The sequence below is a fragment of the Saccopteryx leptura genome, chromosome 6 (genome assembly GCF_036850995.1).
Source record: "Saccopteryx leptura isolate mSacLep1 chromosome 6, mSacLep1_pri_phased_curated, whole genome shotgun sequence".
In the NCBI taxonomy this organism is placed as follows: domain Eukaryota; kingdom Metazoa; phylum Chordata; class Mammalia; order Chiroptera; family Emballonuridae; genus Saccopteryx; species Saccopteryx leptura.
This window is the reverse complement of record NC_089508.1, coordinates 156,341,559-156,463,454: the sequence shown is the minus strand read 5'-3', so window position 1 is coordinate 156,463,454 and position 121,896 is coordinate 156,341,559. Positions and strand designations below refer to the sequence as shown.

Sequence of the window (121,896 nt, the reverse complement as noted above, 5' to 3'; positions counted from 1 at the left end):
TGGGCCTTCTCAAAAGAGCAGTCTTGAAAGTACTGTCATCACACTTGCATTCAAGGCTCCCAAATATTCCTATTTAAGAACATTTAAGGAAGGTATTGCTAATTTACTAACAATGAACAGAGTCAAGATAGTCTTGTTAAAGCTCAATACCCAGTATCCAACACATGATCTTAACATTTACATTTCGTAAATCACTTGTCAATTAAAGAAACATGTACATTAAAAGTATATTCCTTAAAGATGATGTCACGGACATTTTCCCCATGTTAGGGACCACTGTTTGCCTCTCTACTTAGGACCGTGAGCTCCCCGATTCCCTTCTGGCAGGTGTGGGGAGGCTGGGCTGTGGGGAGGCAAATCCTTGCCGGCAGGGGCGTGCTCAGCCTAGGGATTGGCAGCGGAACCTCTAGAAGATGGAACTTCGACCGCACGGTGCTCCAGTCCTGAGGACAATCAGGAGTGAAGCACCCGCCGGTCCGGAAGGAGCTGACGAGAGCTGGGCCAGCGGCGGCCATCGCGCTTTGCAGTTGGGTTTCGGAAGGTGTAGGGCGGACGTCAGTTAAGGAATTGTGTTCTCTCCAATCGCAGGTGAGTGACGGCCTGTCCTCCCGGGAGAGCTAGCAGGCGGCAGCTGTAGATCCCGAGGAAGGTGCACTTTGGGGGTCTAGGCCCCCCCAGGGTCCCTGCGGGTGGCGGGGCGAGGAAGGGGCACCTGTTTTCTGCCCCGGAATCAGGAGGCACGGGGCAGGATGGGTTCCTTTTCTGATGTGCGTGGCCATCTGTCAAACACTGCTGTCAAGTGGTGGGTTATTTCGGGAAAGAACCAAATGACTAAACTGCAGACAAACCCTTTCTTCCCCTTGGCCTCAATTTCCTCACCTGGTAAGGAAAAGGCGGCGGGAATCTTGGACAGCTCAAGAGGCTGTAACGCGGCTGTTGTTTGTTTTCAGATCTCCCAATTAGTGTGTGAGAAAACTGAGCTTTACTAGTAGTAGTTAACGTCTTGCCATAGCCCAAGTCCCATTTGAGTGCGAAAAAGATGCAGTAGGGGGAAACTAATGGTTTATAAATGTTCCAAGATTTTACCACAATATAGAAATTTGTTTTGACAGCAGCTAAAACTGACATCTTTGGCTAAAAGAATCAAGCTCGTCATAAATTTAAGGTATTTGGTAAATTGGGCAACATATGTGAAGAAATCCTTTTATCTTGAAAAATTAAATCCAATATTATTTGCATATTCTTATATCAAGATCTGTATTACTACATGTATTGTTCTGAAGAATGTTCTCTGCTCAGTATTAAATACCAGTTAAGAGGAAGTCACGTTGAAGCAAATGAAAGGAAAGGAACATTTATTGACTACTATGTGTAAGGAGGTAGTCATGCACACAGCAGTCCACTAAGGAAGTTGGTAATATCATTTCTATTTTACAGATGAGGAATAAAGGAAGATCTATAATTTGTCAATGGTTAGTGGTGCTGATGTATCAAAGCAATTGTATATGTAAATATTGTTTTAGTGGATTTGCATTTGTTATCAAAATATTTTGAACTTTAAAAACTTTAAGATTATTCCATTGGTATTTTTTGCATTTGCAGAAAAGGAAGGTGTTGCCTTTATTTTAGAAATGGTAAAGAAGTGTTTTCAATAATTATGAGGGTTAACAGTTTAAATAAGTACATTTTAACCTTCCTTTCCTTGCACTTCAAGCAAGAATTGAGACAAAAGATTAGGCTATCAGAAAAGAAATCAGTGCCACATCATTTGAAGCTTACAAATCAGAATTCTATAGTAATGATTCATTATTTCTCCACCCTCTTAAGTACACTTGACGGAAACTCATTTAAATTATTTCTCTGCAAAACATTACTAACCAAATAATTTTAAAATCACAGTGTTGGAAAGTTTCTCTTCCTTGTGTATAGCTTTAGAACAATTTCAATTAAAAGTATTTTAAGGATTGAATTTGTCATTGCTTATTTACTATACATAATTTAGAATACACAAGTTGTGAGTACTCAGACTCACAACTTACTTCATAATATAGAGGTTTTTTCCCCCTTTTTTCACTCTTCAAATATCCTATTGTTTATATTTGTCACAGATTTAGCCTTCTTTCAATTGAGTGTCACTTAGGAAAGTTGAGTATGTACTTTTTGTTGATTACATCAACCAGAAGATCTTTTCCATTATTGTGATTGCTATGCATTCAATCCTAAAATGTTTTCTTGAGTTTCTTATTTTCATCAGTGACTCAAAACTTTAAATGCTATAGAATGAAAATCTAACAATTTTCTGGGAGAATACTTATAAAGCAGCGTTGTCTTGAAACATTGAACATTGTTACTGTCCATCCTTAATAATGTACAGGGCCTTGCTGAACTTCTGCAAAACATGGTCAAGAAGAGATTTTGGTATTCTTTATATTTCTATTAGTTCAGTTTGAGACAGAGGTGTGTATAATTCCTAAGTTAGCTTACAGATAGTATATTGATCTTATGGATCTTGTACATTTTTTTTTTTTTTTGTATTTTTCTGAAGCTGGAAACCGGGAGAGACAGTCAGACAGACTCCCGCATGCGCCTGACGGGATCCACCCAGCACGCCCACCAGGGGCGACTCTCTGCCCACCAGGGGGCAATGCTCTGCCCCTCCGGGGCGTTGCTCTGCTGCGACCAGAGCCACTCTAGCACCTGGGGCAGAGGCCAAGGAGCCATCCCCAGCGCCTGGGCCATCTTTGCTCCAATGGAGCCTTGGCTGCGGGAGGGGAAGAGAGAGACAGAGAGGAAGGAGGGGGGGTGGAGAAGCAAATGGGCGCTTCTCCTATGTGCCCTGGCACGCCAGGCCAACGCTCTACGGCTGAGCCAACTGGCCAGGGCCGGATCTTGTACATTTTTTTTTTCCTAAAATATTTTTTATTTATTCAATTTAGAGAAGGGAGAGGAGGGAGAAAGAGAGAGAGAGAGAGAGAGAGAGAGAGAGAGAAGAGAGGAGCAGAAAGCATCAACTCCCATATGTGCCTTGACCAGGCAAACCCAGGGTTTTGAACCGGCGACCTCAGTGTTTTCAGGTTGACACTTTATCCACTGTGCCACCACAGGTCAGGCTCTTGTACATTTTTTAATGTTATTCTTTTTCCTTGTCAACCTACTCCCTTCTCCACCTCATTTCCCACCCCTCTGGTAACCGTCCCTTTGGTGTTTGTTTCTATGAGTCTGGTTTTGCTTTAAGTTTCCACATATAAGTGAATCCATATGGTCATAAACCTGACACGGTTAGGTAGAAAATTATGATTGATCTCTTTTAGTGAAACTTTTTAAATCTGGAGTTGAAGGAAACTCGTCTAGTGTCTTTTCTGGTGACAGTCAATGACAGTGTTAATAAAGTAAAATCAGAATACCATGAACAACTTTTCATATTAAAAGTTGTTAAGGCCCTAGCCAAGTAGCTCAGTTGGTTAGAGTGTCATCCTAATAAGCCAAGGTTGTGGGTCTGTTTCCCAACAGGGCCTATACAGGAGTCAACCAATTGAATGTATAAGTAAGTGGAACAACAAATTGATGTTTCTTCTCTCTCTCTCTTCCGCTCTCCCTGAAATAAATTTTAAAAGTTTTTTTTTCTTAAATTAATATTGAAGTTAATTTGAAAACTGGCACTTAACTTACTGGGCATTGAATTTCCATTAACTTAGTCTGAACAAGTTAATTCCCCCTTATACTGTATAGTATTCAAGGTGTATTCAGGTATATTATTTTCTTTACTCATTCTTACAACTCTGATGCCGGTGATATTCCCGTTGTATGCAGAAGGAAACCGGGGCTCAGAAAGATTGACTTTCCCAGAATGAAATAACAGTATTTAAAAATATGCATGTTAGCCTGACCAGGCGGTGGCGCAGTGGATAGAGCGGAGGACCCAGGTTTGAGACCCCAAAGTCGCCAGCTTGAGCGCGGGCTCATCTGGTTTGAGCAAAGCTCACCAGCTTGGACCCAAGGTCGCTGGCTCGAGCAAGGGTCACTTGGTCTGCTGAAGGCCCACGGTCAAGGCACATACGAGAAAGCAATCAATAAACAACTAAGGTGTCACAACGAAAAACTAATGATTGATGCTTCTCATCTCTCTCCATTCCTGTCTGTCTGTCCCTATCTATCCCTCTCTTTGACTCTTGCTCTGTCTCTGTAAAAAAAAAAAAAAAAAGCATGTTAAATCCTTATTTTTTTAAATTCTAGCACAGGTACTCTATTTACTTCCCAAAGTTATTAATGTATTGCTTGTATAAGCCTACTCTGATGTCATATTTACCTCTTTAGACTATTATAGCTGTTTGCTACCAGCAGTACTTTTTGGAGTATTTGTATTTTGTTATATTTCATGTATTTTTTCCCTTAAAGTTTATACCTAAATGGTTCTTCTAATTACCGATACTTATATAAATTTGTTGTAAATGTTAAAAGGCCATGTAAAATTGTTAATTTGACTTTAATTTTAATTTTATTGTTTTTAGAGAGAAAGGAAGGGAGGGAGTAGGGGAGAAGGGGAAGGGTAGGGAGAAGGAGAGAGAGACACACACACACATCAATTTGTTGTTCCACTGATTTATGCATTCATTGGTTGATTCTTGCCCTGACTGGTGATTGAATGTGCAACCTTGCCTTATCAGGACGACACTCTAACCAATTGAGCTACCCAGCCTGAGCTGACTTTAATTTTTTTAATAGCAGCCCTGGCCAGATAGCTTGGTCATTTGGAACATCCTCCTGGAGCTGGAGATTGCTGCTTGGATTCCCCAGTCAGGCACATATAGGAGCAACTCTATGTTCCAGTCTCTCTCCTCCTGCCTCTCTCAAAAAAGAAAAAGAAAGAAAGAAAAGAAAGAAAACAAAAAATTTTGAAAAAATTGTAATAGCTTTATTGAGATAGTAGTTTATATATCTTAAAATTTATCCTTGTAAATGCAATTCAGTGTTTTTAGTATATTCACAATGTTGTGCAGCTGTCACCTCTATTTAATTCTAGAACATTTCATCACCTCAGAAAGAAACCCAGCATCCATTAGCAGTCACTCCCGGTTTCCCCTTCCCCTCCTGTCTGACAAGCACTGATCTACTTACTCTAAGGATTTGCCTATTCTGGACATTTCACATAAGTGGAATCATAAATGTAAGTTGAATGGGACAAGGCTTTAAAAACTCATTTTTAATGTGAGAGATTCTTTTCCTTTGCACTCTTTGCACTGATTTTCATGTTATATCAGTAGAGAGATCATTTTTCTGAACTGCATAGAACCTTTTCCTGTTTGGTGTTCATGCAATAAATAAATATGCTGACGTGTATATATTTCCTTGTTCTTGACCTTTGCTCTTCACATGTCTTAATAGAGTGTTCATGGTGTTGTGTAACCTGTTCTCAGGGCTCAGGTATCTGTTTGTGGCTAAGTAACTTTTATTCTTAGTTGGGCATTTTTACCTCTACTTAAAATGACTAATGACTGGTAGCTTGTTTTAAGGTCCTTAGAAACCACTAGTTTATAGAAATATAAATAACTCATTTTCTTCTAAAGCATATTTGCCCATATATGTTACTAAATTATTTCTCTTGTGAGAAATTTTATAGCAGCAAATAGGTACCATCCTTATGCAAAAAATCCTTTTTCCTTCAAGGTTTACCCCCTTCTACTCTCCATCAGCCTTTATAACTCTCACCTACCAATAGTCATCTTCAGTAAGGGCTTTGCCACTTGATTCAGTCTTCGTTTCTATTGCAATGCCCTCCATTTTTGTAGGTGATTCTACTGCCTGTCAGTGTAGACAGAGTATCCTCTAGTTTGGTTTCCCATATCTTTCACCTCTAGTTCTCTCCAGCTGTCTGTGCAGAGCCAGGCCTTGGAGCTTGCCACCACCCAGATCTTACTCTCTCTTGAATTCTTTTTTTTAACTTCTAAAATTTTTATTGATTGATGAGAGAGAGAGAGACACACACACACATTGATTTCTTGTTTCACTTATTGATGCATTTGTTGGTTGATTCTTGTATGTGCCCTGATGGGGGATGGAACCTGCAACCTGGGCATATGGGGACGACCCTCTAACCACCCGAGCTATTCGGCCAGGGCCTCTCTAAATTCTTGAACCCCACATTCTCCTCCACTTTGCTGGCACAGTTATGGTCCACCTTCCACTTCTCTCACCCTTTGACTACATCTATGCTTGTTTTACTACTAAAGGCTTTCCCCCTTTTCTCCTTGTTCTATATTTTGAGAACCCTGCTGTCGATCCCCATCCCCCTATACCACCTGCTTTTATAACTTTATTTCACTCAGCCTGAGCTTCTGATCAGATCACTTTAGTCTCTCACAGTACTCTCGGTTTCCTGTTCCCCTTGTCTTTTTTTAAGTTTCTGTTCTGCTAGTCTCTAATTCTCCTTCCCTCAGTGTTCTCTAAAGTTAAGCATTGCTGGAGAGTGAGGGTGGGGAGGAGAGGAGATTGGAAATCAGTGCAGATCGGCACTGCTGTGTTTTTCAACCCCAGCCGAGCACTTGGCTGTTTTTACCAATCTTAACTTGATCTTTCTGCCACAGTAGCTATTCTAATCCTCACTCTGCTCCTCAAGATTTCTCTACACCCTTCTTCACTTTTGGAGTCATATTCCTGCCACCTCCATTGTACATTCCTGGCCTGTCTTCCTTGTAAGCTTGGAGGAAGAGATGTGCTCTCAGCCTAGGCCCCTTTTGAAACTTTGCCCCTTTTGGTTAACTCCTTCCTTCTCTTTCTCTCTCATCTTTAACCTCTTCCTTTCCACTAGCTCTTTCCCTTCAGTGTATCAGCATACTCAAGCCTCACCCTTCCTTAAGAAGAAAACCTCATTTTTCCCTCATTTCATTTCAAACTTTTTGTAAGAGAATTCTCTCCTCACTGCCTTCATCTATTAACTTCCTGTTCCATTCACTTCTCAGCAACAGCAGCTAGTTAAGGACTTCCTTGGTGCAACCTATCTCATTGATCTTTACAACACCCTGAGAGGTTTTGCAGAAGAAACCTGTAACTTGTTCAAGGTCACACAGTTAATGAGTCATGGAGCTCAGCTCTGCTGTGCTGGAAGTACTGGCCATAGGCTCTCCGGTACCACTGCACCCCTGCAAGTCCCTAATTCTCCTTCCCTCAGTGTTCTCTAAAGTTAAGCATTGCTGGAGAGTGAGGGTGGGGAGGAGAGGAGACTGGAAATCAGAGTTTGGAAATAAATGGAGGCTGCTCATGCTCTCAGCAATTGTCTCTGTGTCACCAAAGCCAGCTGTGGCATCTCTACTGCTGTATGTGATGGGGCTAACTTCTTTCCTTTTACTTGCCACTGTCTCTTCTAGTTGTACCCTTCCAGGGTTCCATTGGTTCTTCCACCCCATCTGTCCTGTAAAGGCCATCTCAAGTGATGACTCATTTCTTCCACAGCATTTGGCTGGTGCTTGAGGTGGGAAGACTTTAGGCAGAGGTGGTGGGAGAACATTCTGATGTTGGGAAAAACAGTGGGTAGAAGTTTTAAGGTGGTAAAATACAGGTCACCAGTGGTGAATTGCAAGCGGTTTACTTTGACCCAGGAATGCTATAAGTGGGGAAGTAATATTTATTAAGCTGGCCCTGGCCGGTTGGCTCAGCGGTAGAGCGTCGGCCAGGCGTGCGGGGGACCCGGGTTCGATTCCCGGCCAGGGCACATAGGAGAAGCGCCCATTTGCTTCTCCACCCCCACCCCCTCCTTCCTCTCTGTCTCTCTCTTCCCCTCCCGCAGCCAAGGCTCCATTGGAGCAAAGATGGCCCGGGTGCTGGGGATGGCTCCTTGGCCTCTGCCCCAGGCGCTAGAGTGGCTCTGGTCGCTGCAGAGCGATGCCCCGGAGGGGCAGAGCATCGCCCCCTGGTGGGCAGAGCGTCGCCCCTGGTGGGTGTGCGGGGTGGAATCCGGTCAGGCGCATGCGGGAGTCTGTCTGACTGTCTCTGCCCGTTTCTAGCTTCAGAAAAATACAAAAAAAAAAAAAAAATTTATTAAGCTTGGAATAGTAGCTAAAATGTAGATAGTGGAAGTTCTGGAATAATAGACTTGGAGTTTGATTGAATCACTTTTCAGCTTAAAAACCTCCAGTGGGTCTCATCCACATGTATGGGGTGGCCACATCATTTCACACTTAAATCAGGACTCTTTAAAGAGTGAAAGGAAGCAATATTAATACTTACACTGAGATAACTGCTGAGACTGACCCCCGCAAACGGGGAGTTATAGTCACCCTGACTGTATGCAACAAGTTCAAGATGACATTTTGATGAAACCATTCTGGAAGTTTGTGTACGAATGGATAGAAACAGATTTAGAGGTTAAGTTAGCAATTTAGGAATGAGACATAAGGTTCTTGACTAGGTAACACCTGTGGGAATCAAAGAAAGTTTGAGGTTTCTCCACAGAAATTGATAGAATTGGGGAATAACTGGATGTGGGATGTGAGGGAGAAGGATTACATCTCAGAGTCATGAGCTGAGGTGATTAAAAAATGGTGCATAATACTTTAAGCAAATTTTAACCTTTATTTTTTTATTTTATTTTTTTGTATTTTTCTGAAGCTGGAAACGGGGAGAGACAGACAGACTCCCGCATGCGCCCAACCGGGATCCACCCGGCACGCCCACCAGGGGGCGTCGCTCTGCCGCGACCAGAGCCACTCTAGCACCTGGGGCAGAGGCCGAGGAGCCATCCCCAGCGCCCCGGCCATCTTTGCTCCAATGGAGCCTCGCTGCGGGAGGGGAAGAGAGAGACAGAGAGGAAGGAGAGGGGGAGGGGTGGAGAAGCAGATGGGCGCTTCTCCTGTGTGCCTTGGCTGGGAATCGAACCCAGGACTTCTGCACGCCAGGCCGACGCTCTACCACTGTACCAACCAGCCAGGGCCAATTTTAACCTTTAAAACTATTTGTTATAAAGCTTTAGAGTTACTACGTGGGAGGGGCATGGACATGAAAGTCAGAAAGACCCAGATTTGAAACTTAGATGTGCTGATCACTAATAGTTAAGTTTCAGTTATTTTAGCCCTAGTTTCTTCTGAAAACTGGGAACAGTAATATGTTTACTTTTAAAGGTTGTTGGGGTGGTTAGTGGTGATGTATGTAAAGTACTGAGTACCGTGGGCCATATAGTAGGAGAAATAACAGCAGCTAGTATTGAATGCTTACTCCATGCCAGATGTGTGGTAGTGATTTGTGTGCTTCGTGGGTAGTAATTAATCTTCACGACAACCATCTCAGGTAGCTACTGTTATCCCCATTTTACAGGCAAGGAAAGTGAAGTCGCTTGCCTCAGGTAGATAGTAAGTGGTAAAGTCCTGGCTCAAGAGGTCCTGGTCTTAATCTCTATACCATCTGCTCCTGGGGATTAATAAATGGTAGCTGGTTTTTGTTTTATTAAATTGAAAGATTGATTTGGCATTGTTTCTTATGCACATATATACAGGTAGCAAGCATGAATACCAGATGCCTAGAATTATCTCAGACTTGTTTATTACTCTGGCTCCTGCCTCACTTATGAGACCAGCTGATTTTTACTCTGTTTGCAGGTCCCTAACCCCAATCATCATCTAAGGATACCTAACCTTTTGCTGTCCCCTTTCAGTTTCATACGTCTGTACGTGGTTTAACCTTCACAGCCTTTTAGCAAACTTACTCAGTCTTCAAGATTTGCGCTAAACGTTATCCAAGAAACCTTTTCCTAGTTGCACCTTGTAGCTATAGAACTATGGGAATAGGACTTTGGATTTAAAGTCAAGCAGGATTTGGGAGCAATACATATTATACCTCTTTCTGTTGCATTATTTATTTTTATTACTCTGTTTTCATGCTTTAATCCACTTGTAGCTTATGATTTACAATGTGGGAAATTTTTTGTTGTTGTATAAATCTTGAAACACTATAGGATAAGTTGTTACTGTCCTTGATAATATCCTATTCAGTTTTAACATTTTTCAGTTAAATCACACTTATTTAGCTAATTTATCATGCTAGACTATTACCTTTTTGAGAGATTCATGTTTATCATCAGTATTTGTACTCCCCATGGTGTTAAGCTTAGGACCTTCAGTTTAATATGAGCTCAGAAAACATGTATTGAGTTAAATATCTTAAGATACCACTGCTTTATTTGATTCTCTACAGTCAAGATTACGATTCTTTATTAATTTATTTTTAATTACAGTTTACTTTTAGCATTATTTTGTATTGGTTTTAGGTGTATAGCATAGTGGTCAGACAGTCATATACTTTACAAAGTGTCCCCCTGATATTTCCAGTACCCACCTGGCACCATGCATAGGTTATCACAACATTATTGATTATATACCCTATCTCATACCTTTTTTTTTCTTTTTAAATCACAGTTGATGTATCATATAATGTAGTTCCCCATGTATAAGATGAACACATTTTCAAAAAATGTGTGTGTGGGGGGGGTCTAGCCTGACCAGGCGGTGGCGCAGTGGATAGAGCATCAGACTGGGATGCGGAAGACCCAGGTTTGAGACCCCGAGATCGCCAGCTTGAGCCCCAAGGTCGCTGGCTCAAGCAAGGGGTTACTTGGTCTGCTGAAGGCCCGCGGTCAAGGCACATATGAGAAAGCAGTCAATGAACAACTAAGGTGTTGCAACGTGCAATGAAAAACTAATGATTGATGCTTCTCATCTCTCCGTTCCTGTCTGTCTGTCCCTTTCTATCCCTCTCTCTGACTCTCTCTCTCTGTCTCTGTAAAAAAAAAAAATGTGGGGTCTAAAAACTGGGTGCATCTTATATTAGTGGTTGTGTCATTTCAAATGCCATAGATGGAACTGAGGATGAGGCAATATATGAAGACAGTGATTCATCATCAGACAGAGATGAGGACAAGCTAATGGATGGGAGTTTGACAGTGATGGGGAGTTGTATGAATTTTATGATGAATAAAACTTGAGTTCAATAACTTTATGTAATACATTTTTTTCAAATTTCAGGCCCCAAAATTAAGGTGTGTTTTATACATGGGGAAATACGGCATTAGTTTCAGGTATACAGCCCTGTAATTAGACATTTATATAGCTTATGAAGTGATCACACTGGTAAACCTATGATTCTCAATGAAAAACACATATGATACCTAAAAAGAGATAAACCACTTGTATATATTTTTTTCTGCCTACAAGTTTCAGTTCTACATGACCTAGAATGAGAATAGTAGAAGGAGGTGTAATTTTCAACTTGAGTAAAACATGAATTAAGATATTGGATTCTTATATAAAAATATGTTGCTGTTGTAGATCTCATTTTTTTAAATTGAATTTATTGGGGTGACACTAGTTAAGAAAAATATACAGGTTTCAGGTGTATGAGGTAGTAAAGCTTGTTCCATTCTTGTGTTACTGACACATGAAACTTCATAATTTGCTAATCACTCTCATAATCAGAATCAGCTGGTTGAAAGAACAAATTTCTGCTCATGTTAGTTTAAGTAAGGGTGAGAAACTGTTGCTAGGCTCCAGGGAATCTAGGAAAACTGCTAGGCCTTATACAAATTGGAGGCAGGCTCTTTTCTCTCAAGGCAAGGTGGTCCCTTAACATCTTTCCTCGAGGAGTTCTGAGTTTGGTGGCTCCACGTGCATCAAACTTGGCAGCCCATGAAGTAAGAGATGGTTAAAGAAAGCAGTATTGGCCCTGGCCGGTTGGCTCAGTGGTAGAGCGTCGGCCTGGCGTGCAGGAGTCCTGGGTTCGATTCCCGGCCAGGGCACACAGTAGAAGTGCCCATCTGCTTCTCCACCCCTCCCCCTCTCTTTCCTCTCTGTCTCTGTCTTCCCCTCCCGCAGCCAAGGCTCCATTGGAGCAAAGATGGGCCGGGCACTGAGGATGGCTCTGTGGCCTCTGCCTCAGGCGCTGGGATGGCTCTGGATGCAACAGAGTGGCCCCCCAGAGGGGCAAAGCATCGCCCCCTAGTGGGCATGCTGGGTGGATCCCGGTTGAGCACATGCGGGAGTCTGTCTGACTGACTCCCGTTTCCAGCTTCAGAAAAATGCAAAAAAAAAAAAAAAAAAAGGCAGTATTATGTGTCATATTTTGTCCAAAGAATGTCAAAGGTAGCACAACCCTTTAAACTTTTTGGGTTTGGCTCAAGTTTTGGGCCTGGGTTATTTTTGTTCAGCTCTAGAAAATGAACTTTATTGATCTGAAAGTATATTTTTATATACAAATATGTGATCTTTCTTTTCTCAAGGGGCTTCTTTTAATTTTCATATTAACACTTTATCAAGCACATGTCAATTAAATGCTGAACTACACTGCATTTTCTACTGTGATTTAAGATTTTTTTTTTAATATTCAGTGATATGATTGGAATGTGAAAAATACAGCTCTGGATAGCTTGGTTGGTTAGAGCATTGTCCTAATTTGCAAAGGTTGCCGGTTTGATCCCTGGTCAGGACACACACAGAAACAGACTGATGTTTCTGTCTCCCTCTCTCTCAAATCAGTAAAATAAATCTTTAAAAAAAATGAAAAATGTAAATAGATAATCCTATAAATTTATCACCTGGTACCAACTGCTCCAAAATAAATAGAAAAAGGTTTGTATTCCATTAGGTTTAATCAGATTTTGAGACATTTTATTATCATAAACTTTCTTCTCTTTCTCTTCTTCCTGATAGTCCTCCTCCCACTCCATCGTTTTGGTAAATATTCCGTAGGTCATAAATACTAATTAATTTAATCTGAACAAAGATTTTTTTCTAAATTTTTTTGTAACATTTTGATGCATATCTTTATATATATAACTTTTCCATATTTAGGATAATTTCTAAAAGTAGAACATGTATCAACATGTATTATTGCCAAAAACAATGCTTCTTTTACCACTCCTTTTCTAGTGCTAGCTAGTATATATATATTTTTCATTTTATTCCATATTATTTTTTTAAAGATTTCACTTTATTGATTTTAGGGAGAGGAGGGAGGGAGAGAGAGAAAGGCAAAAGGTGGGAGGAGCAGGAAGCATCAACTCATAGTACTTGCTTCTCGTATTTGCCTTGACCAGGCAAGCCCAGGGCTTCGAACCAGCTACCTCAGTGTTCCAGGTTGACGTGCTATCCACTGCACCACCACGGGCTATAATTTCTTTTCATGTTGGTTACTCTGATGGGCAAAAAATGGTCTCTACTTGGTATTTTAATGGTATTTTGTTTTTTATACATCAGTATAGATCAGGTTAGACCAATCTAAATAAGTGTTTTAATTCTTTGTTAGTAAGGCTGTTAATGGGTATTTACTCAGTTGATTAATGTTGTTGATATTTAATGTATATTGATGTTTAATGTTGACAACTAAATTTAAAACGCTTTTTTTTCTAGACCCTGTAAGATTTGGATATGTCCTTCATATTTGACTGGATTTACAGTGGTTTCAGCAGTGTGCTACAGTTTTTAGGTAATGTTGGCCCTGTTGTTACCCATTTAAGCCTATTTACATAAAAGTGCATATTTGTCTAGAGCGTCCTTTTATATACCCAGTAGTTACAAGTATGGGTTTTGAAATTATACAATCATGTTTAATGACTCATCCTATCATCTTTCTAATTAAAAAATTTTTTTAACTTTTAAAAATTTATTTATTGACCCTGGCCAGTTAGCTCAGCAGTAGAGCATCGGCCCAGTGTGTGGAAGTCCCAGGTTCAATTCCTGGTCAAGGCACACAGGAGAAGTGACTCTCTGCTTCTCCACTGCTCCCCCTCTCCCTTCTTTCTCTCTATCTCTCTCTTTTCCTCCTGCAGCCATGGCTTGATTGGAATAAGTTGACCCTGGGCGCTGAGGATGGCTCCATGGCCTTGCTCCAGGTGCTAAAATAGCTTGGTTGCTGAGCAATGGAGCAGTGGCTCCAGATGGACGGAGCATTGCCCCATAGGGGGCTTGCCAGGTGGATTCTGGTCGGGATGCATGCATATCTATCTGTCTCCCTCCCTCTCACTTACTTAAAAAAAATTGATTGATTTTAGAGAGAGAGAAAGGGAGGAGAGAGAGAGAAATATCAATTTGTTATTCCACTTATTTATGCATTCATTGATTGATTCTTGTATGTGCCCTGACCAGGGATCAAACCTGCAACCTTGGTGTATCAGGAGGACGCTCTAACCAACAACCAGCCAGGGCTCATTGTATCTTTTATAAATTATATAATCTTGGGCAAATTACTTTCTTCATGTTAGCCTTAGTTTTTTTATCTATAAAATAATAATTCCTACTTCTTAAAGTAGTTAATAAGAATATTATATAAAATAATAGTTTTGTATAATAAAACTATTGAAACTTTTATATAATACTTTATATAAACTTTTATATCATAAAAGTATATAATAGTAGTTAATATTATAGTGGATCAGAAGTAGGTTTATAGTTCTTCATTTGGCAAATGATTAATAAATAATACTAAAAGAGCTCTGGCCAGGTCACTTTGTCAGTGTTTTTGTATCACTTTATCAATGCTTGGTTGATACATCTAAAATTATATGTTTTTTTTTTTCTTGTTTTTTTTTTTTTTGTATTTTTCTGAAGCTGGAAACGGGGAGGCAGTCAGACAGACTCCTGCATGCGCCCGATCGGGATCCATCTGGCATGCGCACCAGGGGGTGATGCTCTGCCCATCTGGGGCATTGCTCTGTTGCGACCAGAGCCACTCTAGCGCCTGAGGCAGAGGCCATGGAGCCATCCCCAGCGCCCAGGCCATCTTTGCTCCAATGGAGCCTTGGCTGCAGGAGGGGAAGAGAGAGACAGAGAGGAAGGAGAGGGGGAGGGGTGGAGAAGCAGATGGGCACCTCTCCTGTGTGCCCTGGCCGGGAATCGAACCCAGGACTCCTGCACGCCAGGCTGAAGCTCTACCACTGAGCCAACTGGCCAGGGCCTAAAATTTTATGTTTTTATTGTTGCTTAGTTTTATGCAATCCTGTGACTTGTTTAACCCTATTCTTAGGGAAATTTGACCATGACCTAAACTTTTACTGAAAAAGTCACTGTAATTTTTATTGTCAAAAATACTTATTTATAGCCTGACCTGTGGTGGCGCAGTGGATAAAGCGTCGACCTGGAAATGCTGAGGTCGCCGGTTCGAAACCCTGGGCTTGCCTGGTCAAGGCACATATGGGAGTTGATGCTGCCAGCTCCTCCCCCCTTCTCTCTCTCTGTCTCTCCTCTTTCTCTCTCTCTGTCTCTCCCTCTCCCCTCTAAAATGAATAAATAAAAAAAAAATTAAAAAAACAAACAAACATATTTATATCCATTAAGTTTTCTTTAATCTCTCTTTTGGTCTAGCTTCATAAATACATGATTTCAACTATTTTCTGAGTGTTTTTTTAGTAGAGGACATATATATATACCCCAGAATTGTCAAAGGGACAGCTTTTTGGCATTGTGGATAAGTTTAGATAACACATTCATTGATGGGGCAAAGTTTAGTTTTACTATGATTTGAATTCCCAAATCGTAAATAGATTTAAAATAGCTCTTCAAAACTAAAAATAGGCAGTCCTGGCCAGATAGCTCAGTTGGTTCCAGCATTGTCCTGAAGCACAAAGGTTGCTGGTTTGATTCCCTGACAAGGAACAAACAGGAACAGACTGATGTTCCTGTCTCTCTCTTTCTCACCTTTCCTCTCGCATGGAAATCAATAAATAAAATTTGGCCCTGGCCGGTTGGCTCAGCGGTAGAACGTCGGCCTGGCGTGCGGGGGACCCGGGTTCGATTCCCGGCCAGGGCACACAGGAGAAGCGCCCATTTGCTTCTCCACCCCCCCCCTCCTTCCTCTCTGTCTCTCTCTTCCCCTCTCGCAGCCAAGGCTCCATTGGAGCAAAGATGGCCTGGGTGCTGGGGATGGCTCCTTGGCCTCTGCCCCAGGCGCAGAGTGGCTCTGGTCGCGGCACCCCAGAGGGGCAGAGCATTGCCCCCTGGTGGGCAGAGCCTCGCCCCTGGTGGGTGTGCCGGGTGGATCCCGGTCGGGCACATGCGGGAGTCTGTCTGACTGTCTCTCCCCGTTTCCAGCTTCAGAAAAATACAAAAAAAAAAAAAAAAAATTAAAACAAACCTAAAAATAGGTTAGAAATCCAAGCTTATTCAGACCAATTTATAAAGTCTTAGAAGTTCAAAAGGTTAATAGGTGTTTCTTTATCAAAAATCTAGAGTAATTAGGAAAAGTATCTAAATAACTGTTAATATATTATAGTTTTATTGAAGGTCATTTTATTTGGATAATCTGTGTCAGATACCATTTTGACTAATCACAGCTCTTTCTACAGGATTATATAAGAAAACTGGCAAATTGGTATTTCTTGGATTGGATAATGCAGGAAAAACCACATTGCTACACATGCTAAAAGATGACAGACTTGGACAACATGTCCCAACATTACATCCCAGTAAGTATATTCCCCATAAGTGCTAGTACTTCATCAAGTGATAACGATTCATAGGCATTGACTAGTGTTATTTTGTTTTGGGGTTTTTTTTGGTGGATAAAATATTATCAGGTGATTTGACCCAAATCCCAGGGAGCATATTTAGGTCTTTAAATAATACTCATATCTTCTTATCAGTTAGTACACCCTTCTTCAGCTAGAGGAATTAAAAAGTTATTGTCTCAGGGATTATGATATGATTAAGTTCTATCCAACCAGATATTACTTAGGCTATATAATTCACCATAACCTTGTTTACATATATAAGTTTCTTTCAAACTTTCAAATTGTGCTATTTTAATCATTACTCAGTGGACAGAATACACTCTTCTACATCCTTTGCTGGTCTTTCAATTTATTTCAATTATTTCAACCAGTTATTTTTCTAGTCCTAACAACCTCAACAATATCTAATATAAAGACCATAGAATTATAGTCATGCACTGATAACACTTTAGTAAAGTTTTAAAATAATTAACTGTGCTTTCTTTAAGACAGACTACCTGAAAGACAATGACTTAATACATACCACTCTTTTTAAGAAAGTAAAGGTAAAGTGACAAAGTTATTACAAAGAAGCCTAACTTATAAATAACTGGAACCTCACTTTTACTGTTGAAAGACTATGAGTCAAGTAGACACAGAATTTAAAGACAATTGACAGAGATTGATATGAAATAGAGAATGTGGCCTTAAGAATGAGTATAAAATGGAGGACTGGACCAAAAAGTAGATAATATGATAGTTAGCTAGTTCAGTAAATAATCAAGAACAAGGAAGGAGAACAGAAGAAAAAGCACCATTTTATTTGTAAAATTATTAGTGAAGTTGTCAAAGGAAGATTTTATAAAATTGATAAATCTTTTTTTATATTAGGAGAAGAGAGTGGGGCTTGGCAGATAAGATTCTGATACAAGAACAATACTGTTAAAGAAAAAATGATCGTGGTGAAATTGTGTTTATAAAATTGTCTGCAAAAACAGCAGAATTGGAAGAGACTACAGAGTTGGTCTTATATTAGGTGTAAGTCATTTTATAAATTTTTTGATGTTGCTCTCTCTCATCTACTCAACAAACATTGAGCACCTACTGTATGTCAGACACTGGAAGCACTGGGAGTAAATGCAATGGCACGAAAAGTTGCTATCTCAGTCTTCCTGTAGCGTATAGTCATTTCAGTTTCTACTTTTCAGTTAATCACAAGCGTATGTGAAAAAAGTGACATCTATCTACCCTAAGATCTGGCAGTTCCACTACTAGGTATTTATTTAAGAGAAATGTAAACATATCCACCAAAATTCTTGTACAAGAATGTTTATACTAGCTTAATTTGTAATAGCCAAAAACTGGAAACAGCTCAGATGTTCATCAAAAAAAGAATGGGTAAACAATGGAATTTTACTCAAGAAAGGGGAATAAAATGCTGATGCATACTGATGCATATTATACTGCATGGAAAAAGCTGGTCACAAAAAAATGACATAGTGTATAATACCATTTATATGAAATTCTAGAGCAGGCACAACTAGGCTGTGGTGATAGAATTCAGATCAGTAGTTGTTTCTGGGAGTGGAGGTGGGGATTGACTGGGAAGGGGCTAGAAGAAACTTCCTGGGATGTTCACAGTGTCGTGTCTTAATTAAATAAACTGGGATTTCTTTAATAAGGCAGGGAGTATAACCATAGAGATAGTTTGCCAGTTACATTCAAGCACTCAAGCACTGTCTTTTCCTTATGGAAAGGAACACACTTTGACCACAAATTTCATTAATTATTCAGTTGACACTGTGTATAGAGTATTTTTATTTTACTTTTAAATTTTATTTACTGATTGATTTTAGAGAACCTTTAGAAAGAGAGAGAGAAAGAAAGGAAGAGAAATATTGATTTGTTCCACCTATTCATACATTCATTGTTTGATTTTTGTATGTGCCTGACCAGGATCAAAGCCACAATCTTGGTGTATCTGGATGAAGCTCTAACTAACTGAGCTACCTGGCCAGGGCTATGTACAGAATTTTTTTTTTTTTTTTTGTATTTTTCTGAAGCTGGAAACAGGGAGAGACAGTCAGACTCCCGCATGCGCCCGACCGGGATCCACCCGGCATGCCCACCAGGGGGCGACGCTCTGCCCACCAGGGGGCGTCGCTCTGTTGCGACCAGAGCCACTCTAGCGCCTGGGGCAGAGGCCAAGGAGCCATCCCCAGCGCCTGGGCCATCTTTGCTCCAATAGAGCCTCGCTGCGGGAGGGGAAGAGAGAGACAGAGAGGAAGGAGAGGGGGAGGGGTGGAGAAGCAGATGGGCGCTTCTCCTGTGTGCCCTGGCCGGGAATTGAACCCGGGACTTCTGCACGCCAGGCCGACGCTCTACCACTGAGCCAACCGGCCAGGGCCACAAACCCTTCTTTATTCAGGCTTTATCATAGGAGCCTTGCTGAGTTGAGGAGACAGAGAACAGGTTTGGAGAGGCAGAAGTGACTAGAATTTGCTGCGTAAGAATAGTAGAGAGGAAGGAGCTCTGCAGAGAATGAGCTCCAGAAATGGTTGTGGCTGAATACTAATCTGTGCCTGCACAGGGTAAAACTCCACATGGCCACTCAAAGAACAGCTTCTAGAGAAGATTGTAGCGGCGTGTTAACCACTGGGAATCATTCATGTTCCCATCAGCCAGAATGGAGAGATCTGGTTGAGTATACAGGGTATTTATTTGATAGAAGCTCCAAAAGGCTTAGACCTTAGTAATGGGTTATAGTAGCCTCAGAGTAAAGCCTCTTTAGATCTGTCCTAACAAAACTTAAAAACTGATATGCAATCAGTTTAACTGCCTGCCAGAAAAAAGTTGAACTGCCTGCCAGAACAAAGTCTTCAAAAGTATACAACAAAATCTACCACCCAGTCAAAAAATTACTGGACATGCAAAGAAGCAGGAAAGTGTAATCCATAACTAGGAGGAAAATCAATCATTAGAAATAGAACCAAAAATGACAATGATGATGGAATTGGCAAATAGAAAGTTAAAAACAGCTGTTATGAATATGCTCAAGGGTTTAAGGAAAACATGAGCATAATGAGAGAAATGGAAGATATAAAAGAACCCAATAGAATATCTGAAATGAAGTTTTCATTGGATAGGATTAATAGCAAATTAGACAGTGCTGGTACTGTAGAAGGAAAGATCAGTGAACTTAAGTCAATGCAACAGGAACTATAAAATGTGGCACAGAAGGAAAATATGACTGAGAAAGAAAATAAACAGAGCCTCAGTGACTTATGGGATACTGTCAAGCCATCTAGCACAGTGGTCCCCAACCTTTTTTGGGCCACGGACCAGTTTAATGTCAGAAAATATTTTCACTGACCGGCCTTTAGGGTGGGACAGATAAATGTATCACGTGACTGAGTCAAGCGTCAAGAGTGAGTCTTAGACGGATGTAACAGAGGGAATCTGGTCATTTTTTAAAAATAAAACATCATTCAGACTTAAATATAAATAAAATTGAAATAATGCAAGTTATTTATTCTTTCTCCGCAGACCGGTACCAAATGGCCCATGGACTGGTACTGGTCCGTGGCCCGGGGGTTGGGGACCACTGATCTAGCAGACCTACAATTGAAGTCCCAGAATTGGAGGGAGGTAGGGAACAGAAAAAATATTTGAAGAAATAATAGCCAAAATTTTTTTATGATAATTGCTTGTCATTAAAGACTCACTTGTAAAATTTGACAGCCACAAGACAAAATTATTTATTCTGCCTGTGTCATTTAAGCTAATTCACAGGAAAAATTATTAGATTGTTCACACAAAAAAATAATTGTCTGAATGGATTAACATTTTCAGCAAGAGAAATAGAAAGGGAAAAATAAGTGATGGGTTTGTGGTGCTGGGTAGTAAAGACTGGAGTTGAGCAGTACCATGACTTGTGTTATAGCATTGATATGTCTTAGAGTATATCTGATTACAGTGAAGAATTCTTTTATCAGTTTCTAAATGTTTGATCTATTTGTAGTTAAAGTAAATCAAATACTAAGTAACAATATATATCATGAATGGATTTCTGATTTTCATGTTGTAAAATATTTTATTATTTAGCTTCAGAAGAACTAACCATTGCTGGCATGACCTTTACAACTTTTGATCTGGGAGGCCACGTTCAAGGTAAGATTCTGTTACTCTTACCATAGCTTTATTTTAATTTAATAAAAAAATGACCATTATGTTCCAAGCACAAAATCTCATTCTACTCAAGGAGGGCCAGAGTAGACTTTAAATTCAGGAATTATTACTCCCAGCTAAATGCTTTAAAGGCAAAGGGTGTTTTCATGCTTCTCCTGGGCAATTTAAGTCTGAATTGCTTTTGGTGGTAAAGCAAATGAGTAAAATTGATCCTCCATTCTCTCTCTGCCCTAATCCACCTCTCACTTGTTGTTACTGTCATGTTGTGAATGTTACTGTTCTGTATAAAAAAAACCCAGTGGCTAACTCTACCTACAAATTAAAGGCCAAACTCATTGACCTGGCATTTAGGGTTCCTTTGATCTGATTCCATTTTACTTTTCAAGTCTTTATTTCCCACTATTTCCCTTCCCATTTTCTATTCTAACCAAGCCATGCCCATTTGGTGTTCTCCCCCCTCTGTGTTTTTGCTCATGCTATCCCCATATCACATGAGTGACCCCTCTAGGGCCCAGGGTGAACACTGCCACCTTCCCCGAGGAGATGTTTCCAGCTGGGAGTGCTCTCAAATGTGCTTCCACAGCACGTAGTGCAATTGTTCACATGTCTGCAGTTTTGAAAGACTGCCTTCTCTCCTCTCCTAAAGTTTCTGGGACTAAAATCCTGTTCTTTTTTTTTCTGTTTATTTTTTATATCCCCAAAAGAACTTGGCAGTACCCAGAGCATAATAATTCATAAATAAAGAATAATACAGCCTGACCTGTGGTGGCTCAGTGGATAAAGTGTCTACCTGGAATGTTAAGGTTGCTGGTTCGAAACCCTGGGCTTGCCCGGTCAAGGCACATATGGGAGTTGATGCTTCCTGTTACCCCACACTTGTCCTCTCTCTCTAAAATAAATTTTAAAAATCTTTGAAAAAAAAAAAGAAAGGGAGACTACAGCCTCTAGTCAGTGGCTCAATAGATAGCCTGGCGTATGGATGTCCCAGGTTCGATTTCCAGTCAAGGCACACAGGAGAAGTGACCATCTCCTTCTCCCTCTTTCTTCTCCCCCTTCTTTTCCTTTTCTGTTCTCATAGCCAGTGACTCGATTGGTTTGAGCATGGCCTTGGGTGCTGAGGATAGCTCTGTTAGAGCACATCAGCCTCAGGCACTAAAAATAGCTCAGTACTCTAGCATCAGCCTAAGATGGGTTGCCTGCTGGATCCTAGTTGAGGTTCAATCAGGAGTCTGTCTCACTGTCTCCCCTCCTCTCACAAAAAAAAATAAAAGTTTTTGGACATTCTAAAAACCTCATATGACAAATAGTTGAAAAGGTTTTATAGTTGTAGCTAGTAAAAGCACATTTGAGACATATAGTAATTGTTTGAAATTCACAAAGTAATTTCTGGAATATAATTATTAGAGGGAATTGGAACCTAATGGAGCTCATATGAGACTTCATTTCTACATTGTTTTTAAGATATGTCATAAAACTGAAGTCAGAGAAAAAAGGTATTTTCCTCTGGGATACTCCAAAAATTATTTTCTCTAGAAAAAAATGTCATGAATAAAATTATCCTAATGGTTTTAGAGACTTTAGTTTATTTCTGATACGAGTAGAACAGTTTGCTTTTATTATTTTAACTTCAGTTTGTACCTGGTACTAATATCCTTTTGCCACTGACTCCAAATTTACTACTGGCTAAAAAACAAAAACAAAAAACTAATAAACTAGAAATGTCAAAAAATGAATACTGCATGTGAAAATAGTAGCAGTTGTCCAGTGAACTTAACAAGCATCATGTCCATTGGTAGCAGATATGAAGTCTTTCTACTTCTAACATAGGAACATGGGGGCAGAGTAAAATATTGACTTGCCCACAATCAAGGAAAGCCCAAAGCTTTGTTTTCTGGAAAGATTTTGGCAACACCGGGTAAAGATTAACGAGAATATAGTGAAACAGCAGCAGCTAAGGGATAAGTACACTTGGTATCTTATTGGACTTTCCATCAAACCATCTGCTAGGTTTGACCAGCAAATAAAATCTAACTCCTGATTGTTTTTGTTAGCTCGAAGAGTGTGGAAAAACTACCTTCCTGCTATCAATGGCATTGTATTTCTGGTGGATTGTGCAGACCATGAAAGGCTGTTAGAATCAAAAGAAGAACTTAATGTAAGTTAAATAATTAAAACTAAACATAGTTGGATTACTAGTAAGCCTGAGGAAATAGGTTGGAGATCTAGGTATCAGAGTATAGGCTCTGATGCAACTCCTGGCAATTTGTGGAGCTCAGTGATTACTTAGAATGCAGAAGGAGTAGCTGTTGAAGAAGTACTAATGTAGACTTCTTTCCTGAAAACTAGAGCTCACTCTGTGCAGTGTGCCCTTGTAAGATATTCATGTCTGCTACATTCCTAGAGTGGCTTGGTCTTGAGCCCCTGGTCATCCTCAGATGCCAGTTTCTTAAGGACTTGGCCAGAACCTAGAAGTGATATAACATACTATCTTTGTCACCACTCCCAGGAATGAGCAAGGCCATGTGTAGCTACTTCCCCTCACTTCATCTAGATCAGATGCTTCTCAAAGGGGCACAGGAGTGGCAGGCAAGGCCAGCACTAGATTTTGAGCCACAGAGAGCAGGTCCATGATTTAACTGAAGGCTGGCCTGCCGATGCCTCTGCCCAGAATAGGTGAAAAAATGCTTACTTATGTGTAAAAGTCCAGGTAGGTTCGGTGGTTATGAAACAGGGTGAAGGAATTCCTAAGTTCCTACTTTATGCCACACGCTATGCATATTACCTCATTTAATTCTCATATCAACTTCATAAGGTAGGTGCTACTACTCCAGATTCTCTTTGAACTTCAGTGAGACCTATTTGTCCAAGATCTCACAGCTCGGAAGCAGCAGAACAAGAAGTGAAACCAGTCTGCCTGTTTTCAAGGTGTTGGCTTTGGTCACTGTACCTCACTGAGTCACAGAGCAAGCAGTGTGAACAGCTACAGAAGGAGCCTTAGGGAGACATAAGAATTGGGCTGATGGATTCATTGAGCTCACTTTAAGGAAAAGCTTGACAAAGAAAGTTGGCAAAACTGACATTTTATGATAGAGAATGAATTACAAGATACCCATTTGGTATCTTGTAAACATAAGCCCTTCAGATGGTTTCTTATTGACATCTTGTGCTTCTTTTTGTTTTGATTTTTTTTCAGTCACTGATGACAGATGAAACCATTGCTAATGTGCCTATACTGATTTTTGGGAATAAGATTGACAGACCTGAAGCCATCAGTGAAGAGAGGTTACGAGAGATGTTTGGTTTATATGGTCAGACAACAGGAAAGGTAAAAAAAAAACAACTTGTTTGACAAGCGTGAATATTTCATTTAACAGTACATTTTTATCTTCTGATTTTTTTTTAAATTTAGGTATAATACATAACATATTACTTTCATGTGTACAACAAAATGTCATTTTACATTACTAAAATCCAACTACACAAGCCCATTATCTTTCCTTTTTTTAAAAAAAAAACTATCATTTATACATCAATTAGAGAAATGCAAATCAAAACCACACCAGACACCTGTCTGAATGGCTGTTACCAAAAGTTAACAAGTAGCCCTGGCCAGATAGCTCAATTGGCTAGAGCATCGTCCAGCGGTTGTGAGTTCCATCCCTGGTCAGGACATATACAGGAACAGATCAATGTTTCCAATGTTTCTGTCTCCCTCTCTTTCCCTTTCTCTCTCTTTAAAATGAATAAATAAATTAAAAACATATATATATATATATTTATTTATTTATTTTGTATTTTTCTGAAGCTAGAAATGGGGAGAGACAGACAGACTCCCGCATGCGCCCGACCGGGATCCACCCGGCACGCCCACCAGGGGACGACGCTCTGCCCACCAGGGGGCGATGCTCTGCCCCTCCTGGGCGTCGCTCTGCCGCGACCAGAGCCACTCTAGCGTCTGGGGCAGAAGCCAAGGAGTCATCCCCAGCGCCCGGGCCATCTTTGCTCCAATGGAGCCTTGGCTGCGGGAGGGGAAGAGAGAGAGAGAGGAAGGAGAGGGGGAGGGGTGGAGAAGCAGATGGGTGCTTTTCCTGTGTGCCCTGGCCGGGAATCGAACCTGGGACTTCTGCACGCCAGGCCGACGCTCTACCACTGAGCCAACCGGCCAGGGCTATATGTTTTTAAGTTAAATAACATGTGTTGGCAAGGCTGTAAAGAAAAGGGAACCTTTGGGCACTGTTGGTTGGGATTGTATATTGGTACAGCCACTGTGGAAGATAGTATAGATATTCCTCAAAAAGCTAAAAATAGAACAATATGATCCAGCGATTCTGCATCTGGGTATTTATCTGAAGAACTCAAAAACACTAATTCAAAAAGATATATACATCTCTATTGTGTGTTGTAGCATTGCTTATAACAGCCAAGATACAGAAGCAGCTCAGGTGTCCATCAGTACATGAGTGGATAAAGGAGATGTTAGTGTGTAGTATCCAGTAATAAACAATAAGTTTTGCCATTTGCAACAATATGGATGAACCTAGAAGACATTCTAAGTGAGATAAGTCAGACAGAAAAATATAAATACCATATGGATTCATTTATAATGTGGAACCTTAAACATAAAGCAGAAACAGACTCAGAGAAACAGACACCAAAGGGATGGTTGTCCAAGGGGTGGGAGATGAGGTGGGTGAGTAAAAAGGTGATGGGGAATTGAGTCAATAATATTGTGATACGTTTGCATGGTGACATGACTATCTAGAATTAGTGGGGTGATCACAATGTAAGGTATAACAATGTTGACTTAACTGCCTGTGACTTAACTGCTTGTGGTGGCTCAGTGGTTATAAAGCATCAACCCGGAATGCTGAGGTTGCTGGTTCGAAGCCCCAGGCTTGCCTGGTCAGCGTACATACAAGCAGCAACTACTGCGAGTTGATGCTTCCCTCTATTCCCCGGCCTTTCTCTCTTTCTCTCGCTCTCTCCTCTCTCTAAAAAATATATAAGGTCTACCGGAAAGTTTTCTTACTGTCAATAAACTTTATTAAATAATATAATTGCCATTATTATTAATGATTTCTTGCCAGCGTGAGCGCAATTTATATATCCCATTTTTGAAAAATGTTTTATCTTTTGATGTGAAAAATTGAACCAGTGCTTGTTTGATATCTTCTTCATTTTTGAATTTTTTGCCCTTCAAAAAGTTTTGTAAGGACAAAAACAAGTGATAGTCAGAGGGTGCTAAGTCCGGGGAATATGGTGGATGCGACAGACATGCTTCTATAGCATTTCTTCCTTGTTGAAATTCGTAAAAATTACAGTGGCGTAAATGAACTTTATCAGTAGCTATGGGTACACTATCGCTTCACACATAAGACTAATGTGAATCAACTTTGTTTTAGTTAATTTGCTACATCAGTATGTATACATTAAGTGATAAAAATAGAGAGGCACACATGCGCCAAATAAACATGTGCTTACGTGTCGAAACTTGTGATAGAAACGGACAGAACTTTCCGGTAGACCTTATATATATTGAGCCTGACCAGGTGGTGGTACAGTGGATAGAGCATAGGACTGGGACGTGGAGGACCCAGGTTCAAAACCCTGAGGTCACCGGCTTGAGCATGTGCTCATCTGGCTTGAGCGTGGGATCATAGACATGACCCCATGGTCACTGGCTTGAAGCCTGAGGTCGCTGGCTTGAGCAAGGGGTCACAGGCTCCTGCTGGAGCCCCTTCTCTGGTCAAGGTGCATATGAGAAAGCAATCAATGAACAACTAAAGTGACGCACCTATGAGTTGATGCTCCACTTCTCTCTTGCTAAAAAAAAAAAAAATGAAAAAAAAATTACCAAAGTTTACAAACAAAATTTCCTTGGTTTACATATATTCAGGTTATAGAAATACTGCAGCTGATGGAAGGAAACTCTTATGTTACACAATGTAGACTTGAGTCTCCTTCTATCTTTTTTTTTTTTTTAAGATTTTATTTATTGATTTTAGAGAGAGGAGAGACAGACAGAAAGAGGGGAGGAGAAGGAATCATCAACTCATAATAGTTGCTTCTCATATGTGCCTTGACGGGGCAAGCCCAGGGTTTTGAATCAGCGACTTCAGCATTCCAAATCGATACTCGATCCACTGCACTACCACAGGTCAGGGTCTGTCTTCTTTTTAATAACTCAATTCCATATTAATTTTAGGAAATGCCTTGTTTAGTCATAAACCTACTCAGAGAGTACTCATGCTTAATATTTGTGAAGCCAGTTTGAGTAACCTGAATTTTTTCTAAGTCAGTCCAAAATTATTTCTGTTCCTGAGTGCCTCGTAAGCCACTTCGTCCCCATTCTGCCCTGAGGTGGGACACAGAAGAGGGGGCTGTGTTTAGAGGACCCAGATGCCAGCATGGCTGGATCACAGTCACCTTTTGTTCTAAGATATATTGTATAAGCTGCAGTTCTGTGGGGGAGTGGAGCTTTTATTTCACAAAGGGGTCATCCAGCATGTTTGTCTTCTCTTCCAGGGCAATGTATCTCTGAAAGAGTTGAATGCCCGGCCCTTAGAAGTCTTCATGTGCAGTGTGCTCAAAAGGCAAGGTTACGGGGAAGGCTTCCGCTGGATGGCGCAGTACATAGATTAACACCAGCTGCCTTGGGTCCAGCTCTCGCCACTCAGGCCTACTCAGAGATTTGATTGCTGAACATGCGTAACTTGAATTCAATAGACTTTTGTTGTTTAGAAAACAGATATTTTTTAGATTAATATTATATCAACTTAATTTGAGTGAGAATTGAACTGATTCAAGTAAGTTTGAATATCACAATGTTAACTTTCTAATTCCATAAAGATAATTAGTTTTTACAGTTTGTAATCTGACATGACCCCCAGCACCATTTATAAAGAGCAGCTTTGCAGCAGTACATTTGAAGCACTTTTAACAATATGAAAGTACAAATATAAACCAAAATTAAAAGCTCATCATGTTAAAATTTTTATGTACTTTTTGGAACTAGTTTTTAAATTTTAGATATGTCCACCTATCTTAAGTGTACAGTTAATAATTAGCTTATTGATGATTGCATGATGCCTTACAGGTTTCAATATTTTTTCTTATGCAAACGTCATGCAATAAAACAGACCTTTGTGTTTTGGCATCTTTGTTGGACAAATGTTTCATTTTAATGTGTCTTATTTAGCTAGTATGCTCTGAAACTTTGAATATGTATATTATATATAAGAGGTGGTTGTTAGGAAAGAAAATTGCTTCAGAATATTTAGAATAATGTTTCAATCCCCAGAGACTTTTGGATTTATCATGAGACAGGTTGTGCTTGGTATACCTTATACCACATTTATCTCTGAATCCTGTATTTTTTATCAATAACAGTACCATTATCAGTGCTGATTGGGTCCCTGTGGGATTCGCCTTCTGAAGAAAAACACATCTTGTGGTACAACACTAGGCTAGTTTTGGGTTTACAAGACCCCTGTAGCTCCATTCCAGTTGTCTAATTCCAAAGTGCGCCATTCCTACTGGTGCCTGGCTTGGTAATCTGCCTTGTCAACAAATGTAGTGACAGGCACCAGTCTCCCCGCATTTAGTTACTCCCCCGTCTCTTTGTACTGAATAGCACTTCCTGGGCAAGTGACAAGCAGGGTCCTTTGTAGTTCATTGCGGAGCCTTCGGACCTGAGAAAGAAGAGCCCCCTCTGCCTCCTTGTCAGGGAGACGTGTCCTCTAAGCCCTTAGGCATTCTTTGTTATATTTCATTTCTTGGAAAGAAAATTAATGCTTGTATTTAACTTTCTTTTTTCTTAGTTGCTCCCAGCCAGCTGTTACATTACAGCTCAGAGGCTTTTACTTTGAGACATAACGCTGGCCATGTGGTTATGTCCATTAAGAGATTCCCCTAATTAGTAAAAATAAGATGAAAGACAAGTGCCAAATATGTATTTTTAAAGACTCTCAAGTTAAGATTTCTCTGTTGGTTATCAACCAAGATTTTATAGTATATTTAACCAATACCATTGAGAATAGATCACTTCAGCTCCATCAAGAATAATTTTATTAATAAAATCAGTGTTTTCTCTAGCTATTGCTGACATCCGTTCCTGTAGCCCTTGCACCAGTAATGTAGCACATGGCGGCAGATGAGGGCTGACGCGGATGCCGGGAGGATCGACCAGGGAGCTAAACCAGCAAGGCCATTTCTTAGCATACCATCTGGTTTTAGTAATCTGGCTCTTCTGTTTCGCTTTCAGCTTCCTTCACATCGAAAATTTAGAGCTTTCTCCATGTTTAGAAATGTAGTCGCACCATGGGAAAAGTAGGAAATAACATTTCAGCCTATTGGTTTATTTTGCCAGATATGTTTAAAGTCCTCACTTCTGATGTCCTGACTGAATAGAACTAAGCCTTATTAAAAGTAACTGCCTCTTGTTGACGGTATCATTCTTCAGTTCAAATATTTTGTAATATCTGTTGTGATACTTGAAAAGTTAATTATTTGTCTCATTGGTATAAAGGAAAAAGCTTGTTGGTTTCTCTAGGGGGGGAAATGCTTTTCGATACAAAATATCAAAATATCCAGAATTGTCATTCTAGCTCTGACACTGGGATCAAAGAAACCAAGTCACTGTGGACATTTTCCCAATGATGTAAACTTCATAAGGCCCGGCCCTTTGGAAGAGCAGCTACACTGGCAGCAGCCCGCTGTCCCGCCCCAGGGGCGTGGCCTGCAGGGTCCCCACCATCACCATCAGGCAGCTAGCTCAGAGCTCCCCAGAGCACACAGAGCCCCTGCCCGTTTCAAGAGAACACACACAGCAGAAGCACTGGGGGAACATCCTGTCTGCTTGTGCCAGCGTGTGCACCTGTGGAGTATTTTAAGGGTACATGGCCCTATTGGGGATATAGATGAATTCTGTACCTCCCCCTGTGACGTATGACAATGTAATGGTTAACATTCTTGTATACAAGTTAAGGTTTGGTCCTATATAAATCAAGCACTGTCCAAAAGGTGTTTTAAAATCTTAATTCTAAAACTAAAAATACTAAGTCTTAGCCCACTTTTATATTTCTAAAGGGTTTCTTTCCCCTAAACCTAATTACACTTTTGTGTAACTGGTCAAACTGCTAGATTCCAGTTTATCTTTAGCTCAGCGAATTTTTAGAATGGAGACTATACCATGTTTTAAATCGGGGCATAAACATTTCCTAAAGTACAGCGGCTCCCCTTACCCATGGGAGGTAAGTTCCGAGGCCCCCAGGGGATTCCTGAAACTGCAGATAGCACCAAACCCTCTACAGTATGTTTTTTCCTGGACACACACATCTCTTCACTTTAAGGAAGCACTTTATGGCTTCTCTCTGGCATGTCTGAATGCTGACATCATTACTCTTGTGCTTTGGGGTCATGATTAAATAAAATAAAGATTACTTGAACATAAGCACTGTGATACATAGTTGAGCCAGCTTCTAAGTGACTGACAGGCAGGCAGTGTATACGGAGCGGATACACTGGACAAAGGTGGTTCTTGTCCCAGGTGGAACAGACCCAGACAGAATGGCATGCATTTTAAAATTTACGACTTTTTTTATTTCTGGAATTTTCAATATAATAGTTTTAGACCATGATTGACCACTGGTAGCTGAAACCTCAGAAAGCGAAACCACGGATAAGATGGGGGTCTACTTATATATGAAAAATATATTCTCTACCTTTCTTAGTTCACCCAGTTTCTTTGAGTGCCAAAGATACAGAAATTTAACTGCATGCACAGATCTAAATTTTGGTTTTGTGTGCCTGTGTACATAAATTTACTGTGGTTTACAACATAATAAGCAGAACATTGTTTCTTTACCATAGTTTTCAACTGGCTCACAATTCTCTATAGTTTTTCCAGTACATGAACTACTTGTAAGTCATTAAAATAGGCTAATAGTTGTGATAATAGTGTTTCTTGCCTTCTGCAAAATGATTTGATCAATCACATTTTTTTTTTTGAGAGAGAGGGTGAGTGAGAAAGGCAGGAAGGGAGAGAGATAAGAAGCATCAACTCGTAGTTGTGTCACTTTAGTTGTTCATTGATTGTTTCTTGTATGTACCTTGACTGGGGGGCTCCAGCTGAGCCAGTGACCCCTTGCTCAAGCCAGCAACCCTGGGCTTCAAGCCAGTGACCTTGGGATCATGTCTAGGATCCTGTGCTCAAGCTGGCAACGTTGGACCCTCAAACCTGGGACCTCAGCATCCCAGGTCAATGTTCTATCTACTGTGCCACCACCGGTCAGGCAATCAACCACATTCAAAACCTAGCATTTTTACAAGTTCACCCTTGTGAAATCTGACATGATTTGAGAGATTCAGGAGAAAGATTCACATCTTCTAAACTGTTTTTGGTATGTGGTTCAATGTGGCATTTCAGTGTTGTAGTCACTTATATGACTAAGTGTGCAAGGAGTTATTGCCAAATAAACTTTGGCCATAATACACCGAGAATGGCTAATATAAAGGAAAGTCTCTCAAAATATCTTGTGTTCATTTTCTTTAGAGGATAATGCTTGGATCATTTTAAACATATGTAAAAGTTGGTGAAGCTTCAAAAAATCAAGAAAGCTTGAAGAATAGAAATGAGCAAATACAAATTCCTTAATAGGAAATTAAAGGTTTTCTATAAGCCTTTAATATTTTGCTACAAATATGATTCAAAAAATGATATATCTTCAATGAAGGGCTAAATTCTCACAGCTACATGTTGATGCTTCTGGTTATTTCTGTCACTGTCCTGAAATACAGATCCATGCTTTGTAGCCAGAGAAAGAAAAAGAACAAGCTCTTGTAATCAGGACTATGCCTCTGTGTAAAGTGATCAGGATTTTGCTAAAACCAAGTCTCCACTCCTGCCTGAACCCTGCAACCATGCCCCTGCCCCACATGTGGATAAAAAGATCTCCAAGTATGAAGGGAATCTACAATCTCAAAGATGCAGATCTGAACCAACTAATTTTTGTCCTCATAATTTAGAACATTGAGTAGCTAATATATTTAATACTAGTGATTGATTATTGAGAGCTTTGACCACGTTTAATCAATGTCAAGTAAGCAAACTTATCCAAAGGCAACTTTGTTTCAGGAGTGCCCCCACCCCAAATAGATTTTAGGACAGATATGGGAAAGGCTTTTGTGTGATTTTACGCAGAATTATTTTTGGAAAAGCTGCACTAGAGTGGATGAATTCTTCACACATTTCAAATAGGGGAGGGAGGTTAGGTTTTAGTTCCAAAAATTTGGAGGTAAAATAAATAAATATGGAGGGGTATAAAAGCAGGTGACAATTCTACAGTTTTTGACGTACAAGTTGCTTTTGGAATTTTTTTCATTATCAAGGGTAAGGATTCATACCAGAATGGCCGGCTCTCCAAGGGTTTCTGTATTCCCTGGTGCTGCTGCCCCTAACCCGAACTCTTATCAGCAGCCATACTGAGGCGCGCACACTCAGGGTGAATGTAGGCAAGTGACTTGATACATGATCCAAATGTTTTCCATGGCAAGGCCTTCAGTGTTTGGCTGAATGCAGAGTATGTTGAAGTGGTAAGGAGGTGATAAGTTTTCAGCACTAACCTTGTTTGCACTTTTGTACACTGCTTGCACTAGCATCTTAAGTGTGAATTTCAACAATTGTTTAACAGTGTATACAGATTAAATGTAATTTATATAAAGATGTATCTATTTACATTTATGTATTTTACAAAGAACAACTAGATAGATGGTTAAATGTTTCCTGAATTGTGTTTGTATGTTATTTTTGTTCTATTATCTCTTCACCCCAATGAACTTGACTGTCAGGAGTAGGAAAATAAAATGCTAACCTGGTCTTTGAAAAACTCTAGTATCAATTTTCATTTTTACCACCCAATTGTAATTTTCATTTTACTCATTAGACTTTGAAATCATGAAGATAATAGAACTTTCCCTTTGTACAAGGATTCCAAAAAAAAAAACCTGCCAAAGTACCAAGGCTTAATTCGCCTTACAAGACTGAAAACAACTATGGACAAACTGAAGTAGGACTTATACCATGCTGACTCTGTTGAAATGTGAAAAATAAGGCAACCAGCCCTGGCCGGTTGGCTCAGTGGTAGAGCATTGGCCTGGCATGCAGGAGTCCCGGGTTCGATTCCCAGCCAGGGCACACAGGAGAGGCGCCCATCTGCTTCTCCACCCCTCCCCCTCTCCTTCCTCTGTTTCTCTCTTCCCATCCTGCAGTCAAGGCTCCATTAGAACAAAGTTGGCCAGGGCGCTGAGGATGGCTCCGTGGCCTCTGCCTCAGGCACTAGAATGGCTCCCATTGCAATGAAGCAACACCCTAGATGGGCAGAGCATCACCCTCTGGTGGGCATGCCGGGTGGGTCCCAGTCAGGCGCATGCGAGAGTCTGTCTCTCTGCCTCCCTGCTTCTCACTTCAGAAAAATACAAAAATAAGTAAATAAACAAGGCAACCAGTTTTATTTACATCAAGGTTCTATAGCTTTGAATATAGTATGCATCAGAATACCCTGGAGAGCTTTATTTTTTTAAGTGAAAGGAGGGGAGATAGTGAGACAGACTCTACATGTGCCCAACCAGGATCTACCTGGCAACCCTTGTCAGGCTGATGCTCAAATCAACCAAGCTATCTTTAGTGCCTGAGACTGACACTCAACTGAGCTATCCTTAGTGCTCAGGGCCAACACTTGAACCAATTGAGCCACTGGTTGCAGGAGGAGAAGAGAGTGAGAAGGGGGAGAGAAACAGATGGTCGCTTCTCTTGTGTGCTCTGACTGGGAATCAAACCCAGACGTCCATATGCGGGGACAATGCTCTATCCACTGACCCAACCGGCCAGCGCCCTGGGAAGCTTTAAACACACACACACACACACGAAAGAAAATCTCACCAAACATTTTGACTTAGTAGATGTGGGATGGAGGTGGAGGGCAGGAATCTGGATCTGCAACAAGCTTCTCAGGTTTTCTGATGCTAGTGTTGATTTCTCATTTAGGAGAAACAGTGATACAACAATTCTAAATACGAATAACACTAAATGATCATTGGCCAATCAGGGAAGAAAAAGTCACTTTGGTAATGATTATCAAAAGCTACTTTTGAGACTTAAATGCAAATATAAAGCCTTTCTACAGTCACTCCTTTAGCATTCCCCCTAACTATGTGCAGAATGACAACAGGCTTTGTGCTTTTTTTTTTTTTTTTTTTTTTTTTGTATTTTTCTGAAGCTGGAAACGGGGAGAGACAGTCAGACAGACTCCCACATGCGCCCGACCGGGATCCGCCGGCACGCCCACCAGGGGCGGATGCTCTGCCCCTCCAGGGCGTCACTCTGCCTCGACCAGAGCCACTCTAGCGCCTGGGGCAGAGGCCAAGGAGCCATCCCCAGCGCCCGGGCCATCTTTGCTCCAATGGAGCCTTGGCTGCAGGAGGGGAAGAGAGAGACAGAGAGGAAGGGGGGGGGGAGTGGAGAAGCAAATGGGCGCTTCTCCTATGTGCCCTGGCCGGGAATCAAACCCGGGTCCTCCGCAAGCCAGGCCGACGCTCTACCGCTGAGCCAACCGGCCAGGGCCGCTTTGTGCTCTTTTAAAACCAATCATTAGCCTTGGCCGAATAGCTCCACTAGTTAGATCATCATCCCAAAGCACAGAGGTTGCCCGTCAGGGCACATACAGAAACAAATCGATGTTCCTGTCTCTCTCTCTCTCTCCCTTCTCTCTCTAGAATCAATAAATAAAAAATTAAAAAAAAAACCAATCATTCTATTGGTTCTATTACAATTGGGTCCATCAGATAGAGATTTACTTATGAACTCAACTTATTTGTTGAATTGAAACTAAGTGGCTAGAACCCTGGCCCGTTGGCTTAGCGGTAGAGCATCGGCCCAGCATGTGGATGTCCTGGGTTTCTGGCCAGGGCACACAGGAGAAGCGCCCATCTTCTTCTCCACCCTTACCCCTCTCTCTTTATCTCTCTCTTCCCCTCCCACAGCCAAGGCTCCATTGGAGCAAAGTTGGCCTGGGTGCTGAGGATGGCTCCATGGCCTCCACCTCAGGCACTAGAATGGCTATGGTTGCAACAGAGCAGTGCCCCAGATGGGCAGAGCATCGTCCCCTAGTGGGCTTGCCGGGTGGATCCCGGTCAGGCTCATGCAGGAGTCTCTCTGCCTCCTCACTTATCACTTCAGAAAAATACAAAAAAAAAAAGAAACTAAATAGCTAGAAATAGTAATTGCATTGAAGGGACACATGCTAATAAAATAAAGCCTAGTTTATTTAACTCATTTTCTTGAATTTAGCCACATAATCACCAACTACACTGATATTTATACCAAAGGTACAAGCAATGCAAGTGACCAGGTTCAATTCCCGGTCAGGACACACAGAATAAGTGCCCATCTGCTTCTCTACCCCTCTCCCTCTCTCTTCTCTCTCTCTCTCTCTCTCTCTCCCTCTCTCTCTTCTCCTCCCTTCCTGCAGCCAAGGCTCGATTGCAGGGAGTTGGTCCAGGCACTGAGGATAGCTCCATGGCCTCTGCCCCAGGCACTAGAATGGCTCTGGTTGCAATGGAGCAAGGGCCCCAAATGGGTAGAGCGTCACCCCCTAGTGTGTTTTCTGGGTGGATCCTGGTCAGGGTGCATGCAGGAGTTCTGTCTCTGCCTCCCAATCCTCTCACTAAATTTTTTTAAAAATCACCTTGTTGAAAATAGAGAAACTTCCTGGGAAACCATGTAAATGAAGCCCTTTGGGTGCTGGCCACCAACTTCCTGTTGGAAAAGTAAGAACTACAGTTTAGAAACCTGATGATTAAAGACAGAAGTCCTGGCCCTGGCTGGTTGGCTCAGTGGTAGAGCATCAGCCTGGCATGTAGGAGTCCTGGGTTTGATTCCCGACCAGGGCACACAGGAGAGGCCCCGTCTGCTTCTCCACCCCTCCCCCTCTCCTTCCTCTCTGTCTCTCTCTTCCCCTCCCGCAGCCAAGGCTCCATTGGAGCAAAGTTGGCCCGGGCACTGAGGATGGCTCTATGGCCTCTGCCTCAGGCACTAGAGTGGCTCTGGTTGCAACAGAGCAACGCCCCAGATGGGCAGAGCATCGCCCCCTGGTGGGCATGCCAGGTGGATTCCGGTCAGGCACATGTGGGAGTCTGTCTGACTGCCTCCCCGTTTCCAACTTCAGAAAATAAAATAAAATAAAGACAGAAGTCCTAAAACAAAACAAAGGCCCCAAAACAAGCCTCTATTTCTGCCACATCTCTCACACAGGGTTCCACTAGATTCAATTTATTGACAAAGGTCAGGGCCTGTTTACAAAGCCTCTTAATTCTATTTAAAATTAGACATCAATCATTTTCTGGCTGTTATTTAGTAAACAAAGTGAGCCTTGCTTTGGAATGTGGGATTTGATTTGGGACATTCTGAAAAATGTTTATTTATTTTTGAAGTGGGGAGGCAGTCAGACACTCCTGCATGTCCCCAACCGGGATCCACCCAGCATGCCCACCAAGGGGCGATGCTCTGCCCATCTGGGGTGTTGCTCCATTGCAGCTGGAGCCATTCTAGTGCCTGAGGCAGAGGCCATGGAGCCTTCCTCAGCGCCCGGGCCAACTTTGCTCCAATGGAGCCTTGGCTGTGGGAGAGGAAGAGAGAAACAGAGAGAAAGGAGAGGGGGGAAGAATGGAGAAGCAGATGGGCACTTCTCCTGTGTGCCCTGACTGGGAATCGAACCCGGGACTTCCATATGCCAGGCTGACACTCTACCGCTGAGCCAACCGGCTAGGGCCTAAAATGTTTATTAAAGTCACTCTTACTTCTGTGTTGGCAATGTGTCACTACCGAGAAGCTGATAATGTCCCAGAAAGGAACTGAAGAGCCTTCTTCCTCAACTGAATTGAAAAGGCCTCAGTTAATGGTAACACATTCCTCCAAGCACACAGCTTTTTGCGTGTGATGTGTTTCATGGCTGTTAAAAGCAAAGAAGGGGAAGAGATCACTGAAGGTGAGGTACAAGGTGGACAGGGAAAGAAACACTTGGGGTTCAAAATGGAAATTGTTTTAAAATTTATTTTAGAGAGGAAGAGAGAAAGAGACAGAAACATTGATCTGTTTCTGCATGTGCCCTGACCAGGGATCAAACTGGCAACCTTTGCACATCAGGATGAGGCTCTAACTAGCCAAATCATCTATCCAGGGCACAAAATGGAAACTTTTAAAAGTACTTTTTAAATTGAATTTATTGGGGATGACTGGTTAATAAAGTTATACGGGTTACAGTTGTATAATTCTATATAAAGCGGAAATTTTTGTTTACTGCTTTCTGGATGTGAAATTCAACAGTGGCACTGTAGTTCCATTTCATCTGGGATTAGCAAAATCTCAGAAACTAGGGAGATTACAAATATTATCAAGCACTATACTTAGGGTTTCCTCCCAGCAAGGGCTAGTGTTTGGCCAGAAGTCTCCTTAGACCCTGCTCGTAGTTAAGGAATCATATTAAACTATTGACTTTCCTCCAACCTAGGGATTTCACGTTCTTTGTTTTTTTGTTGTTGTTTTTTTTAGGTGAGAGAAGGAGAGATAGTGAGGCAGACTCCTGCATGCACCTCAACCAGGATCTACCCGGCAACCCCTTTGGAGCTGATGCTTGAATCAATCAAGCTAATTTTAGCACCTGAGGATGACACTTGAGCCATCCTCAGCACCTGGGGCTATGCTTGTACCAATAGAGCCACTGGCTGTGGGACTGGAAGGAGAGAAGGGGGATAGGGAGATAGGAAGAAGCAGATAGTTGCTTCTCCTGTGTGCCCTGACCAGAAATCGAACCTGGTGTGGCCATAAGCCAGGCCAACACTTTATCCACTGAGCCACCATCCAGGGCCAAGACTTCACTTTTGAGACCTGAATGGCCAAGAGCCCCTCTGTGAGAAAGGGAAAGGAGAGCTCTATCCCTGTTCTGAGCACCAGTGGCTAAACACGTGGCAGCTTGTTTGTATCTCAGGACTCCACTGCATGGACCACAGCCCTGACGGCTCCTGAAGGAAACCGACAATGCTTTCTTTCTTGACTGCCTGGCCACAGATATGCACATACCCAGCAAAGGCTGGGGCACAAAGCTATTTAGTGAACAGTCTGAGTTTTTCTCCACCCAGCTTCTGTTTGGGGCCAGGCTCAGAATCACTGGTCTGCTGGCAGTTGGGTGGCAGTGTGGCCCCTTTTGGGTTCTCTGGAGCCGCAACTTGCCTTCCTCCTTAGAGGAGCAGTGTGCTGGCACTGCTGGTGACTTCGCTCACCACTCCAAGTGCAAAATAGGGGGCAGGGTCCCTACTCACCAGCTTTTCTCTTTTTCCCTCTTCACACACAGCTGGCATTGGTTATCATGAGGCATTTACCAAGGATTGTGCTGGTGTTGCATTCAGGTTGGGGAGCCTGGTCTCACCTTCCGCCTGCCTTTCCATCAGTCAGCTAGTCAGCAGACATTTCCTAAACGTCTGCTTGCCGAAGGCTGGCATCCCACAATGAAAAGTGGGCAGAGATCTTCTAAAGGCACTGTGGAAGGCAAAAGAAAAGGCGCCCAGTCTACCAAGGAGGTTTCTACAAACAGGGCATTAGAGCTGAATCTTGAAAGGAGCACAAACTGGTTAAGTGGAGAAGTGGTGAGAGAGAATATTCCAAGAGATAGAACAGCAAAGACAAAAGCATGGCAGAAAAGGGCTTTGTTTGTCTTGCGGGGGGGTAGAGCCCAGTGCCTGAGGCCACACTATGTGCAAAATGTTTAGAAGGAGGTAGGACTGGCCCTGGCCGGTTGGCTCAGTGGTAGAGTGTCGACCCAGTATGTGGAAGTCCCGGTTGATTACCAGTCAGGGCACACAGGAGAAGTGACCATCTGCTTCTCCACCCTTCCCCTTTCCTCTTTCCTCTCTCCCCCTCCCCCAGCCATGGTTCATTCTAGCAAGTTGGCCCTGGGCACTGAGGATGGCTCTATGGCCTCGCCTCAGGAGCTAAAATATCTCAGTTGCTGAGCAATGGAGCAAGGGCCCTAGATGGGCAGAGCATCTCCCCATAGGAGGCTTGCCAGGTGGATTCTGGTTAGGTGCATGTGGGAGTCTGTCTCTCTGCCTCCCTGCCTCTCACTTCATAAAAAACAAAACAAAAAACAGAAGGAGGTAGGACTGAGGGAAAACCTGAGGGCATGCAGCCTCAACTGAGGAGGAGGCAGGAGAACAGGGCTGCTCTTTTACCATATTTCAACCTCTTTCTCCCCTGTAATGATAAGGACATTATTTTTCACACCAATCCCAAAACCAGTATTTTATGACACATGACCATGTTTTCAGAGCAAAGGTAAGAGCCAGTGATCCACTGGAATAGCCTGCTTGTGGGGCCATTGTTCAGATGAGGACATGCTATCTGAAGTTGGGATCATGTGGCTAGACATGTGCTCTCCTCAAAATGCCACTCTGACCATTGAGCATGTGCACCAGAGTGTGTGGCCCTGGCAGTAGGAACAACCACAAAACAACTGAGAAGTCTTAAATTACAGCAAGCCACTGTTAGAGGGGAAAGACGAGGGGTTAGTCAGTCAAAAACTGCAGGGCAAAACCAACAAAAGATGGCTCACACTCCTAAGTGTACATGGAAACTTGGAATTAACTCTCAGGTGGCTATTTCCATGATTATCTAAAAAAGAACAGCTGAGCCCTGGTCGGTCCACTGAGCAGTGGATAAAGCATCCTGGTTCCATCCTGGGTCAGGGCACATACCAGAGGCAACCAATGAGTGTACACCTAAGTATAACAACTAAGGGGAACTGAGTTGATGCTTCTCTCTCTATCTTCTTTCCCCCAACCCCCTCTCCTCAAATCAATGGAAAAAATTGAAAAATAAAAGAGAACAGTGGAGTAGCCAACCATGAGGAGCCACAGACCACGGGGCACCTCCAACCTAGCTGCACATGACCTTTGCAGACTGCAACCAACAGCCAATCCTGAGCAGCAAACACCTCCTCCCTGGGGACTCTGCACCTGCCCCAGGACGCCCCTCTTCACCTTCTATCTGCAGCGAAGTCTTTCAAACAACTTACATCTTCTTCCTCCCTCAGGCTTGATGTACAAAGGAGCCGGTCCGCTCCACGACTGCGGCCGCGCTGCCTTCTCCTCCAGCTTCCGGCCGGCAGTCCCGGCCGCGGGCGCTGCTGGCGGTTCCGGCTGCGAACCTCCGCACCAGCTCTTTTTCTTGCTGGCACGTGGCTTAATGAACCCTTTCTTTTAGGAAATCTTTCAGCTGCGAAGACTTTTTCATTGCTGTTTAACAGGAAAGATTCTGGTTTGGGTTAAAACTGAAACACATGCTGAAGCTATTGAAATGGCAGGTACGCCGGGCTGAGCTGGGGTGGGGGCTTTCTGATGACGTTGCTGGGACTGAGGGGAGCTGAGGCAGCTCTGTTCCCTCTCTGACCCGGAACCGGCCCTATCTGAACAGTGTGGCACCTGGTGGCTCCCCCACCAAGCAATTGAAGTGCAGTGGAAAGAGAGGAGGGGAGGAATACCCTGCATTCTAACCCCTTGGGAAAGTACTGAACTTGAAGTCACATGGGATGGTATCTTAACTCATCAAATAGTGCAGAGAACAGAGGATTGGACTTGACCTCTGTGGCTTCAGGGCTCAGGACGACAGTGAAAAAAATATCAAATATCAAGGAGACAACTGCAGTTGAATTTAAGGACTTTTTTTTTTTTAAACACAGATGGCTTAGCACTGGGTTGCTTTCAAAATGACAAGCTCTCTGTCACTAGAATGCCGAAGCTGTCCTATAGAAGGCAGTTCTTTGGGCACAAGCTTTCATGCCCTACCCCCCCCCCCCCCTCCAACCCTGAAAACCAGGATCAATGGTACAGGCTGGGCCAGTCCCACAGTTTCTTGACTAGAAGGAAGTGCTTCTGGAGAGGAGAGAGGTGCCTGAGATTTGCGCATCTCCTCTGATTCACGATGCGTCCACATGGCACGCTGCTCCCTTTGGCATGAGCTCATTTGTGAGTCTTACACTGGATGAAGCAGTGGTCAGACCCACCCAACAGACCTCCTTGCCAAGCCTCCTAGGCTTCCTTCGGTAAGCCAATGGGCATGAATATTACAGCTGGCATGTGGAAGTAAGGCTGTGTATACCAAGCACCTGTCACCAGAACCAGGCAGTCACTCAGAGCCCTAAAATAGCAGTTCAGACTATCTACCAGGGAAGGTTGCTTTTGCTGAGTCATTCACCCCCCTTGGCTTCTCCTGCAAGTCCTAGCTGCTCTCCGGAGTTTATGTTGATCACATTTGATCCCTAGCAATGGAACATTCTTTCTTTGCAAAAGGGGGTTGGGGGTGGGGGCAGGAGGGATGTCCTGTTCAGCTACCTACAGGCTCTTCTTGGGTTACAAGGTTTCAGGTGTACAGATGGCCATGTAGAAACCCAGAATGCTGGGAAGTGGGTGTTTCTCAGGCCCAGGCAGCTGACTGTCACAGGGTTCACATGAGCTGCTTCCTGGATGAGCGCCAGCTGTTTACAACCAGCACCCACCCCAGCTGCAGGTGGCCAGTCCTGCCCTGACCCAGACCCCGCCATCCTGGTTGGGGTAGGAAGGTACACGAGAACTTGTAAACAACGGGGTTTTACCGGCTCAGTTTCCAGGAAGGGAGCGCACACAGATTCCTCTGACTCCTGCATCTGGCCCGTCTGCCTGAAGCTCTGCTGATCCTGTCCCCCAGGGCTGTCCATGGCTCCCCACCTTGCCCACTTCACACTCATGCCCACTTGCGCCTCTCAGCCACCCTGTCTGGTGGGTCCAGCAGGAACTCTCATCCTCATTTAAGAAGTGAGGAGACTGAGACACAGAAAGGGCAGGAACACATGTCAGTAATTCTCCATTACCACCCCAAGGCCCTCAAGATGCCATTTCAAGTCACTTTCCCCTTCACGGTGCATTCAGGGATGAACCCTCTATCCCTGAATGGCCACATGTGGCTCATTTTAGCTGAGGACAGAGGGGACTGAGGGGATCAGCCATGGAACACAAACCCCTAGACCCAGGGCGAGCCCAGCCGAGAACTGTCACCCAGCCCTGCCAGTGAGGCCCGCACCCCATTCCAAAGACTGGAGGACGCCTCCTCCAGGGCCCCAAACCCTGTTTCATGCTTAACCCTGTCACTGTCCTAGCCAGACCTCTGATCCCATAATCACATCCAAGGCTACTGCTGTGCACCTCCTAACCCCTTCACCTGATGACAGATGAATTAGCAGCCAGTGGCATTCTGATTAGGTGAAGGTCACAAGCTGGGTGAGTAAAGCTTCTTCCTTCTCTCCCTCTGCCCAAGTCCAGTCTGGGGGCTCACCTCACCTATCTGCCAACCAGCCCCACCTCACCCAGTAGGTCTTACCTTAACAGGCCTGGCAGGCTCTCACTTGACCCTCACTGACCACGTCTTCTGGCCCTCAGGACCTGGACTTTGAAGATCCCAGTATCCTCAACCTCTTCTACCATTGTACATATGGGAAAACTGAGGTACATAAAGTCCGTGGCAGAGAGACCTGACCCCTGGTCTCCTCACTCCTGAGTCAGTCTGTGCAGAAAGCCTTGGGGGGTAGGGAGGGGAATCACAATAACAAAATGGAGCCTGATTTGAGTTTGAGTTGGGGGATGCAGGGGAGTCATGGGTATAGCCCAGGAAAGGCAGAGGCCCAAGCTGGACTCTTTTTTCTTTTTAATGTTTTAGAATGGCTTCTAGAAAGGGGGGTGCAGGAATAGAAAGAATCAACTCGCAGTAGTTGCTTCACACATGTGCCTTGACTGGGCAAGCCCAGGGTTTCGAACTGGTCACTTCAGCGTTCTAGGTTGGCGCTCTATCCACTGCGCCACCATAGGTCAAGCTGCCACATTTTCTTTATCCATTTGTCTAGCAATGGATACCTTGGTTTCTTCCACCTCTTAGCTATACTGAATAGTGCTGCAACTCTCTTAGATGCTGACCCAAGTCAGCAAATAAGTGGGCTGTGGGCCTCAAAGAGCTTCAAGGAGCAGGGTCCTTTCAAGACACCTTGGCATCTATTCAGCCATGGACTGGGACATAGATGCAGTGGGCGCTGTGGCAGAGTGAGACAGGTGCAGGCTGGGCCCTGTCTGTCCTGGCCACTGGCTGTAGCCCGCTCCCATTGCTCTGGGGCTGCATGGGTGAGTGTTCTGGGGCGTGGGGACAGTCCGGGATCTGCTCCAGTTTGTTCACAACAGTAAATCTCATGCCAGCACTGACCCCCTGCCTGGGCACAGTGTAGTGGAGGACACGAGGCCTCTCACCAGGACAGCCAGAAAAAATAAAGGATGTAGTATTTGGAATAGACTTATACTATAGCATTACTCGTTGTTTGTCTGAAATGCTAATTTTACTGCATAGCCTGTATTTTTCTTTGCTAAATCTGGCAACCCTATAGCCTAACCCACTGATGGTCTTCCTGACGAGCCAGCACCAGGGCCTCTGTGTCCCGATCCGGGTTGCCTTAGAACGGATGTGTATGCTTCTGGATGCCAGTCCTGGCGTGGACACTGGGGATTGAGCACCACCCTGCTCTGTACAGCCTGTCCCTTAAGTCACGTGCTTGACCAATCAGTACCTCCTTTCCTCTCTTCCTCTGACTCTTGGCAATGAGTCTGCCTGAACCCCAAAAGGCTGCCCTAAAACTCATATTTTATGACCTTTTTTTATTGAGCACTACCAAATGGTAATCATGAAGCCTCATGTGCCTCTGCCTGGGCCTCTCACCAGGGGGAGCGGGTGGCAGGGCCAGACCCACAGGGGCAGTGACAGGCTGGCTCAGTCCTCACAGTGCCTAACGGCTGGCCTTCGTGGATGCCCGTGAGGCTGAAGGTGAAGCTGAAGCGTGGGGGTCTGCTGTGGAGGAGAGGGCGGCTGCATTTCCTGGCCTCTGAGTCCTGAGATGGACCCCAAGAAAAAGGGCATTTGCTGCCTCCTCTGGCAGCTCTGGTCACAGACACAGGTGCAGAAAGGGACTGAGGCCAACTCAGGGAGCAGGGGGTGCTACCTCTCCAACCCACCGTTGATTTCCTGCCCTCCTTTGGCAGTTGCAAGAAGGCAGGGGCTGGGTATTCTTGGTCTACCCACTCCACCCAGATTGGGCATCCAGCAGGCCTCAGCCAAGGCCTTATTCTCTCGGGAGGCCCCTTGTCCTTGAACTGCCTCCCTGTTCCTGAAGCTGACAAAGATCCTTCTCTGCACTGAGGGGAGCTGGCATGCAGGGACGAGGAGACCGCTGGCAGAACGCAGCAGCATTGGCTCTGGCGCTCAGGACTTGGAGCTGGAGGCGTTTAGGCTGTGGCCCGGCGGGCGGCAGATGGCGCCCCAGATCCGGTTGAGTGAACAGGGGAAGTATGGGGTGGGCAGAGACCTCCTCGCACCTCACACTCACTTGCAGCACAGTCGCGATGAGTAGGTGCACATTGCTTTGGGATTATCTGATTCAAGTCTGTCTCCCACCCACACGGGCCTGGCCTCTGCACAGAAACTTGTGGTCATCCTAGTGGCCTCAGGGCCCAGCACCAGGTGTTCAGTGAGCCCGAGTCAATGCAGGCCTGACTAAAGTTGTGAATGAGGAGATATTCCCCTCTGAGAGACGCTGGCAGAGAACTGGCCCTCCTCAGGGGAGCTGCTACCGGTCTGCCTGCACATGTCCTGTCCTTGGGGGCTCTGACAGGGCAGGGATGGCAGAGGCAGTGACTGGTGTGAAGGCCTAGGAGCACCGATCAGACATGAGACCATATGAGACCGAGACCAGGGCAATACAGGGGACAGCTGAGTCACCAGGGCTGTGCTGCCCAATGGACAAGACATGAATATTAAGCTTGAAATGTGGCTAGTCTGCACTGAGGTATGCTGTAAGTGTAAAATACACAGTACCAAAAAAAGAATGTAATATATTTCATTAATAATTATTCTATATTAAGTATATAGTTTAAGTTGTGACACCTCAGATATAATGGATTAATTAAAACTCCTTTTTCCTGTACTATTTAAACTCATGGCTCTTTCTATTGAACATTGCTGCTTCAGACCCACAGGTACCCCAGTTATCAGCCGGGTCTGCCGTCAGGTGCAGGTCTTAGAGGGATGGAGGGACCCTGCATCACTCTCGTGGACTACTGGGGCATTGGGCTGGACACAGGAGTGGGAGAGGCTGGGGAGCTGGGCCCGGAGCAGCTGGCCAAGAGATGCTCCACACCACGGCCAGGTGGGCTGGCCTCCTGGGAGTCCACAAGTTTATTTCTAATGCTTTCCACATTGTGGACTCACAGAACTTTGGATCTGGAGGTGCCTTTGGGGACCTGCCACTTATTGCACTGGTGAGGAAAATGAGGCAGTTCTCTGCCTTAAACGACTAAGTTGCCAGCTCAGCTCGATTCCCAGTTCGACCCCCTTTCCACACAGCCTCCCCTTGGGCTCTGAGGTTAAAGACCCCTCCTCGCATAGCGAACAGGTCTTTAACTGTGGTAAGCCCTCTACCAGGAATGTTTCTTGTACCTTCCTTCTCTCCAGTTCCCCTTGGACAAGTAACTGTTTATTCTTCAGCTCTCCATTGCCTGGAAGATCCAGGAGGGCAGAGTCCTAGTGACATGCACAGTATACAACCCAGCACACTGGCAGAACCGGCTGTGTGGTCAATAAATTCATTCTTGGATGAATGAATGAATGGGATTGCTTTCTGAATGCACCCCACCCACCCAGATCAGCCCAGGCCTCCATAATGACCCCCAGTTCCCTCATGTCTGGTTCTTGCTGGACTGTGAGCTGCTCTGGGCAGGGATGGTCCCCATATTTCCAGAGACCTGGAATGAATCAAGCTCAGAAAATAATGAATGAAAAACAAACCTGGGCAAAATTCTTCCCTGATGTAGGGACAGATGCCCGAGCTTCCTTCTAAACCTTCCCACTGTCCCAGGCAGGTGGCTCATGGGGGTGGCAAGAACCTAGCAGTCCCGCCTGTGACACAGCACTTCACCTCTTACCAGAGGCGTGGCTTTGGGTATATCCCTCACCCACTCTGAATCCCAACGGGTGACAACAGGGAGGAGCAAAAGAAATACAGCCCTTAAGCAGAGCCCCTGGCACATACAGAGGGGTCACTATGACCATCACTATTGTGACTCCTTAGGCGGTAGCAGCAGCTCTGTGGGACACCCAGGGACCACTGACGTTTCACTGAGCCCACTGTCGGGTGTGTGCACAGGACCCTTGCCCCGTTCAATGCAACAAAGCCTCACACCAGCCAGCACGGAAAACATTGCTTTATTAACTGCGTTTGCCAACACATGAGGAGTGCAAAGGGCTCCTGGAGACACAGGCCCCGGTCGGGGTGGGGTCTGGAACCCCCATGAGTGAGCAGGACAGGATGGGACTGAAAGCTATGTAGCAGCAGCAACACAGAATCATGCAGGGCACGTGGGAGCGGGCCGCACCAGGGCGGCCATACATTCTATTGCTCGATAAGGGCAACGAACATGGACGATGTACAAAAAGGAGAAATAGGTCTTTGCGTTAATGAAAAATACATTTTTTCTCTACAAAGGAATCTTTTCTAATACAAGAAAATAAATATTGCAACATAAGCCAAAAATAATTTAAAATTGCTCTTTTCAATATATTTTCAATATTTCTCTTGTATATTAACAAATGGCACATCACTTTCTTTGAAACAAAGACAGAAGGTGTCTCCTCCTGTGACATTCATATCATGCCCCCACCCCAAGCCGACGTGGAGCACAGAGTGTTGTGCGTCTGAGGGACAAGGTGGCAGGCAGTGCCTTAAAGAACAACCAAAAGCCCCAGACTCCAGCCCTGGCTCTTTGACCAATGTGGTCAGCTGCACCAAGGGGCATGGGAAGTGGCCTCCCCCAGGGCCTTGCTACAGGCATTCAGACCATTCTGCAGAGCTCTGGGCACAGGCAGAGGTTGGCCACATCTGGCAGTGAGCAAGGAGATGCCAAGTCCAGCTGCTGCTAATGTCTGTTCAAGTTGGACAGTTGATTCTTTGGGAATTGTCCCAGCAAGTCCTGTAGTGTGCCCACCTACGATACACAGACACGCATGCACATGGACACACGTGATGTGCCCTGGTACACATACACTCACATACCAACAGCCTGACCCCCATGCCTGGAAACACGGGTAACTTCTCCAAGGAAACCGAGACCCTTAAAATGCTCACACACTGTCACCAAGTCAGGGCTCATTAATAAAATAAACCTTTCTACCTTTCTTCTCCTTATTTGTTGTAAAATACATCTCTCATCCATAAAAATAGTTTCCTTGCACAATATCCTTTCTCACTGTGATGAGGGGGAAGGTGGGTGGGCAGCCAGAGTGAGCTACAGAGCAGCCTCTCCCTCCCCGAGGGCAGGGGAGTGCGGGCCAGTGAGGTCAAGTGTGCAAGATCTGCCCCAGCCTCTGGCCTGCGGAGGCCTCTTCTGTCGTCTTCCCACCTTAACTTCAGGGGTGGCGGACAGTAGAACAGAAGAGGAATGGGCTCTGGCTAATGGTGGAAAGGAAGGAGGTAGAAACCGGCATCCTTGCCATCTTTTCAGCCTGGTGGACATCCAAAAGGGGGACAGCTGCTTGATAAGGTCAGGGACTCACCTGGGAGGGAAGGGGTCCCCACCAGCCAGCTTAACGAGACACCTAGGCTCTGTGCAGGATATGGCCCCAAGGATAATCCAGTCCAAACAAAGCAAGAGCCAACATAGGAAAGGGTCAGAATCCAGAGGCCAACTTGAACAGAGCCCCCCACCCCCAACTAGGCAGAATGCCGTCTGCCCAGCAGGGGCCAGGCCCACCGTACTCCCTCCCTGATCTCTCCCAGCCCAGGGAGCCCAGGCTTGCCCCAGGGGAAAGTGCTGAGTCTAGGGATCTATCTAAATCACTCCTGGCACCCTACCCCACACCCTGGGGGGAGTTTGGTTGTTCTTTAAGCCCATCCTTTTGCTTCCTGCGAGGTCAGACTGGGCAATCCAGCACAGACAAGGCTGTGACCCGAAGCGTGGGGAAGGAAGGTCTGTTCAAAGGCAGTAAACAGAGTGGGGCTGGGACGCTGCTGCCGACACTGCACTGGCCACTACTACCAAGGCGGCAACAGACTAAACTCTACATGATAGCTTGTGCCATCCCAATGCCCAGAATCCTTGAAGCCTGCTGAGTCCATTCCAACTGGACACATTTGTCCGATCCCCTGAACTTAAAGTCATTATCTTTGTTTCCTAAAATTCACATAAAACTTGAGTGTTGATGACAACGCCACTGTCGTACCTTACTAGTTTTGGAGTCGGGGGTGAGTGGTCAAGTTGCTCCCCATCCCACTGATTTGCGCTTTGTGTATCTGCATGGTGGTGATGGACGGAAACCTCATGGTCAAGACTTTGGCCATGCCGGTTTCACTGCCAGTGTTCCTCCCCCCATGAGTCTGAGTTTCCGGAAAGCTCATGGTGGGCCCAGTCCAGGATCTGAAATCCAACACCCGGTTCCTGGTTTCCACAGTTGGGCAACAGAAGAGCATCCTCCTCCAAGAGCTTGGGCTCATCTCCTTGGGTGTGTGCAACAAACATGTTTCTGTATTTTGTTGCTAAGAACTCCATTAAAAAAAAAGTCCAAGTGACAAGTTGGTAGGTCCAGGCTGTGCTGTATTATGGTCAAGATATTCTTTGGCATCCATAGAATGATTCGACTGATTCACTGGACTTTTGCAAGCTTCTTGTTGAAGTTCTGGCTTTACCAGTGGCGGAAGTGACCCAGGAGTAATTCACAAAAGAAAAAAATAACGTGTTTCCACTGAATTCCTTTTTGTTTGTTCCCTGAGCTATCACCCTGGGGCCACTCCACTAAAATTCATCAGAGCAACTACCTGGGACCTAGAGAGTGGGGTAGGAAAGGCTGGAGGGTGGTAGGGAGGGAGGGCACGGTTGGGAAAGGGCGTTAAGGCTCGAAGGGAGAGGAACCAGGAGCCTCCAGCAAGACTTGAAACAGTTCCAGCAGCCCACACGGCTGCCGGCCCCGGGATCCCACTGCTAGTTGGAAGGAGGAGTTTCCGAAAGGAAACCGAGGAAGCAGCTCATCTCTTAGCAGGACTGGGAAACTTGAAAAGGCAAATGGTCTGGCCTGGTCAGCTGTCTGGAGTGAGCAGACTCCGGCCAAGACTGGCCCCTAAGGAAAGAAGGAAGTTGGAGCGCTGGAGCGACTCTCTGCAGTGGGCGAGTCTGAGCCCCACGCCCCCGTCTGGGCACTGGCCCTCCCTGGCAGCCCTCCACTGGCACTGGCGGCTGGCTGCTTGGGAGTCCCCTGAGTAAGTGGCACAGCTCAGGAAGAATTCTGGGAACCCCTTCCCACAGCTGCAGGGCTGGGCGCTGGCAGGGGCAGAGCAGCAAGGGAGTGGAGGGTCACGGGTTGGGCGGCAGGCCTTCGATGTGGGTTGGTAGGGACGGCTGTGGTTCGCCTGGAACCAGCGGGCCCTCTGTGCCCCCTCAGTGCTTTCTCGTATAAGCTCGTTGTGCTTGTGACAGTGAGTAGACTGGCTAGGTATCACTTAGTATATACTTCCTTGGGGATCAGTGGAGTGCAGCAGGACCCCCCAAATGGACTCCAGTGGGATTCAAGGGCAAGGTGGGGCAGACCCTGGACTGGCCCATCTGCCATGAAATAATGCCCAAACGACAGTCTATGTCACCCAGTGGCAGCGGGCTGGCGTCCTGAGCTCTTCTTCACCATGCCTTTATCTAGCCAGGAGCCCACAAGGCCACCCGGGCGAGGCCAGGACGCTGCTGCGGCAGGGGTGCTGTGCAGGACCTGGCCCCGTCCTGCAGCCGGGGCCGTGGAAGGAACCCTAATGTCCTAGGCCAGCACAGAGGAGAGACAACAGTGTGAAATTCAAAACTTTCTCTATATTAAAAATAAAACCACAACAGAGTTGCAGCCTCAAGGGTCTGGGACACTCAGCAGATTGGAAATGGCAGTTGTGACTGGACTGAGGCCTCATGGGGGGACCAGAGCAGGGCCTAAAACAGGGGTAGGGGTGACTTAGGAGGCCAAAACCCCCATGCGGACCACCTCCTCAGCCCTTGCTTCCCGGGGACCCCGCTGCAACCCGCTGTCCTCGGCCTCCACGTCTGAGTCGCTCATCTCCCCATCAGAGAAGAAGCCATCAGTCTCAGTGTCAAAGTGTAGGCTGACCTTTGGCCTGTCGGCCACAGAAGAAGGCGGTCCTGTCCCAGCATCAGGCCTGGCACCGGATGATCTCCGGGTTCCCTTGCTCTCGCGGGACGGCCGCTGCCGGCCTGCGGGCTTGGGGCTTGCCGTAGGGCCAGGCACTTGGACATTTGAGTCGGCAGCCATTGGGGCTGCTTTGTCGGGGGTGTCAGAGGCCAGTGGAGGGGGGCTCTCGGCGGCTGCTGGGATGGGACAGTTGCCAGCTGTAGGACTGGATGGCAGGTGAGAAGGTGTTCGCCGTGGTGGCTTCCTGGTAGGTGGTTCTTGACCTTGACCCCCCTTGTCGCTAGCTGCATCCTGGCCCCAGGGCTTCTTGGGGGCTTTGTCTGGAGTCGTCCGTGAACTGGGCCCATCCTGTGGCGGTTTCTTCTTGGCGGGCTGGCGGGTGGTGCGGCTGCGGGCCTTCCTGGCAGGGTCGCCAGGTCGCAGTGAGGGGTCCCGCATGAAGCTTAGCAGCGTCTCTTCGTCCTGCAGCAGCTCCTCGGACAGGAGCCCTGGGGTGGGGTCCTCGTGGTGCCCATTGTTTAGTGACCACTCGCTCATGGCCATGTTCTCCGCTGTGATCTGCACTGACTGTGCCAGCCAGCTGTTGAAGAAGGTGCCATCGATGGGGAATGAGGTGGACAGGCCTGGCAGAGAGGAGGGAGGAGTAAGGTGAGATGCCAGCAGGTGTACGTTCCATTGTCTTTCTGGAAGCCCTCCCAACACTCTCAGCATGCCACCTGTACCTTCCTCCCTGCAGGCAACCTGTTTGGAACTCACTAAGAATTTCAAGGTGGCCACACTAAACCAAGAAGGACTTTTGAGACTGCATAGGTACACACACATGAGCCGCCCTGCCCCCCACACTCACCCTGGGAGTACAGGAGATGCAGGAATGGAGGAAAACACCCTCAGACCACCAGGGGGCGCTGGATTTCTATGAGCATCACTTCCCAGAGCTTTTAAAGTGAGAAACTTGGATAAGGGTGTCAGGAATGAATAGGATGGCAAGGTATCGGGGTAGATGATCCCTCTTGGATGTCAGGGCCTGCTGTAGCTATGGGTCATTCCTCCTTTACTGAGGTCTCGAGACAGCTAGTGAGACTGGGCCTCCCGTTATACACTCAAGTTGTCCCCTTTCTGAGACTGAAGGAAACAGAAGATGGCCTGGAACTTCTGTGCTGGAAGTGAGGTCGAGACAGGACTCCACCCCAATCCCTGAGCGGTGGTCTAGGGGAAGCATGTGACATTCTGGGACTCAGAGACATATGTCCCTGCAAGGTGGTCTGTGACAGTGAAGATGGGTTGGGCCAGTGCCTCTGGTCACTCCTCTGGGTTTTCCTAGGTGGCCCCATGAATGTTTACTGGCAGGGAACAGAGGCAGAGTGGTACAAGGATGGAGAATTCTAGGGCCCTCGCCTTCAAGCATGGAGCTGGGCTCCTAGAAGGGCCCAGATGGCCTAGAGGTCCCTTCAGGACCTCCGGGGAAACCTATAATCCAGGACCCCGGCCAGGGGAATGAGCAGTCAGTTCCTGAGCTCCTGGGCATGGCCTCCAGGTCTTTAAAAGAGGAATTTCTTGGGATGGCAGACAGTGCTCTGAAACCCTAGCTTCCTTTACGGCTGGAAGGTATGAGCACTTGAGTGAAGAAGGGCCTGGTGGCCTCTCTCGGGCCTCCCACTCTGTAGTGGGGATGCTAGGGTCCCTGCTGGCCCGACATGGGGGGTTACAGCACAGTGATGGTATGAGCTTGGCCAGCCTGCCAGGCCAGCCTGGCCACTTACTCACCCAGCTGTCCCAGGACTGAGTCAGGCCCCGCCTTCATTTTCTCCTTCTTCTCGGGGCTGCCCCTTGGGCCCTCATGGCCTTTCCTTTTCGAGTTGCTCTTCTTGCCCTTCGCACTCCTCCCAGAACGCTCTGTACCAGGGAGAGAGAGCAGCAGGTGGTTATCCAAAACCACCTCAGCCAGAACCAGGATCACTGCATGTCACCCCAAGAATCCTGCTTCCCTGGGGCCTCACCATCTAGGTCACCTTGGCTGCCTCTGTACCCCGGGCTCAGAACCTTGGGGGCCTGAAAGAACTGGAGCTCTAGTGAGTCAATGCAGCTGGTGTGGGAGAGTGTGTGTATAAATGCCCACTGCTGCTCTGGCCTGGCTTGAAGAGTGCGCAGGGCCACAAAGAGGGTAGATGGCCATTGTGCAGGAGCTAGACTGCAGCTTGATCAATGGGGCCTGCAGATCCTGGGAGAGTCCTGGCTTGCGGTGAGTGGCAGAGCCTTGACTTCCAAGGCCAAGGAGCTGGACACAGAGGTGGACAGAGCACTACCTGAGGAGTCAAGAGGCTTTGGTACAGGACTCACACTGGTCAGCCCCCTGAGCAAGCCTGCCTTGCTCTCCGGGTCTGCTTTCGAGCTCAGACAGTAGATAGGAGGTCATGGTCCTTTCAGTCTGTGATCACACAGGTCTAGGGAGCTAGAGAACAGCAGAGCAGGGATGAACATATGGAAGGGGATGCCCAGCTGCCAGGAATATTGTCCTGGCTTCTCAGCTGCACGCTGGAGGGCTTCTAGAATAAGGGCTTAAGAGAGGGTTGCGGGGGGGGGGGGGGGGGTCCCAGCTCTGCTACTGATCCCCTGTGCAACGTCACTGGGCCCCAGTCTCCACATCTGTACACAAGACCTTGCACAGCCAACCCTGGCAACCCAGCCTCACTTTAGACTAGATATCCTCCTTCAACCCTAACTGTACCTATGCCAGCCTCCTTCTACTTTCTCTAACAAGACAAGTTCTGGCCTCTAGGTCTCCAAAAATGCTCCTACTTTGTCCTGTCCTTCACCTGGTTCAGCTCACAGCCTAAATATCACTGTCGTCAGGAAGCCTTCTCCAGCCCTTTGGCGAGACAGGTCTTGGCCATATGCCTGTAGCCCGTGTCCCACTCCAGGGTCAAGCGCACAACACTAAGAGTGTCAACTTTGGGCAGAGGCAAACCAGTCTTTTCTTCAAATGTCCTGCCTTGAATAAAGAGCTGCCTGTTGCAGCTGCTCAGGTCTAGGAGTTGCAAATGTGCCCAAACTCAATGCAGGGATGTGGACCCACCAGGCTCTTAAACATGTCTCTGGAATCCTGTGCTCCAAGGCATAGCACACCTGGCCACTCTGCTGCCTTGGATGTGAGTCTATCCACAGCTGGGTGTGTGGTCACAGTGATGTCCCAGAAAGCAGGAGATGCTGCTCCGGAATCACTGCCACTGTGAAGCCATCCTTGTGCCTGTCCCTGCACTGCCACCACTGCGGTCCCTTGAGCTCCACTTCCTTTATCTTTCTAGATAGTGAGCACCACAAGGGCAGGAACCTTGTTCATTCAGTCTGCAGCAGCATGCCCGGCAGGGCCCAGCACAGAGCCTGGCCTCCTGTGCATGCTTAGTCAGTGCTCTCTGAGTCAATCAACAGAGAGGGAGCCTGGAAACACTCTGGAAGCCAGGAAGCTGCCCCACTCTTGGGGCACAGGGTGAGCTCTGAGTTCTGAATGGCTGCAACTCCCAAACCCACTATCTGTACTTGGCATTCCTGGGTTGTTTTTCTCCTGAAGTGAGAAGTGGGGAAGCAGAGAGACAGACTCCCGCATGTGCCCAACCAGGATCCACCCAGCATGCCCACTAGGGGGCGATGCTCTGCCCATCTGGGGCATTACTCTGTTGAAACCAGAGCCATTCTAAAGCTTGAGGCAGAGGCCATGGAGCCATGCTCAGCACCTGGGGCCAACTTTGCTCTAATGGAGCTTTGGCTGTGGGAGGAGAAAAGAGATAGAGAGGAAGGAGAGGGGAAAAGGTGGAGAAGCAGATGGGCGCTTCTCCTGTGTGCCCTGGCCAGGAATTGAACCTGGGATTTCCACACGTAGGGCCGAAGCTCTACCACTGAGCCAGGCAGCCAGGGCCACATTCCTGGGTTTTGGGTCAGAGTGAATGGTGATCCCAAATTGCAGATGAGGTGGCATGGCTCTCAGGCAGGGGTGGGCAGTGCCAGGTCCTCAGCTGCCTGCTCCGATGGCAGCCTGGCAGCTCTCCGCCCTGTCCACTCCAGGCCCAGCCTGACCCAGAGGCTGAGCTGGCAGTGGCAGCCCCTGGCTCAAAATCTCGCCATCCCACCATTTCTGCTGCATGTAACTCAACATGAGCACACCATTTGCTGGGTCAAGCACTGCCCTTGTTACCATGTGAGCACTCCAGGAAAGGCTGTGTCTGGCAACATCCACACAACTCGCATATAAATGCAATGTTGGTGCTTCTTTGGCCTTTGATGTCCAGATCAGTTAAATACATGTGGTGCAGGAGAATAAGAAAACGGGAAAAAACTGCCGACGCAGGGGCTGCACCCTACATAAGGTCAGCAAGGGAGAGCACACAGGACCCCCTGCATCACTGGGTAGCTGCCTTCTCCAGAATCAATATGCAGGCACACAGGTCCTGTCCCAGTTCACTGGTCTGCACCTGTTCACACGCAATTTACTCCTGACCACTGCAGCCCTGGCACTACCTGGGTGTCCCCAGTGAACTAGAAAGCTCTCTGAGGTCAGACCAGCTGCCCACAGTCCAAAATCTTTCGTTCCTTGCCTCATAATACATACCTGGGACCCTGGGGTGGTCCCCGTCTTGGCCCAGTTACTGAATGATGGAAGGTGGGGGTGGGGGCCAGTGGCCCCCAGCCCTATGCATGTGCTCCCAAAACAGGCCCCACGGACACGCCTTCCTTGGGACCCAGCCCCTTGAGAGCGAGCATGCTGAGGTGGTCAGCATCAGGCAGGGGAGGCGCCTACCTCGACACAGATCCTGTTCAATAAGCTTCATCTGCAGGTGGAATATCTGCTCCTGGAGTCTGCAGATGGCATGTTTCGTTCTCTCGCGCCTCGTCACCATGTAGCACAGGTTTCTAACCTGGGGAAACACAAGAGAGATTTCCTACCTTACTTGAGGGCAACTACCCCTGACCATCTGGCTGTGGGGGGCCACGAGGGCCTAACCTGCCCAAAGCATCTGGGAATCAATTCCTAGATGCTGAGTGCGTCCATAGCCCTAAGCCACAATTGTCTGATCCAAAACATGGGGCCAAGCACAGACTTGGTGCTGTAGCCCCAAGCTGAGCCAGAGTAAGAGGGAAAGTGCCTGGGTAGCTCAGGCTGGTGACTCTGCCTTCCTGGCGAAGCCAGCCATGCCGCTGCCTAAGGCCCTTCTAACAGTGCTGCTCTCCCCTATACACACAGTGCTCCAAGTCTCATCGGTGCCTTGTGAGGTCACCAAGCCCATCCCTTCCTGACCAAAGCCTCTCTCTTTCTCTACAAAGAAATCTTCAGTCATGGTAAAAACCACCTCCTATCCTGAGATACGGAGGGCCATGGTGCATGGAGCAGAGAGAACTCCAGCCAACAGCTTCAAGCGGGCAGTCCCCAACTCACCTGGGTCTACCTGCTGGTCCAGGACCCAAGCCAGGCCCACACCTGTGAAGGCAAGGCCCTCACGTCCACATGGCCACGTTTGCTCAGCTAGAGACAGAGCTCCTCACGGGGAAGGGCAGGGGCCTCTCTGACTCCGAGGCCAGCCAGGAAGAGCCTCTTAGGGCCTGGAAGAGCCACTTCCTGCACTACTCTAGAAGCACCTGAAGGACGGGCCATGTCGCTCCCTGTCCACGTGGCACCTTCCCCAGTGAGCCCATGCTCACCAGCTGCTCTCTAGGCTAAGGCCAGGCCCCTTCCCTTGAAACATTTCCTTGTTCTGGTGTCATCTTCAGTTTGGGCCAGAATCTCCAGTGGCCGGGACAGCTGGCCAGGAGCTGCTGAACTGAAGTCCTGGTCCCACCAGAGTCTTTCCAGCTGAAACTAGTACTGTCTCCACTTGGGTTCCATTTTCAAGTGTAAGTTCAGGTTTCATGTCCGTAAGTGCCTGGCAGTGATCTCTGGGTTTTAGAGCCCCAGCCTGCTGTCATAAGCACCCTTTCTCCCGGGGTGGCTGTGACCCAGCCACTCTGCAGGCACAGGCATCCTCAGCTCCTTCCCACGCATAGCTGTGAAGGCGATCCCAGAACACCTGCCCCAGCCTGGCCTGCAAAACACTCAGGGCACTCACACTGGTGTGTACACCCAGGCTAGACCAGCCATCCTAGTGGCTGGAACCTCCCGAGGGGGCAGCTGTGCCCAGCCTGAGAGGCCTCGCTCTCACTGACACTTGTCTGACTTTTTCAGTACCTCCTGCCACCCTGAGCACAGGCTGTGGCTCTGGGAACTCCTGTTGTGTTGGGTTCCAGGCTAGCAATAAGCAATGCCATCCAGGTACCTCCCTCTCTTCTCAGGATTTGCCACTCAGTTGGGCAGATAGACACTGTCCTAGTACTGACAGGACCAGGCAGCCCTGACCCAGACCTGGGGGCGATGAGGAAGGTTTCCTGGAGGAAACGCCCTGACCCAGACCTGGGGGCGATGAGGAAGGTTTCCTGGAGGAAACAAGAGCTAGGCTGAAAAGGAGCTGATCACAGATCGGGGGACAGATTGGGGTAAGGAAGCCAGAGTAAGGCCAGGCAGGGAACAGGCAGAGAGAGGCCTTGTGGCTACAGTGTTGGGCTTCAAGGCCAGCTGAGGTGTGAAGAGTCTGACGGGAGGAAGTGCAGAGATCCCCACCACCCAGTCATCTTCAATGACCCAGCTCCTCATCTGTCCCCACAGCGGATCCATTAGCATGCCCATTAATCCTTCCTGAGGAACACAACTCCTTGCCACCAGCTCCCTCAGCTCTTAGCCAACCCTGTCTTCAGCCACTTGGACCCCTCGCTATCTCAGAACAACCTTCTTTTTTTTTTTTTGTATTTTTCTGAAGCTGGAAACGGGGAGAGACAGTCAGACAGACTCCCGCATGCGCCCAACCGGGATCCACCCGGCACGCCCACCAGGGGCGACGCTCTGACCAACCAGGGGGCAATGCTCTGCCCCTCCGGGGCGTCGCTCTGTTGCGACCAGAGACACTCCAGCGCCTGGGGCAGAGGCCAAGGAGCCATCCCCAGCGCCCGGGCCATCTCCGCTCCAATGGAGCCCCGGCTGCAGGAGGGGAAAAGAGAGACAGAGAGGAAGGAGAGGGGGAGGGGTGGATAAGCAGATGGGTGCTTCTCCTATGTGCCCTGGCCAGGAATCGAACCCGGGACTTCTGCACGCCAGGCCGACGCTCTACCACTGAGCCAAACGGCCAGGGCCGAGAACAACCTTCTTGAAAAGTAAACGCAAATCCTCCAATGGTTTCTGTGTGGGGCTGACTAGTGGCCTGTGCCCAAATGTATGTCCGCCTGGCATCTCAGATATAACTAGTTAAGATAAAATTATACTGCATAAAAGTGAGCCCTAAGTCCACTGACTAGTGTCCTTATGAAAGGCCATGTGACGACACACACACGGAGCATGCCTTGTGACAACAGGGGCAGAGAGATTGGAGTTGTGGGTCTACAAGTAGAGGGACATCCAGGGATGCTGGCAGCCACCAGACGTCAGGAGAGGCCTGGGACAGAGTCTTCCTCAGGGCCTCCGGAAGGAATCAACCTTGGCGATTTTCAGGATCCAGAACCGTGAGACAACAGAGTTTCTGTTGTTTATTTATTTTTTCTTTTTTTTTATTTCTGAAGCTGGAAACGGGGAGAGACAGTCAGACAGAGTCCCGCATGCGCCCGACCGGGATCCACCTGGCACGCCCACCAGGGGCGACGCTCTGCCCACGAGGGGGCGATGCTCTGCCCCTCCAGGGCGTCGCTCTGCCGCGACCAGAGCCACTCTAGTGCCTGGGGCAGAGGCCAAGGAGCCATCCCCAGCGCCCGGGCCATCTTTGCTCCAATGGAGCCTTGGCTGCGGGAGGGGAGGAGAGAGACAGAGAGGAAGGGGGGGGGGGTGGAGAAGCAAATGGGCGCTTCTCCTATGTGCCCTGGCCGGGAATCGAACCCGGGTCCCCCGCACGCCAGGCCGACGCTCTACTGCTGAGCCCACCGGCCAGGGCCCGAGTTTCTGTTGTTTAAAGCCACTAGGCTTGTAGGACTTTGTCACAGTAGCCCCAGGAATCAAATCTAGCTTCCTTGCTATCACAGTGACAGATGCTGAGCAGCAGCCCAATGCACATGGCCCATGTCCCGAAAGGCCTCCGGGACGGCACTACCCTCCAGGCACCTTCCTTCTCTGTCCTACGCCATTCTGCCCTGGAGCCTTGGTATACACTCCACCCCTGGCCGGGGTGCTCCGCACTCTTCTCTTCCCCATGCTGGACCTCGTCCCTAAGGTCCTGGATCAAACGTCCCCTCCAGAAGGTCTGCCCTGTCTACCATGTTTAAACAGCCCAACACTCTCCCTGTCTCCTGTTCTGCTTCCGACCTGGCCATCACGTGGCCCAGTGGGCGTGGGGTCAGTGGGGATCCAGAGAAGTGGATGGCTACTTGGAGGCCTCAAAATAAGCCAGTCAATGTATCTAACTTAAAAACAGATCATTCAAGGTCCAGCTTTTAACAATTTTCTAAAACAAGTCATTCTGGAATTTTCTCGCCCTAAACCTAACCTCCGAAGGTGAGAAACCAGATGAAGTGAGGCTCAGACTTGCAGATTTCTCCCCCAAAACACTACGAATTATACTTAATTACTTCCTATTAAAATCTACACGTAGTTTTTTGTTTTTAGTCTTCCATGGAAACTCTAGAGGAAGGAGCCCTAGGGCACACCTGCATGAGTTACTGGCATCAAGACCCCTAGGGTGGCTGACTGATACTACATTCCCAGGCCTGGGGACCCTGACCAAACTCCCTAGCCGTGGGGTCCTCATGCATTACTGTGGAATCAGACAGTAGCCCTAGGTTACTGAGCTAAACAGTTCATCCCAGGACAGGATGAGAATATTAGACCTTCTACTGGTATATTTTTTATGCTATTAGATATTGAGTATGTTTGTTGTATAATAAACAGTGATAGATAGGAATGGATATTAAAGACACAATATATTACAGATAAATGTTCAATTTCTCTTTTCCTGAAAAGGGCACACTACACTATCAGTAATGTCTGGGATTCCTGCTATAGAAGACAGGGCGCTTCCTTCTATGAGAACCGCAACAATGCCAACATTCTTTGGTCGGTACCCTGATCCTTATTCCCATTTCACCCTCCATCACCGACTAGTTCTGTAATCTCTCCCAGACTCTTGCAAACAGAACCACTTGTGACTGAATGCTGTAGAATTCCCCTCCACTGGTGGCTTTGGGGGAGGAGGTATCATGCCGCCTAATAAGCTCACCCAAGCCATCAGGGGTCCTTACACCGTCATTATTGTTTGTGCTCACTGTAAAGATAAAACGTCTGCTTAAAGAAAGAAGAATCGAATATAAAAGGCCTCCAAAACTAGGGTAGGGACTGGTAATAAAAGCAGGTTTTACATTCTGATGAAGTTGTTTTGGTATCAGCAAGTTTTGGAGAGAACCCGGATGTGGGCTGAGGAGAGGGAGGGCAGAGAGGACACCCAGCCAAGTTAGCTTAAGCTAGAAGGGACCAGGACTGGGGACATTTATGGAGACAGGGAGGTTGTGGGATGAGCAGGCTAGGAGCCGTGGGCGTGCTGGGCATGAGGTGCTGGAGCTCAGAAGGGGGTGTGGGCTGGAGCGTCCTGCTGGGCAGCAGGCTGCGGAGCTGACACAGCACTTGAGGTCAGGCAAGTGTGCTGATGCTCACCAGACCAGGGCGAGCTCAGGGAGGGCAAGGCCTGGGGTCCTGGGGCTCTGGTCAGAGCATCAACTGGAAAAGTTACTCAGGAACAAGGGTGTGACTGATGGTGGCAACCACTGCTGAGAGGGCTAGGGGACAAGGATGGAGAAGTGGCCACTGGATCCAGGGAGATGGAGGCTGTGGGCCCTGGTGAAAGGTTCTGGAATGTGTTGGTGGCAGGAGCTTGGCCAGAGTGGGAGGCAAGGAAAGAAGAGCAGTAAGGAGTGATGAAAGAGGAGTGCAGGGGATGGGAATGGAGAAACCCACGACCAGAGGGAGATGGGGAGGGAGGATTTGCATTCGAAGAAGGAGAAGATGGAATGGATGAAATGCTGGCGGAGAGAGGAGGAGGAGGGCTCCTGAGCCACAGGCCAGGGCTGGAGGCGGCTGGGTGGGGAGGAAAGCCAGTGGATGGGCAGAGGGATATCCTGGATGAAGTCTGAGCTGTCTGATCTGCAGAACAGGAGGTGAGGTGGTCTGCTCAAACGTGGGGGGCCTTGAGCAAAGTGGGGTAGGGGTGGAGCTAGGTGGTGGGTTAGGGAGCCCATAATGTGGCTGGCTTGGGTCCTGCCAAGGCTAGGGGCAGGGACCTTAGGGGACCCACTGCCTCAATGCTATAGGGTCACTACTGCTGGGCAGAGTGGCTCCTAGTGGGTGAGAGTCTGCCAGGGGTGTGGCCTCCATGCAAAGGCAAGGGCACAGGCAGTGAGCTAAAGCCAATAAAGAAAGTAAGGGACAGTGAAGGGCAGGGGGTCTGGGAGGCAAGTGAGCAGGGAGAACGCAAGGCAGTGGTCACGGAGGAGAATGTAGGAATTTGGAGATGGTGACGGCGTTTGAGTGGGGCGGGGCACTAATGGGTTGGGAAAGTCTGAGATGGGAGATGCAGGGGCTGAGGAGCCAGAGTTCTGGAAGCCTAGGCTGCTTTGGTGGGAGGCCACACAGCCCACAAGTCAGGCACTGAGAACAGAATGAATGGAGCAGTGACCGAGTGACAAGGAAGCAGGCACAAGACCTTCCTCTCTTGGGAGAACTATGGGAAGCGAGGCCTGGGGGAGTTCCTACCTGCTATCCTCACTGGGGAGTGTCTGAGACCCGCACCCGCCCTCTCAGCCCCGCACAGGCCAGGTCAGGCTCCCGAATAAACTCCTGGTAACCAGATCCAGAGCCACGGGCAGCGAAGCCCTGCGCAGCCTGAACCGCCTTCGCGGTTGCTAGGGGACACCAGCGCGCTCTGGTTGGACTGATCATCAGTGTTGCAATTTTTTTGTCAGCTGTGAATAACTCTGGGAGACTGCAGTGGCCACACCTTCCCGAGCTGCCTACCAGGGCCAGGGCCTATGGCTAGAATGTTAGAAAAGCACATTTTCCAGGCTGACCATAAAATGGGATTTTCTGGTGGCAGCAGCATGGCCCTGGCTCCTGCTTCTCTCAGCAAAGCTCCCACCTGGCCTTGGGGGAGACTCATCGGGAGGATGCCTTGCGGTTCCAGGCACTGGGTCTGCCTTTTGATTTTCCATGGAGCCCGCCCTCCACCCAGCCACCCTCTTACAAGACAGAGCAGCAGTGATAGCTACCTCTAACAACAGAGGGCACTGCTAGGCTCTGTCCCCCATCCTCACCGTGAGCCTGAGGTTAGTTAAATCCTTATTCCCATTCTACAGACAAGGAAACCAAAACTCAGAGAAGTAGAAACCGAAACTTTAAAGGCATAGAGCTGAGCAGCGATGAACTGGCTGCAAACCCAGGCTACCCACGGTCTTGACCTCAGCCACTCCCCTGCATCCCCGACAAGTCCAGCCCACGCTGGCCTGGTGCCAGTCACAGGCTGGAAACTCTCAGCCATTGGCACTGGGCCATGGTCAGACTGGGCCTGCTGGCCAGGCCACCAACAATCAGGGGGCTTTGCAGAAAGCCTCCCTGTGGCATAGTTCTCGGCTCTGTTCACTTACTCAGGTCACCAACACATGGTCGTGAAAGGCCCTGAGGCCAGACCTGGAGTGGCCAACCTGGCACATGGCTGTGCACAGCCTCACAGTGCAGCCCAGCGCAGCAGCTGCTGGAGAAGCGGCATTTGATGGGGCCTCCTGAACCTTAAGAAGCTGCACAGACTTAAAGCCAGTCCTGCCTCCTCTTCCTGGAGGAAGAGTGGACTAACACACATCTGACTCTGAAGGACTCTATCCCCTGACCAGAGCGGTCTGGGTGGCAGCTCTGCTGCCCCAGAGCTGGCCTCAGCAGGCTTGCTGGCATCCCAACCCTTGGCAACCTTCACCCTGGGCACACCTCTACCTGCTAACAAGGGGGGGTGGAGAGGCGCAGGGGCTGATAAGAGGATTTCTGCCCAGGATGTGCACAGAATAGAGACTAGGTCAACAACCCTCTCTCTGACAAACCCCTCACCCCATTCAGGTCTAAATCCAACTATTAGGACACAGCTGATCCTTTAAGGCTTCCTATCACTTCACCAATCTGAGCCCCAGGTTCCTCATTTGCTCTTAGTGGCTGGGTGGTCCACCTCTCACCTCTTTTCTAGGGGACAGCAGGAATGGAAGCAGGGTGTTTGCACTGGGGACCCGGGGTGGGAGCTGAGGGCAACTCCAGTAGCAGCTCTGAAGGATTCTTACCAGATGGCCCTGACGCAAGAGACAGGAGGCCAGGCTGCCCAGGAAGTGGTGGCTGCATGGCCTTGCCCTCTGCCCTGGCTGGAACTGGGGACATTTGGTGCCACCCCTGTATACCTCTCCCTTCTGACCTGGTGGCAGACTGGCTGTCAGGCAGTAAGCTCCCTCCAAGGCCAATGGGTTCATGTCCCCTTGCCCAGGTGGAAGGGCAGGTGAGTGGGGTGCAGGATGGTAGGGGAATCGAATCCAGTTTCAGAGCCCCCGCCGCAGGCCCCCCTTCTGCCCCACATCACAACACCCGCCCAAGGTCCTCTAAACATGTGACAGGCTTGCTGACCAGCCACACAGAATGAAAACCCACTTCTTCAGGTCACACTAATCCCCCCAGGGACTTCTACTCAGGGCTGCTTCCTAGCACAGCCTGGGGAGAATGCGGGCAAATATGTCCGTACCCATGAAAAACACTGTGACATAATCCCACATGTTTTGGAGCCCCTGAACTGAGTGTCCCCCAGAAGAGAGGCCAGACCGGCACCTGGGGTTTGGAGGACTGAACCTAGGACCAGAGCATCCGTTTCCTTCTTGGGTGGCCCTCAACATCAAGGGGGTACTTTATCCGCTGGAGGTGGCAGGGGAGGGTGCCAGAAACACCAAGTTCAAACTTCACAGCAGGCAGGCCGCCTAACCTTCTTTCTGGGGCTGGAGGAGTGATTAGAGGCCTAGGGGGCCTCCATGCTCTAGAAAAGCAGCTCTTGCTGCTTCCCAACCTCTAAACCAAGGTGTCTGCATCCCTTCTTCCTCTCACTCAGCCCCCAAAGCTACCACCCTGGACCAAACCAAAATCACCTGCCAGCTTACACTTAGGGGTTCTGGCCAACCTGCCCACAACCTCAAGGCCCTGGGATTCCTCCTTGGGGTGAGTGTTTGGAAATGGCAGTCACAGCAGGACAAATCCTTGCTTAAAATGCTTCTGGAGCTTCTAGACCACTTTGGTCTCCCCACCCACCACCATCCTTCTACTCCACACAGGCCGCTGCGGGTCTCTAGTCTCCGTCCCCCACTGCTCACAACGTCTCCTCTCTTGGCACCACCAGGAGCTGCAGCCACGCCTGTCTTCCCTGCCCTGGTCCAGCACATACTTGTTGGGCTGATTCAACTCACTGGTCATTCCCAGTTCCTCCCCCACCTCTGACTCAAAGCAGAAGCTCATGCGCTGGGGCCAGGCAGGACACACAGAGGCCACAAATGGGGCCGGAAGCCACGAGGAGCTGGAAGCCTGGGTCCTTGCCCCAGCCCTGGGATCTTCCAGCCTCATGACCCTGGCAGGGCCCCCGCCCTTCACCAGGCCTTTGAAAGGGCTGGGACAAGAGAGACTCAGACCCAATAGCTAGATCCTTCCCTGTTCTGCAAAGTATTAGTAACCTCTACCCTGCCTGGGACCTGGAGGCCCTCAGCCCCTGGGCCAGAGCTCAGAGTCCTGATGAGTCACAGCTGCTCCAGGGCAGTGACAGTGGGGTACAAAGGCCTCCCCGGACAGCCTGGCGGGCAGGTGGTAAGCAGGAGTACTCACCCTCTCCAAGTCCTGCCGCAGGTGTGTGAAGAGCTTCAGGCGGCGGTAGAGGACGTCCTGCTCCTGCTGGGCCAGGTTGTCCACCTCGTCGGTCTTGGAGGTCAGCAGCGGCTGGTTGGCATTGGCTTTTCTCTTCAGCTTCCAGTACTGGTAGATGAAGTCAACCAGTGCCTCGGCCAGGTCCAGGCGCTCGGCCACCTCGGCCGGCTCCACCAGCTCATAGAAGTCTTCCTCTAGCTGCTGCAGCCGCTGCTTACGCAGGGTCACCTTTTCCAGGTCCTCTCCAGCTGAGCCAGGCTCCACCGGCTCGGATGTGGGCTCAACCCTGGGACCTCCATCACTGTGCTCCTGGCAGAATGACTTGAACTTGACCTCATCGTTGTCTGCTAAGATAGTCCGCATTTCTAGGCCATGGTCAAAGGCGCATGTGACGTGGAACGCCGTGACGCAGGAAGGCATGGAACACTGGAGGGACATGGAAGGCAGTGTCAGGCATGAAGGAAGCCTGATGGGAGGCAAGAAGAGTGTGGGCATCCCCCAGGGCCTTGAGAATAAAGAATGCTGGTGAGACCCTAATAAAACAGCATGGGCTCCTACCATCCTGCAGGGTCTAAGGGAGCTATAGCAGATGGGAAGGGGGTGCTGGAAAGGAAACAGGGATTAGCCCTTAAACCCTGGGGAAGACAACAAGCAGATGACTGGACAACCGCTCTGGGGGCCAGCTGCATGCTTGTGTGGGCAGGATGACTTTGGAATGAGAGGCATCGAAAGAGGCTGGTGATGGGCCGCTGCCCCCTCTGCTAAAGTATCTAAGATGGGGAGCTGCACCCCTCCCTTGTCCTCTGGGAGGGGCTGGCTGGCTCTTCTTCTTCTCTGCCTGCCCTGGCAGCTAAGGCCAACTCAGGGTCTGCCCCACCCTGCGAGCCTCGGGTGATGGCTGTGGGCAGCTGATCACTGTCTCAGCAATTACCCAATCATTAGAGACTACCTCTGCTATACTCATAGCCACTCCGAGAGCCTTTCAAATGGGTGGAGGCACAGCTAGTGTTTGCCATGACAACTCCTAGAGAGACCAGGGAGAGAAAGGATACCCCCTGCCTCCCAGCCTGTAGGCCAGAAGCAGCAGTATCACCTGGGAACTTGCTAGAGATATAAATTCTCGGCCCCACTCCAGGACCCCGTGAATCAGGCCCTCTGGGGGTAAGCCCAGCCATCCGTGTAATAATGATCACACTGGGACCTGGGACCCACTGCTGCTGATGGACTAGCAGCCCTGCACTGTGAGGCAAGGGCCCAGGTTTAATTCCTACCCCTGCCACATGTCATATTTGACATCAGAAGTCAGGTCTATGGATTTACTAAGCACAAAGACACTTGGTCTTGAACTTAATAAGGCAAAGCGCTCAGCAATGCAATGCGGTGGTGAGCCTTGGCTCCCCAGGGCTGAACCCCATGCCTAGAGGAAGTGGGAAGGGAGGAATTCTGTCCAGGTAGGGCTCTGAATCTGGTCCTAGTCCCAGGCCTTCTGGGCCTATCAGTGGCTCTGTCTGTAGCACCGTGGGTGTGGGTGAAGGGTGGCGGCACCCGGCCCCTGCGTGGGCTCCTGGGCAGCAACTGAGGGAAGTGGCCATGTACCTGGATGCAGGTGCCCGTGCACTCCTTGCACAGGCTGCAGGACAGAGCCCAGCGGCTGGCTGGGATATGTGAGATCTTGGTGATGGGCTCCATCTTCTCGGGGCAGCCAATGCTGACCTGGGCAGGACACAGGGAGCTGCATCAGGCCTCTTGTCCTCAGCCTGCCCCCAAGAATCCCAAAATTGGAGGCTGTCTTCTGAAACCAGGCAGGGGCAGACAGGGCAGTGGGAGAGCTCCTGAATCCCAAGTCCTTCCTAACTATCCCAAGCTGAGCACTGGGTGAGTGTGGGCTCACCTGTGACAAGTATTACATCTGACTATATGAGACAGTACACATCAGTGGTGTGAGTATGTGCGCCTATGACTGTAGCCCCCAAGACTGAGATGCTTCAGAGAGAGAGAGAGAGAGAGAGAGAGAGAGGGAGAGAGAGAATACCCAGATGAGTGTAAGGTCTCCTTTCTTCTGCATCTCAAGCCTTTGTCAATATCATCTTCAGAGTTCTTACCGTAACTTGTATTTATTTTCCTGGCCAATGGGGATGTGCCTCTGTTTAGCCCCTCCCATTTGTCCTCTGGGACAGGCGTACAGCCATGCCCAAGTTTCCTGGACACAGCCCGCTCCCTTCCACTGCCCATGCCTAAGGATGGAAGAAGGGCCCCTGTCCACAGGTGCTAAACCAAAAGGCCACCACGGTGGGTCCTTGTTGGGTCTCCGTCCCTGCTGTCCCCAGCCCAGGAGTCCCAACCTTCCAGAGGCTGATCTGGGAGCAAGTAACTATTGCTGACACAACCACTATCATCACAGAAGCCTGCAATGTAGCTCCCAGCAAGGACCTGCAGACTGGGGGCCCAGGAAGGTAAGGGCCACCAGTTGACAGGGCCACCCACTTTGCTTCTGGGCACAGGGAACACTGAGTGAGGCCATGGCACACAGCAGGGCCAGGGCTGAAATGCCAGTGGATTTCAGCATTTCTCATTTTAAATAAAATGGAATGCTTTCTGGGAGCCAGGCCTTCTGCTAGTCACTGTGGGTCCAGTCTATAGACATGGTCCCTCCCCACCTACACCCAGACCCAGGTCCACCCCGCTGTCTAGCCACAGCCACAGCCACAGCAGCAGGCTCACCACCCAACTTTTTCTTATTTTTAAGAGAGGAGAGAGTGACAGGAGGAAGGGAGAGAGATGAAAAGAGAAGCATCAACTCGTATTTGTGTCACTTAAGTTGTTCATTGATTGCTTCTCATATGTGCCTTGATTGGGGGGCTCAAGCTGAGCCAGTGACCCCTTGCTCAAGAAGCTGGTGACCTTAGGCTCAAGCCAGCAACCTTTGGCCTTAAGCCAGTAACCATGGGATCACGTTGATGATCCCACACTCAAGCTGGGGATTCCGTGCTCAAACCAGATGAGCCCGTGCTCAAGCTGGTGACCTTGGGGTTTCGAACCTGGACCTCAGTGTCCCAGGCTGACGATCTATCCACTGCATCACCACGGGTCAAACACTATTCAACTTTTAGTTAGGCTTACTACTTGATTCCCTTTTAGGTCAGTTGGCTTATTTTTGTTTTTAAAAAGGAAGTTTGACTTTGGTCGGAACCACTGCCTAGATAGGGATGGGTCCACACCACGTTCCCCATAGTGAGCTGCCTTGCGTCTAGCTCTCAGACCTACACTGGATCCTGCACTAGCCTGAAATCCCATTTTCCCAGGGAAACCACCACCTGAGTTCTCCCCAAGTCCATAACAAAGCCCCCTGGTGGCTGCTTCCCCAGTTTTCTCCAGGGTTACACCTGAGGACCCATTTCATGTGGGCTCATCACCTTCTTTTCCCAGGGCTCTGCCACCCGAGTTCTGAGTACCATAGTTCTGAGTACCATGCAGACCCACTTCCCCATGGCTATTCCTCAGGGCTGTTCCCCAGGGCCGCCCACTCCCACACCTGCCCACCTCAGGAATCCACAGAGCGCAGCTGACGTGCACCCACTTGGTCCCACTTCTGGTGGGCTTCAGGGCTCCTCCTCGCTTGGGGCAGAGCAGGCACTTTGGCTGGACACCCAGGGCACACGTCCGGCATAGCCAGCTGCCTGTGGGCACCTTGAGGATCCCGTAGCATGCCTGGGAAGAGAGCAGGGTGGTCACAGGTCAGAGGCATTGGTCACCCTGCCTGGGCTGGGAGCTGCAGAGCTCCACTGCTACCAGGCTCTGGCAGGAGAACTGAGGGACGGTGACACAGGGCTCCTCTGCCTGCGTTGTGCACCTGAAATACCACCATTTCAGTCCTATGTGAAAAGGGCTCAGATCTGCCCACTGCTGGGAGGACAGTCACTTTAGCCAGAGGCTACTAACCAGTGAGGGACCTCTAGCAGTGTCCAGGAACTGATTCAGGAGAGTACAACTCTTGGTACGTATGCTGCCCGAGGGCAAGGAGCCGTGTCATGCCTATAGGTCAAGGAACTGCTGGGTATAAGGGATGTGGATGCATAGGGGTGGGGGTCCTGCCTACCCACCCACCAGCCAGGGAAAGCCTTCTGAGCTTCCCAAGAGATACTCCAGCAGCAGTGCATGGGGGTGGGGGTGGGGGGAGGTTTGGTGGAGGAGGCATCAAAGTTAGAACCAGAGTGGGCCCACTGTGTTCCAGTTACATTGTCTGCAAACAAGGCCCAGGGATATCTAAGACCTAGAGTCTTGGGCCCAAGATCAAGAGGGGTGGGCCAGACCCAGTTTATAATGTCAACAACGGTAACAAATATTTGGAACACTTATGATGCTGTTCAAAGCAAATCACTCAGAGAGGTTAAGAAACTTGCCCAAAGCCACAGAGCTGGTGAAGGGCAGAGACGCAATTTGAAACCAGGCAGCTTGGCTCCAGGCTTTGCTCTCAATCACTACATGGTGCTGCCTCTTTGTAGCAGGCTCGGGGCAGCAAGAGCAGAGGAAGATGGCTGGGGGCAGGGTGTTCAGTGGGGAATTGGCCAGAGGAGGACAGAAAGACCATCCAAGGGGCGCTCACTCAGTCTGGTGGGTGGCGATGAGCCAAGGGGCCCTAGATGTCCCTGGCACCACAGGGCACTCATGCCAGTCCCTTCTGCCCACCCTGTCCTCGTTCTTAGGGGCCATGCCCACAGTGCTGTTGCATGCCCACAGCCGAATGACCAGCCAGGCAGGGGCCTGCCGGGCTGCATGTGAGGACACAGTGTGGATGCGGGCAGCTGGGGGCTGGCCACCTGGTGCACGCAGACGTTGCATTTGTCACAGAAGACCATCTCGTTGCCATCTTCGCCCTCAGGAGAGCGGCACACATCACAGACAACATCCTCGTCATACTCGATGCCCAGCCCCTCCTGCGTCTCAATGGCCCGCGCCATGTTCTGGTGGCACAGCGTCTCCAGCTCCTCCAGCACACGCTCCAGCGTCAGCTCGTCCAGTGCCGGCCTCTCTGTGAGGACAACACAGCAGGGTGTGAGGAGCCTGGCTTTCTGGGGCAGAAGTATGGGAGGGTCTCCACTCACCTGCATAACCTGGGAAAACAGGTCGGCTGTTGTGGGTCTCAGGCCCACTGTCTAAAAGCTGAGTAGTGGGCTGGACTATCTGATCTCAAAGGCCCTGGGGTCTGTTATGTTCTGACTTTAGACAGCCTGCCTGTGACCACATACATTATGTGCACATATAGATAACGTGAAGTGTCTCTGGGATGCAGCTGGCTCTACTGCTTGAGCTGTGGGGTGAGGGGACCTCTGGAGGTGGCTGGCCCTTCCTGAGACATGTTAGTGGACTCCAGACGGGAGGTCCATACCAACTGATCCGGCCACATCTGTCATCCTAGACTCACTCGTGTGCTCTCTCACTCTTCACGTGACAGTAATACTTACTAATGTTCCCAAGAACTGTCAATGACATGCTGTTCTCACCCTCACCCGACAACTACAGAAACCAAGGCACAGAAACACCAACTAACTTCTCCAGTCTGTAATATTGCAGAGACTGTCACCCCAGATCCATTCAGAAGCCCAGTCGTGGCTACTGCCCTTCTGAGGGTGAGGTTGCTTGGAGTTCAAAAGAAAACTCTGCCTGGCCTGTCCCCGATCCTGCTCTCAGCCTGGCAGGTCACCTACCCATCTCCTTGAGCTCCGAGTTGATGAGCTCCAGCCAGTAGGCGTCGATCTCGTCCAGGTCATAGCGGCTGCCCCCTGGCCAATCAGACTGGGAGCCTTCGCCAAATTCAGAGCTGCTAGGGGACACCTGGGTTGGGGGGCCTTCCATGGGCGGGAGGATCCTAGGAAATCAAGAGTGGGTGTCATGAGGGAGGGATCCTAAGACTGCCACTCTTGCTAGGTTTGGGGGCATCCAGTGAGTTGAGCAGCCCAGCTGAGGACCTGGTGGGCAAATGAGGTGCGAGACTTTGATCCAAGTAGGGCCCACCTCCTTTCATTCCCTTCTTACACCTCCTCCTCCTGCCTGCCCACCCTGTAGTCTCAGAGACAATGAGCAAACAGGACAGGAAAGTACAGGGCTGTGGGGCAAAGTAGGGGATGGGAGGGCTGACCCATAGCTCTCTCACATCCCTCCAGAAACAGCCATTCTGCTCAGAGAATTCTTACTGCCCCTCCCATCAGGGCACCTGGGCCTTAGTGAAAGCCCCACGATCTGGATCTGCCCCGGTGTGGCCTGGAGGAGGCATTCCAAGTGCTGTCCTAGGCCATTTCCAGTGCCGGTCACTCTGGATCAAGTAGAACAGAGCCAGGCAGGCTCTAGGTCCTTCAGCACACCCCTCAAGGCTGGGGAGAGGCTGGGAATTATCCCCATGCCCTCACAAGACCTGGCCCCTCCACCAAAAGCCTGAGAACTGAGGCCAGGTTTCTTCGCCAGTTACATGATTGCAGCCCAGAGTGGCCATTTCCACCTACAAAAGGGCTACTGCCCCAGAGCAGTATTGTCCACACACCCGGTCCTTCCCTTAGGAAGAATGCTCCCTGAGCAGTGAGTCTGTCTACAGCACTCCCCTCACCCAAAGATGGAAACTGATTCCCCTGGATGCTAGGATGCACCTACTTTAGACCGAGGACCACTCTCCAGGTAAATCCTCCCTTGGCCATGGCTCTGCCTCGGAGGCAGCTTGGAAGGGCCCTGCCGCAGAGCGTGGACTCAAAGCCCAGCTCTGCCACTTGATGTGGCTTCTGGGCCGGCCACTTAATTTCTCTGTGCCCCAGTGACCTCATCCAAACACCGGGCTAATGAGAATAGTCTTTACCTTCTATGGTTGGTGTGAGGATAAAATGGATGAATACCTGTAAAGCTCTTAGAACAGTGCCTGGCACACAACAGCCCTCTATGTATGTGTCCTTTAAGACCCCTGGATATCACTTGGCTCCTTCTGAAATGGAATATAAGAGCTTTTTGCTCTGGGATGGCACAGTTTTCCCTTTTGGTTCAGCAGTGTGCTGCCCCCAGTTCCTGATACCAGTTCAAAATGCCAGCTTGTCCCACCCCCCACCAGTTGCCATGGTTATTGCTGCAGAGCCTGGCCTGCATCTGGCCAGCCCTCCCTGGGCCAAGAGGCCTCCTGGGGTCGGAGGCAGGGCTGCCAGGGGCTGTGACTCAGCGCAGAGTGAGGAGAGGAGGGCAGGGCCCTGTGCTCCAGGAAATGCCCGGGGTGTCAGCAGGAAAGGCAGGAAGGATGAAGGAGACGCGAGGCCCAGAGGCAGCTGAGGGGGCTCAGGGCTCCCTCTCCCCACACAGGGGCCCAGATTAAGGAAGGCCTTAGGCACGATTCCCCCCACTCCCATGAAAGGTCGTTTCAAATAGAAGCAAGACAAATACTTAGTTCTGCCTTTTCTCATGAGGCTCTTATTTGAATTAATACATTCTTTAAAAACACTGACTGATGCTGTCATGCCCTGCTTTGTTTGTGCCCGCAGCATTGCTTAAGTGGGGTTTTGGATCACCTGTCCCAATGCCCACTACCTGCTGGCAGGACTGCCCACACCCCTGTGCTCAGGCGGGGCTACCTGGCGGGGCTCTTAGGGCCAATATCACATTCCTTTCTCTGGGGAGCGGAGTTCAGGAGCTTACACCAGAAAAAGCATTTCCTGTGCTCCCTGGGCTTCTCACCTTCCTCCATTAGGCCTCTGCTGGCTGGCTATGGAGGAGGCTCTTGCACCAGGCGTGAACCAAGCTGACCCCAGGCCAAGGCCTCTGTCCACTGCAGCCAGCTACTGAGGTCGGCTGGGAGGAGGTGGTGGCTGAGCTGGGATGGGGAGATGGGAGGAGTCTACACCAAAAGACCAGAAAGACACCAGAGCCAGAGGTTAATAGCCTTGGACTGAGTCTTTTGGCCACACTGAGGGAGCAGTGTAGGCCCTCACTCCATTCATGATCTGGGGGCAAGACAGATTCTCATTACTCAAATAAACTTCAGGCCATGCGGGGGCAGACCTGCCCAAGGGCCAGGGAGAATGGGCAAGGAGGGAGAGGCAGAGGGGGCTAGGGCAGCAGCTGGCGAGGGCAGTCAGAGCCAACATGCAGGGTGATCAGGCACAAGGTTCTCTCTGGGCCTCACAGGGGTCACCCAGGGCTTGTTCCCAGGGCTTGTGACTTCCTGACCTAGCCCACTAGGCCCTGACAGTCATGCAGGGAAATCCCCAGAATTTTCCAACTTCCTCCATCTACAAAATGGGGACAGGAGTATGTACTTTATAGGGCTAATACGATAATTAAATGTGAATATGAACATAACAGGCTCAGCACAAGTTCTCAGGAAGAGTTCCTGTTAACAATAATTCTGACGATAGTGGCTGCCTGCGGCTCCCAACAACGGTCACGGTCACGCGGTAGCAGCACTGAGGGAGATGGAAGGACTGGGTGGGAGCGAGACAGGGGAAGAAGGGGCATGGGGATCTCTCCAAGAGAGCACCCCACCCCTCGCCTGCAGTCTATCCTCTGCAAAGAGCACGGACAGGACAGGCTGCCTGGCTCTTGTCAGCTTACAGCAGCGTGTGTAAGTGGGAACGCACCTAGTAGTGCCAGAGCCGTCTGAACACGTGCTCTCCTCTTGATGTCAACAGATAAAGCAGACTGAAGCCTAGCTACTGGTGTGGAAGCATCTGCAATTAATTACCCAGGGCAGCGGATGTTTCCGGAACCTCCTGACATTGACATCAAGGAGAGGGGACAGACTGCTGGGCCAAGCCTAATCAGGACACACCCCTCCATGCCCAGCTGGTGGCCCACCCCTCCCCCTCACTATCCTGGGCCCTTGGCCCCTACTTTCTCACACAGTCCTCACCACCACACCATCAGCCAGGTACTGTTTTAGCCCCATTTGACAGGAGAGAAAACAAGCAGTAACAGTTCTTTCGTCTGCAGGCACTTGACCTACATTTTTGGCCCTGGGCAGGGGATGTGGAGAATAAATTCTGCCCCAAATCTCACATGTACTCCCCCTTCCAGGGAATCTGGAGCTCCCTGACTTTCAGAAGTGCTGGTAGCTACTCAGCCCTCAGGAGCCACAGGAGGAGGAAGCCTGCCTAGCAGCCAATCCTGGTGAGCCCCCATGCAGGGATTAGCCTGCCTTCCCTCTGTAGTCTCATGCCCAGCACAGACCTGGCACCAAGAAGGCACTGGGTGTCTGTGAGCCAGTGATGGGCATGACTGCCAGGAAGCAACAGTGCTAATGTCATGGAAGGTGACGGCTGCAATCTTTGCCCCAGGCCTGGTCAGATAGGCCTAAGCAAAAGCCACGGGGCTGCCAACGCCAGCAGTGGGCTGCCAATGATACAAGCTGCCCAGTGTTGGTGGGCTGGTGGGCAGGAGAGGCCAGGACAGCAGGCTCCTCTGCACCAAGATAGGAGTTGGGGGGGGGGGTTCCCAGGGTGTAGAAAGAGGCTGAACTCTGTTGCTGGAGGCAAGGTACCTGGCCATGAGGCCGCCTCCTGAAAAGAGCACCAGGGGTCTCTGACCCACAAGCTCAGAAGGCTCCGAAGCCCAGACAGGACTCGGCCCTGACTCAGCCCCGGCAGGGGCCTCCCAGGAGGCTGGTCACAGCAGCTGCTTCCTGAGCTTCTGCTGTGTGCATACAACCCTCTCCCACTAAGAACTCCTTAAAAAGGTTTAAGAAGTCGAGAGATTGGCTTATCCCTGTTTTAAGGACTCGTTAAAAGTCTGAAGACTTCCCTAACATGTGCTTGTGAGACCCAGTTTGAATGGACATCAAGCTAATCCAAGGCCAGTTACCAGTGAATACGCATGTGCCAGACCCTGTGCCAAGTGCCTTTCACACATCATTTCCCTGTATCATCTTGACCACCATAGGAAGTAGGTATTATTGTCATCATTTGCATTACACAGACAAGGAAACTGAGACCCAGGAGATTACCTCTCTGGCCCAAGGTCACACTAAATGTGAATGGCCATTTGAACCGAGGCTGAGGCTGTCTATCTCCATAGCTGAGCCCAAGCCCAAGAGCCTAGCCTAAAAGGTAAACTGCCAGTATTTCTGGAACACTTCAATGGTTTATGGGCCCAAAAAAATCTAAGACAAAATAAAGCCAGGCTAGAGAGGAATCCCAGGATGGGTAGGTCCCATGCAGGTCCTCGCCTCCCCTTCCTCCCCTGCCTGGGCTTCCTGGCTCACCTCACCACGGGCTCTGGAATGGCCTCTGCCCCGGCGGGCACCTGCACACCTTTCTCCCACTCCTGTCGCCATGGGTCTGCCAGGATGTAGTAGTCATCCGGGCTGAGCTGGTATGAGTCTGGGATCTTCATGGCTGTGATCAAATCTGTCCGGAAGACCTGTTGGGAGCAAGGAAGGAAAGAGTAGCTTCAGACTGCCTGTGGTGGTCTGCTCCACAGGCCAGGGGTGGAAAAGGCAAATGCAATTCAACAGGGCTTTCTGTCCACTCAAAGTCAGGAACCAAAACAAGTGCACTAAGCACAATAATGCATCTTCTCTAAACCCAGCACAGTTCTTTGCACACAGCAGATACTCAGTAAATGTGCTGAACTGAATTCACATGTGTTCTGACCTGTTAAAGGTCAGAGTGATGGATGGGAGTGGACCTCAGAGGGAAGAAGAAAGACTGGAAAGGCAAAAAGTAAAAAGGGAAAGTCAGATGGCAGAAAAGCCTCTGTGAATACAATATCGTCATTAAGTGACTGTTCGGGGAATTTCTGTCGAAGGCTTAAAATTATGTTTGTAGTTGTAAACATAGCGCTGCAGGCACAGTGGAGAGGCAGTGCGTATAGGGAGCCAGCCTAGGCAATCAGAACGCCAGGACCTATGCAAACAGCCAAGGGGTGGCTGGGCATGCAAAGCCTAGAAATAGGCTTCCCATGGGTCAGGGTCTCCAAGGTCTCTCAAGAGCAAGGACACCAGGTCCCCTGCTCGGCAAGGCTCTACAGTTCCACCCTTCGTGTGTAATGGGGTAGGAGAAGAATGGGCAAGGACTCCTTCTCAATCAAGCCCACCCAAGTTCCTTCAGAACCAGACCACTGAGTGAGTGAATGCACCCTCATTTTGGTTTTCTTCTGGTCACTCAGGAAACTGTTCTTCCCAGCGTTTGATCTGTTGCCCTCTCACTGCCCAGAACAATCTCCAAGCCCAGCTCCCGCGGCACCAGCAGGGATTCCTGTGCCCTGGTTGCCTGATCCACTGTGGCCTCCCAGGAGAGGCTGCTGTGGGACTTGGTGGTTGACTTGCTTAGGTAGCAACCCTCCGAGTGATAATCACATGAGAATCACAAGTTAAAGAGATTGCATCGCTGAGACAAGAGAAACCACTTCAAGGAGTGCTCTAGGCCTCAGAGCAATCTCCAAACCCACCCTCCCTGGAGAGGTCAGCATCTGCTGGCCTTCCAGAGGCTCATGACAGGCTCATTCACGATAACCTCTGCCTGATGGGGGCCCAATTCACTGGTTGTGTCATTTGAATTTAGGGCCAGAACAGCAAGAAAACTGAAATGGGTGCACCAGGGAGTTTCGAGGCAACATCTTGCAGAAATCTAATTAACATCTGCATCTAGCTAGAGAGGGTCCTGGCTTGAAAAAGGTCAAGTTTCTTTTTTTCTTTTTTTTTTTACAGAGATAGAGAGAGAGTCAGAGAGAGGGACAGACAGACGGGAATGGAGAGATGAGAAGCATCAATCATTAGTTTTTCGTTGTGCATTGTGACACCTTAGTTGTTCATTGATTGCTTTCTCATATGTGCCTTGACCGCGGGCCTTCAGCAGACCGAGTAACCCCTTGCTCGAGCCAGCGATCTTGGGTCCAAGCTGGTGAGCTTTTGCTCAAACCAGATGAGCCCGTGGTCAAGCTGGCGACCTCGGGGTCTCGAACCTGGGTCCTCGGCATCCCAGTCCGACGCTCTATCCACTGTGCCACCGCCTGGTCAGGCAAAGGTCAAGTTTCTTGAAGGCTCTATTTGCCAATATAATTTAATTAAGACGAATACCCTAACATTTAATTAGGGTGCTAGTGTGAAAAAATTAAAACGAGATTACAATTAAATGCTAATTAAACAGAAGATGGAATGTGGTGAAGATTTTATAGCCCTGATAATTTGCATATCTTATTAGCAAGCAGTAAGCCCACTGCTACAAAAACACAAACTCAGGCACCCATAGCTTTTATGGGGCCTTTCCTAGCTGTGGCCTAAGCCAAGCCCAGCAGGAGTGTGGCTGGGTTACTTCCCTCTGGGCCCCAGTACAAGACCTGGAGGGTGAACTGAACCCACAGTGGACTCATCACTGCCTCAAAGTTCTCCTAACCCAGGAAAGCCATAGGGTATGACATCAAAGCCCACTGCTCTGATGCCAAGGGGTGTTGCCCACCTGGACAGTATACCTCCCACCCAGAAATCAACTTTTCAAGAGCCCAGTGTCACTGTGTACCCCTCTAAAGAGGCACCCAAAATTCAAATCAGGTGGCTTCTGTAAGGGCTGGAATATGCAAATCAGATGGAAGCTTTTGCAAGTTGCAACTGCCCACAAGCTGAGCTGCATGGTGTACCAGGCCCTGTGCCCACATGGATGAGTATCCAGAACACTTTACTCCTTTGGCGCATGAGAGGACCCTGCTGGGATTCTTCTCCCTTGCCAGTGTGGAGTTGGCCTGCTTCTTTTTTAAGGTCTCAGTCCAGCTCACATCTGCTATGGGAACCCTCCCCCAAGCTCAGGCTGGGTTCTGGGCTTCTTCTGAACTCCCATAGCCCCGCTATGGGAATCTCCTGGTTTCTTGCCACATCTCCCCATGAGGTGATCTCAGTGAGGTCAGGCAGGCCAGCAGGTTGGAGCCTAGCAGTGCACATAGGGCCTGGCACATACAAGGTGCTCACAAAGGCCGAAGGACTCAAGAGCCTTCCATGGGTCTGCCCCCACCTTGCTGGGTTTCTGCCCAAGGCTATGGCTAGGCACTCTACCCTAAAGAGGAGCCTCTGTACCTTCACATAAAACCTGTCCACAAACACGGCAACCTAGTGCAACCCAAATATCTTTTTGTTTTGAGTTGCCAGAGGTTAGGCTTGAAAAAGGTCACAATTATTCTCCTAAACCACCTTTATGAAAACTAAATAAAGAATAAAATGGCCCTAGCCAGCTGGTTCAGTGGTTGAGTGTCTGCACAGTGTGTGGAAGTCCCGGTTCAATTCTTGGTAAGGGCACACAGGAGAAATGACCATCTGCTTCTCCCCTCCATCTCTCTCTCTCTTCCCCTCCCGCAGCCATGGCTCGAATGGTTAGAACAAAGTTTACCCCAGGCGCTGAGGATGGCTCTATGGCCTCACCTCAGGAGCTAAAATAGCTCAGTTGCGATGGAGCAGTGGCCCCAGATGGGCAGAGCATCGCCTGGTAGGGGGCTTGCTGGGTAGATACCGGTGTGGGCACATGTGGGAGTCTGTCTCTGCCTCCCTACTTCTCACTTAAAAAAAAGGGATAAAACAGACACTGATGGACTGGAGGCCTTGCTGTGGCAAGAAAGTTAGAAGCTGGAAAACAAGCAATTGTATAAGAATGTGAATGTTTACATTTTCCTCTCTTTTGAGAGAAATTGACAAATTGTTCTTAGAGGTCTGCTGCCTGGCAACCAAGTTCTGCTGAACTGCTTAGGAGATGTTAATTGCAGCCTCTTCAAACAGTAGGAAGAAAGTTTAAAGGTCTAAAACTGGAATGTAATAACCAATCTGAGTGCTCGAGGTGCCAGTGCAACTCTGGAGGAAGCTGAAGACCCTGCCCTGCCTATAAGTAGGAACACAGTTCATGGCTTTGCCCTTCACAACCATCGAAGTCAATCTAGCTTTCGGAACCCATTTCTCCAGCAAGAACCAAAAACAGGCTCTGCCACAAAATATCTGGATTCTGACGTGATCTCCAAAAGCAAATCAAGACAATGACAATGGGCAACTGCCACCATCCCATTCAATGCGTTCTCACATATGACCATAGGACTTGTGGGTGTTATTTGAATATTTGATCCTGGGACCTTGGACTCTGCTTCCTTTTCTCAAGGGTGAATTATATATATATTTTTAGCAAGAGAGAGAGAAAGGAGACAGAGACAGGAAGGGAGAGAGAAGCATCAACTCATAATTACAGCACTTTAGTTGTTCATTGATTGCTTCTCATATGTGCCTTGACGGGGGTAGGGGTGCACCAGCCCAGCCAGTGGCCCTTTGCTCAAGCCAGCAACCGTGGATCATGTTGATGATCCCATGCTCAAGCTGGTGAGCTTGCGCTCAAGTCAGTGACCTCGGGGTTTTGAACCCGGGACCTCATTGTCCCAGGTCAATGCTCTATCCACTGTGCCACCACCGGTCAGCTAAGGGTGAATTATTTTATCATGGTATATTTCAGACCAAGAGGCACCAAGAGGAAGTTTAGTTACTTAAGGAAAGGCCCCAGCACTTATCACAATTACAAAATATGATTATTTGCGTAATGGTTTGTTTAACGTCCATCTAATAATCAAGCTGAGAAAGGCAGTGATGACATGTGTATCCTGTTTATCATTCAGCCTATTTGTGCACAGTGCCTGGCACTCAGAAGGTGTTCAAGAAATGCCTGTGGAACAAGTGAGTAAATGAATGAATGAACCTCAGAGTTTGTCTGAAGTATGACTAAACCCTGAAACTTCCTGTTCTGCCTAGCAAAGGGCTGGTCCAAGATTCTTCAGTGGATTTCAGTAACTGGTCTTGGTCACTGTCCCCAAGCCAGTGAAAATGGCTCTCTCTGGTCAAAACTGCCTCTACTTGCCCTCCGTCCATATGAGGAGTCCCACTGCAAGCTGGGAGTGGCCCCCTCCCCTTAACCCTCCCCTAAGGATGTGTGAGGGTCTGTCCTGAAAGAGCCAGTGAAGTTTCTCCTTTAATTAATTTCTTCTGAGCACTTTATCTAAAAACCAATAGCTAGTAGTGAAAGGCAATTGCCTCGTTGTGACACGGCCGGTGCTATGTTCAATGCCTTGCATATTTAATTTCACCTAATTCATATCACCCCGTCCCACAGATGTGCGGACTAAGACTCAGAGGTTAAACCACTTGTCTGAGGTCTGCACTGTCCTTTAATCACTGCAGTTACTACCTGCAAACCAGTCAGATATTTCTTTTGAAAAAAAAATCTTTCCTGGGCTGCAACCTGAATAAACAGTATGCCAGACAAGAGCAACATTACATACTTAAAATTAAGCATAACACACGAGAGAAAGGCTCTGGGAAAAGCCACCTTCTGCCCAGACCCATTCAAGCTTGCACATTTGGTCACACACTTAAAACACATAGACACAGACACACACTCTCTCTCTCAACATCTCTTTCTCTTCCACAAGGATAACAGCACTTCCTGCTCTTAAAGAGAATTTATTACAGGCATTTCTTTTGCAAGACAAGTCCCAGAGGCCAGGAGGCCTTTCCAGCTGGCGGAAGGAGCATGGTTTCCGACTATACGAGACCCAGAGGAAGGTGGCGGGAGGCTCAGCAGGCCGGCGCGGAGCCCAGTGGAAGGGCTCTCCGCTCACTCACCGCCTGCTCCAGGACAGCGGAGGAGCTGCTGGCTGGAAACAGGGCTCGAAACCACAGGGGCAGGCACAAAACCTTTTGGGAATTCTCCTGTTTCTCTCTTCAAGTGTGAGGTAACATTTTGCATGTTACTACAATACATGCCATCATTGTTTTAGTGCAAAATCAGTTATGTCAAACATCTGGGTACTGCCTTTGCTCTTCCCGGAAGGCATGTCATTGATTCTGTGGTTTTGCACCCCAACACAATGTGGCTACCTCTGTCTCCACCCAAGGTAGAAGGATGTCATTTTTAAAAGCAATGGGTCAAGCCAATGAGCTGCATCCTCACACTAAACGTACACCAACACTGGGTCTTGGGGACACCCCAATGGGGACAGATGCTCTCCATGAGGACCAGCTTTTTCCTAGGTCCTGTCCCCAGGGGCAAGAGGCTGAGCATTGGTGAAGGATCTCATGCCCTCATTTACAGATATACTAGTTTGTCACCAGAACCTACAAAAGAGCTGGTAGGTGGATCCCAACACGCCCCTCCATTCTGTGATCACCCAGGCTTTTGTCCCAGGGAGGCCAGCATCACCTCCACTCTCTGGGATCATCCCTACCCCCAGGCTCCACAGGCCTCAAGAAAGAATAGTCACATCTACCAAACAAAACTCCACAGCATGGCGCAGGTTATGGTTCTACTGATGACAATTCCGAGGCTCAGAGAGAAAAAGCTACTTCCCCAAGATCAGAGTTACTCAGTGGCAAAGCTGGCTGCACCTCTCATAACGGACACTTTCCTGTGCAGCACCTGCATCCTGCTGATGGCCCAGGACAAGTTCCCTGGGGACAGGGCCTGGGTTTTTTGTCCTCCAGCACCAGAGGGGGTCTATTAGTGCTCTTGAGTGCTAGCTGAGTTTTATCGGTTTCAGTAGCTCTTGGGTCCTAAAGATCCACACCCCTGCCCACTGGCTGAGTTCCAGGGACTCTCGCTTTCTAAAACCACGGCTTTCTACTTCAAGACAGCATGCCTAGGGGGAGCCCCCCCAAATGGCCTACCCTCTCATCTGCCTCTCTGCCCCAGTCTGAGGAAGACACAGCCTCAAACAGCAGCCTTCAGGTCTCTTAAACTGCCCTGCCAAGCGAGGGCTTGGCAGAAACCTGTCAGTTTCCAAGCCACTGTTGGGGGGGGGGTGAGCTAGGTGACTGCCCCCTCCCACTCTCTGCCTTTGCTTAGGTCACTGAATCAGGCTGGAAAGCCTCTCCTCCCTCCTGCAACCTCAGGATCTTCCAGCAAATTAAGGAGAAAGTTCTATGGTAGTAGTTTCTAACCCTGGTTTCCAGGGGAAACACTTTTACAAAGCACCGGTAGCTGGGGCCCCCCTCCAGATCATTTAGGTCAGAATTCCTGCGGGTATGATAGGATGGGGAGTCTGTGATCTCTATCAGATTCATAGAGATATGAGCCACAAAGTGTTAAGCACCAATAATGGCGGTGCCATCTGGTGAGACAGGTCAAGACAGAAGCGTATGGCTTCAGCATGATTTATAGGCTAACACCACCTCTGTAGGCCAGGCTAATCCCTTTGCCCCCTTCGGGACAGACTCGGCCACCTTTGATAGATCTCACCTTTGCTGGGTTGCTGAAAACATGTAGAACAGAGGAAGGCAGCAACCTGTGTCCTCGGGATCAGCCCCACCTCTTCCCTCCACTTCCAAAGGGGAGCCTGGGGCCAACCTCAGACTTGGTGGACTTCCATCAAAATCCTAACCCAGCTTCCCAGGCCCCCCAGGCCCTGTCCCTTCAGTCCCCAGGACTAAATCCTGCACTTGGCCACCCACTCCTTAAAGGGTGGATGCGAATGTGGGTCTCAAGGCCTCAGCCCTGTCCAGGGTCCTGACTCCTGGTTTGAGCTCTTTCTCCTGCCCTACTGCACCTCCCACTGGTATAGAGGCCACCCCTCGATTTGCACCCTTAGGGTGCACTAGGAAGGGTGGCCTCGGCTGGTCATCACAGGGGCAGCCCCTCCGGTCTCCCCGAAACCCAACCCTAGCCCTTTCCACAGCGCTGGCTTCATTGCAGGTTAGTAGTGCTGCTACGCTAAGTACTCCTGGTCTTCAAACAGCCCGCCCTGTCACGTCCACACTCAGACATGAGGAGTCCACATCCCGAGACGAGGAGAGGAAGTGAAATGTGCAGCCACCAGGAAGGAGGCTCCTGCACCACACACATCATTTTGCAAACATTCGGGCTGGACACTTGGGTCAGACGGGGAGCAGACATCCATCCCACAGGTTTCTTACTCTGGGAGACAGGGCAGATGGGGCCCCAGGCCCCCTCTCATCAGGGGTCCAAAGTCCAGGGCCCCCACGCTCAGCAGGCTAAAAAGGCCCTCCTCTCCACACCACTCACAGAAAGAGGGAATAGCCCAGAGAGGTTTAGGCCAGGGCAAACGTTCTCTGCCACCAAATCCTTGCTTTCCTCTTGGCCTTCTCAGGAGCCAAATAATTTGAAAGCTTTCACTGATGGTTTCCTCTATGCCACAATATAGCTTGGAATTTATGGTGGCTATGGCTTGGCCTCCTAACTTAGGAGATGAGGGAAACCTTACAGGCTGGCCTCCAGCTGCTATGAGAGGGAAAGCTTGTCCTTGGCCAAAGTTCAAGGCGAGGAAGACTTCCTCGGCCCTCCTGGAGCCCAGGACTTGAGGGCGGGTATCTCCAGTCAGACAGCACAGCCCTCTGGGAGGCTCCTGTGCTTGAACCCAGGACCACCTATAGCCAGTCCCTAGCAGGACCGGGCACCAATACTCTTACAATGGCTTGACTCTATTTTTAGGTGGGGAAAGGTTCAAAGGCTCAGAGCTGGAAAGCCCAAGAGGCAGGGGAATTTTCAGCCCCATGCAAATCATTCTTTCTCCTTCGCCTTCACTGACACCTGTTTCCTCCCCTCAGCCAGCCTATCCAGGGTGCCAATGGCAGCCCAGCCCTGGGGATCTCGGCAGGGGACCTTCTCCAGCTTTCACCAATCTGAATACCCAAGAAAGGGGGGTGGGGGTGGGTGGGTTTCCTCTTCTCCAAAATTGGCATAACAATTGCTGCCTCAGAAGACCAGGAAAGTACATAAAGGTGGCCACTGTTTTACTAATTCAACCATAACAACTGAGGAGCAGCTGCAGGCCTTAAGATGAGGGGTGGGCAGAAGGGGAGGGATAAGAGGAGTAGAGGAATGGTCCTAGGGGCCCCAGCACTCTGCCACCTACTTCCCAGTGCACCTAGACACATCCCATCCACCCACCAGCAGGCCTAGTCCAGGAAGGCACTAAGAGTGGCTTCCGTGCCAGTTCCAACTGCATTCCTGAAGCTCTCTTTTTCCATCCTCATCCCTCCTCCATGGGGCCAAGGGAGGATAATAGATTGGAGAGGTGGAGGTGGGAGGCATCAGGTCTCAAAGGCTCCCTACTCCCCACAAAGGGAGGCTCTTAGGGTCAGCCAGCTCCCTGAGGAGGCGGGAAGTCCTTTTTCAAATGCAAGATCTTGTGGAAGTAGGGGATGGCTCAAGACAGCTGTGCCAAGATTGCTCCCATGGTGAGGGTGGGATGAGGGGGGCGCTCAGAACACAGATAACTCCTCCTATCCCAAGCCAAGGACTCAGTCCAGAACTCTGGTTCTCCTCATTCTGGGCACTGTTAGTCCCCAAAACTTTACGTCTTGGCTATATAAGTTTGGGATCCTCAGTTCCCTTATTATAACGGGACTGAAAACTCTCAGCTACATTGAAGGATTAAAAAAACAGTGTCCAGTCCAGTGCCCAGCTACTACATAGACTGCAGAGCAGTATCTCTTTTAAGGGCCAGATTCAAACCCCACCCCTTCTCAAAGACATGTTGCTCTAGCAGCTTCATCTGTGCCCAGCAAAGGGCACTGAGAACCCAGCAGGGAGCAAGTAGGCCTTGGAGGCAGTTCACCCCTCCACTTCCAGGCCACTTCTCCATAGCTCCAGGAGCCAAATACTGCTACCTGCTACAGGCCACAGCCCAGGTCAAAGTGAGGAAGGCATACCATGCAGATGCACAGGAACGGGGCATGATGAGAACCAGACGACCTAACTGGATGACTCAGGATCCTTCACCCCTACATCAGCAATCCTGTCACCCTTGCTCGGCCTCCAAAGTGTCCCGAATCCTACTGCTTTTTACTCCCCTGCCACCATCGTTCATCTTCTGGTCAACAGCAAAAGAATCCTTCCTGCTTCTACCTGTGTCCCTGGCTTTCCCTTCTCCTTACAGTGGGGCCTTTCAATGAAACATCAGAGGATGGCATTACCCTGCTTATGATCTGGAAAGGCTTCTCCCACTCAGACCAACAGAAACATCTTTACAACAACCTGCAAAGCTAAGAGAACTGGCATCCCTTCCCTCCATCCACTCCATCAGCCATACTGGCCCTAGTTTGGCAATGACTGCGCCCACTGCCAGGAGTGCTCTTCCCACACAGGTCAGCAGGTTACCCTCTCTGGTCGCTGCTCCTGCATCCTCCCCATCTCTGCTTCACTTTTCTCTAGGATACCAGTCACTACCCACCTCTGAGGGCTTCTTTTCGTTCTGCCGGGACCAGCCCGACTTGGTGCTGCTGGGCAGTTTGGAGCATCTTGAGGCAGATGTAGTGTGACCTGCAGAGAGAACACAGCTATTAGCGGCCCCTGCAGGGCCAGGACCACCCACCATGCCCAAGGATAGTGAAGCCTGTAAGAAAAGCTCTGGCCTGAATGTTCAGAAAGCGGACACCTCTTTGAGTACCTGGTAGACTGTTTCCGCTCTGGGACTCTACAATGAGGAGTGAGGATGTGACAACCCTTCCACTCACTAACCAGAAGGGGTTGGGAAAGAAGAGGCAGTGACCGGGACTCAGTATCAGTTTACTGTGTGACCCATGCTAAGTTCCTTGTCCTCTCTGGTCCTTTGCTTCCTCCTTGGTGTGATGCCCAGTGGATAAGACAGAGGCAAGGCATAGCAGTGGGAAGAGTGTTGCTCTAAAAGTAGACCCATAGACCAGGCTTGTCACCCTGGGCAAATAACTTAATTTCTCTGTGCCTCAGTTTGCTCTTCTGTAAAATGAGGGCAAGAGACTGTCTTCAAAGGGTTGTTGTGAGGATTAGATGATATCTTGCCTGTAATCTTCTCAATAAACATTATTATGAGGGTCTAATTTAAGGCCCTTGCTGAACTACAGGGCTGTGGCCTCCAGCCCTATGGGTCAAAGGAGCAGCAGCCATGGGTAGGCACAGTGGTGGGGACTGCTGGGGAAGGAATGCATCAGCCTGGCCCAACTCTGATGCAGCTACAGGGCTCAGCTGCCCAGAGGACCATCCCTTGCAGGTACTCTGCCATCTAAGGTTCCTTTGCATGCAATAAAGCTAGTAAAGGATGCGGTTCTACTTGGCTCTACTGAGCCAGGCCACAGGCAGAGTGGTTGTAGCCACAGAGGGCCAGACGCTGTAATCTCCTGCCACAGGGAGGAAGGGCTGACCAGGTAAGGCACCAGAGCCAAGCTGAACCAACAGACCCCAAAGGACAGTGAATGAGACCTGGGGGGAGAGGGGAAAGAGACTGGGACCAGACCCATCAACCGAGTGCATCTGACTCAGGCTCTTGGGGGCAAGGTGTGGAACTATGGGAGCTCTAAGGGACCTCAGACATCTCCTTCACCCCAGGAGCTCACCACACATGTGAACAACTGAGGTCCAGAGTTGCAGGGTTCCAGGCCCAGCCTCCCTGGCAATGCAGCCTCTTCCTCAGCCTGGATTTCACCAGTCTACACCACTAGGTGGGATCCTCTTGCCAGTGTCTTCCCTACACAGGGCAGAATTGAACTCCTTACTCCAACCCGCCCATGCTGGCCCGGGCTCCCAGGCAGCTGAGAAGAGCCACCCTCCACTAGTACAGAAAAGCTCTCATCTTACACAAACCTCTCCCAAATTCCAGAAGAGGCTCCCTAGCCCCAATTTGCTCCCTGACAATGTCCCCCCACATCCCAGATTTCCAAATGACACCCCCAGCCCATACACTAGTGGACTTCTAAGACTATTACTGAGATCCCACAAAGGTCAGACTCCTTCATTAATTTCTTCAGCAAACATTTACGGAACACCCACTGACCTAGCCGGGGATAAGGCAGCAAGCCAGATGTGACCTCTCTTATCACTGAGCTTACCAGTTGTTAGGTAATAATATTCATCAGGTAATTATAACAGTGACAAGTTTTCTATGGATTGTGTAGAGACCTCTAAGAGCCTGGGGCCTGACTCAACGGGAGGGTGCCCCAGAGAGAGGGATGTGCTCCTAGTAGCCTGGAGTTCCATATGCAAAGGCCCAGAGGGGAGCAGATCTGTTCCAAGCAGAGCAAAACATGTGGGGCTGAGACCTACAGGGTAATGGGGGGGGGGGTAGAGTGAAGGAGAGCAAGGGCCTAGGGGCCAGAGTGGTGTGGGGACTTTCTCAGGAGTAGAGGGGCCTGATCTTCATCTACACTGAGACTCAGGCAGCCTCTCCCCACTGGGCCTGTAGGCCTGGTAATTATTCCCATGCTTTCCCCGGAAGAACCCCAAATGGAAGGCCTTACTGTCAGTGGTGTCAGAGTTGTCACTGCTGAAGGAGTATTTCCGCCTCTTCTCTTCCATCTGCAACAAAAGGCAGGCCCCATTATATGCAAAGGCAGCTTGGGAAATCCTCAATCCCTTAGAAAATCTCCAGGAACCTGCCTCCTCACACTCACCTGCTGTTGCAGAAGAGTGAGAACAAGGCCCGGTCCCTGCCACCCCTGGGTGAGGTAGGGGCGGGAAGGAGGTTGCATCTCCTACCTCCTGAGCTCAGAGTCTCAGAAAAGAAGCGGTCTGAGATGACAGGACTGCCCAGCCCCAGCTCCCACTCAAGTAAACTCAAGTCCACTCCTACCCAAGAGTTGCAACTGGTGCCTCCTGCGTGCTGAGGAGGGGAAGGCAGAGGAAACAATACTGATTCTCCCAGTAGGACCAGCCAATCTGAGTTTAAGGTCAAGTCAGCCCAGACAGCACTGAGGACACATCCCCAGGAGGCGGCCAGGAGTGTGGAAATGGGGGTGGGGATAGGGAGGCTCCAATCTGGGGCTCTGAGATGTAGGCCCAGGGTGACTGGTCCTGGGCTGCCCCCACCCCCACCATGTCCTTCTCCAGATAAAAGTACAAACCAACTCTGTCTTGACTACAGTATTGAACTTCAGGGTAAGAAGGGCAGCTCTTCCATCTCTCATTCTTCTACCCACACCATCCCAGCTATCTCCTGCTCCCAACAACCTGGTGAGTTGTGAGCTTTTAGCTTCCTGTACTGGTGGGCTCAGTGCCTTGTCCTGCTAGTAACTGGATGAACTGGGATTTGAGTCCATGAGGCCTGACCCCTGAGCCCACACTGAGCTGCCTTTGTGCCCTGTCAGCTCCAGCCTGTTGGAAATGCTTTCCCACCAGCTACTTCCTTTAATCCTGCAGAGTGCGGGGTGGCAGAGCCTACTCCTGTCTCCTTTTGGAGAAGAGTACACAGAATGGCCAGTTAACCTACCCTGGGTCTCACAGCTGGTCAATGGCTGCGTCCTAATGTGAGAGTAGATCTGGGGCTCAGGGCCCAGAGCACTTTCCACCATGTTCCTGTTAGTCTGGAACCTGGGCTGCCTCACTGCCCACAGCAAACAAGGAGCCAATGTCAGCAGGGAAAAGTCCCGCTGCCCAACCCCGCTGCAGTCCAACCAGGCTCCAACACCCCAAGACTGCCTAAGCCAGGCCTGGGGTTCCCCTTCTCCTGCTGCGGCCGTGCAGATACCCAGAAGCATTAGGCAGGGTGTGACTACCCAGACCTCTGAGTGACCAGAGGACCCTCCCCCAGGAGATTTGACCTGAGCCAGGAGCTTTTCTCTCCCCCAGTGTCCCCCAACAGCAAGGTCAGGACAACAGGAAGGTTCACTGGGGCTGCTTGTTGCCCAGCTCTGATGGCATGGACAAGAGGGTGTGGCAGTACGGAGAGATGCCTGGTGGTCTGAGCTGCGTGGATGGCAGGGGGAGGGGACACCATGGTACAAGGGGACCTTACTAAGTCCTGAGAACAGAACTTTGGTACTGGTAGTCCTAACGAGTGCTTCCCTTTTCCAAATGAGGAAAACAAAGCAGAGAGGGTAAGTGGCTGCCCAAGACTGCAGTGCCTTTAAGAAGTCTATCTGATTCAAAGACCACGCTCTTGACCTTTAGACCTCCCGCCTGTGCAGCAGAGCGCAAGCAGGCAATACGCCCTACCACCCACAGCCGCCTGTCCTTGCTGTTCTCTGGGTTCTGAGGGTGACTTCAGAGAAAGCCCTGACTCGAACCTCCTACATCTTGCCAACCCAGCCCTGTCGAGGTTGGACAGAAGTCAGGGAGAGGTGCTGTGAACACACCCACCTGTTTTCCCCTGCAACGGGTTGTCCAGGAACTGCCTTTCTCTTCATTTCTAGCAAAGAGGGCACTTCTGAGCCAGGCTCCCCCACAGCATAAAAGCCACACCCCTCAAGAGACTAGGGACCATGGGAAAGACACACCTCCCTGAGGACACAAACTGGAGCTGGATTTTTACATAAATCTCCTAAACTTAAAATGTTGGCAACTGATTCAGAATTTTAAAAACACTTTGAAAGGGCCAAACCAAACACATCTGTGGGCCAGAATCAGCTGGTGAGAATAAATGGGAGCTGCGTACAGCCCTCTGCACAGCGGTGGGCTCTCCATATAGGTGCCAGTTATTAAACCAAGGCAGCGGGGGCCAGGTAGGGGGGCCTCCTGCCAGTGCCCACCTGTGGAGCTCCTCAGAGGAGCAGTGACCCTGTGCAGTAAGGAAGGCCCCAGTAACAGGCCTCCTGGCTGCCAGCACCTTCTCATAATGCTGTTTCCTGCTGCCCTGCGCACTGGCAGGCCCACCCCCAGCCAGCTCTGTCTCCAACCTGCCCTCTATGAAACACCCCGGAGTCCTCCTGAGCAGGGTGTTATTAGGGAGATTTTGTGGTGGCGTAATTGAAATAATAACCAGGCTTCAGAGGAAAGTCACTCTTTTGTGAGTGAAGCTTCTTTCCTTTGAACAAAGTCTGTTCCAAAGGCCTCCCTGCCTCGGATGAGCCTCTACAGCCGGTGGCTAACGAAGCCCCAACAAGGCCTGGGCTGCCCTGTGGGATGGCCCCAGGCCCCGTGAACCCCCCTCACTCCCCAGGGGGACAGGGAGGACTCCTTCACCAAAGCCAAATTGAGCCTGCAAGTACAGGTGGGGGTGGGAGATACTGAAAACTGAGCTTGGCCTCTGGCTGTTCCCTCTCCACTGGCCCCTCCACTCTCTCCCCAAGCAAGGCCTCAGTGTCACAGGGTACCTGCTTTTGGGGACAGAAAGGGCTTCTGAAACCCTATGTACAAAGGAATGAAAGGGTACCATTTCCTTCCGTTTGTAGCTCCCACACCATCCCCAGCATGGAGACACAGAGAGGAAGCTCTCTTTTGGGAGTGGGGTGTCAGAGGGTCACCTTAGTGGAGCAACAGCCCACATATCTGTGTGTCCTCCACCCTTCAGCCAACCCTTGGCATGACCAGTGGGCTCTCCCCTCCAGAACGTACCATGAATCCACCCACCTTTTCCCCAGTTCTACTGCTACCCAATGGGTCTCAGCCAGCTCATTCATCTCTTGCCTGGACTCCTCATTTATCTCCCAGCTTCTACTATTGCTCCCCCGTAATCCCGGATCCACACAGCAGCCAGAATGATCTTCAAAGAGTATAAATCAGATAGTGCCATGCCCCTATTTAAAATCTCCCAAAGGCTTCCCCCACTGAACAAAGGATAAAACTCAAGCTCCTAACCACAAGACCCTGCAGGATCTGGCCCCTACCTACCTCAGCAAGTTCATGTCTACCACTGGCCCTTCACTACCACTTTCCAGACTCTACTGCCTCCTGTCATTTCCTGGAACAAGTCAAACAGGCCATGCTTTGAGACCTGTACACAGCCTCTACCCTCTGCCTTTAATGGTCTATGCATGTCTAACTTTCATTTTTCAGCTTTCAGCTTAAATGCCACAGAGGTCTATGCAGAGTGCCTTATCTAAAGAAAGCTCACCTGTTATTCAGTGTCTTCGGGGGATCCATCATAACCTGTAACTTGTTGAACATCTCTCTCCGGAACATACATTCCATGAGAGTAAGCCTGCCTGGATCCCTGTGGGAGCCTCCATGCCCTCCGTGCGGTGCACCAAGCATGTTACCGGGCTCGATACATGCAGTGTGCTTGAGTGGATTCTTGTCCCCTCCCTCTATTTGGGGACCACACAGCCCAGCTGGCCTGCCTGTAGCTTGCAGGAACAACACCTCAGCCTGAGATTTCGTCCTTTTTTCACAGCCCTCTTCTCTGTCTTAACCTCACACATTTTCCAGAACTCTTTATTTGGTTGGGCTCCTGGCTAATGATCAATGTCAACTCAGTAATAGGGCAGCAATTTGGTGGCAGATGTTTTCTTGGCAGCCCTAGTCACTGGTCTTAGTGGAGGCCTCAGGTCTGGACTTGAAACACCAATGCCCACTGCCAGCCCCCTTTAAAGACCTCTCTGCAAATAAACTCAAATAAACACCCTGGGCCTCCATTAACGCCCTTCCAGCTGACCCTGGGAACAGTGGGCCTTTCAGGCCAGCTACTGCAGCCGCTCCCTGGGCAGTTAAAACACCCCAACCTGGCCTCCGGCCTCTCCTCTCTGGGGGCCACCAGGCCTGCCCTGACCGCCACCACACACAGCAGGATTTCGTCTTCCTCCTTTAAAAAAGGGGGGTGGGGGAGGCTTTCAAGCAGGCAATTTACCATTCCAGACACAATCTTTCAAAGAGAAACAAAAACTCTCCCTGTCTGAGGCAGACCACTAAGGCGTGTATGTAATAAGATGCTAATACAATTTAATGATATTTCGGCTGGAAAACCTGTCCTCAGAGCCTCCTTGTGTCGGGAAGGCCAGACATTCAGAAAACAAGAACTACATACTCTTAAATGGCTTTAAACGGGGGTCAGAGCCCCACTCCTTCCTATCTCTCATTAACTTTAATGCCTTCTCAGGGACAGTAATTGCCGTTACAGAAATGATTTTGTACACACAGATCTTCAAACTTGCTTCTCCAAGCACAGGGAAGCCTGAAGTCTCCTCCGACTCCCAACATTGCCCACCTGCGATTCCAAGAGTCCCAGAGTGCACCCAGCTCCCCTAGAACATGTTGCCCACACCCACCCTCCAGACCCAGTTCTGGGGACGTACCAAGGGGATCCTGGGAGAATGAAAGGGGCTTTGTCTACTTTGTCGTTCAGCACTCTCACCCTACTCTCCACCTCAGAGAGGGCAAAGCTCAGGCCGTTTGCTCCCACAGATGTCTGCCCATTGGCAACTGCAGGGTCCTTCTGATCCCTTCTTCAGAGAAGGGAGCTGGCTCTTCAGCCTAGCCTAAAGGGGAGAGATCAAAGGTCAAAGTGTGTTTGGACCCTCTTCAGGTCATTAATAGTAATAGCAAGAATGACTAATACTAATCAAGTGCTCATCACACGCCTGCCTTTGAGTTTAATCTTTATGTAATCAATATCGCTTACTCTGTGCACCCACCGTGAGGTAGGTAGTGTTACTAACCCTATCAATAGATGAAGAAACTGAGGCACAGAATAATTGTCATAACTGGTGACTGCATAGCCAGTATTCAAACCTAAGCTGTTTCACTCCATATGGTGTACCCTACCCCACTGGGCTACAGTGAACATAGGCCTACAACTCCTGAGTGTTGCTGCAGTACTCCAGTTTCCTGTGGGTTACCTGGAAACTTCTTGGGTGCCTACGCTTTGAGCCACATGGTAAGGGTTCTATGTGGAGGACAGGGAAAGCCAGGGGTACTCCCCTCCTCACAACTCTGACCTGGCATCTTTACAAAGCCTGCTGGATTAACTTTGAAGATTTTGGACCAGAAGCCTCTAACCTGGGATCTTGGGTAAAAGACAACTACCTCCCTGTTAACTGGACCAGCAGTTAGCCAGAACACCCTGCCCCAAAACTCAAAGACATGGAAGTCAGTGTCAAAGGCCTAACCCTCAACTCTGAGGTGCACCTAGGGGCGGGGGACCAGCAGTCCCACCTCACCTGTCAATGAAAGCTAAGCAGACATATCTGACAGCTTCTTGGATCAGTATTACTGTCTGTTTAGCCAGGCAATTTAGGGAAAGGAAAAGCACGCTGGATGGGAAATGTTCTGGAAACATTTGCTGCATCTCAAGCCCAAACAACTTTATCCTTAAACACTTCATCTCCAAAAGTGCTGGGGAGACCGTTGGCCAAGCAGTTTCAAATCCAACATTCTCGGCTAGCCCGGCTGCTTGGGGTGAGGACTTCCCTCTGTGAGGCATTTGCTGTGAAACCAAATGCTTTCCCATTCTAAACAACAGCCAACAGCACTTGGGACAACTGAGAGGGCTCCAGATCAAACAAACATCCCTTTTTTTTTCTACCATGCAAACTTTCTCAATAAATTATTCACCCACTTCGGATCAAAGACTGTTTTTGCAGCCTGTGACCTAAAAAGCAAATAACATCTCTTAAACATGAAAGCCCTCCTCCCTGCCTGGGTCGGCTTTATTACTCATTCCCTCCCCTTAAAGTTATTCTGTTATTTTCCTCCTCTGCTTGTTAGATGGCCCTACGAGTACCAACCTGCCCCAAGAAGATGGGACAGAAGGGATGGTGCTTTTACTTGCGGTCCTAAGGTGAGAGAGGAAGTCAGGGTAGGGGAGAAGCCAGAACCCTCAGAACCCAGGAAACAGGGCCAGGCCTGGTTGGCAGCTCCCTGGCCGGCCTTTTTGCCAAATGTTCTACTGGGAATTTTACCAGTGAAGACAGTTAATGCCACCCTGGGAGGAGGGGCCAGGTGGCCCTACCACCACCAGGGCCCAGAACTCAGTTTGCAAACAGAACCGTTAAGTGAGTCTCCTGACAGCTTGCCTGGGCTCAAAGCTCAGGGCTCCTCCCCTTCTAACAAAGGTTAAGACAGCAGGTCAGGCAAGCCCACTCAGTCCCTCCCCATCCCCTCTAGCAACGCTGAGTACAAGCCTGGTGTCTCCTGATGATCCCCTGCAAACTCAGCCCCTGGGTGAAACCTCCTGTCAGAATCCTGCAGATGAGCGTGGTTGGGGAGTGTGGTAAGTGCTAGGGCAAGGTTTGGAAATCTGCAGAGACCACAGTTCCCGGCTGCAGCGTGCCCTCGGCACGGGGCAAAGGGAAACATAGCTCTTCCTGCCCCCAAAAGCCCTGGGCTCAAGACTTGCGGCGACGATGATTAAAAAAAAAAAAAAAGTCAAGTGTCCCAGCGGGTGGCAGAGACCGGAGGGGGGTGTTGGTTGGCACGCGCCTCCAGCCTGCCCCCGGAGGCAGTCCGCGGGACCGCAGGCTGGAGGCGCGCCGGCGTGATTCCGACCGCGGGAGCCAGGAGGAGGAGCCGAAGGTGGCTGCGGGGGGCTCCGGCCCAGGCGAAGGAAGGGCAAGAGGCGGTTCTGGCCAGGGGCGGCGCCGGGAGGTGGACTAGATGCCCAGTGTGGGGGAGGGGGTTGGGTGATGTGAGAGCCCCGCGCCACTTAGAGGTGGGCAGCTGTGTATGGTGGGGAACTCGTGTGTGTGTGTGTGTGTGCGCGCGCGCGCGCGTGAGAGAGAGAGAGAGAGAGAGAGAGAGAGAGCGCGCGCGTGTGTGTGTGTGTGTGTACGGGAGGGGGGGGGGTGTTCTGGGCCTCTGGAAGGCACAGTGAAGCCTTCCTGCCTGTCTTGCAGGCATCCTCATTTTCTGACCTAACAGCTCCCAATCGCCAAGCTGACCCCCTCTCATCCCTGGAATAGAGGGTGTCTCAGGGCCCAGAGATAGGCGGGAAGGGACCGGAGGGATCCACAAGTCTGCACACAGGCAGGGAGGAGGCGGGCGGGAGCCGCTCCGCAGGCGCAGGCGAGTGGGTGGGAAGGAGGGAGGGAGAGAGAGGGAGGAAGAGAAGGAGGTGAGGCCGGGAAGATGCCACTGCCGGGGGCGGGGCCGGGCCGGGATCCGGGAGAGGGACTGCAGCGGCGTTTGGTGGGGGCGGGGGATGCAGTGTCACTCATTTGGGGGTCGGGTGTGTAAGTCCGGGCTGGGGCTGCCACTTGCCTACGTCTTCCCGGTACCACCCAGGGCGCAGGAGCGGAGGCGGAGGGCCGGGGACTGCAGAACCATCCCCGGAGCGGGACGCGAACCGGCTGAGTTGGGAGAAGGTAAACAAGGGCCACGCCCCCTGCCGTCGCCCCGCGGGCGCGCACCCGCCGCTCCAGCCGCCGCGGGTACATTTCCACTCTCTCAGAGCTTCTCCCCCGCCGGACTCCCGCGCAGCCCTGCAGGAGGGAAGCTGCCCCCGACCCAGCCCGCACCCCCCACGCTGGGGCTGTGTACCCTCCATACTCACCTGGAAGGGCATCCCCCACCCCTCCAAAAAACTGTTTAATTTGTGCAGAGGCTCGGCGCCCGGGAGCTGAACATGCTGTCCCCGCGTGCAGCGCCCGCGTGCACCCAGCCCGGAGAGGGGGCGACAGGGCGGAGGCAGTGGCCCCCGGAAGGTGTCTGGGACCCGGCCGGCTGCACGTGAGCCCAGCGCGGGGTCATGTGCACCGGCTTAGCCCGGTTCAGCGCCCAAACGTGCTGCGTATCAACAAAATGAAACTCGGGGAGACTGGAGGGCAGTTAGCTCCGGGTCCTCCGAACCCTCGCCCCCGGCCGTGAGACCTCCCCTCGGCACTGGTCTCCCGCCGCAACCCCTCTACCCGGCTGGAGCTGCGGGGCAACTTGCAGCCCTGGCGCGCCCCCGCCCGCCCGCGCCCCCTTGCCGGCCCGGGGGCTCTTTGCCGCAGTCATTAATAAAGAAGGTCGCCAAACTCACCCTTCCAAAAGTTGTTGTTGCATGCGCCCCTCTCAGCCTCCCTGCAATGTACTCTTTAAAACACGACTGACCAACATGCGCAATCTCTCTCCCCTGTGCTGTGCATCCCCCCTCCCCCCGCGCGCTGGCTTCCTAGAACAGGCAGCCAGCAGGAGAGAGAGAGGGAGCGAGCGAGCGAGCTAGAGAGAGAGAGAGAGAGAGCGAGCGAGCGAGGAGCGCTGGCAGATCTGTTGCAAAAAACACACAAAATAACGCTGTGGAGATGCGCAGGGCCCATCGCCGAGGGCTGGATCTTACCTTGCTCCGTGGTGCCCTTCCGAGGGGCGCTGCCCTGGGCTACGCGCAGCGGCGGGGGCCGGCGCGGGAAGGATGCTCCCGAAATCCGGAGCTCCTGGGGCCGGCGCAGGCGGGCGGGGGGCGCGCATCCATCCGGGGTCGCGGCGAGGGAGGCGGCGGGGCCCGCGGCGTCCTCGGCCCCGCACCCCTGCCGGGGACAGTTCAGCCCGCGGGACCTAAGCCCTTGCCGCCTAGGAGTGGGCGCAAAGTAACTCCATGGACGCTACTCACTCCCGCCCCCCCCCCCCCAAATAGCCTCCAACTGCGATGGCCGCGGTCAGGACCATTCACCAACACCCCCGGTGTATGTTTCTGTTTCTTTTTAAACCAAGACTTCCTTGTGATCTCTTTAAAAAAAAAAAAATGAGGTGGGGGTGGGGTGGAGGCGGGCGGGAGGAGCGAGGGGGAGTAGCCACTTTTTTTCTTATTCAGTCAGATCTCCACTCCTGACACCCCCGGTCGCCCGCCCCCCCCCTCCCGGAGCCCAGTTGTTTCGCTTCAGCAGCGGGTCCAGGTAGCGTTGCAGGCCTCGGGAGGGAGAATACTCTGCCGAGCCGCCCGCCTGCCTGCACCTCGAGCCCGGACTCCCCACGGGCTCTGGGGCGCCCCCAGCCCGCCCTGTCCCCAGGGCCAGGCCCGAGCGGCGGCTGCGCCCGTGCAAGTCCCATCAGGTCTGCTCACACTTCACACACTCACATACATACCCCGCCCCTCCACTCTCTCACTCACACTTTCTGCTCACACCCCGCCCCCTTCTCGCCCCAGACCCGGGCGGTGCCCCCCGCAACCTTACAAAAAAAAAAAGCAAGCTATACTTAAAAATTCTTTTGGCGCCATATTAATGACGTACTTAAAATTTGCCATTTCTCCCTGCGTCAAAAAGACGTTTCTTTGCAAATAGCCTGAAGGCGACACTCGCGGAGGGAATGGGGTTTGCACTGAGCACATCACCTCCCGGGTCTCCAACGCTGGAAGACCCTCGCCCTAGGCTCTGCTTCTGAATCGCTAGTTTAAAATGCGAATCAAATCGCGTAGCGTTTTACAGCGCCAGAAGTGAGCAGAAAGTGCTGGCAAGAGCGGAGGGGAGGGGCGCGCGCGAGTCTGGGGGAGGGGGCGCGGCCCTCCTCCCCCCACCCACAGCAGATGAAAACTAACATCCCAGGCGGGGGAAACTTGAAATTGTGGGCGACCTCAAGAAAGAAGGGGCGGTCCATAGAGAGGGTCCCTCTCAGGTTCAACGCACCCTCCTCCCGCCCGGGTGCCTCAAGGCACCCAGCTCTGCACCACATTTCCGGGGGGTGGGGAACGCAGTGATGGGTGGGTGAGTGGCTGCACGTCATGGCCCCGGAGGAGTTTGGCCCGGGGTATCCCCTTCCCCTTGCTTGTCCTTCCCACTACCCATAAAGGATTAAAAACCAAGGGCAACTTCCAAGGGCTGGCACTTGGCAAGGAAGCGGGAAGCCCCTCTCCCCACCCTTCGCCTCCTCGCCCCTCCTCCTCTGGCTCCACTTCCCGACTTGACCTTGTGGTGCACAAACAGTGCGCTCGGATCCTCGCAATTTCTGGAAGAAGAGCTTGCGCTCGCCTGGCAGGCGGACTCTGGGGCGGCTCGCGAGCGGTGGCGGGGCCTTGGGTCGGTTCCCGGAGCCGTGGGCCACACCCACTCAACCCGTTGTGCCCGCCGCGCTCACCTTCTCTCGAGGAAGGAGCAGGGCTGGACTCCTGGATGGGAGGAGTGAGAGGCAAGCTACAACCTTCACTGGATGCTTCCAGCTGGGAAGGGGGTGGCTGGTCTCAGGAGAGGTTTAGGGGGCAGACCTGGGAGCCTGGCCCAACATCCCCAAAGCATCATGGCCATTCCCCCCCCTCAACCTTTTGGCTGCCCCTCAAAGATGATCCAATAATTTTTCAGCTCACCTTTGGCTTTGAAGGCTCAGGGGTGAGTTATAAATTGGGCCAGGACTACCTTTGCTCTCCAAAACTGAAGGTTGTTTATTCTTTCTTTCCCCTCGTCCCCTTCCATGGGAAGATAAATATTCAATTTACATAAAGTGACATTTATGTCACAATTAAGGAGATTCCCTGATGGAATGTTGTGAACACATTTACTTATAGGAGAAATAAATCTAATAATAAACTCGTAATGACAGCACAAATCTGACGGGGTTGATTATCTACACAACAAAGAGAGATCATGGATGCTGAAATAAGCACTTTTGCAACCAGAAAGAAATAAAGAGCTCAAAGGGAGTCAGTGCAACATTTCTCTTTCTTGTCCTTCATTCTCAAAATCTAGGGAGGTTTTTCCGGCAAGAGTGAGGGGCTGGGTGAGACCTGGTTTTACTCTTAGTGGTCAGTTGGTAGGATTTGCCCAAGCCCAAACTCAGTACCTGGAGACAATGGCAAGCTGTGAGCATGTAACAGAAATGGTTAAATACTTGGGTTCTAATCCTGACCCTTCAGTTTAAAAGCTGCTTGATGTGGGCAAGTGAATTCATCTCTCTGGTTCTCTTTCTCCTCTTCTGTGGAATGGGGTGGTGGCAGGGTCCCTAAGGCCATGTGTGCCCTCGTGTACATATCCACGCTATATGTGTACAGCAGGACCTGGCTCAGAGTGCACAGTGTGCATCAGCACTTTCCCTGGTGCCTGCATTTTGGAAGGGTGACTGTGCTCTCTGATAGCTCTTAGCACTGAAAAACCGGGGGACAGTGATTTCTGTCTCATCCTCTATGTGGAATATATGAGATTCCCCAGTGTGGGCAAAAGGGAAAGCCAGGAGAAAAACTGTGATAAATGGTGGGCTTCATGGTCAATGTCCAGATGTGAATCTCAGCCACGCATCTGAGGTGGGAGTGAAGGCATGGATTTACAGTGGCACAGTCCAAGGGGGCTGCTCTGGTCGGGTCTAGTTGCAGAGGGTTTACACGCAGGAGAAGACTGGACCGTTTCCTCTTAGCCATCAGGATCCCACAGACCTTGACAAGCAGGTAAAAAATGACCTAGAGAGATAGAAGAGGGAGGAAGTGACCATTTATAGAGTACCTGCTCTGTGCTGTGCACTGTGCGAGCCGTCCCGTTTCATTCTCCGGAAAACCATCTTACCTTTTCAGAAAGGCTTAGTTACTTACCAACAGTCACACAGCTAGCAAGCGGTAGCAGAATTGGCACCTAGTCCAGCTGACCCTGAAACCTATGTTTTCTATTTCTCCACACTGCCAGAAATAGAAAGTATTAGTGGTAGTGGTCTGATTGCGATGGGTTTCTGACTGGTGTGTGGATAAGAAAGAATTTTATGGGCAGCACTTTGATTCTGAGGTGATTCCCTGAATTTGGGTATGACCCATGTCCCCTACAAAGTCTTTGGAAGATACTTCCTCCTGTTGAGGACTGGAAGCTTCATCAGCATTGTTGGGTTCTACAGCTCTCTGCTACTGTTTAAGGTTAACCTTGAAATGTTAACAGAATGATAGCCATAAAGCTAATATAACTCTTGAATGTTTATTAAAAGTCTCACAAATCATTAACTTTTTACAGAAAAAAAATGAGAAGAAACATAGAGTTCTCAGAGATATCATCACTCATTTTTTCCCCCAACAAATATTTATGGAGTGCTTCTTGTATGCCAGGTCCCATTCTGGGTGCTGGGGACACCGCACAAACACAGGACGGACAAAAATGCCTGCTCTCATGGGACTCACTTTCTAGCAAAAGGAGAGATACACAGTTTCTTTAGAAAGTAAAAAAAATATTTGAAGTTAAGTACTATGGAGAAAATTAAGTGGGAAAGGGGGATAAGGGTATGTGGGGATACAAGTTAAACAGAGTCCTCAGGGAAGAGCTCATGAGAAGGTGGCTTTTGAGTAAGAGGAGGTAAAAGAGTGAGCGATGAGGGTTTATGGGGAAAGAGCATTCTAAGCCCAGGCTCTCAACCTGGAATCCACACATTCCCCCTTCAGAGGTCAGTGGATGGAATCCAGGCAGTCTCAGTCTTAGAAGGGAAAAAATATATCTTTATTTTCACTAATTAAAATTCAGCGTGGTCTTCAACTATGAATGCAGACAGCAAATCACAGTGATATTAGCAGCACCTGTGCATTGTTGCTACTAGAAATCACAGATATTTTTGCAACACATTATAGTAGAAAATATCTTTAAAATATCATTATACTCACTACTTCAAAATACTGCTAGCTTTTGTAATTTAATGAGTTAATAAGAAACATATATTACACATTTAAAAATATTTTGAGAGTTGTAATTAGTTTTCTTTATTATTTATGTAACTTATTTTATGGGTCGGAAGATATATATTATGCTCAGAAAGAGTCCACAAACATCACAGACTGCCAAAGGGGTCTGTGGCACAAAATAAAAGGTTGAGAGCCACTGTGTTTACAGAGAGATCAGCAAGTACAAAAGGCCCTGAGGTAAGAATGTACTTAGTGTGTACCTGTACAAGTAAAAGTTATATGGGGCATTGTTAGAAATTTGGCTTTTGCTAGGAGTAATATGGAGAGTTTTGAGTAGAAGAGTGGCATGACCTGTCACTGGATTTAACAGGTTACTCTGCCACTAGATGGAGGACAGACTGAAGGAGGAAAAGTTGAAGCAGGAAGACTAGTTAGGTCACTGAAACAGACCAGGTAAGAGGTGGTGTTAACTTGGACTATAGTGGCAGCAGTAGAATTGGTCAAATCCTGTATATATTTTGCAGATAGCTCTGACAGGATTTGTTGATGGGAACAAGACTTTTGCATTGTACCAGTGGAAAGATGGTGTCGTCATTAACTGGGATGGGGGAAACCTTGGAAGAAGGACATTTTGAGGGAAGCTAAGTAGCTTAGTGTTGGACATGTTAAGCTTGAGATGTCTATTACATATCTAAGTGCAGTCATCCTATAGGCAGCTGGAAATGGCAGCCTCAGCTCAGGGGCAAGGGCTGGGCTGAAGATATCATTTGAGAGTGGTCAGCAGGTGGATGATATTTAAAGTTCTAAGGCTGTTTGAGCTCATTAAGAAAGTGTGAGTGTAGAAAGAGAAGCAGTCCAAGGATGGTATCTTTGGGCACTGCAAGGTTAGGAGGAATCAGCAAGATGCTGTTAAAAAAGAAGTTTCCAGACATTTCTCCAAAGAAGAGATACAAATGGCCCATAAGTACACCAAAAGATGCTCAACATTACTTACTAATCACTAGGGAAATGCAAATCAAAACTACAGTGAGGTACTACCTCATACTCACGAGGGTGGCTATGATGAAAACAAAATAAAACAACCAGTGTTGGTGAGGATGTGGAGAAGTTAGAACCCTGTGTATTATTGGTGGGAATGTAAAATAGTGCAGCCATTCCTCAAAAAATTTAAAATAGAATTACCATATGTTTCAGCAATTCCATTTCTGGGTATATTCCCCCCAAAATTGAAAGCAGAGTCTTGAAGAGATACCTATCTGTGCACTCATGTTCACAGTAGCATTGTTCACAATTGCTAAAATGTGGAAACAACCTAGGTGTCTACTGATGGATGAATGGATAAGCAAAATGTGCTCTAGACATACAATGAGATATAATTCACCTTTAAAAAGGAAGGAAATTCTGCAATATGCTACAGCACTGATGAACCTTGAGGTCCTTATGCTAAGTGAAATAAGCCAATCACAAAAAGGTAAATACTGTATGACCCCTTATATGAGATATCTAGAGTGGTGACATTTATAAAGACAGAAAGTGGAAGGGTGGTTGCCAGAGGAAATGGGGAATTATTGTTTAATGAGTATAGTTTCAGTTTTGCAAGATGAATGAGTTCTGGAGATGAATGGTGGTGATGGTTGCACAACATTGGGAAGGTACTTAATACCACTGAACTGTATACTTAAAAATAGTTACAATAATAAAATTTATGTTATGTGTAATTTACCACAATAATGAAATTGAGAGGGAAAGATAAAAAAATAAATAAAGCAGCAGCAGCAGCATCCAGAGAGATGAGACAAATGTCCTAGAAGCCATAGGAAGGAGTTTTGGAAAGAAGGAAAACCCTATGTCCAAAACTGCCACGGGGTCAGGTGAAATAAGGGCTGACAATTAACCACTAGGTTCATGCAGGTTGAGGTCACTGGTGATCTGGACAATAGTCATGCCAATGAAGTGACATGAGCAAAAGTTTGACTGAATGGGTTCAAGAGAAAGCAGGAAAGTTGATAGTCGCTACAGGTTGTTCCAAGAGTCTTCCTGAAAATGAGATGTCCTCTGGGCATCTGTGTTTCTACAGGTGGATAATCATGTATTTGTAGAAATTCAGTTCAAACGATTTGTTGAGGACCTCCCAGGTGCTGGGCATGTGGGCATGGTACTGGATGCTACAGATACTGAGAAAAATAATTCACTGCCTTCTGAGATTTTACAAGAGTTCACAATACAGCAAACTTTGTGGACACATGAGATACACACAAGGTCATGTGCATGGCTAAATATACACAGTCTGCCCAGCATCAGTTTTTCCAGTGTAACAGACAATGTGGTTAAAACCGTGGATTCTGGATTCCCGCAGTCTTGGGTCTGAGTCCTGTCTCCACCATTCACCAGCTCTGTGATTGTGTGCAAGTCAGTTAACCTCTCTGTGCCCTGGTTTCTTCTGTAAACTAGGGATGCAATAATTTCCAAACTTTAGTGTGTCTGGGATGTTTATTAAAAATGCAGATTTCTGGGACCTGGCCTGCTAGCTCAGTGTTATAGTGTCAGCCGGCATGTGGAAGTCCCGGGTTTGATTACCGGCCAGGGCACACAGGAGAAGCGCCCATCTGCTTCTCTACCCTTCCCCCTCTCATTCCTGTCTATCTCTCTTCCCCTCCTGCAGCCAAGGCTCCATTGGAGCAAAGTTGGCCTGGGCGCTGAGGATGGCCCCATGGCCTCCACCTCAGGTGCTAGAATGGCTCCCGTTGCAATGGAGCAACGGCCCAGATGGGCAGTGCATCGCCCCCTAGTGGGCTTGCTGGGTGGACCCCGGTAGGGTGCATGCGGGAGTCTGTCTCTCTGCCTCCTCACCTCTCACTTCAGAAAAATACAAAAAAAAATTTAAAAATGCAGATTTCTGGACTTCATCTCCAAAGGTTCTCAATAGAAAGGTCTGGAGAAGGGCCCAGAGATTTACATTTTTAAACAAGCACCTGGTCATGCTTATGCTCTTGGCCTTGAACCACACTTTGTAAGAGACTGAGAGCTTATCCACACAGTACCACATTTGCCTGGCACTCAGTATTTGCTCATTTAACAATAGCTGTTCTTCCAGGGGTCCTTATTGGGAACTAAAATTCTTTCTAATAACTTGTGATTTATGTCCAGAAACAGAAGTCCACCAAACCCTGAGCACACTAAATTTAGAAAATAACAAAGAATCATTCTGATTATTCATTAAATATTTACTGAGCACCTACTGTGTTCTAGACAATATTCAAGGGCTAGAGAGACAAAAAATATCTGACTCAATGATTGGTCTGAGTCACTGAGGTAGGCAGAAGCCCCAAATGTAGTTTGTCACATTTTCTAGCAGCCAACCCCAGGTGAGAAGTCCTATGTTCCATCACTGGCTGTTTAAGGCGGTACTTGTCTGACGATGACATGCACACGGTCACCTGGGATCTTGTTCAAGTGCAGATTCTGATTCATCAGTTCCGGGTGGGGCACGAAAGTCTGCATGCCTAACAAGCTCTCAGCGGCTGCTAATGCTGCTGGTCCACAGGTCACACTTGAAATATCACAGTTTTAGAGGGTTAGGAAAACTGGATCACTCACTTGCCCTAATGTTAGAGTTCCTGGAGGAATCTAGGGAATCCTGACGGGAAAAATTAAAATCTGGGAAGATTGCACAGATGCAGGTGTAGTTTGCTCACATCTTCTTCTGTCCCCTCTGTTTCTGGAATCCAATCCTTCTATTCTCACTATAGTCAATGGCATTAGGTGGCCTCTTCTAAGGAAGGGAGAACATTTATTCTGTTGGTCATTCAGTAAATATTTGCTGGCTGTCTATTCTGTGTCAAGCCGTGTGAAAAGCACATAATTTGGCATTCAAGATAGGACAAATTCAGCAGCTTCTGCCCCCTAAGCTCTAGCTAGAGGCTGTGGCAGGGTTTGGGACAGAGAGAAAAGCTGCTCAGGGCTGTGTCTGTGGCTGAAGACATTGCCCTGGCAAGATCCAGTCTGGCTCCTCTGTAGGGCACTATATATGCATGCCTGGGAAAGGCACCCTCTGGAGCCTTTGCCAACTGGTTTAGAGATGGTGCTGACCAGCCCCAGGAGATGTCTGGATGAGGTGCCAGCCAGGCCACCTGTCCCTCTTCAGACTCACAGCCCAGCCCAGTGGCCACAGATGGCAGAAGGCAGTGTAGATCCCGGGGGCCTTCACATGTCTCCCCGGAAACTGGCAGCAGACAGTAATTCCAGCCAAGTCAGAGGCCAGCTTGACCAGAATCAAAGTGTGAGACACTCCATTCGGAGCTAAGAGGCCTGGCTTAATCCAAGAACCGCCAAGAACCAAAGGCACTGGCTCCAAGTCAAGTTGAACAGTTCAAGCAAAAGCCTTTCCCAGGACGTCAAAGCAAATCTCCCCTGTCTGTCCGTCTTACAAAGACCCCTCCCCTGCATTGACTGACGCGTTCATAGTGACAGTGGAGGAAGCTTGCTCTGGGCTAGCTTCTGGCTACAGAGATGTGTTAGAGGAGACCCCTGCCCAAGGATATCATAGGATGGAAGAGGGACATACATTGGATTTGGATGAGATCAAGTATATGAATAGGATCCAGACTCAGTGTAGAACCAGAAGCAGCAAGGCCAGCTGGCCCCAAGATACCTCGCTCCAGTCAAGGCTTCCTCAGTGGTGTCCTGGCCTTCACCAGCCTCCCACTGCTGGGAAGTGCTCCAGAGTGCAAGGTGGTAGCCTCGGGAGCTTCCTGCAGGCACTAGTGAGCAAACTGTTCCTCCCGTAGGGCTGTGCACAAAGTGACTTGTGGGCCTGGGCTGGCCTTGGGCACTATAACTGCTGGACATCCAGGCACTGCAGCTCTGGCAGGTAGCAAGCTGCTGCTAAATGTGCTGGGTCTCCAGTCAGGGCCCCGGGGAGAGGCTTGGACAGAAACTGGCGCTGGATGCCTGTGAGTAAGATGCTTGGAAACAGGGCATTCTTGTTGAGCTGATCCCCAGCTATGCCAGCACCAGGCAGATTGTCTACCTAGCACAGTTCCTGTAAGAGAGTCCTACTGAGCAGGAAACCCCTGCATTACCCTGGCATCCAGCTGAGGCAAGAGAGGCAGATTCCTTGAGGGGCAGAAGGGATTATGTTGGGCAGTGAGGGCTTCTCTGGAGAGCCTCTGTTGTTGGGAATCTAACTTCTTACCTCCCTGTCCCCCAACTGCCCTCAGAGTTCAAGGAAAGGCCAGCAGCTCTTAGGTGTCCTGTCCCCTGGCTGGCCAGGCTGGGAAGGCATGCTCAGAGAGAACAGGGAGGAGGGAAGGAGGTAGCTAGGAAGGAACCACTATGTGGGGGAAGAGGGCAAAGAAAGGGCACACATGTGCTTGTGTGTGCACATGTGCATTTGTGTATATCCACATATGTGTGTGTTGTGTGTCTGCATGTGCCCATGCATGCCTGATGTCACAACTCTGGGGTCCCCATCTTCCATGCTATCTGCCCAGACAACCTAAAAATAATCTCCATTTAACTTTAAGATTTGTCATTTGATGCATTAGATACTTGCTCAGCAGATATACTTTTCCACCTACACTTTATCTAAGATCAAGTAAAAACAAATGTATGTTATTTATGCATATCCAGGATGGAGGACTAGAACAGCCTGGATTTGGCTGGAAAGTCTATATCAGAATAGTCCCTATGTGGATGACAAAGCTGGACAGTGTGCATAGATTGGCAGTGATGGCATTGATGGTGAGGATGATGTTGAGAAAGGACCCAAGATGGCTACCGGGGCTGTCATCAGCCCTTTATCTCACCCACACATGACCAATTGGGCACATAGCAAGCACTCAAGGAATAGTTATTTATTTGTGGACATTGAGAAAGAATGTCCACAGATGTGACACATGTGCAAATATGGAGCTAGATGATTGATAATTTGTCATGGACAGAGGGCAACTAAGTGATAGACTGAATTTAAAAGTCAGTTTATTAGATCAGTGGTCCTCAACCTTTTTTGGGCCACGGACCGGTTTAATGTCAGAAAATATTTTCACAGACTGGCCTTTAGGGTGGGACAGATAAATGTATCATGTGACTGAGACAAGCGTCAAGAGTGAGTCTTAGACGAATGTAACAGAGGGAATCTGGTCATTTTTTAAAAATAAAACATCATTCAGACTTAAATATAAATAAAACGGAAATAATGTAAGTTATTTATTCTTTCTCTGCGAACCGGTACCAAATGGCCCACGGACCAGCACCGGTCCGCGGCCCGGGGGTTGTGGACCACTGTGTTGGATGACTGGTGGCGGGGGTGGGGAGTGAGATACAGTTATTAGACTGAAAGATTAAAGCCATGGAGGAATGATAAATTGATAAATAACTTGTTGATATCTGATAGAGAGGTAGGAAGAGAGATAAATTGTGATCAGATGACAGGTAATAGATCCATGTATGTAGATAGATAGGAAAACAGAAATGTAGAATAGCGTGAGAGAGACACAAGGATGAGACAGACACTGTGGCAGGCAGAATAGTGTCCCTCCAAGATATCTATGTTATGCTCCCTGGAATTTGGCACATGTTATATTTACATATAGCAAAAGGGGCTTTGCAGATTTGAATAATTTAAGGATGTTGAGCTGTAGAGATTATTCTGGTTATCCAGGTGGGCCCAATCTGATCACATGTCCTACCAGTGACCTCTTTTTCACCGTGTTCCAGCCGCCCTGGCCTTCTTTTCAGTTCTTGATCATATCAAGCTCATTCCTACCTCAGGGCCTTTGAACTCACTCTTTCTTCTGCTTCTTTTCATTACTCAGATCTCAGTTCAAGTTAGAGTTGCCTCCCTGCTTCCAGATTTTTGTCCTGAAGCCTTGAGTACACTCCGTTCCTGGGTACTGGGTTGGGGCAATGGGATGTCCAAGCTCCTAGCCTGCTCTGGCTGGCACTATCCCCAGCCCTGGGTCCCGCCCAAGGCTGCGGATGGAGCAGTGTGTATGAGTCATCGAGCCACAGACACAGTCCCCTTGTTGGAGAGACCTGAGCAGTTAGTTATGTTGTGGCAAAGTCATAGGGCCAGCGGCCCAATGGAAAGGGAAGGTTAGGAATTTCCCCAAGTCATTCAGACTCATATAGAGCCAGGAGGGGACTGCAGAGTGGAGGAGCTGGGAGTGGCCTGTGTGGATGATGCTGTTACTCCTCTTCAGTCGGTCCTGTGCCCACCTCCGATAGGCCAGGCTGTGGAGGAGTAGATAGCTCATCCCAGTCTGAGAGGGGTTTATCACCCCTCAACTAGCCCGCCATTCACCTCACATTGACTGAGCACCCACGGTGTATCGGGTCCATGCTGCCCTACTTCTGGTCGGCCCTGCCTTGAGGAGCTTACAGTCTTGTCGGGGATGTAGGCTGGCCAGCAAATCTTACAGATCTATTGCACAAGGGCTCAGCATGGGGTTACACACAGAAGTTGCACTCAACTCTGCCTGCATGAAGCAGGTGATGGGACTGGAAGGTGGTGAGAGGGCTAGCCAGAAGGAACAGGGTGGAAGGGTATTCCAAGCAGCAGACCAGCCTGGTGTGGCTGTCTCCTGGGGCTGCCACAACAAAGCATGTATCATAGACTGGTGGCTTACAACAACAGAAATGTGTTCTCTCCCAGTTCTGGAGGCTAGAAGTTTGAAATCAAGGTGTGAGCAGGCCCACACTTCCTCCAAAGCCTCTTGAGGAGGATCCTTTCTTGCCTCTTCCAGCTTCTGGTGACTGGACATTCCTTGGCTTGGGGCAGCATCACTCCGGTGTCTGCCTCCATCTCTATATGGCTGTCTTCCTTTGGTGTCTGTGTGCCTCTGTGTCTTCACGTGGCATTCTTAATGTGCACCTGTGTCCAAATTTTCTTCTCCTTACAAGGACATCAGTCATACTGGATTAAGACCCACCCTAGCCTGACCAGGCAGTGGTGCAGTGGATAGAGCGTCGGACTAGGACACAGAGGACCCAGGTTCGAAACACCAAGGTTGTCCGGCTTGAGCATGGGCTCATCCAGTTTGAGCACAAGCTCACCAGCTTGAGCGAGGGTCGCTGGCTTGAGCATGGGATCATAGACATGACTGCATGGTTGCTGGCTCAAGCCCAAAGTCACTGGCTTGAACCCAAGGTCACTTGGGTTTGAGCAAGGGGTCACTCACTCTGCTGTAGCCCCCTGGGTCAAGGCACATATGAGAAAGCAATCAATGAACAACTAAAGAACCACAACAAAAAATTGATGATTGATGCTTCTCATCTCCCTTCCTGTCTCTCTGTCCCTATCTATCCCTCTCTCTGACTCTGTCTCTGTCAAAATTAAAAAAAAAAAAAAGACCCACCCTAATGACCTCATTTTAACTCAATTTAATCTGCAAAGACTCTATTTCCAAATAAGGTCACATTCAAATAGGGGAACTAGGACTTCAATATATCTTTTTGTGGGGACACAATTCAACCCATAACAGTTGGCAGAGGCTTGGAAGAGCATGGAGCTGAGGGCCAGAGCTCTCCACAATTTGCTACCTCACTACTCCCAACTTTTTAACCCACTTTCCCCTGGGTGGCCCACTGGTCCTTGCACCTGCCTGGCATGTCCCTACCCCCAGACTCTTGCTCCCACAGTCCCCTTGTCTCAATAGCTTTTCTTTCTCCATTAGCAGGCCCACGCTTCAGCATACACTCTCAGACACTGACCAGAGCTGCTGGTTCCCTCTGACTTCTGAGACTCTCACAGTTGAGGGTTATTTAGTCTACAGCACAATGCCTGGGTGGGCATCTTTTTACCTGTCCTTCTCAGCCTCCTGCCTTTTCCATGTCAAGCCCAGGATCAGGGAGCCAGAGGCTGAGTCCAGCCCCTCAGTCATTTCCAAATTCTCCCTTCACCATTTCTGCCCAGCCTCACTGCGCCCATGCCCCGTGATAGGCATCACCACCTCCACGCCAGCCCTGACTGCTGGATGGTCTTCCTTGCTCTGGCCACGCTGGACACCCCAGGAGTTCCCTTGGAGTTTTGCGGTCCCCCTGCTCCAAGCATTTGGGGCCCCATTGAGCCCACTGAGCTCCACAAGAGACCAGGGCTGCAGTGGAGCACTGCCCACCTGAGGCAATTTGAGAGGCTTGCAAAAGGACCCCTGACCCAAATGACCTCCCTCACCTACCTCCCCTGGGTCAGAAAATCCACCATTGGCAAGTCTGACAGCACCCACCCCTGATAAGGGCAAAGGCTCCAGAGGGGCAGGACTTGCCTCCAGAGCCTGGCAGCCTGCTGGTAGCTCACTCACGGTGTATGGGGACTTGCCACCTGGGAGCAGGGGGGCAAGAAGGCAGGCTACTCTGCGGAGCCTTGTCCAGAGGCGCGAGCTGTGTGGTCAGAAGAGCCGAGAGCAGCTCTGGTGGCCCAGCCCTGCCCAGATGGAGACGAACTCAGGCCCCGAGCAGGCACGAAGCTCAGCCTCTTCCTTCTCTTCCACCTGCCCTTCCTTGTCCTACAGCTCCTTGGCTGACGACACCCCCTCCACATACTCCCAGCGCTGGGCTGTTAGTGGCCTTTGGACTAAGGAAAGACTGGGGCCTCCTGGGCCCCACACCCAGGCTGACACTCTGAGGGAGTAGGGAGAGGCACAGAACTGTCATTCCCTGGGCACAATCTCACAGTGTTCTCGGCTGGCCGGTCTGTTTTGCCCTTTCTGGAGTGGGAAGGAGCTGCGGGAAGGGAAGAGGCAGGGTCCATGCCTGGCCGGAGGCACTGTGGTGCCCTGGCGCTCAGTCCCACGTGCCCACGGAGCTCATCCTCTGTGCGGAGCCTGTGGGTGATGCTAGGCTGCCTGGGCTGCTCTTCTTTTCCTGACAGAGGAACTGGAGGGTAGGATGAGGGGTATGCTCACCATAAAACCCAAGGGTCCCCAAAAGGCTCTTTTGGAAGGGAGAGCTGATCACATCTAATAAGGAACTATTTCAGTTTTGCCATAATCAAGTCTAGCTCGGGGCTGTCCCAAATAACCAGGTAAAAGAATCCAAAGTCTGCCAGAATGGTCTGGTTCCTGAGGCCTGGGGTCCAGGGCAGGCCCAGGTGGGAATCAGCAGGGCAGTCTCAGCCACTGCACCCAGATTCCAGCCTCCCTACCTCCACCTCAAGGCTTCAGTCCAGACTTGGCCCCTAGAAGGTCTTTAGGCTAGTGAAGGCTCTAAAATCCCCACTCTTACCGATTTAGTCAATGTCCACATAGCCGACATGAACAAAACCCTTTTTAGATTAAGGGCTACATGCAGAATTCCATGTGCCCCAGAGAAGGTAAGGAATGCTTAGGGTTTGGCTAGGCCTGGCTTTGAACTTGCTGCTCATAGGACAGAAGGCATCTTTAGGCCTAGCCTGAGCCTATGTTGGGGGTCCAGTCAGTGGCCTGAGTAGCTGGGTTGGCCTCTTCCTCCAGAATCGTCTCCCTGCTTGGTTACTGAGGACAGCTAAGTTGGGGCTGCCTCCACTCCAGGAAGGACAGCCTGTCAGTGACTCCACAGGCCCCTCACGGGCTTGGTCCTCTGCTAATGTGGTTAGACCTGCTAAGATCTCATTGTCCTTTACCTTACAGGAGAAGAGAGAGACCCAGAAGGACATGGCATGGGCCCTGTGGCCCATGGTCTGACCCCGGAGTGTGGCATCAGGGTGGCAGGAAGGAGCACACAGACACCGGGCACCTTGGAGCAAGGCTGGTTGCCTTTGTTCAAAAAGTAAATGCTCAGCTCCTGCTCTGCAGCAAAACCTGCTGTGTGTTCAGTTTTCTCATTAGGCCCTGGAGACATCTGGAGAGTGTGTGACGCGTGATCTGCTCTGTCAGGGGCACGATCCCCAGGCCCAGCAAACCCTACACTTCTAAGTATTTTCTAGAGGTTCTTGTGTAGCACCAGGAAGAAAGAGCACTTTCTCCCCCACCCTGACCTTGACTTCTCTGGGAAGCTCAACCCTCCCCGGTGCCACCTGAGGGCCACAGCCACCGAACCTCAGAGCTACAGTCTAACAAACGGTTAATGCCTGTTCCACCATTTGGTAGTTATCTGACCACAGGCAAGGTACTTAACCTCTCTAGGCTTCATCTGTCTCAGTTTATATAATAGAAATAATAATAGTTCTTATCTTAGAGCATCCTTGTGACCAACTGAGATCTTCCAGGGGCTGGCACACAGTGAGTGCTTAATAAATAACAGATGGCCTGAGCAGGTGCTGGTGCAGTGTATAGAACATCCGCCTGGGATGCTGACAACCCAGGTTCGAGACCCTGGGGTCATTGCCAGCTTGAGCATGGGCTCACCAGCTTGAACATGGGGTTGCCACCTTGAGCGTAGGATCATAGACATGACCCCATGGTTGCTGGCTTGAGCCCAAGGTTGCTGGCTTGAAGCCCAAGGTCGCTGACTTCAGCAAGGGGTCACTGGCTCTGCTGGAGCCCCTGGTCAAGACACATACAAGAAAGCAATCACTGAATAACTAAGGTGCCGCAACTATGAGTTGATGCTTCTTATCTCTGTCCTCCCTTCCTGTCTGTCTGTCCCTCCCCCCCACTAAAAAAATAAACAACAGATGGTATGATTTATCATTAGCATTATCGGTGAGCATCCCTCTTTAGCCTGCCCCTCTGCTCCAGCCCTCTCCATCCAGATGTGTTGCCTTCTAAAGCTTCTGCAGTCTGAACTGGGTGGCTGGTCAGGTTCTGTTTCCTGGTGAGTGGTACACAAGGTCGTAAAGCTAGAATGAGTCCTCCAGGAGGACCCAGGATGCTCTTGTTTTGGTCATTGTCCACACTCTTAATTCAAGGGGACTTCAAGAATCAGCATTTCTGTGGTAGAAGCCAAAGCCAAGATGCAGAGAGGGTAAGGGAGTCACTGAAGTCCACACAGCAAGTGGGGGACAGAGTTGGGCGAGAGTCTGGGTGGACTTGACTCAAAGGCTCTCATTTCTTCGGAAGCCACACTGGAAGCCTCCCTCTGGAGCTTTCCGGGTCAGAGAAAGCAGCAATCAAAGTGCAGAGCCAGCTCCCTGGGCCTGGAGCCCTGAGCTCCCAGCACAGACCTACAGGCTGACAGAGACGTTACCGGAGCTGATGATTCAACTTCCTGCCTTTTAAGAGTGCCCAGACCACAGAAGTTTTTTTGTTTGGAGGAGGGGGCATCTCCCTGCTGAGGCCAGGCAGAGTGGGACAGGCCCTACCACAAACCACAAAGATGAGGCAGTGCATGGGGCAGGCCCTTGGGGCCACACTAGAACTGTGGCCTGAAGTCTGGCTCTTTGGGTTAATGATTGCCACCTAGGGTGATCAACCATCCTGGTTTGCCTGGGACTTTCCTGGTTACAGTATAAAAAAATCCCACATCCCAGGAAATCCCTCAGTCCTGGCAAAACCAGAATGGTTTGTCTCTATTACCGCCCATATTTTGGTATGACATGATTTATCACCTCAGTGACTCTGGAAGTCTGGATCCCTGGACAGCACATTCTAGAACAGGGAATTGGCAAACTATGGTCTGCGGGCCTGATCTGGCCCTCTGCCTACTTTTGTAGCGCCTTTGAGCTAAGAATAGTTTTTTATATTTTCTAATGGTTGAAAACAAAATTAAAGAAGAATAATATTTCATGACATGTGGAAATTATTTGAAATTCAAATTTTAGTGTTCATAAACAAAGAAACACAGCCATGCCCATTCATTTACATATTTTCTCTGGTTGCTTACACATTACAAGTCAGAGTTGAGTAGCTGCAACAGACAGCTATACGGATCTATGGACTTCAATGTCTAAAATATTTACTGTCTGACCCCTTACACAGTTTGCTGCCCCCTGTTCTAGAGGCAGGTGGGGTGTGGCTGTGATGCTTTTCAGAACTTCTCCAGAACTGGTGACCTTTGTGCATTTCAGGGTGCCTAGATGATGTGCTGATTAACTATAAAGTATCAAGTCCTAGAGGGGCGGGGAATGTCTGGGACTTCTCAGGCAACCCAATGCTTGCTTGGAGATGGGTGGTATCTCATATTCTCACTGTATCTGGGGCTGTGTGTCAGTCCACTGATGTCTCATACAGACCCAGGCTAAGGAGTCCTCTTCCCTGTTGAGAACTACTGTAATTTCCATGCTTAGTATCCATCCTCTGTCTTCAGATAATAGCACCCCATTTTTTTTTAATGTTTAAAAAATTATTGATTGATTTTAGCCTGACCAGGTGGTGGCGCAGTGGATAGAGAGTCGGACTGGGATGCGGAGGATCCAGGTTCAAGATTCTGAGGTCGCCAGCTTGAGCGTGGGCTCATCTGGTTTGAGCAAAGCTCACCAGCTTGGACCCAAGGTCGCTGGCTCGAGCAAGGGGTTACTTGGTCTGCTGAAAGCCCATGGTCAAGGCACATATGAGAAAGCAATCAATGAACAACTAAGGTGTCACAATGAAAAACTGATGATTGATGCTTCTCATCTTTCTCCGTTCCTGTCTGTCTGTCCCTATCTATCCCTCTCTCTGACTCTCTCTCTGTCTCTGTAAAAAAAAAAAAAAAAAAAAAAAAAAAATTATTGGTTTTAGAGAGAGAGGAAGGGAAAGAAACACACACAGATAACCATTGATCTGTTTCTGCATGTGCCTTGACCAGGGATCAAACCAGCAACCTTTGCATATTGGGATGACACTCCAAACAACAGAGCTATCCAATTAGGGTGATAGCACCCCAATTTTCATCTGAGAAACTATTCCTCTTGTCATTTGCAGCCCAAGTACTTAGGTGGAGTTAATCCCTGGCTGAGGAGTCTTGTGTGGATCAGGGTCGTGTGGTGTGTTAAGCACTGTGAAGAGTGTGTGGAGTTGCTTGGTGGTTGGTTTAGAGATGGGCCATGCAGTAAGACTCTGCACAGTGCTTAATGCGCTATACTGCCTGACCTGTGGTGGCGCAGTGGATAAAGCATCACCCTGGAACGCTGAGGTCTCAGGTTCGAAACCCTGGGCTTGCCTGGTAAGGGCACAAATGGGAGTTGATGCTTCCTGCTCCTCCCTCCCCTTCTATCTCTGTCTCTGTCTTTCTACCCTCCCCACAAATGAATAAGTAAAATTTTTAAAAAATAAACAGCTTTCTTATAAAAAACAAACAAACAAACGACATGCTGTACAGCTCTGATATAGTGAGAATATGAGAAACCACCCATCTCCAAGCAAGCATTAGGTTGCCTGAGCAGCCCCAAATACTCCCTGCCCCTCTGGGACTTGGCACTTCATAGTTAATCAGCACATCATCTGGGCACCCTGAAATGCACAAAGGTCACTAGCCCCTGCCAGGAACAGGGGTCATCCAGCCCATGCCTCCTTACTTCCTGATGGTACTGTGTGTCTTTGAGGACAGGGACTAGAACATTGTCTCCTCTGTGTCTGCAGAAATAGTTATAGAATGAATCATCTTTGGCAGGTGGGTAGAACTTGATACCTCTTCAAGCCTCTTTGACATCTATTACCTTATTTGATTCTCTGTTCTTCTTTTTGCCTCCCCAGGATCTGAACCCTCTTCCTGTGACGGGGAATTCCCCTTGTTCTGAGGTAGCACCACTTCCACCTTAGAGGCTGAAATTACCACGTGCATGCTCTTCCCAGCCTCCTCATGGCTGGTTCGGGGGCCCCTGACCTAGGCTCTGATGGACATTTGGCTCCAGACTGACCCGGGAGCTAGTGGCCTAAAGAAACCACAGAGAGCTTTTCTTCGTGGTTATTGTGGGTGCAACAGGCCAGTGTTCATAGGACAGTGGAGCTGGTGGCACTCAAAGGCGTGAACTGGATTCTGCAGCCCAACCAGCAGAAGCTAGTGCAGGGTGGTGGCAGTCCCAGTGATGGCAGCAAGGTCCTGACTGAGCCCATTCTGCAGTATGATCTGGGCCTTGCTTGTGGCCATCTGACCACTGGGGGTGCTTCTCTGCTCTGCCCAGAGATTAACTGAGCTACTCAATAGCCTTATTATTTCTCTGCTTAAGTCAATGGAGTCAATCTGTTTAAGAGACAATTTCTGTTGCCTACAGCTAGAAACCCTGTTACAATCCTTGAGACAAGACAACTGAATCCCCTTTATACAGGTGGATAAATTAGGCTTAGAGACTGGCCCAAGTTCATGCAATGTGACAATTTCTGGAATGAGACCAGAACCCTGGACTAGGAGGAACAGACCTATAACTGGCAGATGGGAACCCAGGCAAAGAAGAACTTTCTCACAAGTACAGTTGCCAGATGAGAAGTCCCTGGTTATTGGAGATATGCAAGCAGATCTGGGGAAACTGAGGGTGAGACCAGGCAAGGTGAGGTCAGGCAAGGTAATGCCAGCTCCCTTCTTCCTCGTGGATTACACGTGTTGTTCTCTGTGCAATTCAAATTACTCGTTGTGAACATAAAAGTGTTATGGTGAAAGCACAACGCCATGTGCTGTAGCTTCAAGTCCCCGCCATCTCTGCTCTTTACCAGCCAGCCTGCCTCTGGCGCAAGACACAACTGTTGCTAGTAGACGTCCCACAGCAAGTTCATTGCGTTTATTGGCCTCCCTCACTTTAATGAGAGAGACCCTACGCTAAACAAACGCAAGCGCAGACATTTGCAACTAATTATGGTATTGCTGATCAGTCAGATTTTATTGCAAACTGCATGTTGAAATTGATAGTAGGTGAGTCATGAGTAAACCGGTTGTCTGGAAAAGTGACACGGGCACATAGGACTAGATTAATAATTCAATTTAAACTCAACCAGACACTCTGAAGAAGAGGGAAAAGCAGATTATCACTGCCCCAAGATTGCTCGTTTACCCGGGCACCTCTTGTCAGTGTGCCTGGCTTCTAAGGAAGCTGAACCTCCTTTCGGATCCTCCCACTTTGCGAGACTACAAGGCGTTGAGTATTCTAGCTTTTAATTCTTGGTTTGCAAAATTGCAGCCTTGAGTGGTGTGCAGAGAAGAAGACTGCCCTATGTCACCACTGTTGCTGAGAAGCCCACTCAAGAGGCTTCAATGTCCCCTGTTGCAGCAAATAGGATGTTGGTTTCCCATTTGTGAGTACTGGGCCCAGGTGACATTACCCACCTTGAAAGCCTATGTGGGTCCCTCAGACATGGTGTGGTTCCAAAGGAGTGAGCCTGGAGAAGGTGGGAGAGGAACTTAGAGGGGTTTTACAGAGCTCCCCACTTGGCCTGGTCTGTGTGGGGTCCCAGAGAGCCATGAAATCCAGAGAAGAGACAGTCCCAGCTTGGCATGGAGGCCACAAGATGGATGGGCAATATCATCAGGGCATCAAGGCTAGACCTTGTGTGTGTGTGTGTGTGTGTGTGTGTGTGTGTGTGTGTGTGTGTGTGTGTGTATGAAAGAGAGAGAGAGAGAGAGAGAGAGAGAGAGAGAGAGAGATGAGAAGCATCAACTCATAATTGCATTACTTTAGTTGTTCATTGGTTGCTTCCCATATGTGCCTTGACTAGGAGCTCAAGCTGAGTCAGTGACCCCTTGCTCAAGCCAACAACCTTGAGCTTCAAGCCAGCAACCTCTGGGCTCAAGCCAATGACCTTGGGATCATGTCCCAACACTCAAGCTGATGATCCTGTGCACAAGCTGATAGGCTCACGCTCAAGCCAGTGACCTCAAGATTTTGAACGTGGGACTCAGTGTCCCAGGTTGATGCTCTATCCACTAAGCCACCACTGGTCAGGCAGGGCTGGACCTTCAGCAGTATCCTACTGAAAGGTCATTGTGCCCTGAACCTAGCGAGGAAGGCAGGAAGGAGACACAGAGCAGGCAGCGTGTACAGGGGCAGGCACCCATATGCCCATCAAATGCAGCCACAGTGGCCACCTTGACCCAGTCAGGAGTGCTTCACACTGAGCTGCTCAGCCAGCCTAGAAGGAGCGTAAACCGACCAGCTTGCAGCCTTCACTGAGCCACTGGTCCCCATTCCATCTGCCCTCACTCTGCAGAGGAAAAGTCTTACATTTTATCCCCTAGATTGGGGTTCAAATGTCAGATGTCTACAAAGAAGTAGGCCAGCTATGGACTGGGAAGAACTGGCAGCTTGGGCCTGATTGAAGAGGGGTGGCCATTCTCAGCCTCAGGAGACTGCCTAGAGACAATATGAGTTGGAATTCAGAAAAAGGCTTAGGTCAGGGATAGAAAATCATCAGGAACTGAACAGTGTTTAAAGCCAGGACACTGGAGATTATCAAGGGAGTGAGTAAAGACAAGAGATGACAAGAGGTCCAAGGACTGAGCCTTGGAGATGAGGCGGTGCCAGCAAAAGGGACAGAGGAGGGGCAACCGGAAAGGCAGAGGGGAACCAGGAGAGGGTGGTGGTAATCTGGGCCCAAGGAAGGAGGGATGAACTATGAAGAAGAGGCAAGGAAGGTGAGGCCTGAGTTTTAACAACATGGAAAGTTCTTGACAAAGGCAGTTTTGGTGTAGTTGTGGGGGCTCAAGCCTGATAGGAACAAGGAAGGAAGGAGAGGTCTTGAAGGGGCAAGGAGAGTCAATTCCTTCTAGGGGTTACATCATAAAGAGGATCTGAGAAATTGCGTGGGCATCTGAGAGGAATACAAGGCCAAGAAGAGGTTTCTCTTTAAGATGGAAAGGTTTCAGTATTTTTATGTGTTGATGGGAATACTCCTGTAGAGAGGAGAATTTTGATGATGTGGTGAGAGAGGGGATGAATGCTGGAGTGAAGTCCTTGAGCAGATAGATACGGTGCACAAAATAGGGGGCTGTCCTGACTATAAGCATGGCTGATTCACCCCTACCGGGGACACAGAAGACAGAGTGGTGAGCACAGGTGCAGGTGGGTGGGGGAAGCAGTGGCGGAGGCCGTGGAACTGCTCTGCTGAGGGCCTCTATTTTCCTAGAAAACTAGGAAGAAGTTGTCAGTAGATTGAGACTGGTCAGCCCACTGTGGGTTTTTCATCAGTCCCGGGCAGCTGTGGTGCAGGTATAGAGTGGGTAAAGGGTTGAGTTTAACCAGGGTTGTGGTTTTGTCTGGTGACTATACTCTGAGCTGAGTAAAGAGGGAAGTGCTGTGTGAGGGGTGTGGGTAATGGATTTTTCTTGGATCAGTAGGTTCCAGGAAGAATTGCTGGAGTGAGAGTACTGAGGGGAGTGAGCTGGAGTCAGAGACAGTGTTTACTGAAGAGTGGGACGCATGACGTTGAGATGATGAAGGAATTGTATTGGTAGATAGACATCAACTAGTTCAAAGTCTGGCTGTGAGGGCAAGAGGCTGAAATATTGCAGGAGCCAAGATCCTGAAGAGGATGCCAAGGGTCTGAGAGGCCTCTTCATCTACATGAATGATGAGATAAAACACTAAGGTAGGAGGGGCTTTGGAAAGGGTTACTGTGGGTAAGGATCTAAAACTTTCAAAGAATGAGGGTAGGTGACAGGAGGTCACTAAACGGCTGCGAAAAGAGAGAGAAATGGGTGGTCATGTCCAATCACAAGGCATTCAAACATGGGTGTCTGTAAAGAAGAGGGCAAACAGAAGTGGCACTGGGGAGCAAAATGGGCTCCTCTCGCCACTATACAAGGGATGACAAGAGAGAAAACAGCCATCACTTGAGAGGCTGCAGGGGGAGAGGAATCCTTACGGAGAGGCAGTTTTCCATTAGCCCAAAAAAGCAAAGGGACATGGGGCTGAGGATATGGGGGGGGGGGTATTGGTGATGCCACACCATCAGAGAGTCCAGTGAAACAATTTCTGGATGTGGGCTAGGGTGGGCAATGAGGTCCGAAAAGGAAATACAGAAGCTTAGATTCCTGGGGTGAGAGAGGTCCTGAGAATTCTAGGCTTCTTTTGGAAAGTGATTTGTACAAGGACTAAGGGCCTGATGAGAGCAGTCCTGAGGAACCCTGGGCAGAGGGTGGTGGCCAGGTTCTGTTTGCTGGGAAGTGGGAGGGGAGAGTACTAGTCAGGAACCCCCTTCACTCCTGCTGATGATGGTCTGTCTTCTCAGAGCAGATGGAGCTCTGAGCTCCCTCTTCATTCCCAGGTAGGAACATTAATCAAAACACTCTCCATAGAACTGATATGAAAACCACTGACATGTCAATGAAAGAGAATTGCCCAGAAATAGACTCTTATATATGGCATAATAAATCTATCTATAATAAGCTTGGTCCTCAAAACAGTAGAGGTAAAAAGCATGATTTCCCCCTGCAGGGATAATTGGTTAACTATTTGAGAAAAAAATAAATCCAGCTCTGTACCTTAGATCTTATACTAAATGAATTCAAGTGAATTGAAAAGCTAATGTAAAAAAATGTGATATTAGTGTAAAAATAGAAGTAGACTCACACGTTCTTGATCAATTGTTTTTCAGCAAAAAGTATCAAGGCAATTCAATGGGGATGAATCTTTCTGACAAATGGTGCTGGAACTATTGGACAGCCATGTGCAATGTAATGACTTTTGACTCTTACAGCATATACCATATACAAGAATTAACTTGACATGGCTCACAGTCCTATATTATAAGCCATATACAAAATTACATATGCAAATATTATAAAAAAAGGATATAAACCTAATCTAAAAATGGGAAAAAGACTTGGATTGAAGAAGACTTCACCAAATAAGATATTTAGATAACAAACACATGAGAAGATGCTCAACATCATTTGTCATAGGGAAACGCAAATTAAAACTGCATACCTGCTGGAAGGACTACAATTTAAAGACTGGCCAAATGAAGTGTTAGCAAGATCAGTTCTTGTCCTGGAGTGGATAGATCACAAAGGTGCGTGAGGACACACCAGGGAATTATGGGCAACCCAAATGTCTTCAGTTGATAGACATTTGGGTTGTTTCCCAGTTGGGTTGGTGGCAAGTGCAAAGATGTGCCACCCAGATCCCACCTCAAGGAAGGATCCCCTGTCCAGTTGCAGGCAGTGTGGTCAAAGGAAATCTACAGCCAACAGCTTTTTCAGAGTCCTCCTGAGCTTCCTTGTTCCTTCCCAAAGCAACTTGCATCCCATGACTGAAAAAGCAAGGATGTAGAGGCTAGGCTCTTTTTGTTTGATACAGGACAAATCAGACACACAATATTTGCTGCAGAATCCCTGCCAAGTGGACCTAGACTTAATGGAACCTGCATCACAGTTTGACTCCTGCTCAATACTGCTTCCTCTTCCTTTCTTTCCTAGATGTTGATCTCTAATATCCCTAATAAGTATCTTGGAATCCAAACTCTATCTCAGCGTGTTTCCTGGGAAACTGACAAAGCTTCTATGATCATTCCTGTTCATGTTTCCTGTCCTATAAACACTCTTTTCTGTAAATATTTGCTTAGGAATGGAATTGCTGCATCATAGAGTGTTATTTTCAGCTTAATTAGATAATGCTGAACTGTTTTTTGAGGTTTATAAGTTTGAGTAAATTTGTACAAATAAATATCTTTGCTAATACCTGGTATTGTAGCTTTAAAATTTTAGTGAATTTGGTAAGTGTGTGTGCTATCTTATTGTGATTTTAATTTATATTTCCCTGATTACCAAGGAAGTTGATCACTTTTTTATGTTATTAGCCTTTGGGTTTTGTCTTTTTTTATTTTTTATTTATTTTTTTATTTTTTACAGAGACAGAGTGAGTCAGAGAGAGGGATAGACAGGGGCAGACAGACAGGAACGGAGAGAGATGAGAAGCATCAATCATTAGTTTTTCATTGCGCGTTGCAACACCTTAGTTGTTCATTGATTGCCCTCTCACATGTGCCTTGACCGCGGGCCTTCAGCAGATCGAGCAACTCCTTGCTGGAGCCAGCGACCTTGGGTCCAAGCTCATGAGCCTCGCTCAAACCAGATGAGCCCGCACTCAAGCTGGCGAGCTCGGGGTCTCGAACCTGGGTCCTTCCGCATCCCAGTCCGACGCTCTATCCACTGCACCACCACCAGGTCAGGCGGGTTTCTTCTTTTTTGAAGTGCTTATCTTTTGCCCATTTTTCTCTTTCCACCAGGTTTTTATTTAAAAACCACTTTATTGAAGTATAATTGACATACAAAAAGCTGTAATCTTTAATATATGCAATTTGATGAGTTTTGATTGCCCATTTTTCTATTGACTTGTCTTTCATTATTAATTCTTATGAGTTCTCTGTATATTCTGGGTAAAAGCCCTTTTTCAGTTTTACCTATTGCAATTATCTTCTGCTACTATGTAGCTTGTCTTTTCCCCCTCTTAATGTTGTCTTTTGATGAGTAGAGAGTCTTTGTTTTATCCACATTTCCTTTGTGGTATTGCTTTCTGTGTTTTGTTTAAGAAATTTCCCTTTTTCACAATTATAAATATATTTTTTATATTATTATTCAAAAACTTAACAGCTTTGTCTTTCATGTATAGGTTAATATGCCCCTGAAATTGATTTTGGTGTATGGTGTGAGGTAGGGATCCAATTTATGGGGCTATCTAATTATTCCAGCCAAGTTTACCTAGAGTCTGTCTTTCTGCTTTACACTGCAACCTCTGTCTGAAATCAAGTGTCTAGATGTGTGTAGGTCTGCTTCTGTAGTCTCATCTCCATTCCATTGAACTGTCTATCTGCCCTACTCTCTCTCTCTCTCTCTCTCTCTCTCTCTCTCTCTTTTTTACAGAGACAGAGAGAGAGATAGATAGGGATAGACAGACAGGAACAGAGAGAGATGAGAAACATCAATCATTAGTTTTTCGTTGCAACACCTCAGTTGTTCATTGATTGCTTTCTCATATGTGCCTTGACCATGGGCCTTCAGCAGATGGAGTAACCCCTTGCTGGAGCCAGCAACCTTGGGCTCAAGCTGGTGAGCCTTGCTCAAACCAGATGAGCCCAAACTGGCGACCTCGGAGTCTCAAACCTGGGTCCTCTGCATCCCAGTCCGATGCTCTATCCACTGCGCCACCGCCTGGTCAGGCCCTACTCTCTTAATTACTAGGCTTTAGAGTAATCTTGTACAGCAATTCCTCTAACCTCATTCTTCTTCTATAGTGCCTTAGTTATTTTTGGCCTTCTGTATGTCCATATGAATTGAAGAATCATCATGTCAAGTTTCAGAAAAATTCTGAGTTTTTATTAGAAATAAAAATCAATCTATAAATCACTTTGGGAAGAACTGATACTCTTTGTAATATTGGGTTTACCAATCCATGAATACCATATCTCCATTTATTAAGATCTTTAATTTCTGTCAATAATACTTTCAATGTTTTTTGTATTGGAGACTTACTCAATTGTTATTAGATTTATTCCTAGTGATTTGGTATTTTTAAGTGATATTACAAATGCTACTCTTTTATAGTATAATATTCTCTTTGTTGCTGTTAAATACATTAATTTTTCTTTATTGATATTTTTTATTAAGTGAGAGATGGGGAGGCAGAGATAGACTTCCACATGTGCCCCAACTGGGGTCCACCCAGGAAGCCCTTACTAGGCAATACTCTGCCCAGCTGGGCTTCAGTTCCTTTGCTCAGCAACCAAGCTATTTTAGCACCTGAGGCTGAGGCCACAGAGCCATCTTCAGCACCCAGGGTCAACTTTGCTCAAACCATTCAAGCCATGGCTGTGGAAGGGGAAGAGAAATTGAGATAGAGGAGAGGGAAGGAGTGGAGAAGCAGATGGTTGCTTCTCCTGTGTGCCCTGACCAGGAATCGACCTGGGACTTCCATGTTCTGGGCCAACACTACCACTGAGCCAACCGGCCAGGGCCTCTTTATTGTTTTTAAGTCCGGGAAACTTGCTGAACTCTCCTAATACTTCTAATTATCTGTAGATTATTGTTTTTTTCCCATTGATTTGAGAGAGAAAAGGTCAGAAAGAGAAAGAGAAGCATCAACTCATT

At 48.7% G+C, this 121,896-nt stretch overlaps 2 protein-coding genes and 1 non-coding gene across 9 annotated transcripts; 1 reads left to right on the top strand and 2 right to left on the bottom strand.

The window, feature by feature from the left end:
* The first annotated feature begins 429 nt into the window (after positions 1–429).
* On the top strand, positions 430–31,955 carry SAR1B (secretion associated Ras related GTPase 1B). Of its 2 annotated transcripts, XM_066344199.1 has the most exons (8): positions 459–588; positions 5,021–5,164; positions 13,386–13,461; positions 16,316–16,435; positions 20,564–20,629; positions 22,699–22,802; positions 23,841–23,972; positions 27,173–31,955. In XM_066344199.1, the coding sequence occupies exons 3-8, from the start codon at positions 13,404–13,406 to the stop codon at positions 27,287–27,289; spliced, it is 597 nt and encodes a 198-aa protein (XP_066200296.1). In that variant the 5' UTR covers positions 459–588; positions 5,021–5,164; positions 13,386–13,403; the 3' UTR covers positions 27,290–31,955. The 2 variants fall into 2 exon arrangements, with proteins under 2 accessions (XP_066200295.1, XP_066200296.1); XM_066344198.1 differs by lacking the exon at positions 5,021–5,164 and having other exon boundaries at positions 430–588.
* A 14,048-nt stretch (positions 31,956–46,003) lies between these two features.
* Positions 46,004–96,536, bottom strand: JADE2 (jade family PHD finger 2). Of its 6 annotated transcripts, XM_066343955.1 has the most exons (14): positions 96,383–96,535; positions 94,822–95,051; positions 90,860–91,042; positions 86,153–86,210; positions 84,115–84,203; positions 74,177–74,334; positions 69,660–69,820; positions 68,772–68,983; positions 67,495–67,662; positions 65,551–65,667; positions 63,916–64,380; positions 54,778–54,895; positions 51,753–51,881; positions 46,004–50,611 (listed from the first exon to the last, which is right to left on the bottom strand). In XM_066343955.1, exons 4-14 carry the CDS (start codon positions 86,208–86,210, stop codon positions 49,794–49,796), a joined length of 2,493 nt encoding a protein of 830 aa, XP_066200052.1. In that variant the 5' UTR covers positions 90,860–91,042; positions 94,822–95,051; positions 96,383–96,535; the 3' UTR covers positions 46,004–49,793. The 6 variants fall into 6 exon arrangements, with proteins under 6 accessions (XP_066200052.1, XP_066200055.1, XP_066200053.1 ...); XM_066343958.1 differs by lacking the exon at positions 90,860–91,042 and having other exon boundaries at positions 96,383–96,536; XM_066343956.1 differs by lacking the exon at positions 96,383–96,535 and having other exon boundaries at positions 94,822–95,196.
* Positions 53,823–53,898, bottom strand: TRNAV-UAC (transfer RNA valine (anticodon UAC)). Its single transcript has one exon. It is a non-coding gene; the product is annotated as a tRNA-Val (tRNA).
* Positions 96,537–121,896: the final 25,360 nt, after the last annotated feature.

Excerpts from the sequence above, each read along its gene's own strand:
- SAR1B (XM_066344198.1), top strand. The coding sequence starts at position 13,404 with ATGTCCTTCATATTTGACTGGATTTACAGTGGTTTCAGCAGTGTGCTA. Across the intron at positions 13,462-16,315 it reads CAGTGTGCTACAGTTTTTAG|GATTATATAAGAAAACTGGC; the intron begins GTAATGTTGGCC and ends CTCTTTCTACAG. Across the intron at positions 16,436-20,563 it reads TGTCCCAACATTACATCCCA|CTTCAGAAGAACTAACCATT; the intron begins GTAAGTATATTC and ends TTTATTATTTAG.
- JADE2 (XM_066343958.1), bottom strand. The coding sequence starts at position 86,210 with ATGGAAGAGAAGAGGCGGAAATACTCCTTCAGCAGTGACAACTCTGAC. Across the intron at positions 84,204-86,152 it reads CAACTCTGACACCACTGACA|GTCACACTACATCTGCCTCA; the intron begins GTAAGGCCTTCC and ends TTCTCTCTGCAG. Across the intron at positions 54,896-63,915 it reads TGCGGCAGGACTTGGAGAGG|GTTAGAAACCTGTGCTACAT; the intron begins GTGAGTACTCCT and ends GTGTTTCCCCAG.